At 33.4% G+C, this 129,300-nt stretch overlaps 5 protein-coding genes and 2 pseudogenes across 6 annotated transcripts; 2 read left to right on the top strand and 5 right to left on the bottom strand.

Annotated features, from left to right (window-relative positions):
• Window positions 1–2,272: 2,272 nt before the first annotated feature.
• LOC107632650 (QWRF motif-containing protein 3-like) lies at window positions 2,273–7,918 on the bottom strand. Its single transcript, XM_016336320.3, has 7 exons — window positions 7,587–7,918; window positions 4,198–4,879; window positions 3,575–3,694; window positions 3,359–3,475; window positions 3,036–3,125; window positions 2,705–2,812; window positions 2,273–2,317 (listed from the first exon to the last, which is right to left on the bottom strand). Exons 1-7 carry the CDS (start codon window positions 7,916–7,918, stop codon window positions 2,273–2,275), a joined length of 1,494 nt encoding a protein of 497 aa, XP_016191806.2.
• Window positions 7,919–44,899: 36,981 nt separating this feature from the next.
• Window positions 44,900–48,064, bottom strand: LOC107634254 (putative galacturonosyltransferase 10). The gene is made up of 2 exons (XM_016337804.3): window positions 47,625–48,064; window positions 44,900–46,635 (listed from the first exon to the last, which is right to left on the bottom strand). The coding sequence occupies exons 1-2, from the start codon at window positions 47,790–47,792 to the stop codon at window positions 45,184–45,186; spliced, it is 1,620 nt and encodes a 539-aa protein (XP_016193290.1). The 5' UTR covers window positions 47,793–48,064; the 3' UTR covers window positions 44,900–45,183.
• Window positions 48,065–54,439: 6,375 nt separating this feature from the next.
• On the bottom strand, window positions 54,440–59,478 carry LOC107629898 (monocopper oxidase-like protein SKU5). 2 transcript variants are annotated; one of them, XM_016332842.3, is made up of 9 exons: window positions 59,206–59,478; window positions 58,367–58,476; window positions 58,010–58,291; window positions 57,786–57,924; window positions 57,252–57,612; window positions 56,589–56,954; window positions 56,420–56,498; window positions 55,114–55,310; window positions 54,440–54,824 (listed from the first exon to the last, which is right to left on the bottom strand). In XM_016332842.3, the coding sequence occupies exons 2-9, from the start codon at window positions 58,367–58,369 to the stop codon at window positions 54,695–54,697; spliced, it is 1,557 nt and encodes a 518-aa protein (XP_016188328.1). In that variant the 5' UTR covers window positions 58,370–58,476; window positions 59,206–59,478; the 3' UTR covers window positions 54,440–54,694. The 2 variants fall into 2 exon arrangements, with proteins under 2 accessions (XP_016188328.1, XP_016188327.1); XM_016332841.3 differs by having other exon boundaries at window positions 58,010–58,280.
• Window positions 59,479–60,324: 846 nt separating this feature from the next.
• EMB1923 (embryo defective 1923) lies at window positions 60,325–62,378 on the top strand. The gene is made up of 2 exons (XM_016332843.3): window positions 60,325–60,859; window positions 61,364–62,378. Exons 1-2 carry the CDS (start codon window positions 60,559–60,561, stop codon window positions 62,059–62,061), a joined length of 999 nt encoding a protein of 332 aa, XP_016188329.1. The 5' UTR covers window positions 60,325–60,558; the 3' UTR covers window positions 62,062–62,378.
• A 12,352-nt stretch (window positions 62,379–74,730) lies between these two features.
• LOC107632651 (heparanase-like protein 2) lies at window positions 74,731–77,092 on the top strand. The gene is made up of 8 exons (XM_088509937.1): window positions 74,731–74,762; window positions 75,065–75,245; window positions 75,341–75,483; window positions 75,584–75,814; window positions 75,929–76,118; window positions 76,215–76,340; window positions 76,430–76,529; window positions 76,633–77,092. Exons 2-8 carry the CDS (start codon window positions 75,151–75,153, stop codon window positions 77,044–77,046), a joined length of 1,299 nt encoding a protein of 432 aa, XP_088366063.1. The 5' UTR covers window positions 74,731–74,762; window positions 75,065–75,150; the 3' UTR covers window positions 77,047–77,092.
• A 7,630-nt stretch (window positions 77,093–84,722) lies between these two features.
• Window positions 84,723–86,411, bottom strand: LOC148570007 (protein FAR1-RELATED SEQUENCE 5-like; annotated as a pseudogene).
• A 6,748-nt stretch (window positions 86,412–93,159) lies between these two features.
• LOC107632652 (putative methyltransferase At1g29790) lies at window positions 93,160–94,702 on the bottom strand (annotated as a pseudogene).
• Between the last annotated feature and the right edge of the window lie 34,598 nt (window positions 94,703–129,300).

Here is a 129,300-nt window from a genome sequence, read left to right as displayed (position 1 = left end):
GGCAGAGTTTTATCTATAACTAGAATGCACTAAAAATTACATCCATCAACAATTCACTTAAACAACAACATCTATCAACAATGAACAAACAAGAATTAACAATCAAGCAGCAACATCTATCAACAATCAAGAATTATCAAACACAATAAGCAGTTCAAACCTATTAAATTGAATCAAACCTATTTTAACAACCTAAATCCACTAAAACTAGTAAAATTGAGTGTAACTAAATTAAACTGACTAACTAAAATGGTTTTCATATAAAAGACTTAACATAGTACTCACGCCGAAGTTCCATCAGGCCAAATCATCATCTATACGATGGGAGATGGTGGAGGAGCATCTAACTGAGATCTGTGAGAGGATTCTGGTACCGCGGTGTCTGTCGTTGGAGGCAGCATCGTCGAGGTAGTGCATTGTTGAGCGGATGAAGGTGGTGGAGGAGTCCAAACTGATGAAGAAGACGGACTACTTCCTAATTACAGGGTGGCATAGCAGTAGGAGCCACGTAGTTTGAGTTAGGGACCATGATGAATGGCTGGTCCTGTGCACCTATTGTCTGTGACATCACAGGGGTAGTCGGCGTAGATGAGGTCGACTGAGAAGCCCAAGGGGTTCCAGTAGAACTCCTCCCTCTACCATGACCACGTGGTCAATTGGTGACACATCTACCTCTCATCATGTCTACAAAGAGAATATCAATTAACACTAGTCACAAAAATAATGTAATAACAAATCAGAATCAAATAATACACACAAAATTATAATAACAAATTACAACCAAAATTATAATAAGAAATCATAACAAATCAATAAATTTATTTAGAATAAAAATAATGTAATTAAGAGTAATTTATTTAGATGTGATTAAAAAATAGTTAAATAATTATGTAGTGTAAAAAATTAATATTATTGAAGAATTAAATTAAAATTTATTTTAAAATTAAAAATAAAATTTATTTAAATTAAACATTAAAAAAATTTGGTTCATTAGAGATAAAAATACATAATTTACTTTCATTTTATTGAAATTGGTAATGTAATTCATTCCATTAAATTTGACTTTCATTCTACTTGATTTAGTAATTCTTCTAACACTAATGTATCGTTTTATTTAAGTTTTTAATATTTCAAAATCGTCTCATCAATATTGTCTTACTGTTAACTCTATTAATATATCACTAATGACAGAATAATATTAAAATAATTTAACTATTAAAGATAACTTTAAACTCATCCTAAATCTTAATAAAAAAAAATATACTTTATATTTTCACAACTATTGCACACTAATTAAAAAGTTGAAAATATTCATTTTCTTCGCAACTTTGCTTGAGCTACTTGTTGCATTCAACAGAATAGTGACTACCACAAAATTCCTAATAATTCTAATGAAACAATAATCCAAACATAATTTTATTTACATTTATAACTACATATTTATTATATTATTAACCCATTATTAATATTATATATTTATTTTAACAATAATTAAAGAATATAAAATAAGATAACTATAGATTAATATAGACTAATTTCTATTGTTTTCTAAACATTTTTGTTCAATACATACGAAGGTTTTTTTTCTTTTGGTATTTTATCCAATTCGTTTAAAAAAATTAACTAATCTCTCTTAAACAACTATATAGGTTCATCTTATAGTTGTTAATAGCAAATATATAATGGCCGTAAAAACATAACTTAAACAAAAGAAACAGTAGTTATTATATTATTGCCGCTAAAAGTTTGTCCCTAAAACTCATTTTTTCTTATAGTGCTACAATTGTAAAGAGTATGAAATTTTTTTTTCATAAGGTGAAAAAGAAGTCAGAATTTATTATCTGCGATTGCGATTCATGACCACTTAAACATCGTTGCCTTGAAAAGATTTCAACATTCAATGCATTCATTTTAAATTCAACATAATCTAGTTGAACAATGAAATGAACTTGCCTCTTTCTAAAGTGATATAATCAATGCGACCACAATAAATATAAAGAGTTTCATAGAAAATAATTGACACCAGTGTATAACACAGTTCAAAATTACGCCATCAAAGGGAAGTAGGGAACAATGTTACATAAACTACTCCTGCATCTGTTTATTAAATAGATGTTGCATCTGCAGCCTTTGTATACAAATATCTCTATAACTCTGAACTTAAATTTGTAGCTTATATATCATATCTATTAATAAATGTGCTTATTGTTATTTACAAGATGACATACTACAAAATGATCTTTAACATGCAGAATTCCATATATATTTCTCATCATTGAAGTTGAATGAGGCTGCATTTCAAGCTTCTTTCTCTGAGCTGCAACCAACATAATAAAGTTTGCATGTTTAAAAATAAATTAATAAATAAAATGTTTCAATTTCAAAGTAATATGATAATACCAAAACAAGAATAACCAAGTTCTTTTCTGCATGTTGAATGGAATAAGGTTTGTTTTTGTTTTGGAAATATTTGGTAACAAAAAATTAGTAAAAAATAGATAAATTTTGTTTTATTTAACATTTATTAATTGTTACTAAAATTAATGAATGTTAAATAAGACAAGTTTAATCTATTTTTTTGTTTTTTTAGTATTACCGTAAATTTTTTTTCTAATATCTATTTTTGCTATTCTGCTAAAAAAGAATAACAGGAACATAACATGAAAAAAAAAAAGTAACAATGAAATTGGTTATATATTTTTACCTCAAGGACACGTACGGCATGGAAAAGGTCATAGAATTCCTCTAAGAGCAACTTCTCTTGTGCAACAACTTCTGCTAATTCTGATACCAACTCAGCAGTCTTATAAGCCTGATTTTGAAGGAATTATGATTCAATTTCAATTAAAACTTTTAAGTACTCAAACTCACAAGATAATAACAGAGAAAATCGTGTTACTTCTTTTTTTCATTTATTTAGTCTGCTAGCTACTATTAGTTTCTCAACTTATATGTGAAAAAATAAAATCATACTATAAATAAATTAAGAGGACGATACATTAGAAGTGAGTGAGGAATTACGTAACGTAACATACCGGCAGTGAAAAACTATTTAACATTGAGTTGATGGAATCTGTGAGATCAGATGCTTGCCGCTCAGCAATGAATGCTGATTGTATGTCCACCTGTAAGATTAAGACTTTTAATGAACATTTCTTTATACTAAACCATAGTTTTCATTCATTAATCATTATACACTGAGAGATTATATAGTCCATTAAGATCGGATGTTAATTACCCAAGTCATCACCGATTCCATAACGCTAATAAAACACACTCGTCACTCACCCATGTCGCTTAAATTATTTCTTTCTTTTTGGTACAAAAATATTAAAAAAAAAAAAAAAGACATACATACCGTTGCACCTTCCAAAAGCGGAAGTTTACAAACAACAGAATGCAAGCAGTCCTTCATTGCAGCAATTTCTGCCATGTGTTGCCTTTCCATAGCTCCCCATGTTTCCAATAGCTTCATCTACCGATATATCGCAAGTAACATGAATTGAAGAATTTAATTAATTAATATATTGCATTTGGGAAACTCACTCTTGTGATAGAGTTTGATTATACTTACTTGAGAACGTAGTACAAGGTTGAGCTTCATCCTAAGCTTTTCCCTCTCAAGCTGTATCTTCTTTTGCATCACTGAATTTCTCAACTTTGTGAGACCATCCAAAGCACATATTAAATTACTCTGAAAAAACATTCACGGTTCACAAAACCATCAAAATCCATGTATTCCTTTTGCTATTAAAGATAGAAAAAGAAAAAAGCATCAACCAACGTAAAAACCATATGCCAAATAATAATAATAATAATAATAATAGAATTTGTTAAGAATTTATTTATTTAATATAATATATATTAAAAATTTAAATAAAAAAACAGAGAGATCATTTTATTTTAATAGAGTAATTTTTAAAAAATTTTAGAAAATAAAAATTTGTTAGACTAAAGTGTTTCATCTGAAATTTTTTTGACATTAACTAATTTGGGTGTTTAATAATAACAGCACAGTAATTGTTAATCTATATAAGTTAGATATGGTAGCATCTTAAGTCATATTTTTATTGATTATTCAAATCAACTATTCCAGTTTTCTTTATGTATCTATCTATCTAAACTTAACACTTCAAAAGAAATGGATTCATGACAAGATACTATCCATAATTAACGATTTCACAGTCAAACACATACCTGAACCGTTTGAGTAAGATTTTCGTTCACAACCTGAGCTCTAGCATTAGCGAACCGCCACTGCATGAAACGATTATCAAGCAAGCGTAGGAAATGAAGATCCTCAGAAGTGTTAGAAGAAGAAGAAGAAGATTTCTTTGTCCTGAATAGATCAAAACCCATGCTCAGAATCTTCTCCACACTCTTATTATTCCTCTGAGGCCTCAAGCTCGAAAACGAAGACGGTAGTTTATCCTTCTTGTCCACACACATAGTTGGTGACCCTGATCTCCCAGGAGATAATGCCCACTGAGACATTGAACTCTTGTACCCATTAATAAGCGAGTTTACCCTCTTTATAGAGCTGCTTTTCTGCAACATTGTGTTCTTGTTCTTCGCCGTTGATAGCATGGACTCGTCGAACGATGCTGCATCAGTAGTGGTCATCACCATGTACTTGGAAGGAACCTCTCTACCAAGTTTTCTAGATGATGTAGTTCTTGATGGAGAATTGAAATAACCAGGTTCCGATTCAACTGAATTCGAAACGTTAGAATAGTAATCTTGGTGGTCTCTACGTGAAGAAGACAAGGATTTCTTGTACAACGCGTTTTCATCTAGAGATAACCTTGCCGGACCAATGCATAATGCATCGTTGGAACTTTGTTTCTTCACCGAAGAAGACGAAGATGATGGTGATGATCTATGTTGCAAAAATTAGAAGTACAATTACAATTACAATTATATGTACACAAATTAAATGAAATAATCACTTTAGAGATGGAAATTCTTTTCACAAATCAGCATCAGATGGAAGTGAAATACAATTTATTTGAGTACTTATATTAGCTTGATGATGACCATAATAAGCAATTCTGTCTACTTAGATATATATTACCTTCTTAAAAGTTCTGTTTCAAATATTTTCAATTAAAATAATGGGGTTGAAGTCAAGTTTTTTCTTAAATAAGGTGAGATGAAATTTAATTTCTGTGTAGCTTTGTCCAAGTATATATATAAATATAATGAATTTGTAAGGTTAAGGAGAGAAAAGAAATTATTTTATTTAATATTTATTAATTATTATCGTATTTATTAAGTATTAAATAAGATAAATTTTAGGTAATTTTGATTAAATTTTTTTTGTTATTAAACATTTTTATAAATGATAATAATTTATATCATGAGAAGGAGTAGGTAATTGTATTAGAAGTAGAAAATGAAATTTATAATGATATATAAATTCTTATTATTAAATAATTTATAAATTATGATTCTTCCTTTACCAACGTTCAATTCAAAATATAATTTACGAAATAATTATGCCATACTAAAAATCGAGTATTTGTATAAAATATATATTAAAAATAAGTGTATAATTATACAACAACTACATAAATTTAGCAATATTTAAAAGTTTGGCTAAAATTAAGATAATATGTTTTTATTATTTAAAACATTTTTTAATTTAAAAAATAATGTTATTAATAAGTGAAAAATGTTACCAAATAATTATAATAAACTTTACCATATATACAAGGTAATACTACGTGATAAAAAAGATTTATTATTTTTAGGCTTAGTTAATATTTTTTTATTTTACTAAATTTTAAATTTTAAATATTGAATTAAATTTTAATAATATAAAAATAAAATATTATTTTAAAGTGCTGATTAATATTAATAAAAAAAGTGTTTGATTATTGAGATTTCTCTTTTTGTTATAAATGTTTTAGTAAATTGACTAAATTCTCAAATTTTAATTCTCTCTCGTCTTTTTCTCTCTCTCCACTCTTACCTACAAGGCTAAAAGCTCTCTTATATATATTCTTTTTAAAATAAAGACTCGTTTAGACTATTTTTTTTAATTATTTTATATTTAGATACAATTTTTAAATAGAAATTTCAAAAACTAAAAATATCTTTTATTTTTATTTTTTTAAATAAGTTATGGTTGATTCTTTAAAAAAAGTTAAAAAACAAATAATTTATTTTTCTAATAAAAGTATTTTTTTAAATATATCTAAATGTAATTAAAATTTAATAAAAATAATTTATTTTAAAAAAATTACTTTTTTACTCAAATAATCCATTTGAAATCATCACTTAAAGGGTTAATTTAGATTAACTTTTGAAAAAAATACTTATTTTTTTTATTTATTTAAAAAGATCTTTTTTTAACAGAAAAAAATTATTTTATATTTGAATAAATTTTTAAAAAGAGTTTTTAAGTATTAAAAACTCGTTTGCTTTTGCTTTTTTTAAGTAAGGTATTGTTAATTTTTAGAAAAAACAAATAATTTACTTTTTTTTTTTTTAATAAAAGTACTATTTTTAAAAAATGTATCCAAATAGTTTTTAAATTAAATAAAATACTTTATTTAAAAAAATGAGTACTTTTCATTAAAAAAGCTAATCCAAACTAACACTTATACTATTCTAGTTAAAAGGTGTTTTATTTTATCTTTTTTAGGAGTAAATAATACGATTTTTTCTAGAAATAATAGTATTGTTATTAATGAGTTAGTTTGACCTTTTAACGTTTTAAAATAATTAATTAAATTTTCACATTAAATGTGTAACAGCTATTTTATGTGAACATTATATGTCCAACTTAAGCTCTATGAGCCAACTTTAGACATCAATCACATTTGATACCAAAGAGAATCACATTTTTTTTTTTCAAAAATCATATTAATTTGTATCTTTTCTGAAATTTTTTTATATTAAATTCTTCTTCCACGGAATAGTTGAGTAGTTCAGTTAAACTGTGTCCCTCTGCCATTTTAGAAAGCATCCAAGTCTTCCATTTAAGATATCACATTTTTTTTTCAAATATATATAGATCATTAATTATAGTAGTACAGGTTTAACGTAGATTTAATGTTTAATTTGATCCTCTATTTACTTCTCAACCTTTTTAAACATAATTTATATTAATTTTGGAGTAATTTTTTATATATAAATATTAATAGAGTGTTGATTTTGGTGTTTAAATATATAGTCTGAAATTTGTTGTGTCCATCATTCAGTCTTTAGAAAAGAGAAAAACTAAAAAATAGATATTTAAATTAATTAAATAATATTATTTAAATCAAACGACAGACTACAAACTAAAAATTTAAAGAACAAGTAACGTTCCTCTTTTTTTATTATTTGAACGTCAAAACGGCAAAACCAAAATAATTTGCTTTACTGAGTCAAGCAAGCGTATAATCCAACTATCTACTTCATTAAGGAAAATTATTTGACTAACAAGTCACGTTAGTAAAATTCGAGAACTAGATAAAAGTAATTAAAATTTTAAAAATTAAATTGAAGTTTGTGTACAAATTTACAGACCAAATGATATATTATCTCAGTTACAATAAGTAAAACACATATCACAAAATTAAGTTTATGAATCTTACATGGCAGTGGACGGTGACGAAGAAGCAAAATTTGCAATGTTCCTTAGAGAAGCAGCAAAAGAGGGTCCATCTTTCTCTTTGGAAAAAACGTTATTAGCATGGTTCTTGGAGCTTTTCTGCCTGGTGAAAGAGAAAGTGGAGGTTGAAGATGTATTGATGTTGGTGGGTTTGTGATGCTCTCTGTCTCTGAACCTATCATTGGTTATATGATCAGCAAGCGAAGGAGAAGACATGAAACGGGAAGTAACGACTTTTCGATTTTTGGGATGAACAGAAACTGAGGAGGAGGAGGTAACTGAATCAGTCAAGTCACTAGTCTTTTTCTTATACATTTGGGAATGGAAAAAAATAACAGAACAAAAAATAGAGAAATGAAGAAGAAGATATTTTAACGTTGTTATTATATGTAGAGATTAGAGAAATACGCCGGCAAATGAGAATAAAATGTAAAAGACCGGAATTTAAAATGTTGTTGTGGAGCTCGTTACAAAGCAATCATGATTAATGTGAAATGTGAATAATACTACCCTTATATAGTGCTATATTTCCGTCCTCCGTTTTCAAATATCCCATATTTTAAAATTTTCAGTGTATTTAAAATTCAATGTAAATATAATTTATGGAATGAAAAACCCTTAAGAATTATTAATATTAATTAGTATTTTTAATCAGTAATTTAATGTTTTTAGTATTTATTTGGGTGTTATTAAATTGATAGAGAAAGAAATTTAATAAAAAAACTTTTTATTTTTAATATGTTTAACAAATTTTTAGTAGTAAAAGTAAAAATATTAGAAAAATAAAAAATATTTTTTTGAGAAGGTATAATTTATCTTTTTTTTAAAACAATCTTAAACAAAATATTTTTTACATCATAAATAAAAAAAGTACTTTTATATTATTGTACTCAAACATAATTGATAAATAAATTTTTTTTTTTGCATGAGATATCTAAATAAAAAATTATTTTTATTTTTTTTAAATTTTTCTAAAAAAAATAACTCGAAAAAATAATTCCATAGTTTATCATCATATTTTTAGCAAATATTTTTAAATATCGATAATTAATTATTGTGTTGTTTCTATAACATTGTTGTTTAGAGATATTAAAAAACCAATACTTTTAATTGGAAGAGAAAAGTTTATTAGTATTGATTAAAAAATATATTAGTTGTCTAAATTTTTACATCATTTATGTCTAAATATATTAAATTTTTAATGTCAATTTTTTTGACAAAAATAAAATGTGATTGAAGTTTTTTTTTTTGGTGACTAAATGTAATTGAAGTTTAAATGAAAGAGAGTAGGTATTTCTTCTAGATAATGAGTTTAATTCTAATGTACAAAGAGTTTTATTTGACCATTCAATTAAATTTATAGATTTAAACTTTGAATATTAATTATTTTTTGGGTTTAGTGGAGAGGAAGTAAAAAAAAAAAAAGAAGAAGAAAGAGAAAAGAGGTGGAGTAAAATTTTAATTTTCTTTTAGTCATTTGGACGAAGAGAAATGTATATATTTATACAGTCAATTACTCTTTTATTTTTCTCCATAACTAGAAAGAAATTTTTTAGGTGGATCCTACTATTTCTTTATTTCTTTTATATTTTTAAACAAATAATAGAAAATTATGAGAATTTATTATTTTTTGTCGCCGCTTAATCATTAACAATTAATTGATGACAAAAAAATAAATTTAAATAGTCTTCTAGTATTTCTCATATTTTTATTCTATTTTCTTTTTAATCAAATCACACAAATTAATCTACTTTTTTTTTCTCTCTCTTACTAATTTTTTTTCACTTGACTTTAAACATATAGACTTAGAGATAAATAAGTAAAAAGAGAATAGGTATTTTTTTAGGTAATGAGTTTAATTTTAATATAAAGATAGGTTGAAAAATTTCATTTAATCATTCAATTGAATTTATAAATTTAAACTTTAAAAATTAATTATAATTTAAAAAATTTATTTGACCATTCAATTAAATTTATAAATGTAAACTTTAAAAATTAGTTACTTTTACTAAGGTTACATGATAATTGTATGTATGAAAAATATTTTCACAGACTATGATGTATAGATGGATACGAGATACGACAAGAGATATGACACCACATGGGATACGGGAAGATGCTAATTTAAAATTTTTATAAGATACGAAGACATAACATATATATAAAATATAAAATATTTTTTAAATAAATTATAATATTATTTTAGTATTTTATTGATATTAAAATATAAATTAATTTTTTAATTATTTTTAATTATATAAAAGATTTAAAATATTTTATTTTAATAATTAATAATATATATTATTTCTAAACTCATTTTAAGAATACATGTTAAAAATAAGGTTAGATACGCTAATATATGATACTATTCAGATGTATTCAAACGAATGAATTTTTATTTTTATCAAAATACGATTGGACATAAAAAATATATTTGTCGGATAAAATCGATAAGTATCATATTTAAAATGTGTCTAACACAAACACAATAAATAAATAAAATATCCGTACTTTATAGTTTACGGTGTATGAAAATTAAATTCTTATATTTATTCTCTATTCCTGGTTTGACTCTCTTTTATTTAATATAATCATTAATGGCAAAAATTAATTAACGTTGCTTAACTTTTTCTAGATGAATAATTATTTTAGACCAAATTGAATTTTAAGAATAAACATTTATTTTATATTCTTTTATTTGAATTTAAAACTTTATTTCTCTGCAAAGTACAAACAAGTATTTTACTTAGCAAATCAATGTAACTGATGAGTTTGGAAAACTTTAAATTAATATTTATGATGACTAAATATTATTAAAATTAATTAATTACAAAATTATTAATCTGATTTTCATTTAACATATATTGATTAAATAATTTTGTTACAGGTTTTAATATTGGGCCGAAAAATAAATTTCTGGTGCAAGCCCAAATTACATTCAGCCCTTGGTTTTGATAATATATGATGAATATGGCTGATTTAATTCTTTATGTTACTTGGGCCAATTTAATCTATTATGGCTACAAGTCCAAGTTGAAAAATGCCTTCCTATTTGTTTTATGCATGTTCCAAAATTCATCAGGAAAGTAAATGTTGCTATTGGGCCTGATTTAATTATTATTGCAACTAAGCCCAATTCCATTTGAGATGAGAATTCCTCATGCTTTGTCCGAATCCATGAAGCAAAGAAAAACAAAGCCTCAATGCTTCCAACGGATTCCATTACACTTCTTGGAAGGATTTCAAAGTTAATTTAAGCATTGGGAACATAAGTAAGTGAGAGAAGATTGATTTGATTGAAGGCATCATTGCTACACGCCACACTAAGGGAAGTAAAAGCAAGCTATTTTCAATTAATTAGTTTAACCACTTTGAATTGCTTTTCTTCAGATTCTCTTTTCTCTCTCATTCTTTCTTCTTCTTCTTCGGTCATTGTCCAGGAAATAATGGAAGCTATGTTCAACTATCAAAAGAAAGAAAGAGCTGCATGCATCAAGACCATCAAGCTAATGATGGCAAGAAAACATACTAAAATAAAAATGAGCTGTGGCTAAGATTGTCACCAAACATGGATAGATTTGGTGAGGTAATCTTGGGTTCTTTATGCTCAAAAAGGAAGAAGATCTCGGCCAGCAAGGGGAGATTCTTGGAGGAGATGGCTTGTCTTTGATTCTGCTCAACCACCACATGAAGTAGCTAGAGTGGCGAAGTGATGGTAGAGGCAGAGATTGAAGCAGATGAAGTCATCATCATCATGAAGCATCAAGGGCCAGAAATCCATCTTGGAAAGCAAGCCAAGGATGAAGAGCTCGGATTGATGAAGAGTGATGACCAAGGAAGGACTAGAGGTAATTGCATGTTGGTTATTGCATGGTTATCTCTTCTCTCTCTGTGTGGCCGAACCGGTTTCTTGAAGGAAGAAGAAGTTGGCTTGGGTTTTTGGCTTCAAGTGTGGAGGCTTCTCTCTTCTATAAAAAGGGGGAACAGCCACTGGTTGGAGCAAGGAGTTAGAAGTAAGCAGTGAGAGTGCAAGGCACAAGATTCTCAGAGCTACCTAAGCTTACAGATTTTCTTCTCCTTCAATGTATTCTGTTTAGTATTTTTCTGTTTAATTTTGTCATGTCTTGAGTCTCATGGAAAAAGGCAAACAGTGAGGTTTGTATGAAAAGCCATAGAGCGAAAAAAGGCAGAGAGTACAAAATTAAAAGAAAAAGCCATAGATGTCTTAGAGTTCCTTTGTTCATCTATGTTGTGTTTCATGATTCTGTGGGAATCCCCTTGTAAGTTGGGTTAGCACTTTACAGTTTGTAATCAGGTTGATTATAGTGAAATTCCATCATTGTTGTGATGGAGACTGGATGTAGGCTGCACTGCACTTAGTAGCTGAACCAGGATATATCTGGGTGTAATCTTTCTTCTCTCCTACTCCATTTCTGTTTTATACTGCACATGAGCAAAAACCAAAAATGTCTCGTGCCAAGTGATGAGACAAAATAAAAAAGTCTCGTGGCTAGGAACGAGCTAAAAACAGAAAAGTCTCCTCTAACTCCAGCAAGTGTTAGCAAGCAAAAAAGGGGGCTAAGATTCAACCCCCTTCTCTTAGCCACTGAAACCATCAGTAACATTATTATTATTTTTTCATATTGTATCCCTTATTAATGTTACTCTAGCTGATCAACTCGGAACAAGCAAAGAAATAAATAAGAATATAACTAACTTGTGTTTAGCAACAAATGTTAAAGATTACAAATAAAGAATAATTATCAACGTTAGTTTTTAAGGATTTTAAAAACGAATATTTTAATTTAAAAAAAATTAATACACAAAAATATTTTTAAAGTTTTATTTTGATAGATAAATTAATTTTTACTTTATTTTTTAGTGAAATAATTATTTAAATTAGTCTTTAAAAATTTTAAAAAATAAATATTTTAATCCAAAAAAATTAATACATATATCAATTCTAAAATTTTTTTTATTTTATTCATTTTTTAGCATGATTCACTAAATTTTTTAAGTATTTATTAAAAAAAATATTAGTAGATATTATAATCAAATTAACTGTTAAGGTTAAGTTAAACCTATTTGATTTTTAATATGGTATTTTTTTCAAAAAAAGTATTATTAAACCATCCTCATCACTACACACACAATTTCAAATTCAACAATAACAACAAGGTAGATACTCCTATGATGACATCTTCACATAAAAATAGCATTGTGGACTATTAGATGAGTTGATATGTTTGACTAAATATGTTTGATTAACCATCTAACGGTTCACAATGTCATTTTCATATGAAGATGTCATCATGTGAGTATTCCTCTAACAACAATTACGATAAAATAACCAACTTGGGTTGGTCGAGTAGTCAGCTCACTCGTCCGCTTAAGCAAGTGTTGGGAGTTCGAACCTCGCCTTGTGCATGCAGCAGCTCATTGGCCAGCGGCAGACTCTTAAATGGAGCTCAGATTCGCGATGGATTAGTCCTTAACCTGTCGGGTTGGGAGATAACGTTTGGGTAAACAAAAAAAAAAAGCAACTACGATATAATAATAATAATAATAATAATAATAATAATAATAATAATAATAATAATAATAATAATAATAATAATAATAATAATAATAATAATAATAATAATAATTTAATAATACAACAACAACAAAGCCTTGTCCCACTAAGTGGGGTCGGCTACATGAATCAAACGACGCCATTGTGCTCTGTCATGTATCATGTCTACAGAGAGACCGTTTACATGTAGATCTCGTTTGACCACCTCATGGATGGTCTTCTTAGGTCTTCCTCTGCCTTTCGCTCTTTGTCCATCTTCCATCTCATCCACCCTCCTAACTGGATGTTCTATCGGTCTTCTTCTCACATGTCCAAACCACCTGAGACGCGATTCAACCATCTTTTCCACAATGGGTGCTACTCCAACTCTCTCCCTTATATCTTCATTCCTTATTTTATCCAATCGCGTATGACCACTCATCCATCTCAACATCTTCATCTCTGCCACACTCAGCTTATGTTCGTGCTCCCCTTTAGCCGCCCAACACTCCGTACCATACAATATAGCTGGTCTTATAGCGGTGCGATAGAATTTACCTTTAAGTTTTAAAGGCACTTTTTTGTCGCATATAAAACCAGATGCACTCCGCCATTTTGACCAACCTGTTTGGATCCTATGATTTACATCCTGTTCAATCTCTCCATTATCCTGTATGATGCACCCAAGATACTTAAAACTTTTAACTTTTCGTAGGATGTTTTCTCCAATCTTCACATCTATATTGGGGTTTTTCCTTCTCAGACTGAACTTACATTTCATATATTCCGTCTTGCTACGGCTTATGCGCAGACCATACACTTCTAGAGCTTCTCTTCATAACTCCAACTTCTTATTTAGGTCTTCCCTTGACTCTCCCATAAGGACGATATCATCGGCAAAAAGCATTCACCATGGCACAGGCTCTTGGATGTGCTCTGTGAGTACTTCCAAGACTAATGTGAAAAGGTATGGACTTAAGGATGATCCCTGGTGTAATACTATACCAATAGGGAATTTCTCTGTCACACCACCTTGAGTCTTCACACTAGTTGTGGCCCCATCATACATGTCTTTAATTGCCCGAATATATGCGATCCTTACTCTCCTCTTTTCTAAAACCTTCCATAAGACCTCCTTTGGTACCCTGGTGCACGAAATTACAATCACACTTTTGTAACTCCGCACAACTAACCAGCAAGTGCACTGGGTCGTCCAAGTAATACCTTACGTGAGTAAGGTCGATCCCACGGAGATTGTCGGCTTGAAGCAAGCTATGGTTATTGGTGCACGAAATTGTGATCTCTGGTAATGGATCCAAAGGCTTGGTGCTCTAATCTCAATTCATAATTTGTCACAACTTCGATACAACTAACCAGCAAGTGCACTGGGTCGTCCAAGTAATAAACCTTACGTGAGTAAGGGTCGATCCCACGGAGATTGTTGGTATGAAGCAAGCTATGGTCACCTTGTAAATCTCAGTCAGGCGGATATAAAATAATTATGGAGTTTTCGAAAATGGATAATATAATAAGGATAGAAATACTTATGTAAATCATTGGTGAGAATTTCAGATAAGCGCATAGAAATGCTTTCGTTCCTCTAAACCTCTGCTTTCCTGCTTTCCTGCTGTCTTCATCCAATCAGTCTTACTCCTTTCTATGGCTGGCTTTTTGTAAGGATGTCACCGGTGCCAATGGCTACTTTCAATCATCTCGGGAAAATGGTCCAAATGCTTTGTCACAGCACGGCTAATCGTCTGGAGGCATCACCCTTGTCGATGGTTGCATCCTATTCCTCTCTGTGAAAATGGTCCGATGCACTGTCACTGCATGGCTAATCATCTTTGAGGTTCTCGATCATACTGGAATAGAATTTACTATCCTTTTGCGTCTGTCACTACGCCCAGCACTTGCGAGTTTGAAGTTCGTCACAGTCATTCAATCCCAGAGTCCTACTCGGAATACCACGGACAAGGTTTAGACTTTCCAGACTCTCATGAATGCCGCCATCAATCTATCTTATACCACAAAGATTCTGATTAAGAGATCTAAGAGATACTCATTCAATCTAATGTAGAACGGAAGTGGTTGTCAGGCACGCGTTCATAGGGAATGATGATGATTGTCACGTTCATCACATTCAGGTTGAAGTGTGAATGAATATCTTAGAAGCGAAATAAGATGAATTGAATAGAAAACAATAGTACTTTGCATTAATCTTTGAGGAACATCAGAGCTCCACACCTTAATCTATGGAGTGTAGAAACTCTACCGTTTGAAAATACATAAGTTAAAGGTCCAGGCATGGCCGAATGGCCAGCCACCCTGATCTAAGAACCAGGCATCCAAAGATGTTCAAAGATACAATCCCGGATTCAAAGATGATCAAAAGATGTTCCAAGATGTCTAATACAATAGTAAAAAGTCCTATTTATAATAAACTAGCTACTAGGGTTTACAGAAGTAAGTAATTGATGCATAAATCCACTTCCAGGGCCCATTTGGTGTGTGCTTGGGCTGAGCTTGAAGTCTACACATGGAGAGGTCATTCTTGGAGTTGAACGCCAGCTTTTGTGCCATTTTGGGCGTTGAACTCCACTTTGCAACTTGTTTCTGGCGCTGGACGCCAGAATTGGGCAGAGAGCTAGCGTTGAATGCCAGTTTGCGTCATCTAAACTTGGGCAAAGTATGGACTATTATATATTGCTGGAAAGCCCTGGATGTCTACTTTCTAACGCAATTGGAAGCGCGCCATTTTGAGTTTTGTAGCTCCAGAAAATATATTTTGAGTGCAGGGAGGTCAGAATCCAACAGCATCAGCAGTCCTTCTTCAACCTCTGAATCTGATTTTTGCTCAAGTCCCTCAATTTCAGCCAGAAAATACCTGAAATCACAGAAAAACACACAAACTCATAGTAAAGTCCAGAATTGTGAATTTAACATAAAAACTAATGAAAACATCCCTAAAAGTAACTAGATTCTACTAAAAACATACTAAAAACAATGCCAAAAAGCGTATAAATTATCCGCTCATCACAACACCAAACTTAAATTGTTGCTTGTCCCCAAGCAACTGAAAATCAAATAGGATAAAAAGAAGAGAATATACTATAAATTCCAAACTATCAATGAAACATAGCTCCAATCAGATGAGCGGGACTTGTAGCTTTTTGCCTCTTGAATAGTTTTGGCATCTCACTTTATCCATTGAGGTTCAGAATGATTGGCATCTATAGGAACTCAGAGTTCAGATAGTGTTATTGATTCTCCTAGTTCAGTATGATGATTCTTAAACACAGCTATTTTATGAGTTTTGGTCGTGGCCCTAAGCACTTTGTTTTCCAGTATTACCACCGGATACATAAATGCCACAGGCACATAATTGGGTGAACCTTTTCAGATTGTGACTCAGCTTTGCTAAAGTCCCTAATTAGAGGTGTTCAGGGTTCTTAAGCACACTCTTTTTTTTGCTTTGGACCTTGACTTTAACCGCTCAGTCTCAAGTTTTCACTTGACACCTTCACGCCACAAGCACATGGTTAGGGACAACTTGGTTTAGCCGCTTAGGCCAGGATTTTATTCCTTTAGGCCCTCCTATCCACTGATGCTCAAAGCCTTGGGATCCTTTTTATTTACCCTTGCCTTTTGGTTTTAAGAGTTATTGGCTTTTTGCTCTTGCCTCTTGGTTTTAAGAGCTTTGGCTTTTTCTGCTTGCTTTTTCTTTTTTTTTTCTTTCTATTTTTTTTTCGCTATTTTTTTTTCTGCAAGCTTTATTCTTTGCTGCTTTTTCTTGCTTCAAGAATAATTTTTTATGATTTTTTAGATTATCAAATAACATGTCTCCTTGTCTTCATTCTTTCAAGTGCCAACATATTTAACATTCTAAAACAACAACTTCAAAACATATATGCACTGTTCAAGCATTCATTCAGAAAACAAGAAGCATTGTCACCACATCAATATAATTAAACTAAGTTCAAGGATAAGTTCGAAACTCATGTACTTCTTGTTCTTTTGAATTAAAACATTTTTCATTTAAGAGAGGTGATGAATTCATAGGACATTCATAACTTTAAGACAAAGTTACTAACTACTAATGATCATGTAATGAAGACACAAACATAGATAAGCACTTTAACATAGAAAACGAAAAACAGAAAAAGTAAGAACAAGGAATGAGTCCACCTTAGTGATGGTGGCGTTTCCTTCTTGAGGAACCAATGATGTCCTTGAGCTCTTCTATGTCTCTTCCTTGTCTTTGTTGCTCCTCCCTCATTGCTTTTTGATCTTCTCTTATTTCATGAAGGATGATGGAGTGCTCTTGATGTTCCACCCTTAGTTGTCCCATGTTGGAACTTAATTCTCCTAGGGAGGTATTGATTTGTTCCCAATAGTTTTGTGGAGGAAAATGCATTTGAGGCATCTCCGGGATCTCATGGTGATGAGCTTCCTGCGCCTCTTGAGCTCCATGAATGGGCTCTCTTGCTTGCTCCATCTTTTTCTTAGTGATGGGCTTCTCTTCCTCAATGTGAATGTCTCCTTCTATGAAAGCTCCAGCTGAGTAACATAGATGGCAAATAAGATGAGGAAAAGCTAGCCTTGCCCCAGGGGAGGGCTTTTCAGCTATTTTGTAGAGTTCAAGGGAGATGACTTCATGAACTTCTATTTCCTCTCCAATCATGATGCTATGGATCATGATGGCCCGATCCACAGTAACTTCAGATCGGTTGCTAGTGGGGATGATGGAGCGTTGGATGAACTCCAACCATCCTCTAGCTACAGGCTTGAGGTCCAGTCTTCTTAGTTGAACCGGCTTGCCTTTGGAGTCAATCTTCCATTGAGCTCCTTCCACGCATATGTCCATGAGGACTTGGTCCAACCTTTGATTAAAGTTGACCCTTCTAGTGTAGGGGCGCTCATCTCCTTGCATCATAGGCAAGTTAAACGCCAACCTCACATTCTCCGGACTAAAATCTAAGTATTTCCCCCGAACCATTATAACATAATTCTTTGGATTCGGGTTCTTACTTTGATCATAGTTCCTAGTGATCCATGCATTGGCATAGAACTCTTGAACCATTAGGATGCCGACTTATTGGATGGGGTTTGTTAGAACTTCCCAACCTCTTCTTTGGATTTCATGTCGGATCTCCGGATACTCATTTCTCTTGAGTTTGAAAGGGACCTCAGGGATCACCTTCTTCTTGGCCACAACATCATAGAAGTGGTATTGATGAGTTTTGGAGATGAATCTTTCCATCTCCCATGACTCGGAGGTGGAAGCTTTTGTCTTCCCTTTTCCTTTTCTAGAGGATTCTCCGGTCTTAGGTGCCATCAATGGTAATGGAAAAACAAAAAGCTTATGCTTTTACCACACCAAACTTAGAATTTTGCTCGCCCTCGAGCAAGAGAAGAAAGAATAGATGAAGAAGAAGAAGAAAATGGAGGAGAGGGAGAAGGGGTTGTGTTTCGGCCAAGAAGAAAAGAGAGGGTTGTGTTGTGTGAAAATGGAGGAAGAATGGAGGGCTATATATAGTGGGGGGAGGGGGGTAAGTTTGGCCATTTAGGGTGGGTTTGGGTGGGAAATTAATTTTGAATTTTGAAGGTAGGTGGAGTTTATGAGGTAGGTTTATGGGGAAGAGTGGATGGATGTGAGTGGTAAAGTGGTGATAGGGAAGAGAGATTGAGGTGATTGGTGAAGAGTTTTGGGGAAGAGTGTTTATGGGATTGTGTGAAAGAGGGGTGAAAAGAAGTGAGTGGAGGTAGGTGGGGATCCTGTGGGGTCCACAGATCCTGAGGTGTTCAAGGATTTACAACCTTGCACCAAATTAGGCATGCAAAATGCCCTTGCACACAACTCTGGGCGTTCAGCACCAGATTGGTGCTTGTTCTGGGCGTTGAACGCCCATTTGTTGCCCATTTATGGCGTTGAACGCCAGAACCATGCTTGTTCTGGGCGTTCAGCGCCAGCTCTTCTCCAGGGTGCATTTCTGGCATTCAAACGCCCAGATGCTGCCCATTTCTGGCGTTCAGCGCCAGAACCATGCTCTGTTCTGGCGTTGAACGCCCAAGACGTGCTTCTTACTGGCGTTTAAACGCCAGTAAGGTCTTCCTCCAGGGTGAGATTTTTTTTTCTGCTGTTTTTGATTCCGTTTTCAATTTTTATATTTATTTTGTGACTCCACATGATCATGAACCTAATAAAACATGAAAAACAATGAAAATTAGATGAATAAACATTGGGTTGCCTCCCAACAAGCGCTTCTTTAATGTCAATAGCTTGACAGTTGGCTCTCATGGAGCCTCACAGATTTGCAGAGCTTTGTTGAGACCTCCCAACACCAAACTTAGAGTTTGGATATGGGGGTTTGACACCAAACTTAGAGTTTGGTTGTGGCCTCCCAACACCAAACTTAGAGTCTGACTGTGGGGGCTTTGGTTGACTTTGCTTTGAGAGAAGCTTTTTATGCTTCCTCTCCATGGATGCAGAGAGAGATCCTTGAGTTGTAAACACAAGGTTATCCTCATTTATTTGAAGGATCAATTTTTCTCTGTCCACATCAATCACAGCTCTTGCTATGGCTAGAAAAGGTCTTCCTAGGATGATGGATTCATCCTCATCCTTCCCAGTATCTAGGACTATGAAATCAGTAGGGATGTGAAGGCCTTCAACCTTTACTAACACGTCCTCTACTTGTCCATAAGCCTGTTTTCTTGAATTGTCTGCCATCTCTAATGAGATTTTAGCAGCTTGCACCTCAAAGATTCCCAGTTTCTCTATTACAGAGAGGGGCATGAGGTTTATTCCTGAACCAAGGTCACACAGAGCCTTAAAGGTCATGGTGCCTATGGTACAAGGTATTAAGAACTTTCCAGGATCCTGTTTCTTCTGAGGCAATGTCAGTTGCTCCAGATCACTTAGTTCATTGGTGAACAAGGGAAGTTCATCTTCCCAAGTTTCAATGCCAAATAATTTGGCATTCAGCTTCATGATTGCACCAAGGTACTTGGTGACTTTCTCCTCAGTGACATCCTCATTCTCTTCAGAAGAGGAATACTCATCAGAGCTCATGAATGGCATAAGGAGGTTTAATGGAATCTCTATGGTCTCTAGTTGAGCCTCAGATTCTTTTGGTTCCTCAGAGGGAAGCTCCTTATTGATCACTGGACATCCCAGGAGGTCTTCCTCCTTGGGATTCACGTTCTCTCCTACCCTTACAGGTTCGGCCATGGTAGTGAATTCATTGGCCTTGCACTCTCCTTTTGGATTTTCTTCTGTATTGCTTGGGAGAGTACTAGGAGGGATTTCAGTGATCCTTTTACTCAGCTGGCCCACTTGTGCCTCCAAATTTCTAATGGATGACCTTGTTTTATTCATGAAACTTACAGTGGCCTTAGATAGATCAGAGACTAAGTTTGCTAATTTAGAGGTATTTTGTTCAGAGTTCTCTGTCTGTTGCTGAGTGGATGATGGAAAAGGCTTGCTATTGCTAAACCTGTATCTTCCACCATTATTAAAGCCTTGTTGAGGCTTTTGTTGATCCTTCCATGAGAGATTTGGATGATTTCTCCATGATGGATTATAGGTGTTTCCATAAGGTTCACCTAAGTAATTCACCTCTGCTATTGCAGGGTTCTCAGGATCATAAGCTTCTTCTTCAGAAGATGCCTCTTGAGTACTGTTGGATGCAGCTTGCATTCCATTCAGACTCTGAGAAATCATATTGACTTGCTGAGTCAATATTTTATTTTGAGCCAATATGGCATTCAGAGTATTAATTTCAAGAACTCCCTTCTTCATAGGTGTCCCATTACTCACAGGATTCCTCTCAGAAGTGTACATGAACTGGTTATTAGCAACCATGTCAATGAGTTCTTGAGCTTCTGCAGGCGTTTTCTTTAGGTGAATGGATCCACTTGCAGAAGCATCCAATGACATCTTTGATAGCTCAGATAAACCATCATAGAATATATCCAGGATGGTCCATTCTGAAAGCATGTCAGAAGGACACTTTTTGGTCAGCTGCTTGTATCTTTCCCAAGCTTCATAGAGGGATTCACCTTCTTTCTGTCTGAAGGTTTGAACATCCACTCTATGCTTGCTCAGCTTTTGAGGAGGAAAGAACTTGGCTAAGAAAGCCGTGACCAGCTTATCCCAAGAGTTCAGGCTGTCTTTGGGTTGAGAGTCCAACCACACTCTAGCTCTGTCTCTTACAGCAAAAGGGAAAAGCATGAGCCTGTAGACTTCAGGATCTACTCCATTAGTCTTAACAGTATCACAGATCTGCAAGAATTCAGTTAAGAACTGAAAAGGATCTTCAGATGGAAGTCCATAAAACTTGCAGTTCTGCTGTATCAGAGAAACTAGCTGAGGTTTCAGCTCAAAATTGTTTGCTCCAATGGTAGGGATGGAGATGCTTCTTCCATGTAAATTGGAATTCGGTGCAGTAAAGTCACCAAGCATTCTCCTTGCATTATTGTTGTTGGGTTCGGCTGCCATCTCCTTTACTTGTTCGAAATTTTCAATAAGGTTGGCTCTGGGTTGTTGTAATTTAGCTTCTCTTAGTTTCCTCTTCAGAGTCCTTTCAGGTTCTAGATCAGCTTCAACAAGAACGCCTTTTTCTTTGTTCCTGCTCATAAGAAAGAGAAGAGAACAAGAAAAGGAGAGGAATCCTCTATGTCACAGTAAAGAGGTTCCTTATTGTTAGTAGAAGAAGAAAAGGAATAGGGGTGAAGAAGAATGAAGAATCCAAACACAATGGTAAGGATAGGAGCAGTGATGTGAGATGATGAGATGTTAGTGGATGAATAGAATAAGATGAGAGAGGGAAAATTTTGAAAATAATTTTTGAAAAAGAGTTAGTGATTTTCGAAAATAGTTTTTGAAAAAGGTTAGTAATTTTTGAAAATTAAAATCAAAAATTAAAATAATTAGTTAATTAAAAATAATTTTTGAAAAAGAGGGAAGATATTTTCGAAAATTAGAGAGAGAGAGAGTTAGTTAGGTGGTTTTGAAAAAGATAAGAAACAAACAAAAAGTTAGTTAGTTAGTTGAAACAAATTTGAAAATCAATTTTGAAAAGATAAGAAGATAAGAGGTTAGAAAAGATATTTTAAAATCAAATTTTTTTTGAAAAAGATAAGATAAGAAGATATTTTTGAAAAGATATGATTGAAGTTAGTTTTGAAAAAGATTTGATTTTTATAAAATCACAATTAATGACTTGATTCATAAGAAATCACAAGATATGATTCTAGAACTTAAAGTTTGAATCTTTCTTAACAAGTAAGTAGCAAACTTGAAATTTTTTGAATCAAAATATTAATTGATGATGTTATTTTCGAAAATTAGGAGATAAAGATAAGAAAAAGATTTTTGAAAAATATTTTTAAAATTTTCGAAAATAACTAAGAAAAATGAAAAAGATTTGATTTTTGAAAAAGATAAGATTTTTAAATTAAAAATTTGATTTGACTCATAAAAACAACTAGATTTTTAAAAATTTTTAAAAAAGTCAAATCTAATTTTCAAAATTTTAAGAGAGAAAAAGGGAAAGATATTTTTTTTATTTTTGAATTTTTTATGATGAGAGAGAAAAACATGAAAATGATGCAATGCGTGAAAATTTTTAGATCAAAACAATGAATGCATGCAAGAATGCTATGAATGTTAAGATGAACACCAAGAACACTATGAAGATCATGATGAACATCAAGAACATATTTTTTTTTAAAAAAATTTTAATGCAAAGAAAACATGCAAGACACCAAACTTAGAATTCTTTAATGCTTAGACACTAAGAATTCAAGAATGCATATGAAAAACAAGAAAAGACACAAAACATGCAAATGCAAAGATCAAACAAGAAGACTTACCAAGAACAACTTGAAGATCATGAAGAACACTATGAATGCATGAAAATTTTTGAAAAATGCAAGATGAGTATGCAATTGACACCAAACTTATAACATGACTCAAGACTCAAACAAGAAACACAAAAATATTTTTGATTTTTATGATTTTATGAATTTTTTTGTATTTTCTTTTAATTTTTTCGAAAATCATTTTGAAAGAGAAAAATAAGGATTCCAAAATTTTTAATATGAATTCCAGGAATCTTATGCTCTTTAGTCTAAAGCTCCAATCAAAGGGTTAGGCATGGCTGAATAGCCAACCAAGCTTTAGTATGTAACTCAGACACGACACGCCTGACATACCCTATCCAGAAGAATTGGACATGGCTTTACAGACAGCCAGGCTTCAACATGCTTCATAAAACGCTAGAATTCATTCTTAAAAATTCTGAAGAAAAATATATTTTTGAAAACATTTTTTTTTTAATTTTTTTTTCGAAAACAAAGGAGAAAATTTTTGAAAGAATTTTATTTTATTTTATTTTTTTGAAAAAATTATTGAAAATAAAACAAAAAAGAAAATTACCTAATCTGAGCAACAAGATGAACCGTCAGTTGTCCAAACTCAAACAATCCCCGGCAACGGCGCCAAAAACTTGGTGCACGAAATTGTGATCTCTGGTAATGGCTCCAAAGGCTTGGTGCTCTAATCTCAATTCATAATTTGTCACAACTTCGATACAACTAACCAGCAAGTGCACTGGGTCGTCCAAGTAATAAACCTTACGTGAGTAAGGGTCGATCCCACGGAGATTGTTGGTATGAAGCAAGCTATGGTCACCTTGTAAATCTCAGTCAGGCGGATATAAAATAATTATGGAGTTTTCGAAAATGGATAATATAATAAGGATAGAAATACTTATGTAAATCATTGGTGAGAATTTCAGATAAGCGCATAGAGATGCTTTCGTTCCTCTAAACCTCTGCTTTCCTGCTGTCTTCATCCAATCAGTCTTACTCCTTTCTATGGCTGGCTTTTTGTAAGGATGTCACCGGTGCCAATGGCTACTTTCAATCCTCTCGGGAAAATGGTCCAAATGCTCTGTCACAGCACGGCTAATCGTCTGGAGGCATCACCCTTGTCGATGGTTGCATCCTATTCCTCTCTATGAAAATGGTCCGATGCGCTGTCACTGCATGGCTAATCATCTTTGAGGTTCTCGATCATACTGGAATAGAATTTACTATCCTTTTGCGTCTGTCACTACGCCCAGCACTTGCGAGTTTGAAGTTCGTCACAGTCATTCAATCCCAGAGTCCTACTCGGAATACCACGGACAAGGTTTAGACTTTCCAGACTCTCATGAATGCCGCCATCAATCTAGCTTATACCACGAAGATTCTGATTAAGAGATCTAAGAGATACTCATTCAATCTAATGTAGAACGGAAGTGGTTGTTAGGCACGCGTTCATAGGGAATGATGATGATTGTCACGTTTATCACATTCAGGTTGAAGTGTGAATGAATATCTTAGAAGCGAAATAAGATGAATTGAATAAAAAACAATAGTACTTTGCATTAATCTTTGAGGAACATCAGAGCTCCACACCTTAATCTATGGAGTGTAGAAACTCTACCGTTTGAAAATACATAAGTGAAAGGTCCAGGCATGGCCGAATGGCCAGCCCCCCTGATCTAAGAACCAGGCATCCAAAGATGTTCAAAGATACAATCCCGGATTCAAAGATGATCAAAAGATGTTCCAAGATGTCTAATACAATAGTAAAAAGTCCTAATTATAATAAACTAGCTACTAGGGTTTACAGAAGTAAGTAATTGATGCATAAATCCACTTCCGAGGCCCACTTGGTGTGTGCTTGGGCTGAGCTTGAAGTCTACACGTGGAGAGGTCATTCTTGGAGTTGAACGCCAGCTTTTGTGCCATTTTGGGCGTTGAACTCCACTTTGCAACTTGTTTCTGGCGCTGGACGCCAGAATTGGGCAGAGAGCTGGCGTTGAACGCCAGTTTGCGTCATCTAAACTTGGGCAAAGTATGGACTATTATATATTGCTGGAAAGCCCTGGATGTCTACTTTCCAACGCAATTAGAAGCGCGCCATTTTGAGTTCTATAGCTCCAGAAAATCCATTTTGAGTGCAGGGAGGTTAGAATCCAACAGCATCAGCAGTCCTTCTTCAACCTCTGAATCTGATTTTTGCTCAAGTCCCTCAATTTCAGCCAGAAAATACCTGAAATCACAGAAAAACACACAAACTCATAGTAAAGTCCAGAATTGTGAATTTAACATAAAAACTAATGAAAACATCCCTAAAAGTAACTAGATTCTACTAAAAACATACTAAAAATAATGCCAAAAAGCGTATAAATTATCCGCTCATCAGTTATCTTGTAACTCTTAGTCAGGATATCAGTAATTCTCAAATTTAATTGTAAAAAGTAAAAGAACATGAAATAAATACTTGTTATGCAGTAATGAAGAGCAGGTTGAGGCGTTGGAGATGCTTTGTCTTCTGAACCTCTGCTTTCCTACTTTCTTCTTCTTCATGCACGCAAGACTCCTTCCATGGCAAGCTTTATGTTGGGCATCACCATTGTCAATGGCTACATCCCGTCCTCTCAGTGAAAATGTTCCAAATGCGCTGTCACCGTACGGCTAATCATCTGTCGGTTCTTGATCATGTCGGAATAGGATCCATTGATCCTTTTGCGTCTGTCACACGCCCCACAATCGCGAGTTTGAAGCTCGTCACAGTCATCCCTTCCTAGATCCTACTCGGAATACCACAGACAAGGTTTAGACTTTCTGGATCTCAGGAATAGCTGCCATTAATTCTAGCATATACCACGAAGGTTCCAATCTTAGATTAGAAACCCAAAAGATACGCATTCAAGCCATTGCTAGTAGAACAGAGGTGGTTGTCAGGCACATGTTCATAGGTGAGAATGATGATGAGTGTCACGGATCATCACATTCATCAAGTTGAAGAACGAATGAATATCTTAGAATGGAGGCAAGCGTAATAGAATGGAAAACAGTAGTAATTGCATTAATTCATGAAGAACAGCAGAGCTCCTCACCCCCAACAATGGGGTTTAGAGACTCATGCCGTGAAGAACACAACAAGAAATGTGTAAAGTGTCATGAGGTACAATATGAATCACTAAAAGTAGTATTTATAGTAAACTAGTGACCTAGGGTTACAGAAAATGAGTAAGCTAGGGTGTTTATTGTAAAATTCCACTTCCGGGGCCCACTTGGTGTGTGCTTGGGATGAGCATTGAAGCTTTCATGTGTAGAGACATTTCTTGGAGTTAAACGCCAGCTTTTATGCCAGTTTGGGCGTTTAACTCTAGCTTTTGTGCCAGTTCTGGAGTTAAACGCCAGAATTCTTGAGCTGACTTGGAATGCCTGTTTGGGCCATCAAATCTCGAGCAAAGTATGGACTATTATATATTACTGGAAAGCCCAGGATGTCTACTTTCCAACGCAATTGAGAGCGCACCAATTGGGTTTTTGTAGCTACAGAAAATTCACTTTGAGTGCAGGAAGGTCAGAATCCAATAGCATCTACAGTCCTTTTTCAGCCTTTGAATCAGATTTTTGCTCAGGTCCCTCAATTTCAGCCAGAAAATACCTGAAATCATAGGAAAATACACAAACTCATAGTAAAGCCTAGAAAAGTGATTTTTATTTAAAAACTAATAAAAATATAATAAAAACTAATTAAAATATACTGAAAACATACTAAAAACAATGCCAAAAAGCGTATAAATTATCCGCTCATCACAACACCAAACTTAAATTGTTGCTTGTTCCCAAGCAACTAAAAATCAAATAGGATAAAAAGAAGAGAATGTACAATAAATTCCAAAAACATCTATGAAGATCAGTATTAATTAGATGAGCGGGGCTTTTAGCTTTTTGCTTCTGAACAGTTTTGGCATCTCACTTTATCCCTTGAAGTTCAGAATGATTGGCATCTATAGGAACTCAGAATCCAGATAGTGTTATTGATGCTCCTAGTTAAGTATGTTGATTCTTGAACACAGCTACTTTATGAGTCTTGGCCGTGGCCCTAAGCACTTTGTTTTCCAGTATTACCACCGGATACAAAAATGCCACAGACACATAACTGGGTGAACCTTTTCAGATTGTGACTCAGCTTTGCTAGAGTCCCCAATTAGAGGTGTCCAGGGTTCTTAAGCACACTCTTCTTTTTGCTTTGGACCTCGACTTTAACCGCTCAGTCTCAAGTTTTCACTTAACACCTTCACGCCACAAGCACATGGTTAGGGACAGCTTGGTTTAGCCGCTTAGGCCAGAATTTTATTCCTGTGGGCCCTCCTATCCACTGATGCTCAAAGCCTTGGATCCTTTTTATCACCCTTGCCTTTTGGTTTAAAGGGGTATTGGCTTTTTCTACTTGCTTTTCTTTTTTTTTCTTTTCTCTTTTTTTTTGGCAAGGTTTTCACTGCTTTTTCTTGCTTCAAGAATAAATTTTATGATTTTTCAGATCATCAGATAACATTTCTCTTTTTCCTTTCATTCTTTCAAGAGCCAACAATTTTAACATTCATAAACAATCAAATTCAAAAATATGCACTGTTCAAGCATTCATTCAGAAAGACAATAGTATTGCCGCCACATCAAAATAATTAAACTGTTTTAAAATTTGAAATTCATGCACTTCTTTTTCTTTTTCAATTAAAAATATTTTTCATTTAAGAAAGGTGATGGATTCATAGGACACTCATAGCTTTAAGGCATAGACACTAAGACACTAATGATCATGTAATAAGACACAAACATAGATAAACATAAGCATAAAAATTCGAAAAACAGGAAAATAAAGAACAAGAAAATTAAAGAACGGGTCCACCTTAGTGATGGCGGTTTGTTCTTCCTCTTGAAGATCTTATGGAGTTCTTGAGCTCCCCAATGTCTCTTCCTTGCCTTTGTTGCTCCTCTCTCATGATTCTTTGGTCTTCTCTAATTTCATGGAGGAGGATGGAATGTTCTTGGTGCTCCACCCTTAGTTGTCCCATGTTGGAACTCAATTCTCCTAAGGAGGTGTTGATTTGCTCCCAATAGTTTTGTGGAGGAAAGTGCATCGCTTGAGGCATCTCAGGGATTTCATGATGAGGAATTTCCTCATGCTCTTGGTGAGGTTCTCTTATTTGCTCCATCCTTTTCTTGGTGATGGGCTTGAGGTCATGCCTTCTTAGTTGAACCGGCTTTCCTCTTGAATCACTCTTCCATTGAGCGCCCTCTTCACAGATGTCTATGAGGACTTGGTCCAACCTTTGATCAAAGTTGACCCTTTTTGAGCTTGAAGGGGACCTCGGGGATCACCTTCTTCTTGGCCACAACTTCATAGAAGTGGTCTTGATGCACCTTTGAGAGGAATCTCTCCATCTCCCATGACTCGGAGGTGGAAGCTTTTGCCTTCCCTTTCCTCTTTCTAGAGGTTTCTCCGGCCTTTGGTGCCATAAATGGTTATGGAAAAAAAAAAGCAATGGTTTTACCACACCAAACTTAGAAGGTTTGCTCGTCCTCGAGCAAAAGAAAAAAGAAAAGAGTAGAAGAAGAAGAAAATGGAGGAGATGGAGGAGGCTTTGTGGTTCGGCGAAGGGGCGAAGTAGTGTTTAGGTTGTGTGAAAATGAAGGATGGATGTGAGTGGTGAAGAGAATGGTGGGATTTGATAGGTGAGGGGATTTTTTGGAAGAGGTATTGAGGTGATTGGTGAATGGGTGAAGAAGAGAGAGAATGGTGGGGTAGGTGGGGATCCTGTGGGATCCACAGATCCTGAGGTGTCAAGGATAGCTCATCCCTGCACCAAGTGGCGTGCAAAAATGCCCTTTCTGCCAATCCTGGCGTTAAACGCCGGGCTGGTGCCCTTTTCTGGCGTTTAACGCCAGCTCCTTGCCCATTCCTGGCGTTAAATGCCAGTCTGGTGCCCATTTCTGGCATTAAACGCCCAGAATGGTGCCAGACTGGGCGTTAAACGCCCAATTGCTGCCCTTACTAGCGTTTAAACGCCAGCAAGCTTATCCTCCAGGGTGTGCTGTTTTTCTTTCTATTTTTCATTCTGTTTTTTGCTTTTTCAATTGTTTTTGTAACTTCACATGATCATCAACCTACAGAAAACATAAAATAACAATAGAAAATAGAAATTTAACATAGATAAAGATTGGGTTACCTCCCAATAAGCTCTTCTTTAATGTCTTTAGCTGGACCTTGACTGAGTTTCATTCAAGCCTCAGTTTTGAGCATTCTTGCTCAAAATTTCTTTCAAGATAGTGTTTGATTTTTTGTCCATTAACAATGAACTTTTTGTCAGAGTCAATATCCTGAAGCTCAACATATCCATATGGTGATACACCTGTAATCACATATGGTCCCCTCCACCGGGATTTTAATTTCCCAGGGAATAATCTAAGCCTAGAGTTGAACAGCAGGACTTTTTGTCCTGGCTCAAAGACTCTGGATGACAAATTCTTGTCATGCCACTTTTTTGCTTTTTCCTTATAAATTTTTGTATTTTCAAAAGCATTGAGTCTGAATTCCTCTAGCTCATTTAGCTGGAGCAATCTTTTCTCACTAGCTAGCTTAGCATCCATGTTTAGGAATCTGGTTGCCCAGTAGGCTTTATGTTCTAGTTCTACGGGCAAATGACAGGCCTTGCCATATACAAGCTGGTATGGAGAGGTTCCTATAGGAGTCTTGAATGCTGTTCTGTATGCCCACAGAGCATCATCCAAGTTTTTTGCCCAATCCTTTCTATGGGCAATTACAGTCCGTTCCAGGATTCTCTTTAGTTCTCTGTTAGAGACTTCAGCCTGCCCATTTATCTGTGGATGATATGGAGTTGCTACTTTGTGGCTAATTCCATATTGAACCATAGCAGAGTAAAGCTGTTTATTGCAGAAATGGGTGCCCCCATCACTGATTAGTACTCTGGGAACACCAAATCTGCTGAAAATATATTTCTGGAGGAACTTCAGCACAGTCTTGGTATCATTAGTGGGTGTGGCAATTGCTTCTACCCATTTAGATACGTAGTCTACCGCCACCAGAATGTAAGTGTTTGAGTATGATGGTGGGAAAGGACCCATGAAGTCAATGCCCCATACATCAAACAACTCAATCTCTAAGATCCCTTGTTGAGGCATGGCGTAACCATGAGGCAAGTTACCAGCTCTTTGGCAACTGTCACAGTTACGCACAAACTCTCGGGCATCTCTATAGAGAGTAGGCCAGTAGAAGCCACATTGGAGAACTTTAGTGGCTGTGCGCTCACTTCCAAAATGTCCTCCATACTGGGATCCATGGCAATGCCATAGGATCTTATGTGCCTCCTCTCTAGGGACGCATCTGCGGATCATCCCGTCTGCACATCTCTTAAAGAGATATGGTTCATCCCACAAGTAGTACTTTGCATCAGAAATTAGTTTTTTCTTTTGCACCTTGCTGTACTCCTGGGGTATGAACCTCATAGCTTTATAGTTTGCAATGTCTGCAAACCATGGTGCTTCCTGAATGGCAAAGAGTTGCTCATCCGGAAAGGTCTCAGAGATCTCAGTAGAAGGGAGGGACTCCCCAGCTACTGGTTCTATCCAGGACAGCTGATCAGCTACCTGGTTCTCTGTCCCTTTTCTGTCTCTTATTTCTATATCAAACTCTTGCAGAAGCAACACCCATCTTATGAGCCTGGGTTTTGAATCCTGCTTTGTGAGTAAGTATTTAAGAGCAGCATGATCAGTGTACACAATCACTTTTGATCCTACTAAATAAGATCTAAACTTGTCAATGGCATAAACCACTGCAAGTAACTCTTTTCTGTGGTTGTGTAATTCTTCTGTGCGTCATTTAGAACACGGCTAGCATAATAAATGACGTGCAGAAGCTTGTTGTGCCTCTGTCCCAACACTGCACCAATGGCATGGTCACTGGCATCACACATTAGTTTGAATGGTAATGTCCAGTCTGGTGCAGAGATGACTGGTGCTGTGACCAGTTTGGCTTTCAGGGCCTCAAACGCCTGTAGACACTCTGTGTCAAACACAAATGGTGTGTCAGCAGCTAGCAGGTTACTCAGAGGTTTTGCAATTTTTGAAAAATCCTTTATAAACCTTCTGTAGAATCCTGCATGCCCCAAGAAGCTTCTGATTGCCTTAACATTGGCAGGTGGTGGTAATTTTTCAATTACCTCTACCTTTGCTTGATCCACCTCTATTCCCTTGCTTGAAATTTTGTGCCCAAGGACGATTCCTTCAGTCACCATAAAGTGACATTTCTCCCAGTTTAAGACCAGGTTAGTCTCTTGGCACCTTTTCAGGACAAGTGCTAGATGATCAAGACAGGAGCTGAATGAGTCTCCGAATACTGAAAAGTCATCCATGAAGACTTCCAGGAACTTCTCTATCATATCAGAGAAGATGGAGAGCATGCACCTCTGAAAAGTTGCAGGTGCATTGCATAGACCAAAAGGCATTCTTCTGTAGGCAAATACGCCAGAAGGACAGGTGAATGCTGTTTTCTCCTGATCTTTAGGGTCCACTGCAATTTGATTATAGGCTGAATAGCCATCTAAAAAGCAGTAATAATCATGACCCGCTAGTCTTTCTAGCATTTGATCTATGAATGGTAGATGAAAATGATCCTTCCTGGTGGCTGTATTGAGCCTTCTGTAGTCAATACACATACGCCACCCTGTAACTGTTCTTGTAGGAACCAGTTCATTCTTTTCATTATGAACCACTGTCATGCCTCCCTTCTTGGGGACAACTTGGACAGGGCTCACCTAGGGACTATCAGAAATGGGATAAATAATCCCAGCTTCTAGTAACTTAGTGACCTCTTTCTGCACCACCTCCTTCATGGCTGGATTTAGCCGCCTCTGTGGTTGAATCACTGGCTTGGCATTATCTTCCAATAGGATTTTGTGCATGCATCTTGCTGGGCAAATGCCCTTAAGATCACTTATGGACCACCCAAGAGCTGTCTTGTGTGTCCTCGGCACTTGAATCAGTGCTTCCTCTTCCTGTGAATTTAAAGCAGAGCTTATGATCACTGGAAAAGTGTCACCTTCTCCCAGAAATGCATACTTCAGGGATGGTGGTAGTGGCTTGAGCTCGGGTTTAGGAGGCTTATCCTCTTCCTGAGGAATTTTCAGAGGTTCTTTTATTTCCTCTGGTTCCTCCAGGTCAGGCTGAACATCTTTAAAGATATCCTCTAGCTCTGATTCGAGACTCTCAGTCATATTGATCTCTTCCACCAAAGAGTCAATAATATCAGTGCTCATGCAGTCATTTGATGTGTCTGGATGCTGCATAGCTTTGACAGCATTCAACTTGAACTCATCCTCATTGACTCTCAGGGTTACTTCCCATTTTTGTACATCAATAAGAGTTCGTCCAGTTGCTAGGAAAGGTCTTCCTAGGATGAGAGTTGCACTCTTGTGCTCCTCCATCTCCAGCACTACAAAGTCAGTGGGAAAGGCAAATGGCCCAACCTTGACAATTATGTCCTCAATCATGCCTGATGGATATTTAATGGAGCCATCAGCAAGTTGGAGACATATCCGGGTTGGTTTGACTTCTTCAGTCAACCCAAGCTTTCTGATAGTGGATGCAGGTATTAGGTTAATACTTGCTCCAAGGTCACATAGGGCTGTCTTGGTACAAGCGCCCTCTAATGTGCATGGTATCATAAAGCTTCCTGGATCTTGAAGCTTCTCTGGTAAGCTTTTCAGAATGACTGCACTGCATTCTTCAGTGAGAAACACCTTTTCAGTTTCTCTCCAATCCTTCTTATGACTTAAGATCTCTTTCATGAACTTAGCATAAGAAGGTATTTGCTCAAGTGCCTCTGCAAACGGAATCTTTATTTCAAGAGTCCTGAGATAGTCTGCAAAGCGAGCAAATTGTTTATCCTGTTCTGCTTGGCGGAGTTTCTGAGGATAAGGCATATTGGCTTTATATTCTTCAACCTTAGTTGCTGCAGGTTTACTCCCTACAGAGGTGGTTGGAGAAGCCTTCTTAGAGGGGTTACTATCAGGTGTCTGATTCCTCATTGGCGTTTGAACGCCAGGATTGGGTACAGAATGGGCGTTTAATGCCAGCTTTTCCCCCCTTTTCTGGCGTTTGAACGCCAGAAGTATTCCTCTCTGGGCTCTTACTGTCCTAGAGGGATTTTGGGCAGTGGTTTGGTCATCCTCTGTCAGTTGTTCCTTTCTTGGCTTTTTGCCACTTTGAACTGATACATTCAGTGTCCTCCCACTCCTTAATTTAACAGCTTGGCATTCTTCTGTTATCTGTTTAGATAGCTGCTGTCTTGTCTGATTCAATTGTGCTTCCATATTCTTGTTAGCATTTTTAGTGTCTTAGAGCATCTCTTTAAATTCTGCTAATTATTTTGTCATAAGGAGTAATTGCTGATTAAGCTCAACAATCTGTTCTTGAGGATTAAGATCAGTAGTTACTGCCATAGCTTCTTCTTTTGTAGAGGACTCACTGCTTGAGTATAGATGTTGATTTCTAGCAACTGTATCTATGAGTTCTTGAGCCTCTTCAATCGTTTTTCTCATGTGTATAGATCCACCAGCTGAGTGGTCTAGGGACATCTGAGCTTTTTCTGTAAGTCCATAGTAGAAGATGTCTAACTGTACCCATTCTGAAAACATTTCAGAGGGGCATTTTCTTAGCATCCCCCTGTACCTCTCCCAGGCATTATAAAGGGATTCGTGATCCTCTTGTTTAAAGCCTTGGATGTCCAGCCTTAGCTGTGTCATCCTTTTTGAAGGGTAAAATTGATTCAGGAATTTGTCTGATAACTGTCTCCATATTTTTATGCTTGCTGTTGGTTGGTTATTTAACTACCTCTTAGCTTGATCTTTTACAACAAATGAAAACAGTAATAATCTGTAGACATCCTGATCCACTTCTTCATCACGTACTGTGTCAGCAATTTGTAAGAACTGTGCCAAAAACTCAGTAGGTTCTTCCTGTGGAAGACCGGAATACTGGCAATTTTGCTGCACCATGATAATGAGCTAAGGATTTAGCTCAAAGCTGCTTGCTTTGATGGGAGGTATACAGATGCTACTCCCATATGCAGCTGTAATGGGGTTAGCATATGACGCCAGAGTCCTTCTGGATTGTTCATTTCCACTTATGTCCATGATGGAGAAAAGGGAATTGATATGAATTATTTTTTTTATTAAAAGTAACCGAAAATAATAAGTAAAATAAATGAAAAATAAAATAAAATTTCGAAACAAAAAGAAAATAAAAGCAAATTGAAAACTAAATTAATTAATCAATTAAAAAGATTTTGAAATTAGCAATTAAAAATATATGATTGAAAATTATTTTGAAAAAGATATGAAAAGATCAATTTTTGAAATTAGAATATTGACTTGACTAAAAAAAAGATATGATTTTAAAAATCTTTGACTAAACTAATGCAAAATTTCAAAAATTATGAGTAAAATAAGGAAAAGATATTTTTTTGATTTTTGAATTTTAATGAGGAAAGAGAAAAAACAACAAAATGACTCTAAACTTAGAAATTTTAAATCAAAACAATGAAAACAAACAAGAAAATTTTGAATGTCAAGATGAACACCAAGAACACTTTGAAGATCAAGATGAACACCAAGAATAAATTTTTGAAAAATTTTTAAGTAAATAAAAGCACAAGGGACACCAAACTTAAAATTTTTAGAAAACCAAGCACAAATTTTCGAAAATTTTAAAGGAAAACACAAAGAAGACACCAAACTTAAAAATTTTTTAAAGATCAAGAAGAACTATGAACATGCAAATTCGAAAAATCAAAAGAAAATAAAAGCATGCAATTGACACCAAACTTAAAATATGAAACTAAACTCAAATAAAAGACTCTAAACCAACAAAAATAAAATATTCCTAATCTAAGCAACAAGATAAACCGTCAGTTGTCCAAACTCGAACAATCCCCGGCAACGGCGCCAAAAACTTGGTGCATGAAATTACAATCACACTTTTGTAACTCCGCAAAACTAACCAGCAAGTGCACTAGGTCGTCCAAGTAATACCTTATGTGAGTAAGGGTCGATCCCACGGAGATTGTCGGCTTGAAACAAGCTATGGTTATCTTGTAACTCTTAGTCAGGATATCAGTAATTCTCATATTTAATTGTAAAAAGTAAAAGAACATGAAATAAATACTTGTTATGCAGTAATGAAGAGCAGGTTGAGGCTTTGGAGATGCTTTGTCTTCTGAACCTCTGCTTTCCTACTGTCTTCTTCTTCATGCACGCAAGACTCCTTCCATGGCAAGCTTTATGTTGGGCATCACCGTTGTCAATGGCTACATCCCGTCCTCTCAGTGAAAATGTTCCAAATGCGCTGTCACCGCACGGCTAATCATCTGTTGGTTCTCGATCATGTCGGAATAGGATCCATTGATCCTTTTGCGTCTGTCACACGCCCCACAATCGCGAGTTTGAAACTCTTCACAGTCATCCCTTCCTAGATCCTACTCGGAATACCACAGACAAGGTTTAGACTTTTCGGATCTCAGGAATGGCTGCCATTAATTCTAGCCTATATCACGAAGGTTCCAATCTTAGATTAGAAACCCAAGAGATACGCATTCAAGCCATTGCTAGTAGAACAGAGGTGGTTGTCAGGCACATGTTCATAGGTGAGAATGATGATGAGTGTCATGGATCATCACATTCATCAAGTTGAAGAACGAATGAATATCTTAGAATGGAGGCAAGCGTAATAGAATGGAAAACAGTAGTAATTGCATTAATTCATGAAGAACAGCAGAGCTCCTCACCCCCAACAATGGGGTTTAGAGACTCATGCCGTGAAGAACACAACAAGAAACGTGTAAAGTGTCATGAGGTACAATATGAATCACTGAAAGTAGTATTTATAGTAAACTAGTGACCTATGGTTACAGAAAATGAGTAAGCTAGGGTGTTTATTGTAAAATTCTACTTCCGGGACCCACTTGGTGTGTGCTTGGGTTGAGCATTGAAGCTTTCATGTGTAGACATTTCTTGGAGTTAAACGCCAGCTTTTATGCCAGTTTGGGCGTTTAACTCCAGCTTTTGTGCCAGTTGGAGTTAAACGCCAGAATTCTTGAGCTGACTTGGAATGCCTGTTTGGGCCATCAAATCTCGGGCAAAGTATGGACTATTATACATTGCTGGAAAGCCCAGGATATCTACTTTCCAACAAAATTGAGAGCGCGCCAATTGAGCTTCTGTAGCTCTAGAAAATTCACTTTGAGTGCAGGGAGGTCAGAATCCAACAGCATCTACAGTCCTTTTTCAGCCTTTGAATCAGATTTTTGCTCAGGTCCCTCAATTTCAGCCAGAAAATACCTGAAATCATAGAAAAACACACAAACTCATAGTAAAGCCCAGAAAAGTGATTTTTATTTAAAAACTAATAAAAATATAATAAAAACTAATTAAAATATACTGAAAACATACTAAAAACAATGCCAAAAAGCGTATAAATTATCCGCTCATCATACCCTATCATACGCTTTTTCTAAATCAATAAACACCATATGTAGATCCCTTTTATTACTACGATACCTCTCCATCATCCTTCTTAATATGTATATCGCTTCAGTGGTAGATCTGCATGGCATAAATCCAAATTGGTTCTCTATTACTTGTGTCTCTTTTCTCAACCTCCGTTCTATCACCATTTCCCATAACTTCATAGTATGACTCATAAGCTTAATTCCTCTATAGTTTATTATTATTATTATTATTATTATTATTATTATTATTATTATTATTATTATTATTATTATTATTATTATTATTAATAATAATAATAATAATAATAATAATAATAATAATAATAATAATAATAATAATAATAATAATAGAAGATACTCAGTTTGGTTCCTAAAGTTACACTCGAATCTCAATTTAGTCCTTTAAGTTTCGATTGCCTCAAGTTAGTCCCTAAACTTTTCAAATTTTAAAGACTAAATTGAGACACGAATGTAACTTTAGGGATCAAATTGAGTATTTTCTCTAATAATAATAATAATAATAATAATAATAATAATAATAATATTGTTAAATAAAATTATTAGAGATTATTTTATAAAAAATTCAAATTTAAAACTATTTGATATTTTTATATTTAATATAACTTAGCTTGGTGCGATAGCTAAGAATTAAATATAATCAAAGTTATTCTTCTATTTTCACTTGAATCTGAACTTGATAATCAAATTATCAATTAACTCAAAAAACTAATTGAATTCTTATTTTATAATTAGACTAACTTAACATACACATTCATGTGGCATATATATATTATTTTTCTTTGATTTATAATGTGTACAAAAATTATGTTAAAAAAAGAAGTGTGTCAAATTTGCAACTTAATTTCATATGCATAATGTCAAATTGTCAACAAAAATATGACAATATCTATTTTTTTGAGTAAAGTATCGTTTTTGTCCCTAACGTTTGAGGTAAGTCCTAAAGTTGTCCCTAACGTTTCAATCGTCCTATTTAAATCCCTAACGTTTCAAAATTGACTCAATGTTATCCTGCCGTTAGGAGTCCGTTAACAGAATTGACGGCGGAACAAAATTGAGACGATTTTGAAACGTTAGGGACTTAAATAGGACGAAAACGTTATGGACTTAAATAGAACGAAAACGTTAGGGACAAAAACGATACATAAAAATAAATTTTAATTTAATTTTATCTTTCAATAATATTAATTTTTTACTATACATAGTATTCAATTATTTTTTAATTATATCTAAATAAATTACACTTAATCACATTATTTTTATTTTAAATAAATTTATTTTTTTATAATTTTAAAGAATTTTGATACATTAGAGACAAAAGGTATAATTTATATTTTATTGTATATATATTATTTTTTCTTTTTTGCAAGTTTATATACTAATCATTCTACAAACATTTCATGATAACTAAACATCTTTAAGAGTAAAATTATAAAAAAAAATTAATTTATTTAAAATAAAAATAATATGATTAAGTGTAATTTACTTATATGTGATTAAAAAATAATTAAATACTATGTATAGTAAAAAAATGATATTATTGAAGGATAAAATTAAAATTTATTTCTATGTATCATTTTTGTCCCAACGTTTTTGTCTTATTTAAGTCCCTAACGTTTCAAAATCGTCTCAATTTTGTCCCGCCGTCAATTCTATTAACAGATCCCTAACGGCAGGACAACAATAAGTCAGTTTTAAAACGTTAGGGACTTAAATAGGACGATTGAAATGTTAGGGACAACTTTAGGACTTATCCCAAACGTTGAGGACAAAAACAATATTTTACTCTTTTTTTTTTAAAGTATGTTTGTATTAAAAGAAAATATTTTAATTTGGATTTCAAATAAATCATTATTATTCGTCTTGTTTGTTTCCAACGAAAAGAGTGTATCAATATGTTAGTGTCATCATCCACATGTATAAAATTAAGCTAATAATAATAAAGATTAACATGTAGTAAAAATAAAATGGATGGAGAGTACTGTTATATCGAATAGAGAAAAATGTTGAAATTAATTTGTGTATTAATTTTTTTAGGACTAAAATATCTATTTTTAAAATTATTAGGGACTGATTTGGATCTGATGATTAAAATTTTAAAAATTAATTGTATTAATTTTTCTTAAAAATTAAAATATCTGTTTTTAAATTCTTGGAGTCTGATTTAAATAATTACTCAAAAAATTATTAAAAATATAAAATTTTTAATTTTTAATACATTTCTTTTATATTATTAAAAATTTTTAAAAACTTTTATTAATCGTAATCTTATCGTATGCAATTTTTTTATGTTAGCTAAACTCATAAAATAAATAAATAACAGAACTAGAGAAAGAATTATTATTAGTAGTATATTAATAGACATTAACTTATCTATTAATTTATTTTTTATTTATTAAATGTGTGTACAAATAATTAAAAAAATTAATTCAGATAATAATTTACTTATAAATTAAGAGTTATTGGGTTCAAATTTTAAAAATAATAAACAAAATATTTTTTTACAAATTATATATAATAAAGAATATTTTAGAAAAAAAAAGTTGTATACTAATCTTTTTTATATCCTCGGTATAGGTTTTTTTATATAAATAAAAAATTCTTGATTTACCCATTTAAATCAGGATATAAAAATTTATTAATATGTCCGTTTAGTTTTATTTTCGCAATTAACTATTATATGTTTTTGGTGACTGTATCAACGAAAATAAAAAAATTTAATTAATTTATTTTTGTTGACCGTATGTACAAAAATAAAAAAAATAATTTTTTTTTTCTATTTTCATCGGCATAGTTACCAAAAGTCATACAATAAGATTTTTACGGTTTTTGATTGTAAAAATAAAATTTTTTTTATTTAAATAGAAAAACCCAATTATATCTAGTAAGTATAGAAGTATAGATATAGAAAATTATATATAGTACAGAGATGGGATTTTTTTCTAATATAAAATAAAAAAATAATTAATTCTTAAAATAAGATATTTAAACTTTAAATTTTAGATTATGATTTTTTTTAGCATTAGGATTTAGGGGCAAGTTTGTCGTACCCCGAGTGAATTTTAGGTTGGGTTTTCAAAATAAAAGCATGTCTGTTGGAGAGCAGAGTTGAGAATCACAATTTTATTCTCTACTTTGTTCTCATTGTTGATATTTTTCTGTACAATGTCAATGAATCCATTGTTATCCATTTATTACGATAGTAAAATAGTGTATAATGAATAAGATTCTATCGTTTTTAGATCGGAACAACCGATAATTACCTATATGACACCGGAAGTCAACAATCTAACAGCATTGAAGAATCTGATATTGCATTCCGTCGGACAACAAGAGACAAAAAAGATGAAAAAATTTTACTACAAATATCTGATCGAAGTAGATGGCAGTTTGTTTTCTAAAAGGTATATCACAGTTGTCTTGTCTCTGTTGATAGTATATTTGTTTGACCACAGTTATGAGATATTTTGTTGTTGTTTTGAAGTAGGTATTGTTTACTTGACGACGAGGATGTACGTCTTATACGGTCGTAGTACAATCGATGGACAAATGTTCATCTGTTAGAATTATTCGTGTTCCTCGTTGAGTTGGGTGACCGAGGATCATCTGTAGATACTGTCGATGATAATTCATTGAGTGGAGCTGTTAGACGAAATATCATAAAGACGATGATGGATCTAAATATGCCATTTGAAAATAGTCAAGAGGGTCTAATGTTAAAGTTCGTAATGTTGACTTCATGAATGACAATGTTAAAAGTCATGAGGGTTCTGTTTTCAGGGATCCGATGATGGATCAGTATGAAGTTAACCCCGATGACAGAGACGATGCTGATGATGAACCACCCAAAATTTCTGATGATGGTGATGAGAAAGAAGAGATAAACTACTACTCTAGTAAAATAAAATAACATATATTGAACTCATTCCTTTCACATTAACTAAATTCTTAAAAAATATATTTAAATCTACTAATTGTCTACCTTAATTCTTAATCAGTTTATAAATTTATTAATTAAAATTTAACACAACTACATGAGACCGTTAACTAACACCCTAAACAACTCTAATCAATAACTAACTGAACCCTAATTATTTTTCTTGCTAATCTAATCTAACCTAACTAATTATTCCACTAATTACCTTGTAATTCACAACTTAAACTAATTATTCTTACTAAACTAACTTAGAATTGACTAACAACTTATACTAATTACATGTTATAAACAATAAACTGCAACTATACTTGAAAACAATAACATAAAAAATCTAGCTAACATGTTATATACTTTAACTACCAGTGACGGACCCAAAAAATTTTAGGAGTGGAGACAAAAATATATACACTAAAATAAATTTTATTGAATATTATTAATTATATAAAGATATAAAAATTAAAAAAAGTTAATGAACACTTTTATTTTTATAAAAAATATTTTTTATTTCTAAAACTTAAACTTAAAATATTTTAATTAAATTATAGATAACTTATTATCTTAACTAATTTTTTTATACACATTTAATAATAAAAGACTAACTTAAATGCCACATTAACAACTAATGACACACTAGTATTTATAATTCAAAACTAAAATTATATATAAATACTAGAAAAATTAAATCTGTATATAAAATAATATAACCTTAATTTACAATTTTTTTTCTTTCATTCTTTTTAAAATAATTAAGTTTGTTATATATTTTTTAATTTAATTTTGATATAATGTTAGATGAAAAATTTTATTCATCTGTTTAATTATGTATTGTAATTAAAATATTTTATCTTTACTATTTTCAAAAATAAAAAATATATTCTAAATTAATAAATTAATTAATTTATTTTAAAATTTTATATGCAACACAGGTCCATATAATAGAACAAAAGATAAAAAAAATAAGTAATAAAGATGAATAAATTGAGAATAAAATAAAATATATAAAGTCATGAAGAGAAATATTAAATTAATACCTAAACTATAATTGTTTGAATTAAAATTTGTTATTGAAAATATCAAAAAGAAAAACAATGAAATTGGAAGATACATAGAGTCATAGAAAATTATATAAAAAGATATAGAGAATTTGAAATTTACTTTTTGATGAACAGAAAATGACTACTAGACAAAAAAAATGTTAAAAATATAAAAATAAAAAAATTTAAGAGAATAAAAGAGTAACAATACAAAAATTAAATTTAAGTAAGTTAAATAATAGTAAAAACAATAGAAAATTAAAAAGTTAATTTAAAACTTTAACCAATTGAGTGTAATTTATTTGTAGTAGGATCGTTTAAAATTTAAAACTAGAGATATATTTTTATATATAACTATTTTGGAAAAAAAAAAATGAAAAAGCAGTGGGGCAAGTGCCCCCTCATTGCCCTTACTGGGTCCGTGCCTGCTAACTACATGTAAACAGTGCACAGTACCTCTAAATAACATTTACATAGTAACTTTAACTAACATGTAAACAGTAAACAATAACTCTAACTAATATGTAAACAATAAATCTGTAACTCTAACTAACATGTAACCACTAACCAGTAACTTTAATTAACATGTAAACAGTAATTCTAACTAACCTGAAAATAGTAGTTTTAACTAACATATTATTTACTGACATAAAACTGAAAATGTCGTGGATAACGAATTGTACGGACGTCGAAAGACAGAAAAGAGAAACAAAATGAATTTGGAGGAGAGATTTGGAAGGAAAAGAATAAATGAGAATGACCCCACCACGTTTATATACTCTACCGAACTCAACTTAGAATTCGTCGGAGGTGCGGCAAACTCTATATAAATTATATACAACGAATTTGTCCCTAATACTAAAAAAAATAGTATTCTAAAATTTAAAATTTAAATATCTTATTTTAAAAATTAATTATTTTTTCATTTTATATTAGAAAAAAAAATCCTACAGAGATGTACATGCAAATATAAGTCTAGAGGATGATAATAATAATATCATATATTTATTTTTAACTTTCGTGATTCTAAAGCATTCCAATTATATACGTGCAATATTTATAAAAAAAAGCAATCATATACATGTAATAATTATTAGAATTTAATTCTGATATATTAATAGTATAAAATATTTTATATAGTCGTTTAATTATATTTGTTTTTTAAATGACTATTCACGCAATCAATAAAAAAGTAGTTATTTTTTCTGACATAATGATATATAATTAAATGTGCGTGTAAAATTATTTTAAACTAACAATACATCAAAATTAAATTCTAATTATTATCGTAAAAATTGATATAGAAGGAAAAATAGCTTTTCTTAATGTATAAATTTTTTATTTTATTTTTTAAAATGGTTGGATGCTTAATATGGTTTTATAGGCAAGGAAATTGAAAGAGAAAAAAAAGGAATGGGAATTAAATTTATTTATTATTTTTATCATTATTATTATTTAAATGAAGTGGTCACTGATGAGACTAGAAATGAACGGAGAGCAAGCCAAGTAGAAGACAACAATGGAAGCGAAAATGGTTTGGTGATAATTCCGCCATATTTTGTTGAGTAACGCCGGCACTGACTTTGACAGATTAGAGGACAACAAAAGAATTGAAAGCTTTGTATTATCATTTCCTTTGTCCTCAACTGGTTACTAGTTATCCACCAAAATGTATTCTCTCGTACTAAATTTTGGTTTGGTAAAATTTTTTGAAAAGGTGTTTATATTTTTTAAAAGTTTACATTTTTTATTTTGTATTTAGTACATCAAGAAGACTATGTGCATGTGCTTACACATTTTAAAAGATTGGAGAACTTCTGAAAACATCTAAAATAGAGTTTTTCAAAATTAGCTTGCGTTTTTTTAAAATTTAAAAGTTTAATATAACCTCATATGTTAACTAATTTTTAAATTTAATACTCACATTTATATCTATTATAATATTTTTAAATTTTAAAAGTTATTTTACCAAACGCAATTGATGTTGCTTGTGTTTATTAAAAACTATTTTTAATGATTTACCAAACATAAATGTTACCATTTTTAAAAAGTCATATTTTAAAAGTTAACTTTTATAAACTACTTTTAAAAATTAAAAACTTTACCAAACTAAGATTAAGCTACAAAATTTAGATTTCTATTGTGAAAAAGTCTTCCGAATATACATTACATGGCTAATATTGTAATTAATATTTAACGTAAAAAATTATCTAAAATTCTTTAAAATAAAAAGATTTGAAACTTAAATTAAAAACATATTCAAACTCAACAAAAACTTAATTTTAATGGGCTTGATAATAGATTTATTTGATAATCTATTATAATATTAACTGAAATTAACTGTTATAATGTTTATTACTTAGCATTACTCTTTTATTATTGATTGATAAAATGAATCTTAATATAAATTTTACAATAGTACTTAATCAATGAAAATATGCTAGATTTCATGGGTTATTGTGACCTGTGAGGAAGTATCGTAGCGAAATGTAATTAAATGCTGAATTTATCAAAAAGAAGCAAAACTTTATTATTTTCATATACAAAGTGATGGATCCCGTCAATAACATTTCCAAAAAGGGTTACTAAATTCGTCTTTTATGTTTGGGTGTAATCTTATTTTGGTTCTTAAAATTTTTAAAGTTTTTATTTAAATTAAAAAAAGTTTCCTTTAGCTTTAATGTAGTCCCATCGTGAAGTGTTAAATAATTAACGGAAGGTCCTATTTGACAGCAGTACAAGAACAAAGTCGATAATCTAGAGAACAAGTACAAGCTCTAAAGGCACAAAATTAACTGTGGATGTATTAATATATTTATTTATCATTATCCTTAGTTTTATAAAAAATATTTCATTTAAATTGTAAAAAAAATGATAAATAAATGTATTGATGCATCCACGGTTGGAGCTTATATTGTAGGACATTCCATTAATTATCTAGATTATCGACCTTATTCTTGTACTGCTGTAGGACATTTCATTAATTATTTAATTTTGACTTCTACATTGAAGCTAATTGAAACTTTTTTGGATTTAAATATAACACTTTAAACCTTAAGGACCAAAACAAAATTACGTCTAAACATAGTGGAACAATTTAGTAGTTTACCCTTTCTAAAACTATAAAGAAGATGAAACTTTAGTAATTTCAACTTCAAAATAAAGGGCACCAGATAACTCACCAACAAAATTGAAGACTTAAAATCAAATGTACTGGTAATTATATCCCTTCCATAGTTCCATGGCTACACATTCATTATTTGGTAACTCTAGTCTCTAGAGAAAGAAGAGAAAAATGAAAATTGTATATACACAATTTGAAAGAAAAGCAACTATTTACAAAATGAAAGTAGCACATATGAATATCCTTTGCAACCCAATTAACATTGGCCCAGTGGCCTAAAATTCTATAATGCCACATTAATCTGCATCTTTGATCAATCACTGAATCTCTAAACAAAATTTTCCAAAGCTTACAAATGTATCAAGAATGATTTGGCTACTACTATATTAACTCCTATCATCTCAAAGAAAAGAAAAAAAAGCATGAACATGAATAAACTGATTGGCTACTAGATTTTGCAATTCCTAATGTTTTGGAACTCAATGAAAGTTGCACTGTTGCAACAAAGGATGAGAATAATCCATGTATTTTTCCCACAAGGGCTTGTACTTTTCCATCCCAATCTTCAACCATGGTTTGGAGTTTCCATTGAAATGCAACACAGCACCCTTCTCTATCAACACAGGATCCACAGAGGTGTAGCCAAAACCCAACACATGCCATGATGGATCCAATGGCTCAGTTAATCCATAAAATGTTAACAACCCTGGTGGCAATGTTCCAAGTTTCCACAATGTTCTATCTACATTCTTTTCTTGCCAGTAGTGGTAGATTCCAGTTACATTCATTTTTCTCCATTGAACCAAATCAAACACATTCATCCCAAATGCCCAACCACATGCATCAGGATCAAAGTGTGCTCTAATTAAAGGATGTGAATAGTTCAAGTATTTATGGTACCTATGAAATGTCTCCATACATGTCTCAACTGCTCCATTAACATTTTCATTCAAATCAATTGAGAAAAGCTTAGAAAGATCCTTTTGGACCACGACATCATCGTCGAGGAACACCACCCTCTTTAGATCCGGAAAGACTTCGGGTATGTAGAATCTTAGGTGGTTAAGCATGGAGAGATATTTTGGGTTCCGAAACTTGATCGGAGTACTTCCATCGTCTTTGCTTCCTCGAAAGTAGTAGCTCTGGATCTCTGAGTCTTGGAGCTGCTTAAGCACAGGAGCATATGAAGCATTTAACCAATCGAAGTCTTCATACTTCTGAACTTCAACTGTCACACCACGAAAATCGTTTAAAGCAAACCATGCCTTCATAACAGCATAACTTATTTCATCCGTGACAATGTGGAAAACAATTCTATCTGGATTCTTAGAATTTTGCGCGGTCGAGTTGATTGCAACTGAAGTAGCAAGGATGTTATCAGAGAACACACAAAAGTGGTAAAGATTGTTGTCCCTAAGTTTCATGTCAGATTGCAATTTGTCCATCAATTTGTTCTGCAAATCGAAATTGTTTAACCATTTTGATGTCAACTTTACACCTAGGCAGTATAGGCTCTTGGGGACTTCTTCAGCAGCTACTTGTCCGTATTTCGAACTCTTTTCATTTACATAATTCATCTGTTCTTCAAGAGATTCAATCTTTGCTTTCTGTCTCATGATCATGCCTGCACTGTCATAATGGAGCTGCTGTGCCTGATACAGCAATGATGCCATATCATGAATCGCTTTCTCTGACTCCATTATTGTCAAGGGAGCGCGCCTGGTGGCTGCATTTGAGAGGAGAATCTGCAAATTTTGAATCTGGGAAGTTAAGGACAAAGCTAATTGGAGATTGTTACTTTCTTTGGCAATTACAACAAAGGCTTTTGCTAGAGATATTTGATCATTTAGTTGTCTTGCTACTGAGTCAGGGCTTAACATCTCTTCAGTAATATTAAGGCTTTCCATGATCCTTTCATTCCTGAAGTTTCTCTGCACAAAATAAATTAGAAGTAATTGATAAACAAAGGATAACATTTATACTCCTTAGTGTGTAATCAAGCATCTCATGGAGCTGAGTTAGAATTTAACCAAATTTATCTACTATTTTGTATGATCCACACTTTCTTCTTTCTAGCCAAATTTGACCATTCATCATTAAAATTCCAATATTAGATAAGAAGAATCCTTACAAAACATAGTGATTCTTTTTAGTTCTTATATTCATAAAAGGAAATGTAATAAAAACCAGTGCAAATATCTGGATAAACCAAAACACTTTTCATTGCATAAAAGATTCGTCGATAAGCTGATATTATATCATTGAAGCAAACTAAGGAAATTTTAGTAAATTTAGCAGAGAGTGATTGCAAGATATGAATTAACTCAGCAATTATGCTAAGTCTTTCATTACTTGCATGAGGGGGAACAAGTAGAACTTGCCTTAAATTTGTCAATTACTGAATTCTAATCTACATCGATTCCAAAATTCATGAAACCATGATGATCCTGATAATATACATTATGAGAAGGGAGAAAAGAGAATCATTTACTAAATATAAGAACACATTCTCTCTCCCTCTCTCTAAACAACCATATTTAGATCATAGTTACATGAAACGCAATATATTTTGGTACGAGAACGGGTACGTGGTACACTATATGTAAAATATTTTATGTGAAAAATATACCTATGATGTTCCAACACGCACCTAATCGGTAAATTCATGTAACTATGATATTCTAGATGACACACGACACTGTCACATGGTACATTATTCCAAAAGCAGAGCATCAATAAGAACAATTCAATCAGCTTGTCTATTTCATTGGAAATAATTCAATTTGCTTACCTTGTTATTTTCACTACACAAAGTTCTAGCATTCAAGAACACACATTAATAAACTTTAGTAGATAAAAACACAAATGAAACAACAACAATAATTTTTACGGGAAGAGAAAAAGGATAAAGTTGAGTTACCAAGGAGAAAGGGGGCATTGAGGTAGTACTAGTAGTGTTGGAGCCTTTGGTGGTGGTGACAAGAATATAAATAAATAAGAGAGCTACTACGCTACAGAGTGTCCACCACGCCACATCCTGCACCCTCCTCCTCACTGGCCTTCGAAAATCCGCACCTCTTCGCCTCATTGTAAATTCAATTACACACCCTGATAATATCTGCTGTTGTTTACTACTTCTTCTTTTTTTGTTTCCCGGAAAAAAGTGTCTTTTTATTTTCCGGGAAAACTATGGTGTTTGAGATGCAGAAGAGAGAAAATGGGTCAAATGAGGAAGATCCTATTTAGTAAGCACAGAACCATAGAGAGAAATAGATACAGAAAATGAAAGAGGAAAAAAAAAAAAACACCAACAACAACAATTAGAAATGGGTTTCTACCTGCCGGTGGGAAGTGTGGGACTGATAGTAAATGATTGCCAATACCAATTTATTTGAGTGAACCACGAAAATTGAGAAAAATTTTATTCAAATTTGTTAACAATAAAAATACTTTTTTTTTTTTTCTTTTAAAGATAGGAGACTCGAACCCGCAACCTCTTAAATGAATATGGAGAGACTATGCCATTTAAACTATTACTCATTAGCAATAAAAATACTTTTTAAATATTTTAAAATGTGATCAGAATAATTAAACGAGAAGTACTAGAGGCGTATTAAAATTAATTGTTTTAGACTATTATTTAGAGTTCATTTAGGAAGTAGCAAAAATTATTTCTTTCCTTTTTTTTTTTGAATTATGAAGAGTTATATTATGAGTATTTGGTATATTTTTGAGAAATACTTTTTGATTTCTCGAATAGTTAATTGAGAGTTTTAAGAAGTAGAAAAATATGACTTTTTTTCAAAAGTTATTTTCTTACTCTCATTACAAAAATTTTGACTTTAAAATAAAGGAGATCATTGTGTTATTTTCATTTTTAGTTTTGTAAAAAATGTTCCTGTTTTTACTAAAAATATTGATCCTCTACCATTATTTTTATTAAAAATATTAACTCTTTACTATTATTTTCACACAATATTTGATCTGCTAAAAATACTGACCTTCTACTATTTTTATACAATATTTCATCAACTAAAAGTGCTGACTTTCTCAATTTTCAAACCACTCAGAATTATTAAGAACTTTAAATGACGATAACAAGGGTATAATTCTACACATTTTTTCTGTGAATCTTACAAACTCATTCTCTCATCGGCACCTTTATTGTTACTTTTAAAGTTATCCAACAATTTTGAATTAGCATCTATTTATTTATAATATACTAAAACAGAATTGAATATAGTATTTTAATGTATTCTTAATCTTTTAACTTTTTAACTAATTTGATTTAGTCGAGTAGTTAGCTCATTCGTTCACTTAAGTAAGTGTTGAACGTTTGAATCCTCTCTTGTATATGCAGCAACCCATTAACTAACGCCAAACCTTTAAATAGATATGAGATCTATAGATATTCAGTGCAATTTGCTCACTACTTATCTAATTGAATTACTTTTTAATCTTTTTATTTCTAATTGAATTACTTTTAAATCTTTTATTTTTACTTCTCATGTACCTCTTTATTATAGCTTATGATTCTTTTTCATTTTTTTTTTCTCACTCTCATAATATTTATTTTTCTTTAAACTATTCTATAATTTTCATATTTTTTTACTTTTTATTTTTATATAAGATACTACTATATGACTTCAATGTTAATATTATTTCTCTTTATTAGGTATAAATATAATTCATCATCTTTTATACTTACTCTTTTTTATGATTATTATAGAGCATTAAAATTTAGAATTTTTTTCATTTTTTTTCTCAATTTTATGTCATTTATTTTTCTTTAGGTTACTTTATACTTTTTATATTCTCTTACTCTTTACTTTTATATAGGATATTATATGATTTCAATGTTAATGTTATTTCTCTTTAATATGTATAAATTGAGTAATAAAACATAATTCAACATCTTCTTTCATACTTACTCCTTTTTATAATTTCTATATAAATCAACATTCACTTCACACCTCTTCTTTATGTAACACCCTAACTTTTAGTACGATCATGAGGTGCTAAAAGTTAGGGTATATATATATATATATATATTAGGGGTGCACAGACCCGGCCCGACCCGAAGGCCCGGCCCGGTCCCGAACACTTTAAGGACTAATTTGGTGTGATTTCATCGGGTTTAGGGTCGGGTACGGGTCTCAAAAATAGACCCGGTCATTATTTTGGGTCGAGTCCGGGCCATAGCTCGGGTCACTCGAAGTCGGCCCGGTGGCCCGGTCATCATACACAATTAATATTTTGTGTTATTAATGATGGATCATGATTATTCTTATGTGGAATTTAAGTATTGTAAACCTTAATATTTTGTGTTATTAGTCATTATAAGACTATAAATTAATGTTTTATGTTTAGAATGCATAAGACTTTAGACTAATACATAAGATTGTGTTATTTGTATTGATTTAAATATTTGGTATTATTAGACAATATTAGTATTGATTGTGGTTATACTTTAGTATTGATTGTGGTTATGCTTTAATTTTGAAGAATGGTTGGTTCTTGTTATATTTTTCTAAGTGAATTTTACCATGTTAACTAATGGTTGGAGTCTTGGAAATTTGGATATTTTTACATGCTAGCTTACAAGAAGGTATCAACGTAATGTAATGTTAACGGCCCAGTTTTCACCCAGTTTTCACCCGGTATAATTGTGGCCCGAAAGTGTATTGATTTCATCGGGTCTAGGGCCGAGTTCAGGTCTAATAAATAGACCTGGTGTATATTTCGGATCGAGTCTGGGTCACATCAAACCTGGCTTCACCCGACCCATATGCACCCCTAATATATATAAAACTGAAACTGAAACGTGGTTATATATACATGAAACGTGGCATGTATGCATGTATATGTATATAATACAAATGACACCTAATGAAGCTTTTGATAACCACAAAGATTCAGTTAATATTATCAATCCATACTCATCTTCCATTTCCCTTCATTAATTACCAATTGAACTAAAAAGAAAGAGAGAGGCTGAGAGAGTCTCTCTCGAAGAACCGTGACCTTTCATGAGCTTTTAGTTCTGATTTCTTTAAATTCGTAACTCCAATAAAAAATTTAATCTGATAAAAGTGTTCGTATCCTCTTCCTCTACACGTTAGTGTTATTCTTGTCCGGTAGAAGTTGACAGTGACGTAGTTTCTCTTCTTCTTGAGTTCGGTCAATTGGAGTTCTAAGAGGCACAGACGATTCTGACGTTTTTTTCTTCAGCAGCTCAGTCAAAAAGTTTTTCCAGAATTTTCGTTGTTGTAATTTCTGTACGGAGGTAGGGTTTGGTAACTTTATAATAATTAAATGTGAGTTTGATAAATGAATGTTGATTTGGTTGATTATTGCTTGAATTTGAATGGGTTTATGTTAAACTATTGTTGAATTATTGTTGTTTGCTTGAGATTTTGATTCAGTTATGTATGAACAACTAGTTGGGATGCTTTAATTATTTTGGGAGTAAAAAATGAATTTTTTAAAAGCTTTAAGAAATATATTAACTGATTTTGAATTATTAAAGAAATATTTTTGCTGCTGGAGTCGGTTTGATTTTGGAAGCGGTTGGATTATTAATTGTTTTAAAGATTTTGGAGAATGTCATAAAGATGTGATTTTAGTTTTAAAAGAAAAAGAGAAGATAAATCGGCACGTATATTTATGAGAATGATTGAAAGGTCACGAGAGGGTGACAGAAAGTAAATAGTTATGGTGCCGATGTGAAAGTGTTAAGTCGTGGGCTTTGTTTTTGAATGGTTGTGCGGGGACGCCCGTGTGTATGGAATGGCTTCCAGGAGAAAGTGACACATGCTTCAGCTGGAGAATCAGCGCCTGCAAGTACTTGCAGAGGTCATGTTCGGTATACTTCAGCTGGAGAATCAGCGCCTACAAGAAGTGGAAACTTGCAGAGGTTATGCCGCTGGAATGCCTTATCTGACTTGCAAGTCGGATTGCGTCGGGTGCGGGTCGAAACCGACAAATGAGCTCATTACCTGTGATAGGAATAGACATGCATCATGCTTGTTTGCGCATATCTCTGTGCTATGTAACTCTGTGATTGTGTGTGTGCGCTGCATGACTGATTGGCTTCTGAGTTCTTTTAATATTCATGCTTATAAGTGTTTTGTTGTTAGTTGCGGTCGGTTAATAATGGCAAAATGAACTTAACTTCTAACCCCAACCCTACTAAGAACTTCCCAGTTCTTACCTCCTATCTCCACCCCTTTCAGCTACAGGTGCAAAGGCTCATTGTCAAGCTGCGAGAGCACAGAGGAATATGTTTATAAGTTGAGTTGTTAGGATTTATTTTCCCCTCGCCTTGTTAGTTAGAGTTTTTAGAGGGGTAGGATTCGTTTTTAGGAATCTTGAAATAAGTTCATGTATTTAATACTATGTGAATATATATATACTTTTGCGATTTAGTGGTGTAAAATAAAGTATCTTTTCGTTTTCTTAATTAAAGTTTCGGTTCGTATTCGCGAAGGCTTAATATTAAATAAAGATAGTATATAATAAAAAGGTTTAGAGGTAAGTAGCACTCGAACTTTTAGTACGATCATGAGGTGCTAAAAGTTAGAGTGTTACACTTTATCTCCTCTTCTCATATTATAATATCATGCCACTTATTCTTTTTTCTCCATTTTGGCATTCTTACTAATATTTTGCACAAGTATTTAAAGAATTAGGTTGATGACCACAACTCGTTTTTTAATTTGCTAAACATATGTATTAGGTAATAAATTCCTAAAACACTAGACCTTTACATACAAGGTTTTGGTTTTTTTTTTTTTTTTTTTTTTTTTTGTCTAATTATATTTATTAGTTATATCATTTATATATCATTTTTTCTTTAAACAATTTATAATTTTTAATATTATTTAGTTGTAATAAGTTAAAAATATATGATACTATTGTGAGTCATGAAAAATAAAATTAGAAAATAGAATGTTAATTTCAATTATATATCATGTACTTTACAATTTCTTTTTAGTTTTTCCATTTTTAGTCTAACTGTATTCATTACTTATATCATCCATATATCACTTTTTTTTTTCCTTTTCACCATTTACTTACTTGTAATATTATTGAAAATATATAGTATTATTGTGAGTCATAAAAAATAAAATTAGAAAATTTGCTTACTACTTATTTAATTGAATTATTTTTTAATCCTTTTGTTTCTAATTTAATTATTTTTAAATTTTTTATTTCTATTTCTCATGTGCCTCATTATTATAGTTTAAGATTCTTTTTTATTTTTTTTCTCACTCTCATGACATTTTATTTTCCTTTTAGGTTATTCTATAATTTTTATATTCTTTTATTTTTTACTTTTATATAGGATGCTATATGCCTTCAATGTTAATATTATTTCTCTTTATTAGGTATAAATATAATTCATTCTCTTTTATACTCAATTTTTCTTATGATCACTATAAAGAATTATAACTTAGGATTCTTCTTCATTTTCCTTCTCACTCTTATGTCATTTATTTTTCTTTAGGTTACTCTATACTTTTTATATTCTCTTACTCTTTACTTTATATAGAATACTAGATGGTTTCAATGTTAATATTATTTCTCTTTAAAATATGTATAAATTGAGCGATAAAACATAATTCATCCTCTTCTTTCATATTTACTCCTTCTTATATTTTTCATATAAATCAACATTCACCTCATACCTCTTCTTTATCTCCTCATTTTACAAAATATCATGCCACTTATTCTTTTTTCTTCATTCTTACTAATATTTTACACAAGTATTTGAAGAATTCGGTTGATAATCACAACTCTTTATTTTAGTTTGTTAAACATATGTATTAGGTAATAAATTCCTAAAACACTAGACTTTTATAATTTTTTATGATTTCTTTTATCTTTGGTCTAATTGTATTCATTAGTTATATCATCCATATATCATTTCTTTTTCTTTTAATAATTTATATTTTTTAATATCATTTAGTTGTAATATGTTAAAAATATATGATACTATCGTGAGTCACGAAAAATAAAATTAAAAAATTAAATATTAATTTCAATTATATATCATGTCCTTTACAATTTTTTTTAATTTTTTTATTTTTAGTCTAATTGTATTCATTAATTATATCATACATATATTACTTTTTTTCCTTTCAACTATTTATATTTTTTCTAATATTATTTAGTTGTAATATTATTAAAAATATATAATATTATCCTCATGAAAAATAAAATTAAAAAATTAAATATTAATTTCAACTATTGAAACATTATATTCAAAATTTTATTTCATCTAATAATTTTATATTTGTACTATAATACTTAAATATAATCTAAAAAAAATAAATAAAAATGACTACTTAGAAGAACAAAAATAAAGATAATAATATAAAATCAAATAAATAAATTTGAATGGAGTATTTTCATAATTTTATTTAAAGTCAAAATTATGTATAAATTTTTAATTATATAATATTAAATTTAAATTAATTTATACATTTTATACAGTATATATCCATTTTATTTTCGCGCAACGCAGGGTCTAAATCTAGTTATTACTCAAACCATTTATCAAAAAATTAATATCCACTTGGACACCTTTTTTAAATCTAAGGGTGAAATGAAAATGGATGAATATCACAACATGCCATAAGCTAAGTCAAATATGATCTAATGACAATACAACTGATGTCTAATAAAATGGTGTGTAACTAAAGTGATTTAGTCTCAAATAGAAAGGAAGAGTAAAGAAGGGAGTGGAATAAATCATTACATCTCAGTTTAAAGTACAAGAAGTTCAAATCCCTCAAACTTTATAAGAAAAGCATTCAGAAAACTTTTAAAAGAAAATAAAAAAAACTTAGACTATAATGGTGATTACAGTGGTGCAAGGAGTTTTCCCAAGATATAATACACCTAAAAATTTCCTTTTCGGTATCAATGCCTATATAAATTTACTATCATATTACAAAAAAAATGACCTTCACAATTGGAATTATGTTAAAGTACAACACTCCACATGCTAAAGAAGAAACTTTCAATTAGTACTAAGAGTAACAAGGCTAACATTACTCTAGAATTACTGCAGAAAGGTGATCCCATTGAGAAATCGAATTTGTGAGATTGCTCCCTGAATTTGAGAAACAAGAATTTGTTACTATTTATCCAAAGTAAATTACAACATATCAGCATGAAAGCCTTATGCATGGCACATATAATAAATCCTTGTAAGTGATCAAATATATGATATAGGAAGGAAATGGATTAACCCATGAGAAAGAAATACAGAAAGATGAGAGAACTCAGAGAAGTGTGTTTATAAGGAAAAGAATCTTAAACCAAGGACTGAATTTTGGAAGTTAATTTTAACCTTGTAGGTACCAAAATAATGAAAAAGAAACCTTGATTTTCATTCTTACTTTTGAAGGGAGGAGAGTAAGCCACAGTATATTGCATTCTGAGGCAAAGAGCTCTCTGTATAATCAACCTCCGGGTTTACAACTTGTATATAAACTTCTTGACCAAGATACCAAGAATTGAGGTTCTCTGCACGAAGGTTCCAAATGCCGGCATTGTCAAGAGATACTAAAATGGCTGTCCAAGCACCAGGAAAGACCTACAAAATGTTAGGTAAAGCTGAGCAAGTCAAATTCACAAGAAAATCCTCTATACATGATTGAGGTGGTCTTTTACTTTTTGTTCATTATCAGCAATGCGGACTTCATGCATGCTGTCCAAATTTTTCCTCACTAGACTGTTGCTCGTGACTTGCTAAGAGAAAATATCTATGCTTTAAAAACCATTTTGTGCTTAAAATGTTGGGGTTGAATTGGTGTTGATTTTATATAATTGAATTCATTTGCTATATGATTGAGGGACGAAAGCAATATCTTTAAGAAACAAAATTGATGCTAACCTAATATTTCAAAGGGAAGAGGCAGAATCTATGAACATCCTCTATATGGAATTGGTTGTGACATAGCAGTAGTATAATATCCTAAGCTGATGCCAGGGACGGACATAAGGGGGGGGGGGCGAGTGGCGGCCTCGGCCCCCCCAACTTTTTTTAATAGTAATAAGTTGTTATGTATAATTTAATTTTTTTAAAAAAAATATTTAGTATTTAGTCTAATATAAATAAAAGTTCAGTCTAATTTAAATATTAATAATTTTTAATATCTAAAAAATAAATAACAATATTAAAAAAATCTGAAAAAGATATTATTACTAATATTTTTTAATTAAATAAAAATTTTTAAATCTCATATAGTGAATTCTTTTTCTTCTTGTGGCTGTTTTTTTTATTCGTTTGATATTAATTCTCTCTGTTTCAACTGCTACAATTAAGAGATCTTTTTCAACTATGAATATTGTGAAAAATAACTTAGAAACAAAATAAAAGATGAATTTCTTGCTAATTGTCTTTTAATTATATTGAAAAGAAAATTGTTGAAAATTTTGACACAAATTCTATTATCAGTGAATTTTATGATACGAAGAATCGACCACTTCGTTAGTAAAAAGTATACACATATTTTTTTACTTTAAAATATATACTCTATCCGTATATTTTTATAATACATCTTATATTATATAATTTTTTTACATAATTTTTAATATTATATGTGTTATTGGCCCCCCCATAATATCATTTCTGGATCCGTCCCTGGCTGATGCATGGAATGGGAGAATGATTTTGGGGTCAAGAAAGTAATAGAGTAATACCTGCGTAGTGCTGCGAGCAACACCATCCCACTTGTTATAAGTACTTCTGCTATTTTCTGTCCATACTCCAAAATCCATGCTACAATTGAAATAATGAAATGAGTCATTTAATGTTCCTATTCCTAAAACATCATAAAAATGGAAAAAAAATTGAAGGCTAAAGTCTCACCCAACAACAAAGAATGCATAGCCATCCATATGGTAGGTCTGGACTGTAGTGTCATTATTTTGAAAGATTATTTCCATAAAGCCTTTGAAAGTGCCATTAATCAGGGAGGTATCAACTTTGGGAGGCCTGTTCATGAATTTATTTGGAAAATCTAGTTTATACACCCCTAGAACTTTGAATTGTTGCGCAAGCTTCAGGGGTGTTGAAGGTGGTAAATATGATATGCCGTTAAGTGTAGTACGCCACTTTCCATTTATAAGCTCTGGAGGTCGATTAAGAATAACATACACATCTGTCACGGTAATATCACCATATCGGAAGGAACCTTGTGGGTTTGGACGTGCAGCTCCAGCAGAAACATTCCACCTACAGTACACCACCATCAGAAACAAGATTGAACAATCAGGATTTTACAATCTCAAAATATGCTTATAAACAACACTAAAACATAAAAGTGATCAAAAGAGAAACAAATAAATTAAAATTACAGCTTTATCCTATAATGTCCAACATCTTTGATTAAACTTTTCCATGCTAGCATCAAACTTAAGCATGTATCAAAGAGCAGGTTTCCAATGAATATAAGATTCTAAGGTTAGACCTTAGAGCAGTCTTTGAAAAACAAAATGAATGGTAATGCTAAATATAAAAAACAATGCTAACCTTATTGATCTTGCTTGATTCATAGAGAAAGAAGGATCGTCTTGACCCATAAGAGCGGGAAGAGGACCTGAAGCAGGTCCCTGAGAATTGGAGTAGTGCAAAATGGCAACTCCAGTAGCTCTATCCCACGATGTATTAACAAACCGAGGACTGGCAACAATATAGTAATCTGTGGTGGCATTTTGATCCATGGTAACTAAGAATGAATACGACTGACCCACATGAATATCCATGTTTTCATAGTTCTGCTGAACTGTGTATGACCCCTCAGTCTCCACAAGAAGCAAGTTGTGATTTTGTATTCTGAAGTTCAAGCTTGTTGAGATACCAACATTATGAACCCTGAAGCGATATGTTTTCCCTGTGTTTCAGACATAATGGTAGACAGTTGATAGCGATTGAGTACAGCAGAAGCAAACATATGTTTTCACCTTTAAATTTTGACCACTCGGCTGCCAGTAGACAAATATATGCATAAAACTAGTCATATGAAAATGAGAAGTAGATGAAAACATGTACTTCCGAGATCCTTACCAGGTTCAACATTTATTATTTGGTAGGAAATTCCACCTGGGACAAGTGTGTCATCGTAGCGATAAGGACCAAATCCATTAATAAGAACTCCATCTGGGACTCCGAGATCAACCCCATTTTCCACATCCTTCCTGAGATCCTGTATCACCAAATGCATTGATCAATTGACTCAATTTCAATGAACAGATAAAATAACAAAAGGAAGTCACAGAAAGCAATCAGACCTTATGACTCCTAGTGTACCAGTCACTCAAAAGTATTGTGATATCTCCATCTGGGAACCCAAACGGAAGAGGAATAACTTCTCGGTTGTTTATGATAACTCCTCCATATCCTCCTGCTGCTTTCTGAAAGTTTAAGGAAGGGAAGTAGAAGAAACTCCCTATCTGATCTTTAACTTGAAACTGATATGTCCAATTCCAACCTGCCGGAATTGGACAACTAGTTCCTGAAACTCCATCTTGCCAAGAGTTTTTCCTATGTTGTACACCATTCCTGCACATTAACTACTCAACATGATCATAACCATCAATCATTACTAGTTATCATCATCACTATTTAAGAAAATACAATTTATCTACCATGTCAAAAGCAATGGTTCGTCAAGGTCATTCTTGACATTTACAACAACATTCCAGTTTGTGGTGGCGTTTAGAATTGGTCCTGGAAACTGCCCATTGATCCCAATTACCTGAAATAGGATTTTTTTTGTCATACTATGAGTAGAGTAAGAGACAATGTAGTAACTCATTATTTAGTGAATATTAATCAAACATGTATATACCACTAAATTCCACTAAACAAGAAAATAAGAAAATACACAAACAAACCACTTTTTCAGCAGCACTGGTTGGATACATGAACTAATTCTACTAAATTTACTTTAATGCAATCAGTAAAACAGCTGGATAATTTTAAATTCCGAAAGTGACAAAGTTTGTCCACAGTTGACATGGATTCTATGCTAGTCTGTGACATATCTTAAAGGTGAAAAGTTTGAAGGCCAGTTTTCAATAGTTTGTTGAATTATGGGGCTAGTTGGTTCTCCTATCCACCCCAAAAGATTTATGGCGATGACATTTAAAGGCACATTGTTAATAAAATTCACCCTCCTCTTATCCGTTTGAGAAAACAATAATTAACACTTAGCTTAGAAGCAAACAAGTGCATAGAAAGCATATAAACAACGAATTAAAGTATACAGCAAGTTGCCAAGTTCAATTCCTCAACTTTGTGATTTATGAAACAATTTTAGAGTTTTATTACAACCCTTGCCGTGGCCTAAATTGCATCTATCACAGTGCTATCCAAAAGCAAAAGAAAGCGATACATAATGTCGAATTTAACTCGGGAACTTGCAAAAGAGAGAATACATGATAACAGCACTTCAAATTTCTAGAGAAAGAGAAAACGAAGGAACCTTCTGTTTAACTCCAAGGGGGGAGGCTCCGATGTAGGAAACAGTCCAATCATAGAAAACAAATGGGTCACCGGCAAAAGCAAGATATAACTGTAAGAAGCAGCATAGAAGTAGCGTTGTGATGAAGGAAGAAGGTGATGGCATGGTGGCGCTGGGTTGTGGATATGGGTTTTCTGTCGAGAGAAAACGGGAACACGAATAGTAAGAGAAATAACTGCAACTGGATTTACTCAATTAAGCAAAGTTGGCAACTTCTCTTAATCATCACATGGTAGGGAAGAGAGAGCCAGTGCAGACTCTTTTTGACTTACTAGTGCTGTCGTGGGCCCCAATGATTTTCTACTTTTCCTATTTTATACCCGTAATTATTTTTTTATATATAAATTTATATTCTTGGATTTTTTTGGTGACTTTTATATTCTTGGATTAATTATAAATTTTAAACTTTTCTATTTTATACTTGTATTTATTTCCTATTTTAGGCTTGATGTTTATTTTACATGTTATTTAATTCATATATATTCTATATTATTATAGTTAAACAGCTATGATTATTTTCTTATATATTATTATATTTTAATGTTATTATAGCACTGATTTCTATTTCCTTATATATATAAATCAATTAACTAATATAAAAAATTATAATTAATGCAGTATAATTAATTAATTAATATAAAGTATAATAAATTATATTAATATTTAAATATTTAAATATTTAATTAAATTAATTAGTTGATATAATTAAGTTATTATAATAAATTATATTTAATAAATTAAAATAATTAAATTAAAAAATATTCTCTGAAACATGTTATATCAATTTTATTATTAAGTGTAGAAATTAGATTTTTATATAATAGAATAAATAATAAATAAAATAATAAATGAGTAATAGAGATAATAGATAATAAATACAAAAAAAAATTTTAACATTAAAACAATGACAAATAATTTTTGGTGGATATATTCTCCTAACAATGTTGTCTTGAATAGGCCCCCGCTTTCTTTCTATTTTGTCAAGGCCTTTCAGGCCCAAATGAAAACCCAACCAAGCAAACAGAATTGTTTTCCACCCTGCTCTCATTCTTCTAACGGATCTTCCATGCGCTGTGTGATTCAACTGCAGAGCCATCTCCTTCTGGCTTCTGCTTCGTGACTTAGAAAATCTGTCCCTTGTCCTTTCTGCTACGTGTACCATATCAATCACTAAATTAAAATTAAATTGAATAATATAAGCCCAATGGGTCAACCCGCCCCAACGTATCACGGGTAAACTTCGTGCTTGAAGCATTTTTTCAAAGGAAAAATGAACGGGAAACCCTCTCTAAATCCCAACCTATAGGCATAGTCATGTCCACCACTCTTCTATCTCCCACCCTCTCCTTCAGACCCCGTCTCCCACCCGCCAAACCTCAATGTTTTCTCAGGCCTCCGAGGTTCGTTACTGTATTTTCACCTAAAGAACTTTCCAGAATCTCTCGTTTGAAGCGTTTTGCAGTAAACGACAACGATGGCGCTGGTAGTGGCGGCGGTTTTGTTGATTGGGAGAAAGCAGAGAAGGAGGCTCGAGCGCGGAGCACTATGCCGGAACGCTTTCGGTACCTTGCTAAGGAAGCTCCTGATCCTCCTGTCAGGTGGCCTTGGCTTCTTGGTCAGTCCCTTAACCTCTCTATTTTTTTAATTTATTGCTTTCAATTTTTAGAAATTCAGAAAATTCCATGTGTTTGAGCCACAAAGTGTGAAATTTTATTGTATTTGGGGTAGTTGCATGAATGGGCAAGTATTTGGAAATTATTTTGTTGCAATTCAAGTGCTGTTGGAGTGTTCAGCTTTTGGACACATTCATTTATCCATTAATTTCTTATTGTGCTGTGGAACCGAAAAGGTTTTTGATATGTCCCCCAAGTTTCTTTGTGGTGTTTATTTGGTTATTCATAGCAAGAAGTTCATGGTTGCTGCAATTCTGAAAATTTCTGGCTACTCTCTAACCTCATAGCAGTGTATAATGAGAAATATTTTGTTGGGATTTAAGCTATAACCTCTCATGTGGAAATTAAAAACTCTAAGCTTTCAATGGTCAGTTGATTCTTTTTGGGTCCAATTGTACATGCTGTCTTTTTTGTGTACTCATGTGTTCTGTGTTACTTTTGTGCAGTACTTGGCTTTCTCATCTATGCTTGGAGAGCTGTTCTATTTGAACTATCGAACTGGAAGGATGCTGTCTTTGGTATTGTCCGCTTTATGGGAAACCTTTTGACATATCTTTTCGCCATGCTGTATCGATTCATAGGAAGTCCGATCACTTTTTCAATTAGATGCATGGAGGATTCGTTCTATACTGTTCGAGCCTTCTACTCTTGGACAATCAACAATGCTCCCATACCAGAATTGACCACAGTCATTGTGCTTGCGTCGGTTGTTTTAGCAATTGCCGAAGCTGCCGTCCCTAACTGTATCAACAAGCAACCTTATGTTTTGACTGTGTCTGGTCTTATTGGCTATGCGGCAGTTAGAGGCTATATATCCGAACCTTTCTTCTGGACCCTTCTACTAGGGTTGTACACTTTCTCAAAATTAATCAAAAAGAGAGACAATGTTTCATGCGCAATGCCTGTTGCAGCTGTACTAGCTGCTGTTGGGGAGACTTGGGTTAGAGTTTTGGTGCTCATCACATTTGTAGCCTTGGCTATTTATCAGTATTCCCAAACACTTTTGGAAGGGAAACAGGTTGAAGACCAAGAAATGACAGAGAGGAGGATTCCAGTACCACTACTTGTTGCTGCTTTAGCGATTGGCTTACGTCTCGCTGCTAAGTGGGCCGGGTATCGGCACTTGACGTGGATGGTTGTATGATCGCTGAGAGAATGGAGCCTCTTGATCTAAGGTTTTTGAGGTAGGACGTGACATAAATGACTAGAGCAGTTATTGTTCTGTTCTATTATTATGCATATTTGGTTTTCTTATGTTCCTAAGAATAGAGGATTGTATCACAAGGCTTTTCACATATTCTTGTCATAAAAAAATTTGTATTCCATTTAATAGTCATCTGTTTCAATCTGTTATTGTCATGTAATATAGCCAGCAGTTTCAAGATAACTTGATTGATATTAAGGACTTCAGACTTCAACTAAGTTTTAGATTGTTATATCAAATGGAGACTCTTGACTTCATCTTCATGTGTGTTTTTTCTTTATTTCTTTTTGGATATAGACTTAAATTTGGTTCAAGTTTTCAAGAATTGTTGGTATATAGTTTTGATTTTAGGATTTACTAGAAAAATGGCTTCCTTGCAGCCAGAGAATGAAAGAATGGATCTTTTCTTGTGTAAATTACACGATTTGGTCATGTGCACATCCCTACTATTAGAAAGGTTACACCGAGAAAAAGGGAAGAAATTAATAAAAGATGAGAAATCAATGATGAGCTGATGAGCATACACGTTTGACGATGTAACTTAATCTTCATATAAAACGTTACAAAAATATCTTGGCATTTGTTTCATGCTCAAGCTCATGTTAAAGTCTTTTCGTCTTAAGAAACTCGGTTCATATTTGCAAAGAAACCTGCGAAGTATTGTTAGGCTTAGGCTTTTTTCAGTTAAATTTTCGGAGATACTTGTAATTTTTACAAGGACTTCATTTTGTGTTTGTTACAAATCATGAGTTTGTATTATTTTTAAAGAGGTATGTTAGAGAGATATCACATTTTGAGTTAAACTCCAAAATGAGCCCTGAGATTGGTGTCGTACACTAAAATCGTCTTTAAAATTTCAATTCGTCTTTAAAATTTCAATTGAAGTAATTACGTCTCTGAGATTAACAAAAATGCACCACGTTAGTCCCTGACCCATTTTCTATTAATGGCGTGATGATATGTCTTGATGATGTGGCATATTAGTGACATGTGTCACTCTATGATTTGACCATGTGTAATGGTATGATGATGTGTTAACCAGTGACACGTGGCATGCTGACGTGGATGGTTGTGACACGTGTCACAATGCTATTTGGCCACGTGTCTGTTTGTACCATGTGTTGCAACAGTATTCGTCCACGTGTCATCTATTATGTCATCATTGTAGATGCTCCAAATTAGTCCCTCACTTTGCCTTAAGTGACTTATTTTAGTTCTTGAAATTGAATATCATATACCAAACTAGTCTCTTCACTAGTTTTTTCTCATTTTTTTTAAAATTTAAAATTTTCAATATTTTAGATACATTAATTTCAATTTTATTTTTTCACATATTGTTTAAATACAAGTGCTTTTATAAAAATTTTTAAAATTTTAGTTTTAATTATATAATTTTTTTCTATAATAATTTAATATTGATAAATTTTGTAATATATAAGTATGTTATTATAAAAAAAGAATAATACGATTGATTAGACACATTTTTTCATAAAAAAAAATGTATTTTTAACAAGAAATTAAGAACTAAAATACACATTTTTTTTTTCGGTTCTTATGAAATACTTATTTTCATTGTGTGAAAATGGGCTAGACCGAACCGAGGGTACCCTCAGTACCATCTCCGACTTCTTTTGTCTAGACTGAAGAGGTCGGAGATGGTAGTGGGGGTGTTTGAAATATCTTCACGTCAACTCCAAGATTGCGGTTCAAGGTACCCGCAAGAGAAAAAATATTTTATAAAAGTACTTGTATTTAAATAACATGTGAAAAAATAGAATTGAAATTAATGGATTCAAAAATATTGATAGTTTTGAATTTATAGAAAAAAAAAAGGAGAAAAAACTAGTAAAGAGACTAGTTTGGTTTGGTGCAAGACATTCAATTTTAGAGACTAAAATGAGTCACTTAACGCAAAGTGAGAGGCTAATTTGGTGCATCTACAATCATGACATAATGGATGACATGTGGACGAATACTGTTGCGACATGTGGCACAAACAAACACGTGGCCAAATAGCATTGTGACACGCGACGCAACTATCCATGTCAGCATGCCACGTGTCACTAGTCAACACATCATCATACCATTACACGTGGTTAAATCATGGGGTGACACGTGTCACTAACACGCCATGTCATCACGCCGTTAATAAAAAATGGATCACGGACTAATGTGGTGCATTTTTGTCAATCTCAATGACGTAATTAGTGTAATTAGAATCTCAGAACGATTTTAGTTACGACGCCAATCTTAGAGACCATTTTGGGGTTTAAGTAATCATATTTTATTATTTTTTATTATTAATATTTAAAAATATAGATTAAAGTATGTTATTAAAGAGGCTATGTTAAAGAATTGTTTTCAAAAAATTATTGTAAATAAGAGTATAAATTAATAATAAATAATAATATTATCTTATATAATATAATATGAATGAATCAGTTTGAAATTAAATATGCAAGCTAATCTAATCTAATTCATTATTCATGCCATTTATTCAAATACGATAAGAATAAGATCAATCCAATTTAAACTTGTGCAAATATACAAGTTACCTATTATAGAAGAACACACACATTAAGATATCATTAATTTAAAAATATTTAAAATATTTAGACTAATTTAATCTTAAGAGTTTTCTTATTTCTTATTTAAGATATCAGTACACATATATAGTTCATGATCATTAGTCAAGGGTATAAACGATAAAAAAAATTAAAACATACCTTTATATTGGAAAAGCTCTTCCTAAAGTGATTTTTCTGTAAGTTTGTTTTTCTAGACGTTTGCCCCGTTGTTTAATAAAAAAAAATAAAGAAACAAATTAAAAATATTGTTGAAAAAAAGTTAAGTTTGACACCAAATATTATAATAGAAAAATGTAAAATAGCACCTCATACAAAAATAAATAAACTGGCAATCGGACCAATGCAAGAAGCGAATATTTAAAATAATAAAAAATACTCTAGATAAAAGATGTTTAAAATTTAAGTTCCATAAAAAAATAGAATGATAGAATTTAAACTTTAAATTATTTTAGATAAACATATTTTTAGATTTAGAAATATGTATTTACTTAAAAGTAGTTATAATTAACTAGACTATATGTGCTTGTTTAGGTATTATTAAGTTGATAAAAAAAATCTATTTTCAATAAAAAAAGAACTTTTTTATTGTTTAGTATGTTTGACAAATTTATAATAATAAAAGTAAAAATACCAATATTTTTTTTGAGAAGTTATAATTTACAGTTTTTTTAAAAAAGATTTTTTTTATAAAAAATATTTTTTACGTAATAAATAAATAAAAAATACTTTTATATTATTGTACCCAAATATAATTGATAAATAATTTTTTTATATGAGATATCTAAATATAAAATTATTTTCACTCTTTTAAAAAATCTTTTAAAAAAATAATTAAAAAAAATTTTTAAACTTACCCAAACAAATCCTATTAATGCTATAAATGGATTTTTTTATTTAAATTAAATAAATATAAAATTTACAAAAATACATAAAGTACAACATAATTACATAAATACATAATTGACCACAATCTATATCAAAAGATTTAAATGAGGTCTAATTGTCTAAGTACCGAGATACATGCAAGAATAGAATACGAACTCAATATTCGAAATATACACAATGCGCGAATTGGTGACTCAGTAATTGATATGTTGATTCTTTATTCCAATGGTATTTTTGATAGAATATGTGAGTATGAGGTTGATCATGATACAAATTATACTGGTACTGATTATTGGATTATTAAAAACTGATTATTGGATTGTTAAAAACTCATGAGACACTGAATAAGATGAGGGAGGGTATATAAGGATGAAAAAAAAAAAAAACATATCTGTTGTTGGTCTTAGATGATGTGAAATTGCCATAAATACTTCTTATCCCACTGCATAACTTATCCCACTGCATAACTGTTGTCAGTAAGTTCAAATTTTTTTTATGAATACGTTGTTTCCTCCAGATTCCAATGGTATTTATAAATAAAAATTTTAAACTTTTATTTTAATAATAAGTAATAAATAAATTAAAAATTAACTTTTTATAAAAAAAATAAGGTATTTTTTTATAAATAATAATTAGATATATTTATTTTTATTAAAAATTATTAATTAAATATACTCGTATTATTATACTGATTATTTATGAGTATTGAGAAATTATTATATTTAATTATTTATAATTAAATTATTAGATTAATTTTATATTTTATAGATGTTATCTTACTATATCAAACCAACATAGAAGATGGCATTATTAGATTAAGTACATTTTAATAATAAGTAATTAATAATGTATTTATACGTGTAGAGTATAGTCAATTTATTTTTATACGCGCATAATTTAATTTAATAATATATTTTTTTAAAATTAATTTTGTAGTACTCATAAATAATTAATACAATAATACAAGTATATTTATTTTTATTGAATTAAATTAAAATATTAATTTAAATTATAATAATCTAAATTTTAAATGAAATATTTTTATAATTTTAAAATTTAAAATTATTTGAATTAAATTGGATGAGTACATCTCGGTACGAGTCACCAATTCGTGCATTTTGCATATCTCGATATGAGTTTATATTATATTGAGACCCCATCTAACTCTTTTGACACAATCCGAGATGTGTTTAATTTTTGAAACTCTCTCGGTAACCGAAATTAGGCTAATTGTGCATATCTGTAATTACAGAATACTTTATATATTTTTATAAATTTTATATTTATTTAATTTAAATAAAAATATCTCGCTATAAATATCAATCATATAAATCATATAATAAACATGAATTTTAGATCCTCTAAATTTTGTATAAGATAAAGGTTTAGTTTAGGTATACAGTTTAATTAAGTTCCTTTTAAAAAAATAGCTTAAACAATAAATATTTATATTAAAAGTAGCTTATAAATAAGTTATTTTGTATTTGGTTTTTTAGTTCTAAAAGTACTCATTTTAAAAGAATAACTTTTTTTTTAATTTCTCCATAAATACTTAATAACTTCTTAAAAAGTTACAATTTAGTTTTAAAAATTGCATTAGACATTAATACTACTATTCTGCGTTGTTGTATTTCATTTTTGTCCCTGTACACTACTCATATTCTATTTTACTTTCACTCCTTCTATCGCCTCCGCACCGCACTTTTCAATTCCTCTACGTTGTTGTGATTCATTTCTGTCCCTGCTCACTATTCAGGTTCCATTTTATTTTTAATTTTATTACTTTTTCTATGGCAATTTTTATGAATTTGGAGGTTTTTATACTGTTTTCGCACCACAATTTTTATTTTATTTTATTTTATTCCTCTACCCTTTTTTTTTTGCTTTTTTTTTAAAAGAAATTAGTGTAAGCCGTTGAAGCGATCTTAATACATTATGTGAGACATGAGTTCGAGAGATACATTATGTAAAATTGGTCTTTCTTTATCAATTAGAAGTTAAATCTTGTTATCTATAGGATTGTTAGGCCTAATAATTAATTACTTATTATTTTGTAATGTATTTGCATAAAAAAATTAATTGATCGAACATATCTCATGAGAATTGAAAGTCTTAATCTCTTCTAACAAAAATATTATCTTAATTAATTTTAAATTTTTTTGTAGCATTTTCTTTTAATTATACGCAATAAATAAATTTCTGGTCATCATAATATAGTAGAGTTGCATTCAATATTCACTGTTAGTAAGAAAGAGAACAGACTTTAGTTGTGAGCTTAGAGAATAGACATTGTTCAGCTTCTGTATTCCTAATACACTGGTTTGTTATTTAAGTTTGACAACTTTGTTGGAATTGCATATATCCAAAATTTCGAAGTATGCTTTAAATTTTGTTAGTCATGTTCCTGAAGTTCCTATGTTTAATCCCCATTTCTTTGGTGCATTTGTTAATTATAATCCATTAATGTTTGTGTATGACAAGAAAAGGATTTGGAATGACATCTTCTAGGCTTATACGACTTTTTGTGTTTGTTAAATTTATATTGACTAAGTTCACAATGTAACCACATGTATTTCTATTGCATGTTCAAAATGATGGTCTGATGCAAGTTTTGTGGTTTTGGAGAAAATATATAAAAGATACAAATAACAAGAACAAGAGAATAGCACCTCCAATTCGGAGTCTTCACAATAGATGTCAATTTTTGAATTTTCTGCTAGATTATTTTAATAATTGATGCTGGTTTTGTACTTTAATTTTCTATAAATATTCGCCATAAAACTCATTTGATCATGTAATCTTTTCAACTATATCTACTATCATTTTATCGTGGGGTATTATGATTGGCTTACTTTTATATACACACTCAATCAGGAGTTTAGTATTGGACATGTAGTAATGGACCTCTTTTTCTATTTGTTATATTTTTTTACGGCACTAATGATGCAGTCGTAAAGAAAATGAAGAAAGACTATATGCTACAACATGGCGAGGAGGGAATTGCCAGAATAATGTAGCCTATTAAATGTCGATGCAAATGCCAAAGATTGTTATATTTGTTGTTATACTGATGCATGGTGCATTAGAACCCAATGACGAATCGAAAAAATTTTGATAGTGGGGCGAAATATATATAACATAATATTATAATTTTATAATAAAAATATTACGTTTACATAAAAAATTAGCTATCAAATTATCTATTATAAATTTGTGTATAAATACATATATTATTTAACTTATTTTTAATGTGTATTTTGTATTTCAAAATTTATATTTTAAAATTTGTTGATTATTTTATGTATACATAGCATAATTGTTGTTATAATTATATTTTGTTATTGTAAAATATGATTAGGTTTCAAAATATCTAACTACAAATTAAAATACTAAAATAGTAATTTAAATAATAACATATAATTTAAAATTTAATTTTTTATATTTCATATTTTAATTTGAAATCTTGACAATATAATCAAAATGTCTTTTTTTTTGTATATGTCGTTAAACAATCATTTAAAACTCAACTTTCATACAATTAGCTTTTGATGATATTAATAATTGAAAAAGTTCATTCAATTGGTGTAGTTATTATGAAAAAAGACTAAAGCTAATTTCAAAAGAAGAAATAAATAGATAATATTCTTTCGAGTCGATTTCTAAGAAAGAATACCAATCTTATTTAAATTTGAAAATTGATCATTATAATGGACATCTAATATGAAGTTTTAATTTTAAATTGACTATCAAGTGTCAAAAGTTGAATAAAAAATTATTTTGGGGTCAAATTTAATAATTTAGGGGGGACAAATAAATATTATTATTATTATATACTACTCAATAAAATTTCAAATTGTAGTAGGGGCGCTTGCCCCCACACCTATAAAAGTAGATCCGTCTCTTAGAATCATCGCTGCATTTGTAAATTTTTTTATAAAAAATTGTATTCAGTTAGAACAAGAATGAAAGAAATTAATATTTTTTTTAAAGTTGTATTCAGTTAGAACAAAAATGAAAGAACTTTCAAAATGAGTTTTGATGATTGTTGAAGGAATTAAAGTCAAGAATTGAAGTTATTTGAGGGAAAATAGATAAATAGAGTGTTATTTATGTTGGTTCCTTTGTTTAAAGGTTTTCAAAATCTTTTATGCATTGTTATTAAAACCGGATCGGATCAGCCGATTCGACCGAAAAATTGGTAAATCGAATTTTATATCGGTCCGATCCGATGATTGAACCACACAAGATAAGAAATCGGTGCGAATCGGTCAAACTCAAAGTGAATCGGTAGAAACCGATCAAATTCGGTAAACACCGGTCCGACCAAACCGTTTCAATTTTAAAATTTCCTCAAAATGAAATAGTTGTGGTTTGAACCCCCTCTCTCAAGGAGATAAACGGTAGCCATAACCACCAGGCTAACTTGCTTGTAACTAATATATATGCAAATTAAAATACATATTGATATTTTTCAGCAAATAATTTATTTCTATTTAATTTATTTTAATTTTAATTATAAGCTCGCTCATTCTTAAATTAATTATATTTTTATTTAACAGTAATTATAAACTCACTTATTATTTTCTTTTCATAATTATATAATATCTATTAATATTATTTTTTAATAAATATTTGTAGTATATATAGTATAATAGATATAAACTAATTAATAAATTATTAAAATTTGAAAATAATAGTTATTTTAATATAAAAACAAAATAAAAATATTTATGATAGAGTAAAATTAATAAAATACTTATTATTTTTGTTTCATATTGTTTAGAATAGCTAGATATTTTTAAAATATTAGTAAAAATATGTATTATAAATTTTTAATTCTAAATTTTTTGCTATATTTTATTTTTTATTTTTATAGGACTGAGTTAATCGGTTCAACTAATGATCCACCGGTTGAACTAATGACTCAGTGATCCAGTAACCTGACCGATTCGATCATCGGTTCGGTTCTGATAACTATGCTTTTATGACACTTCATGACTTGAATAATCCAGACAGAGTTATTATATCATCCATTAACTTAAACAAATACGTTTTCTTGTTTTCCATATTTTTACGTTATCCGCATCTTAAACTAGTAATCACCTTTGGCTTGTTTTCCATGTTTTTACGTTGACAAAAGTGTTATTTTCCATGGTTATTTTTTTCTTCATTTTGAATTATGTATTGATGTTCAGAAAGTAATGGGTCGAAAATTTTCAGATGACAAGATTAATAGTGAGCATAAATCATATGACCGGGATGAGTAGGATGAAGAAAAACAGAAAAAAGTTAATAGAGAGAATATGAATGAGGACAACACCTTGGTGCATACTTGTGAATGTCACAAATAGTGTCAAAGCCAACTCCAAAAGTTGCAAAAGGTGTTGGTTAAAATCGGCTAATGAAGAAAAAAGGTTAAGGGACTGTAAATACTAAAATCCTGTAAAGATTAGGTTGATATGGTAGCCATTATTTTATACTTGCTAATTTTGACTTGTAAATGATATAAATTTTTTAAGAGTATCCTTCCCTCTTGTTTATCTTATTTTTTTCATAATTATTCTTTTATCTCTTAATTCTTATGTTATTTTAAGGCTTAATAAATTAGACCCAAACATGATTTACTGAAAATTTGTCACCTATGATAGAAATTTTTAAAACTTAGTTGCACACTGATTTAAAATGAACCATTAAGCATATAAATATATTTTCTCTCTTTTTTTTTTTAAGTAATTGATTATGTATTGAAAATTGCTTAACATGTTTGTTCTCAGGTACACCCTTATTTTCTCAAAATTATCACTCTCATACCTGTGGATAAACTTCATGGATCTCAGTTAAAAAAAAAAGGGTCTTATATTACATCTCTAGAATATGAACTATTTTAATATCGTTAATTTTTTTTTCTTTTTAGATAATTCGATCAAAATTCAATACATGTAATCATATAAAGCTACAAAATACAACATCAATCATAAAATAAAGTAAAATAATTATTACACTAGGATATTACTCCAATTTTTGAGAACTAATATGCACCTAATTCTACTACTTTAATGCCTAGAGTATTTTTTATCACTTTCAGTTTTAGACAACCAAATAGTAAAAGTAATCCTGTGTTAACTTCAAATTCATAAAACAATTATGAATAAACTTATTTTCTAAGACCAGTTTACTTGAATACTCTAGAACTTTATATTTAAAATATAATTATCTATTGTTGGTTCAATAATCACTCTTGCTTTCATCTTGCACTTATAAAGATGCAAAACTTCTTTTTTACAAACAAAAGAACAAATAAAGGAAGTAAGATGAAGTCCAATGCAGTAAAGTAATATTTAGCTCATTCACTAGATAATGGATTCAAAATGAGAAAGTACTAACGGATAAATAAATTTAGTTATATAATTCAGATTGTGAGACTATTCTTATTATATCAGTGAATCTTTTTTTTTGCTCCAGTATTTCAAAACCAAAAAATCTTAAAAATCACATCATGTCACAAATTAAGCACAAAAAAAAATTATGATGGAAAAAAAATCAGAGGTACAAGTTCCGAAATGCAAACAAGAAACAAAGTACTACTCAATACTTTCTTACAATTAGAGAATATAGGAACTGCAACCTAGCTTCTTCATGCATTTCATCATAATAGACAAGTTTATAACAAGGAATACCATCTTACACCATCTTGAAGGTAAAATATTAACATCATTCTTGTTTTACTAACATCTAAATTTTGGCAAATTTTACAAGCAACTTAGGTCTCTTGCTACAATTCACACCTCATTTTCAAGATTTTTTCAAACCAGTATTCCTAGAACATTTGTATTATATCAAATACTACCAAACATTATCGAAACTTTAGACGCCAGTTAAAATGTTGCATGATAAATTTCATGTTCCGAATATAAGGGTGGATGCTTCACGGACCAAGTGAAAGCCATGAAATGCATTCCTCATAAATGCTTACCATTTTATGCAATTGTCAACTAAAGAGAAACAATTTTAAATAGTCCATCAATCTTTACTGGTCAGAAATATTTGTTCATGGATACTCAAAAATTATTACAAAATCCATTGAAGAATTCCACTTTTGTTACAGTTGACTGGACAAGTATTGTCTATTTACATAGATCATTACATAGATAGAAATATTGAGTTAAGTACAAATTATACTTGCATCGAGTCTCAAATTTATCGTGAGATCCTACTAGAATAAGAGCATCCAAATTCACATAATTTTCATAGAAAAGACAATAAAATAAAATAAAACCTTACAAAAGTAGTTCGCAAGGGCAGAGATGCGAGAGAAGGACCAGACCGGAGTTAGTAGTGAAGAAGAAGAACAAAGCGGCAATATATAAAAAGAGAAGGGAGGAGGAGGAATGCTAAAAAGGATTGTCTCACCTGGGAAGAGTGAAGAATGAATGATAAACCCTAGCAGAGATAACTGATTCATCTCATAGAAATTTTGATTAAACAAAAAAGAAAATGTGTAGAAAGTAAAAAACAGAGAGGCAAATTTTAATATTGGTTTTTCCAAAAACAAAAAAATGGAGTCTAATTTATAAATATTTTTATGTTGGTAACCTTACTCCCACAACAAAGTGGAAATAACAAATCCGTGACCACTTTTCATAAGTCAAAAGTTAAAAAAAAAAAATTTAAAACTTCTTAAACAGAGTCCAAAACATAATTTTTCTCCTTTAAATGAATTTTTTATATATTTTTTTAATCTTATCTATAAAATAAATAGTAAATAACTGTGCTTTATCCTCTAAAGTAACATCAACAGAAAATTTTCATAATATTTTCTCTTTTTCTCCCACAATGGCTGTGGATGTGGGTGTGAATGTGAACGTGAATCCGTGCGTGGGAGTAGCTATCCTTGCAGTTGTCTTGGTATTATCTTGCCTTTCTCCTTCTTCATCGGATGTGAAGCTTAAAGTGAAAGGAGTCACAAACATTGCTACAACTGATGAGAATTTCATATGTGCAACATTGGATTGGTGGCCATCTAATAAATGTGATTATAATCAATGTCCATGGGAAAATGCTGGGATTCTCAACTTGGTATTTTATTTATTTATTTTGTTTGATATTATTGTCGTATATTACTGTTCAGAATAGTGTGTGCATTTTTTTTAGGTTTTCGTATGCATTTTTAAATAGGTAGTTAATCTAATCATGAAAAAAAAAAAGATTAGAAATCCAATTATTCACCTGATAAAATAAATCCCTATCTGTTCATATTCAAGTCCAAACTTTATCCAGTTCTTCAAGTCACGCTGCTAAAAAAGAAGCTATTTTCACCAAGACCCTGAGGTGAACTGGGTCAGGAAGAGGCGCTCGCTTGGGAGCCGGCTTTGGGACATATGCATCGTTAACTAATGGAGAACGCGGAAAGGAAAAGAGAAGGTTGCAAGCTATGCGGTATCGAAACAATGGAGGATGCAAGTTTGGCGACACCGAAGATGGCAAAATCAGGTAATGAAGGCGACAAGTGATAAAGCTCGGGCTGAATTGGTTGATGGCAGAGGATTTCAGAAGCGACCCAGCCAAGTTTTCAACCAGCAAACTTCTTAGTCTCATTAAGGATGCGATAATTAGTTTTGTTATTCCGCAGAGCACTACTGATGTCGATCGCGATGGAGAGCATTGTCGCGCACCTGAAGCACCGCATATTCAGGCAACTCACGTCGGGTTCAGCTTCACCATATCCGGCGGAGTCTGCTGACAATGCTGGTGATTTGTTTTTTCCGGAATGAAGATGAACAGATAGCCATTTTTTCAGATAAATAATTAGGGTTCTTTGCTCTTTTTTTTTTTTTCATTTTTTAAATTATTAGATTAAGATTATTTGTTTTTTTTGTAATTGTAAAAGGATTTTAATTTCGAACACAATAGTAAAAAGTTATTTAGTTGGTTAATAAGAATAATAAAATATTATCTTTGTTCTTTTATAATTTTTTTAGGGTATTTTATTAGTATATATAATGATATAATATTTTAAAAATAAATAAAAAAAATAAGTAATGCTTATCAGATAAATATATTCTACGTACCGGAACAAGCACCGTTTAAATATCATAATGTAATTAATTATTGTTTTTGCAACTTTTATGCAGGATTTGAATAACGAGATACTCTCAAACGCAATCAAGGGTAAGCTATATTTTCTATGAAGTCAAACTATTTTAAAATATCATAATGCTTATTTATTTATTAATTTATATCTATATTCTTAAATCTCAAATGCTTATTTTTTTTTTTTTTGAATGACCATTTTATTATTAATAAATAATCTAACCGTTTATTCTTAAGTAAATGACTCGCGATAAAATGATTAATCACTGTATTTTTGTTAGTAAATATTTAAAAAACTAAAAGAAAATAATGGTGTATTCCACATTATTATTAATCATTCAAAAGTTCATCTAATTTAATTATTTTTAAAATTGTTGCAGCATTCAATCCTCTCAGGATTAAATTAGGAGCTTCACTACAAGATCAAATTATTTGTCAATTTGAGAAGCAAAAGCAATGCCCAACTATGAGAAAGGAAGATAACGGCTTGTTTGGGTTCAATGTTGGATGTCTTTCAAGAAAAAGATGGGATGAAGTGAATCACTTTTTCAACAAAACTGGGTAATTAATATATATTATTTTAATTTCTCAATGTTATTATAATTACTTCACAAACAATGAATCTTATCTTGTCTTATTTACTTTAAACTTTGCAGTGTCAAATTTACATTTAGCTTAAACGCACTTATTGAAAAGAAAAATTCCAATGAGGACCAATTAAATTGGAATCCAAACAATGCCATATACCTCATGAAGTACACTGTCTCAAAAGGATACAATATAGACTCATATGAATTAGGTACCAAATTAAATTAAAACTTATCTTTTTTAATTAACTAATTTAATTTTTACCCATGATTTTTTATAAATTTAACATCTTGTGTTAATTAATCATATAGGAAACGAGCTATGCTCTGAAGGAGTATCAGCAAGAATAGATAGTGTTCAATATGCAAAAGATATCACAAAACTAAGGCACATAGTTAACTCATTATACCCAAATGCCACAAGACCAAATGTGTTGGGTCCAGCTGGATTTTATGATAAAGAATGGTTTGATAGCTTCTTGCAACATGTTGGACCTGGTGTCATTGATGGAGTTACACATCACATTTATAACCTTGGTGCTGGTACGTATCATAATAATAATAATAACGATAACAATAAACATATATGTTTTTTGTTGCTTGATTAATTTGTTTAATTCTAAGAATATAATTATATTATAAAATTATACTATATAGGTGTTGATAGGGATCTTATTAGCAAGGTTCAAGACCCATATTTCTTGAGCAAAATTGCACAAACTTTCAAGGATGTTTCAACGGCGGTGAAGGAATTTACACCACGGGCTGGAGCATGGGTTGGAGAATCTGGTGGAGCTTATAATGGTGGAGGCAAAGATGTATCACATACTTTTGTTAATGGCTTTTGGTAAGTTTTTTTTTTTTTATTTTAAATTGAATTTCAGCTCTCTAGTTTCTTTTACATATTTTTTCTAATAATTTTTTTAATTAATAATAACTATAGGTATTTGGACCAATTGGGTATGACATCAACCTTCAACCATAAAGTTTATTGTAGACAATCTTTGATTGGAGGAGATTATGCTTTGCTGAATACCACATCATTCATTCCTAATCCAGATTATTATGGGTATGTCACATATATTCATTCATATTCATTTAAGTAGTTAAATTAAATGTCATTTTTGAATAGATAACAATTTTATTTTCTTTAAACAGAGCACTTTTGTGGCATCGACTTATGGGAACCAATGTGCTTTCTATTTCTCATGATAGTTCACCATATCTACGTACATATACTCATTGTTCAAAAAAAGGGGTAAACTAGTAATTTTATTTATATATTTTAAAAGTTTTTTTTTTTAATTTTAAAACAACTTTTTAAAAGTTATAACATAATATGAATCTAACTATTGTTTCAGAGTGGAATCACATTGCTATTAATAAACATGGAGAAGTCGACATCTTTCAATGTCTTTCTTGTGAATGACATGAATCTTTATCCGGAGGAGTTGGCATCAGAAGAAAAAGAAAAAGAAGAAGAAGAGGAGGAAAAAGAAAAAGAAGAAGAAGAGGAGGAAGAAGAAAAATTGAATTTGATGGATTCATTGAAAAGGGAAGAGTACCACTTGACACCTAAAGATGGAAACATTCAAAGTGATGTTGTGCTTTTGAATGGAACTCCATTGGAACTCACCAAGTCAAAGAAAATTCCAGAGCTTAAACCAAAGATTGTTGATGCTTCTTCTTCTCCAATCAAAGTTGCACCTCATTCAATAGTCTTTGTGCAAATCAATAATTTCAATGCACCTGCATGTGCACCTCCTACAAAATAAATTATTAGGATTTTCTAATGTTTTTTTTTTTATTTTTTTTTATAGAACTTAGAGTTGTTAAGATATATATATATATATATATATATATATATATATATATATATATATATTGCTGGAAATAGTTTATGATTATTTTTTTAATTTTTTATTTTCAATTATTAGTTATATATTTATATCTTTTTATTATTGATGACTTCAAGGATACGTATATTATTTACATGTTTAAAAACTAATTGATTAATTGACACTATTATTCATATATAACAATTTAATTTTATAATTAAATAAAATTTGAAATACTCATAGATAATTTCTTAATATTGCTTTATAATAAAAATATGGTATTATAATATATACTAGTGGTAAATTGTCAGCAAGTTTCATTCTTAATAACATTACCTAAGTTATTAGTAACAATCTTCCTTAGCTATCTTAAATTTTTAACTTTTTTATTATAATTAAATATTAGTTGTGCGACATGCACACCACTTTCAGCCACCACTTTCAGCTACTGTACGTATTTATATACGTATATAATACAAAATATAAAATTCAAAAATTAAAAATAAAAACTTCACTCTCAATCTTACTCTCACTCGTTCGCTAAAACAACGTTCTTCTTTCTCGTTCCCTTACTCTCATTCTCACTCTCTGACGCGACTCCTTTCTCATCCTCATTCTCAACGGTGATTCTCCTTCTCTCTCTCCGGTGGCACGATTCTCTTTCCCTCTCTCTCCGGTGGCACGATTCTCCTTCGCTCTCTTTCAGGCGCGGTTGCGATTCTCCTTCCTCTGTCTTGGGCGTAGTGGTGCTCTCTGTCTCAGGCACGAATTTCATCGATTGTTTTTTTTGTTTGATTCTGTAAGGTAAATTTCTATTCCTTGTTTGATTCTACATTTTTCTTGCATTTTCCTTGTTTTATTCTATCAGCTTTTTCAATGGAATTTTTCTTGTTCGTTTTGAGCTTCTATCAGCTTCTTCGACTGCATTTTCCTTCTTCATTTTGAGTTTCTATAAATAAATTTGTGTTGTGCATAGTTTGTACTAAAAATATTTAAGTTAGGGTTTTGAATTAAAGTCTCAGTAAGCTAATTTTAACAATTGATTATTAGTAGACTATTAATTGTGTTTGATTATGCTCAATTTTTAAAAACTATACTATAGCATAGTTGGATGCTTTCCTGTCCAATACTCTTGTCAACATTTATATCAGAATTGGCAATTTATTTTGTGCACGGAAGCTATTTGCTGAAATGCTCCAAAGAAACACTGTTTCTTGGTCTTGTTTGATTTCAGGATATGCACAAAATGGCATGTCTGATGACGCTTGTATTTTATTCAAAGAGATGATTTCTGCTGGCCTCATGCCAAATCACTATGCCATTATCCTTTATATTTTAAACTCGGCATGGATATTCATGCCTTAATTTCTAAGTCTCCATTTTCTTCAGACTTAAACAAATGTGATATCTACAGCATGTTTGATTATAACTGGATTTTTGTGATATGATTTGGAGTTTATTTGATTATGCCTTAATTTGATTATTGAGTTTTAACTTTTTTTACTTTTTAAATTTGATTGGAGTTTGATTGTTTAATTTGCTAGTTTTGAAATATGCGAAAGAAGACTGCACCAAAACGAGTAGAAAGAGAGCCAGAAAATAGAGACACCAAAGACAAAAAATGTATCCAAAGAAACTTCAAAGGAGATGGAGTGGAGAAAGGTATTTTGTCTTTATTTTTTTATCTTTTATGTTGGATTTTTTTCCATCTGATAAGGTCTTTGCATGCTCTGATTTTATTATGCATAGTGCTTTACTAAATATTAGTTTACACAACGAAACAAATGTCACTTTAGCTAACACATGCTGTATTATAGTGTTTGATTATTATCTCTGAATTTTAGGAATAATAGCCACTGAATGCAGTATTGAGTTCAAATCTTTTATTTTGCCACTTTAGCAATTAATAAAGAAGCACGAAGAATCTGCAGGTCTTTTTAGTTGGAAACCAGTTCATTATCAATTAGCTAAAAATTTTGGCAATATATGATAAAAATGATATATAAAAATTGAAAAAAAAAAGAAGCTGACAGGGGAGTAATCCAAAAGAAGAAAAACTAATAATGGGATATAACATAATTTGCTTCTTCATTCTGCTGCATGTGTTTTATATGATTGCCATTCGTGTTGGGTTATGCTATGCTTCAGTTATTTCTAAGTTTTATGGGTGAATGTGTCAAATCTCTAGATTATTAAAGGTTCTTCTAGCAAAAATTGAAAGCAAGTAGATTTCTAGCAAAAATTGAAAGCAAGTAGATTTAACTGTTGGTTTAGTGGTGGCACCTTGGGTATAATTGTAAGTTTCATGATAATGAAATTTTCATTTTGTGCTACATTCATGTTGGATATGCACCCTGTTCCTTCCTTTATATATATACTTGTTAAATATTTAGTATCTCATTCTGACTCTGCCTAAGGAAAGGTTCTGTAAGTAAGCTCCTCTTTTTTTTAGTCTTGTTCCCATGCTTCATTTTGTCTAGACATCATTTTACTCCATTTCATGTCTAATAAATATCTTTGATTGCTGTTTAGCACTTCAGGTCCTATTTTTCATAATTTAAGAAACAACATTCCTTCTTGTTATATATAGTCAACATGGTCTAAAAATTAAGTGTTAGTAATGGTAATTGAAAAGAAACAGTGTCACTAATAGAAATTCTGATATGGTCTTTTTTTTTTTCTGTCAATGTAGTAATGGTAATTAATATAAAGGGAAAAGGGGAGATTCAATATTCTACTATTCTCATTCTATATAGTAACTACATAGTTTGATTATAATGTTATTCATATAGATGTTACATTATTGCCTTACTAAAATGTTTATTACTTTAACTAATTGTAACTTGGTAATTTGAATTGAAACTGAGCACGCTACTACTTTATATCTATAATTTGATTTGAATATGATTAGTATTTTCATTAATGTAGTGCTATGTTGACACGAGATGCACACCAAACTTGTTAGCAACACTTTGTTATGATTATTTGAATGATGCGCAATGCAACGAGGTCCGAGCAATGGGTTTTGGATTCCTCTTGGGTATTCCAAAGAGAAATTTAAACCATGATTTGATTTTGGCCCTTGCAAACGCCTATAATCCCTCCAAATTTTATCTTCTCACTCCAATAGGAAAAGTAAATGTTACTTGGGATTCATTTGCAGCTGTCTTGGGATTACGTGCATACGGTAATAATTAAAATTTCTTTAAGATCCTTTGATTTTATTAATTAGGATTGACTGTATAAAATCAAACATGCTGTATAACATGTTTTAAGATCCTTCATTATGTTACTATTAAATTTGATTTTTTAATATCACTTGAGTGGTATAGGAGTATAACTATATATTGAATCACTAATGACCTGCTTGCTGAATTTTTTACATATTGAAGCTATTAAAGCAATGGTTGCATTAAAAATATCGTGCTATGCTGAGTTTGATTATCATGTTGACTGCTGAGTTTGATTATACTCTGAGTTTGATTATACATGTTTACCGAGTTTGATTATAATCATGTTTACTCTCATTATTTTCTTTAAAATAGGTGACCCATTCAAGGAGGTAACTAAAGAGCATGAGCGCATGTTTTTAGAGTTCAAGAAAAAAAGTCCAAATGCTTTGAGATAAATCATGGTAGAAAATTCAAGAGGGGGTCCCAGATTTAGGAGAGCTTTCTTGTTGTATGCATTGATAACATTTTTGTTACCAATAAATACAATAATGACTCGGGATAAAATTTTCCAATTTGTAATTGATGTTGATAATCCAATGAAGTACAATTGCGTTAGATGCATTGTTGATGGCCTTACTGATGGAGTTAACAACTTTAAAGAAGGAGTGGTGTCAAGTTTGAATGGGTGCATATATGTACTTCAGGTATTTTTCATTTAAACTAATTTTTTCTTTGACTATTATCTAAAGCATCTTTGATTATAATATAACTTCAATTAATTGAATTCAGATTTTATACTTCCATAAGCAAAAATATGGACCCTTTGATTTTGAGAAAGAACCACAACCGCCTTGGCTTCCTCATTGGACAAAGGAACTCATTTCTGCCCAAATAGCATTAGAAAGGAAAAGTTCATCGGTACTAACATTGTCTGCTCTCTAAAATTTTATTTTCTATCCATAATGAATGAATTATCACTAATTATGCATGTGTTATAGGGGCTGGTTAAGTCAAAGGAAGAGCAACCTGTGCCTAAACGGCAAGTTTGACCAAAGAAAAGGGTTGTGAAAGAGGCTACCAAAGTGAAAAAAGAGCAAAGCAAAAAGAAAAAAAGTTGTAGACAGCCCTGAGAAGGATAAAAAAGAATTGAGGCAAGAAGATTCTGTAGAATCAACTAAAGTGAAAAAGCAAGAAAGTGAAAAGGAATTGAGGCAAGAAGACTCTACAAAATTAAAGAGAGAAAAGAAGCAAGAAGGAGGAGCAAACACAAGTTCGAATGAAAAGTTAGTTAGTTTGGCATTCCCACCATTCTCTGTTTTGGCTTTTCAGCACTCATGCATACTACATTCACTTTCGTACATGATGTTAAAAATTAATAATTACTTGCTTCCTTTGATTATACTCTGAGTTTGATTATACATGTTTACATATTTTCAAAGTTTGATTATACACTGAGTTTGATTATACATATTTTTAAAGTTTAATTATACTCAGGTTTAGTGCTATATTTGACTACTGAGTTTGATTATACATGTTTACTAAGTTTGATTATAATTTGAGTTTGATTATACATGTTTATCGAGTTTGATTATATTCAGGTTCAGTGCTATATTTCACTGCTGAGTTTGATTATATGTGTTTGTTGAGTTTGATTATGCTCAGGTTCAGTGCTATATAATTAAATATTTTATTTTCAAATTAAATATATATATATATATATATATATTTCTGTACATATAGTTTGAGATTTAATGCATTCTTTGGTTTTTGAGACTTAATGCATGCTTTTGTTTTAATTAATTCTGGGAGAGAAATTAGGAACCCGATTAGTTTGTAATCTTTTTTTTTCAATGTTTATTTCCTTATGATTTTATGAAAATGTGAAAGAAAAATAAAATATTTTCTTAAACCAATTCGACCCTAGCTAGTGTTCTTGCTCTGTGAAAAGCTCTTAGTCAAATTTTGCTTAGAGGCTATTTTCAATTAATCCAAAGTTTCAAAGACATATTTTCAAATTCTCTTTATATTTTAAATAAAGTTTGATTATACTTAGGTTTAGTGCTATATTTGACTACTGAGTTTGATTATATGTGTTTGCTGAGTTTGGTTATAATCTGAGTTTGATTATACATGTTTACCGAGTTTGATTATATTCAGGTTCAGTGCTATATTTGACTGCTGAGTTTGATCATATGTGTTTGCTGCATTTGATTATAATTTAAGTTTGATTATACATGTTTATCGAGTTTGATTATATTTAGGTTCAGTGCTATATTTCATTGCTGAGTTTGATTATATGTGTTTGCTGAGTTTAATTATGCTCAGGTTCAGTGCTATATTTGACTACTGTGTTTGATTATACATGTTTATTGAGTTTGATTATAAATGACTAATGAATTTGATTATCCTTCCCATAGTACAATCTAAATCTTCATGAAATGTAAATCGCAAATATGTTTCTAGTTTGATTATATCCTTGCTTTTCTGTGCATTATCCACAGTCGGAATGAAAAGAAAACACACTCATCATTAATGCCTTCGACCTTGGAGTTGAATTTTCTCCAACACCTCTAGCACCTCCAACACCTCCAATAGCTATGACCCTGGATTCAATTGATGTTCCAACCTAACAAGTGTTGGGTTCAAAGATACCATGCCTAAATCTATCTTCAGATGTGCCAATAGATGTGTCAGAACCAATTGTTGAGGAATTAGTATCGGATGCTAATATGACAGAAAAATTATACGAGTGGACGATGGATGAAAGGAAAGATGAAGAGGAGATTGTGGCAACATTTAGTGGCCAGCGCAATGTCTTCCTTAAAAGGACTAATGCGCAAACATTAAAGCCACGAAATGAAATAGATAATTGGGTTAGTAATATAAAATATTTTATTTAGTATAAAGTACTTATTTTATTCTTGAATTATTTGATTATTAATTGTTTGCTTTGCTTGTATCAAGGTGGTTAACTATCATTCATGCATGCTTAATGAGTTACCACAAACAAGATTCAAGAAAGATATATATTGCATGAATTCAGACTCAGTGGTAAGAAATTTTATTATGTATCTCTTCGTTTTTTTATTTGACAGATTTTGTTCTATTCTAATTTATGATCAATTTGATTCTAATTGCAGTTGTTGAGTTTTTATAAAGATGGACAAGGTGGGAAGAGCTCTACATCAGCTGACATATCTAGGATCCCTAATTTTGATAAAATTAGGATGCGAGGAAGAAAACTTGTTTTCTTGCCTTTTTGCCACAACCGTCATTGATGGTTATATGCATTAGATATTTCTAATAACAGGTTTTACGTCCTCGACCCGTTGTACACATCTGAGACTGCTAAACAGGATGAAATAGATCAATATGTTGTAAGTTTATTTTGTTATAACAACTTTTATTTAGGTCTTGATATTTGATTATCATATAACTTTGATAATTTCATGTTATCTTGACAGGCAAATTATCTTGACAACATGTTAGGAATTGTGGATCCTGCATATGTTCAAACCCCCTCAACTCCAACAATTGAATATCTGGACATTCCCAAACAACCAAATTTGCATGATTGTAGTTTGTTTGTAATGAAATGGATGGAATTGTGGGAACCATCCAAAGCCATGCCAAAATGGACTAATGTGAGTTTCTTTCTAAAACATGTGCATTGTTTGGTAAATTTCATTGGATTTTGCTTGCTGCATTTGCTTAGATCAGATGATGATATTGATTCTATGAATGTGTGGGGATTTAATGCTATATTTGACTATTGAGTTTGATTATCATGTTTACAGAGTTTGATTATATTCAGATTCAGTGCTATATTTGACTACCAAGTTTGATTATAAGTGTTTATCGAGTTTGATTATATATTTGTCTACTGAATTCGGTTGCTAAATTTGTTTGGTGTGTATGATTTAATTTGAATAACAGGATGATTGCCATAATTTAAAGAAGAATATCATCACGTTCTTTGTATGCTTCTTCCTTCCTTGTTTAACAACTTTTTCTACAGTAGATTGAAGCCTTTTCTTACGCCTACGACCTTTTCGTGATACTTGTTGGGGGTTGTGAATCTCTAAATCATTTGCATTTTTATCTACCTCATTTGATATTTGATTATCTACATTATCCATTGAAGAGGCCTTTGGTTCCACCAACATAACCCAAACCGAGTCTAGTATACGATGTACGGTCTCGGTGAGCTCCTCGGATGCAGCGGCTACTTCAGCAATATTGTAAAATTGCTTGCACATCTCATCATAACGTTTTTTTACGGGCTCTAAACGACTTGGATTGATCATGGCTACACTTGATGTTACTATGCTTGCGCTTTAAAGTTTTCTTCCACCGATCAAGAATGTATTTATTTAGCAATTTCTTCACTCTTTCAAGACCAAGGACTGAAAGACTATGCCGGCATAAGATTCCATTTGACTAAAAAAGATGGCGTTGACAGGAAACATCTGAAGTTGAAGAATCAAACGACGCCTTGTAAGTAACATCAAACATCTTATCACCATTCTCAAGCTCTTCTATAACCTTGTAAGTAACAACATATCCCTCTTCATGCTCTTTTGTTGAAAAGCAATTAGCCTTTGCTCTGAACTCCTTTTGAAGCTCATTAAACTTTGCATGAGTATATTCCTTTTGAAACTGTTTTTCAATAGCAGAGGCAGTAGCACAAGGGATAATGGTATTGAAGCTGGCAGCATCCAATTCATATTCTTGTTGAGCTTTATTTGCAAGACAGTTGTCATATTGTGTTATAAATTGTTACAAGTTGCTCTTTGAGGTTAGGTAGCCCTTCATAAATGGGTGCATACTTTCACTCCTTTGAGTGCTACTCATGCCTGCCCAAAAACTGTTGCTAAGAAAAATAAAAACCCACCTGTCACGTTCTTTGTACAAACCTAAAACCATAAAATGGGCATAATCAAACTTGTAAGGCATATTGATTAATAAATGATAAATAATCAAACAGTAGATATAAAATAATCAAACTCATATAAAATACCTGCTAACCAATTATTATCATGCAAACTGAATCTGTTGATAAAATTAGTCCAAGAGCTCTCAAATGCTTCCTTAGACCTAGAATCCCACACAATATGTGTCATATCAGCACAAATCTCGTTAAATTGCTTGCATGCTCCTAGTTTTTCTAAAATTTTCTTCGTGATATGCCAAATACACCATCGATGTCGTGTCATTGGCAACGATTTTTCAATGGCATTCTGCATAGCTTTCCATTGATCCGTCAATATGCCAATAGGCGGCTTGCCACCCATACATCGTATCCAACAATCAAATAACCAAACAAAGGAATTCTCTTCTTCGCATGAAAGAAGAGCACAACCAAGTAGCAAGATTGCCCATGGTGGTTAACCCCAACAAATGTGCCAAAAGGCATATCATACCTATAATAAAAACAAGAGTACATAATCAAACTCAGTTTCATTCTATTCTACCTATAATCAAATTCATTCTATTGTACCTATCCCTATACATCAAGCATATGCAAAAATAAGAGTACATAATCAAACTTAGTATAACATGCACAACAGCAGCAAAATCATTCTATTGTACCTATCTATACATCAAACATATGCAAAAATAAGAGTACATAATCAAACTCAGTATATCATGCACAGCAGCAGCAAATTCATTCTATTATGCCTATCCCTATACATCAAACACATGCAAAAACCAAAGTGCATATAATTAACTTGAAATATATAATTGTGGTGTCATACCTATTTGTTAGGTACATCGTATCAAAGCTCACAACGTCGCCAAAATACTCATAAGCAGCACGACTTCTTGCATCAGCCCAAAAAGCATGCTTTATGTGATGTTATTTAACTTCGTAAAAGAAGTTGCGGTTTTGTTCTTGCATCTTATGAAAATACTGCATTAATGATTGCGCATCCCCCTCTTCTTCTATGACTCTGACACTTCTTGCTACATGATTTTGAAGATCTTTTTGAGTAAAAGTTAATTTATCATAGCCACCAGCAGTAGTTGCTAAGCTTTGATAGGTGGAACACCAACTTGATCATTGATCTCAGCTATCCGTTTGGCATGCAAGCTTAGTTCCCTGCTCTTTCTTAGAGTCTTTGCCATGCTAGGACTAATAGTATGGTTGTGCTGGATATTCACAAAGATTAACACATATTCTATCTTCTTATCCCTTTTTACAATAATCCCAGCTTTACAATTTTGCTCGAAAGTTGGATTTGTCTTCTTTAGTGGATCAATTTTTGATCTTCGATAACCAGCTCTAGAACATACCAAGATTTGGTATGTAATTTGTCTATTTTGATCCCACTTAGTAATTCTTATATTCCATGAAAAACCAACCCTTTTTGCATAATTGGTATGAAAAGTTTCATAATCTTTCACAAAGGAGAATGCCATTCCTATGTTTGGAACAACCTAAAAACATAGATAATAAAAAATTTAATAAAATCAAATCAGGTATAAAAATGCTCTCAATTTTCTATGAATGAACAAGACATATTAGTAGTCAAGCACTGAACTTGAGTATAATCAAACTCAGTAAACATGTATAATCAAACTCAGCAGTCAAATATAGCACTGATCCTGAATATAATCAAACTTGGTAAACATGATAATCAAACTCAATAGTCAAATATAGCACTAAACTCAAACACATTCATAGAATCAACATCATCATCTAAGCAAATGCAGAAGTTTTAAACATGCAAACTACCAATTTGACTCCAATCCAGAAGCTAAACATTTTTCTCATTACACAAATTTATAACAAAATTTTCAGGATATAATCACACAACGTACATGATGTAAAAATATCTAAATGGCATAATGAAGCCACATATCAGAAGCATAACTATTAGGAATTTGCCTATGAAATAAGCTTGTGTATCAAAGGCAATTACTTTTGTATATGCAAATGCTTCCATTGGCATAAGCTTGTGACATGCTCCTCTTTCTAACAGGCCTATGCTACTGAAATTTTCCGAGAAGTAATATTGATCGGTGTATAGTAACTTACTAAATCAGTGATGTCGCTCAAATTAAAGCATAAGCCAAATCAGAAGCATTTGCATAACTAAATAATCAACAAAATTAAAATCAAATCAGGAATAAAACATGGATAATCAAAAAATTAAAATCAAATCAAGAATAAAAAATTAACAAATGAAGTAAATTAAACACAAACCTCATCATTCGAGCTTGTGGATTCCATTGAATCAAAAGTTATAATCAAAACCCTAAGATAACAAGAACAAAAAACGGCACGAAGCAAAGCAGAGAAAACCGCGGAGAAGAGAAGAAAGTGAGGAGTGAGGTTGGCACAATTGAAGAGAAGAGAAGAGAATTGAGGTGCATGCAATGGAACCCTTTCTGCGAGAAGAGAAGAAAGCGCGAGAGATTTTGGCGCGATGAAAAAACTCACTCCCAAGTCTCAACGCATTTGTTACTATAACCGTATTTTTTTTACTTCTTTATACGTAACGTATTTTTTTATTGTATTTTAGTGAAAGTAGCTGAATTGGTGGCTGAAAAATAATGTACAAATAGTATTTTTGATATAATATTTTTTTCTTTTGCCAAAAAAAAAACAAAACAAAAAAAAAAGAGAGAAAAAATTGGATAAAGAAAATCTCAATCAGCTAAAAACGAGAATTTCATGCTTGGATGTAAATTTTAATAAAAGTTTACTTCATTTACAAGCCACTGAATAATTAACTGTTTATACTATAGCAATTTGCTGATTTCCTCATTGAATTAATATAAAATTACTCTTTTCAAGAAAAAAGATACTAGTTCCATATATATATGGTTGAGCTTTCTACTCGTTGGACCTAAAGATTTGTGTTTCGCACTGTGTACAATAGTATTAAATATAATTTTTATAGTAACACAAATGGGGAGTTTATATACTGATGTGGCGCTCATACGTTGAGTTTGAAAGTTTATTTGCTTAGGTGTCGTCACTAGAAATTTTTAGATTTATATTTATAAATTATAAATTATAAATTATTATTTGTTTAGGTTGTTATTTTCAAATTTTAAATTATTTATTTAGGTTGTTATACTTAGGTTGTTATTTTTTAAATTTTAAATTTTTTTATTTAGGTTTTTATTTTTTAAATTTTAGATTGTTATAGTTAAGTTGTTATTTTTTAAATTTGAACACTATTTTTTAAAAATTTATTGATTCATTTTAGCACTAATTTTTAAATTTTTGTAGATTTTTTTCAAAAATTACAGCTACATACGTAATTTAAATATATTTACGTTAATTTAGAACTTTAAAAATTGTTAATATATTTATTTACTTTATCTGCAAATTTAATTTAAATTTAAATTAAAGTCAATCAAATTTAAAAAATTTTAGTTATGAGTCAACTATAAAAGTATAAGTTATGAGATATGTGTAGCACCACAATTCAAAGTACATCAAACCTCTTTCTTTACATATATCCAAAATCTAAAATTTCTCTACTTATTCCAATGGATGGTATTCACATAATCGCAGAAATCAAACCTACAATCGATAATTTGTGTGTACGTATACGAGTGATACGGTTATGGACACTACCAAGTTACGGTAATTCTTCATTGCCATACTCAATTGAGATGGTTTGGCTCGATGAAGACGTGAGTTTTCTACTAATATTTTTTTATTTTATTTTAAATTTATATTATTTATATTTTAAATTTGTTTGTTTATTCCCATCTAATTGTTCTTTAATTTTTGTTTATCAATTCTAGGGAGGAAAAATACACGCCTCAGTTAAGATGGTTCTTGTGTCTCGATTCGTGACAAGGAGGCAAAACAAGTTTTGGGAAAGAGCTGTGTAGAGATACTTGATCCACTCCTATTAGTAAGTTCTAACCAATATTTATTTCTAAACATTAGTGAAGATATTTTTAATGTTACTTTTTATATTATTTATTATTAATATATTATGTAATACCCTGCAAAAAGGAGATCTATCGGATACACCTACACTTTTATTCAACCTAATTGATAAGATCTTCCTCTTCATTGTTGAAGTTTAAATATCTGATAATCCATATTTTTTACCTTTTTATAAAGTTAAGAAGATGACTGATAATGTGGACCTCATAAATAAATTCAAAAAGCTCATCCTATTCAAATTGTGAGTACAGTTATAAGTGTACTTTCTATTAAAAAGCAGTTTATTTTTCTCTTCCTTGGTCATTAGTAATATCTAATTTATAAATAATAATTAGTAACTAATTATAATTTTAGGATGTTGACTATACCGGTGGTTTGCTTCCAACTTCAAAGGCTTTCTCAATCATTGAAGGGGAGAAAGTAGAAGGTGTTAAGGTATTTATTCAAAAAATAATTTTTTTGTTTGTTTGTTTTCTCAAAGTTAGATCTTTATTTTATTAAAAAAATATTATTGAGATAAAATCAAAGGTGAGAAGGAAGTCTTTAATTTAATGTAGTATTTTGTACCGAATTTGTTGCTTGAATTCTCCAATGAAGTTGTGGACAATGATGAATCTGAAGTGTTGGAAAATGCTATTACACCAACCAAGTGACTATCCTCAGAGTCGGAAGATTCGAAGGTGCAAGGAGATACCTCAACTTGCAAGAAAATCAAGAATGAGAATGAAACTTGAGAATTTGGATGCACATATTTTAGAATCCCTTTTAGATTATATCTAATAGAATAATGTCAAGCATATGTTTATTTTGGTGGAAACATTATCTTTTTTTGAGTTGTTATTTTTTTTGGTTCTTTTGAATTTTTATGTTTGGAATTTAGAATTTTTTTAAATATAAATTGAAGTTATTTGGTTATTACTTATAGTTTTATTTTTAATTCGATTCACACCGTTGATATTTTGTTAATTTCTAATTTAGTATTTAATGTCATAAAGTTATAAATTTCTCATATGAATTATTGTTGATACAATTAAGTTAGTTATTGATTTTTAATGTGTACTTATTTTAAAAAGAAAATATAATTATAATTTTTAATTAAAGTATTATGTTTAAAATTTTAAATTTAAATTCAAATAATTTTTTTTTAAATTTTTAAGTAAGCAATTGGGTTTGAGAATATTTTTTAAAATTTTATATAATTTATAAGCTATTATGCTAATTACAAAAGATTATATTAAAGTAAATAGAATTACCAGTCTTATTAAAATGTGAGGTTATTTATACTATTTAAAAAAAATTAGTTTGACATTTTTCTATATTTAATTCTATTTCTAATGTTGTTATGACAAAATTGAATTAATTTAGGAAATTTTATTTAAAAATTTAAAATTTGTACTAACTAATTAGAAAATTCTATTTAAAAATTTAAAATTTAAAATTCTAATACTAATTCCTAATTAAGTGACTTTTTGACCGTTTCGATTTTTAAATTTAAATTTTTTTACTTGCCACTATAAATGTTCTCTTTACTCAATTTACATTGTTATCTTTTAAATTGTTTCTGCACAACAGAAGTACTTTTATTTTTTTTCTCTTTTTAAATATTTTTTCTAAATTTATGTAATTCATAAGGTTATTAATTTTTAGATTGTATTTAATTTTATTTATTTTTATCGACAAATAATAGGATTGACACTATTTATGACGAAACTAATAAAATCATTTTTAAATTAACAAATTCCTATATTCCTGATGAACAACGAACGTTTAATTATAAAATTTTATTTAAAAATTTAAAATTTGCACTAACTAATTAGTAAATTCTATTTAAAAATTTGAAATTTGAAATTCTAATACTAATTCCTAATTAAGTGACTTCTTAACCGTTTCGATTTTTAAATTTAATTTTTTTATTTGTTACATTTATAAATTTTCTCTTTACTCCATTTACATTGTTATTTTTTAGATTGTCTCTGTACAATAATAGAGGTATTTTCATCTTTTTCTCTCTTTTAAATTATAAGCTATTCATTTTTAATTTTTTTATTTAAAAAAATATTTTAACTATTAGTTGAATTTATTGACTGTGAGATTAAACTTATATTTATTTGAAAAAATAAACTTTTGTGAAAAAATATATATTAATTTTTATAAAATATATTTACGTAACTAATAAATGAGAATGAAAAGAAAATTAAAGCCGCCATTGAAGTTAAACTGATCATTTAGTTATTTATTTATTGAGTAGAGATGGAGAGAAGTGAGGAGGTTGAATTCAAACAGAATGGTTGGTGAAATGGTTGGAAAAAAATAGAAAGAAAATGAGAACTACATGGATATAAATATATAACAAAACATAATAATTGATTTAAAATTTTTGATGGAATAGGAACAAAGAAGAAGGAGCAAATGTGCGTGGTGGGTTATGGGTATTTTGGCCAAATAAAATCTCATAAAATTCAGGGTTGCCATTTAAGTTTCAACGGAGACAATTTCCATTAACAGTATGCTTTGCAATGACCATTAACAAGAGTCAGGGTCAATCATTATCACATGTAGGATTTTACCTGCCAAAATCAGTGTTCACCCATGGACAATTTTATGTTGCTTTGTCAAGAGTTAAGAGTCGCAGTGGCCTCAGGGTTTTAATTCTAGACGAAGACGGCAATCTAAAGTCATCAACAACAAATGTCATGTTCAAAGAAGTTTTTAATAATATTTAGGTAAGAATAAGATTATTTTCATTTTAATAGCATGTTATGATTTACACTTTTGTATAAATATTTACTATAGATATAACAAATTTATCTATAACTTTGTTTTCAGATTTGAGATGAAATGTGTAACAAAGAGCACAACATCATATGCTAATTCCTTTTCTAATGAAGTTAGTAAAATACTAGGTTGTCGATAAATTTTTATTAGCCTTTTGATATAAAATTTAGTGTAAAATTGACATGCTATTATTACAGTTATATATGTTATTAATTTTTTTCATGTCTCCCTCCTTATGGTTCAAAAATATTATAGACTTTTAACTTTTCTATTTGCTTTTTACTTTGAATAAAGATAAAACAGCATATTCAGTACGTTTATTATATAATGACGATGATCGTGTTATACTAAACTCAAAAAATTTATATTTATAAAATATTATTTTTAATTTAACATATCAAATTTAAATATAAGCCCGTGCATCGCACGTGTTTAATACTAGTTAAAAATAGGTTTAAGTACACAATAAAATTGCTAAATTAATTTTTTTTATAGAAAACATAAAATTTAAATTTTAATATAATAGTTGTATATTTACTATAGTTATAGTAATTTGACTGTTGTCAAAATTCATAAACTTGTGTTTACCAAAAACAAGGAGCTGTACCTTTTAAGAGAAGAAATTAAGAGTCTTTGGCAGTTTGGCCTACAAAAAAGATATTAACATAAATTTTCACTAACTCACAAGATAATTGTCACACAAATCTTTGTTCACTAATTTATCTTAAGCATTATATTCTAATGCATACCTCATAGGGATGGCAAACAAGCCAAAATTCATCGGGTTGGGCAGTCAAAAAGGTGGGTTGAGTTAAAAATTTGAGACCACCAAACTAAAAAAATTTGTCTAACCTGCATCGCCTAATTTGTGGGTTTTGACGGGGCGGGACGGACTTCTGCGCCAAACCAGACGTTTTTTTTTTGTTAGGATCTTTTTTTTACAAATTTCTATGATATTATTGATCTATAAGAGGATGAAGATGATAATTGAAGACGTTCTAAGTTATATTTTGGATTATGTTTTATGTTTGATTAATTATAAATTTGAAGATGTTTAATTATATGTTTTAGAAATGTTTGTTTTGCTTTGCACAATATTGATTTTATTATTGTTTTAAAAAATTTTATTTATAATTATGTTTATTGCATATTGATAATTATAAAAAATTTAATATTTGTGAATTTAAAAATTATAATTTTTTTATATTTTTAGATATTATAAATTTATTGAAATGGTTGTGAAATTATATATATTATTTAATATTTAATAATTTATTAAAAAAAAAATCTGACGGGCTTAGGCTGCCAACCCACTAGCCCACCGTTAGGCGTGACGGAGGAAAAATTTAGGACCGCCTCATTAAGCGGGATAGGGCGGGCCAACCGCCAGATGGCGGGCTTTTGGCGGGCTTTTGGCGGAGCAGTCTTCCCCATTTGCCATCCTTATTGCCTCAAATCAAATGACTGGTTTTTCCAACAATGCTGAAATGTACCATTCATTCTTCTGAACTCCATCATGATCAAGCTTCCTACCGGCATGCCATCTAAGTCTGTTGAACCCAACTCTATCAAACATTGGCAAATAAGTTCCATCAACCTGTGGCATAGTCTCTGGCATCCAATTCCTATGAATTCCATCAAATGCACAATATCAGGTGTGTTCTCAAAGAATGGAAACCTTTGAGATATGCTGAGATGAATGGGTATCAATCCCCTTGATGCAATGAAGTGGCTGAATGGACCATCCAAATTCAGTGTGCTTGTGATGATTGTCACATTCCTTTCTCTCATCCTTGCAGCAATGTCCCTGTTCCACCACCAATATCAAGTCTGATACAAATCGTGCTACCAGATCTTTTTGTCCCAAGAACTCGGTCTATCCCAAAACCAAGTTCACCATCATCAAAGATTCACCTACTCTTTTTTCTTCTTTGCAGATCAAAGCAACCTTTACAGTACCCTTTATTGTTCTTCCTCTCAATTAGGCACTTGTGGCTCTTACAAGTTACAAGTATAAGGATCCCAAACAATGTTGCTATCTGGTGGAATTTTCCAAAGGCTATCTTGTAAATCTTAATTTGGCTCAACAAAACCTTTTGGAGACTTGGGATGGCACCTTCTTTTAGGGAGTGGCTCACATTTGACATAAGCATTTGTGCAAACACCTCATCTGCATGGCATTCACCTCCTATGTCATATGACTTGTATTGGTTCAACTCATCTTGGAACCTCAAACACGCGGCACCAATTGGAGAATGAATCTCATCTTACCGTATCCATTGCAAGTATCCGAAAGGGAGCTTGTAAGAGACAAGTGCAAGATTAAGCTCTTTATTCGAAGCCCTTATGTTGTTATTTCTAGAATTTTGCTTTTCTTGTTGGCGTGTTGTAAGATCAATGAGTAATGCTTGGACAAGAAGGTTAGCTGAGTTGAGCCTATGGTGAAGCTCAGACAAAAGTGAGTGGCTAGCAGCAAGTTGAGATTTTGTGGTGTTGAGTTCTTGCAAGATTGAGTTAAAGTTGTTATGATGATGAGGATTCTTTGATGTGTTATGAAGATACAAAGTGCTAAATGGGCCGGTGACAATGTATATGGTGACAAGGTTTGTGACTATTACTAGTACAAGGGAAACTTGTGTTTTAGGATGTGACTATGTCTATGTTGATTATTAGAACTTTAAAGCTTTTTTGAATTCTCTGCTTGGTCTTGAGCTCCAATTCCCATTTCTTTCTTCCTTCAAAAGCTTAGAAAAGATGGGGAAGAATTGCAAAGAGAAAAAGAAAATGATTTACAACAAGGGAACTAATGATGCTTCATAAATATATATTGGTTTTTTATATTATTTTTTAATTCAATCGGTCAAAGATTTATCTGCTGAAAATTAAAATTTTATTTAATAATTTATTGTTCGTATACAAAACAAGATTTAAATATCTCATCTTTTAATATTAACTAAAATTGACTTTAATTGTATTTTAATAGATATAAGATAAAATAGTTTCTTTCCAAAAGCATCAATTATATTTGGCACATGTTTATTAGTTTATTTAGTACAATATTTGTGAAGTAACATACATAGGTCGATATAGACGGGTCAACAAAATGTGATCATAATAATAATCTAAGTACCTCGTTAGCTATAGTAAATACTCTTCTATTTTCCTCTCTTTTGGGATTTTTTTCTATTTGCAACCGCCTCAACAGTGATTTCACCGACTAAGTAGTGTCCACTCCGATTGGCCACCAATTGCGACTTTATCTCCTAGGGCAGCGTCTACCCGTCACTGTGCGGCGGACCACAATTCCTGTAATGGAGACCTTTATATCTATAACAACATCTAATCAAACCAAACACACGATCCCACTACATCAGAACCAGTCACATCAGAGCATCTTTGTAAAATTCAAATAATTAGTAAATAATTAGTCAATAAATTAATTATTATTTAAAAATTAAGAAATTAAATTTTATAATTTAATAAAATAAAAATAATCAAAATATAAATTTTAATATCAATTTTAAAATTTTTTACTTAAAGACCGACCAACAAACTGAACTGATTAGACCGAATCCAAGTGGGCCCAAGACCCAACCCATATAAGCCTCTGTTCAGCCTTTTTTTCCATTTCAATTTCATTTTCATGATGAACTAAAATGGGGAGGCCATGGAAACCTAACTCCAAAATTCACCCGAACTTTAAATTCTTCTAACTTTCAATCCGTAGCTCCGATTGACGAGTTATTTGTGACCATGCGTTTGTCTTAGAATTCTTTATGAAATTCACTAAACAATTTGGTAAGAATCTCTGAACCTTGTGCCCAGTTATTCCCTCTTCAATTCGTAATTTTTGAATTTTGGATGTTGAGGGTTTTGATGTTTTGATGGTTTAGGTGAACTTTAGCGGCAGGTAATCACGAATTTTGTCCATTTGACTCGTGGGTAACGGTAAAGAGACCTTAACCCCTGTGAATTGGTGAATTAGTGAGCTCAATATTGATTATTGTGATATTGTATGAATTAGATTGTGTATCTTATTGAATTGGAGTTCAATTGGTGGATTGAAACGAAATTCTAGTAGTTGAATTTATGGATCGAAATTGGCATTTGGAAGCATGAAGCTTGTGAAAGGAGAGGTTTTTGAAGTATTCCGCACTTAGGGAGGAATCGGCCAAAGTATGGTTTTGGTTTCTCGTAGTTAATGTTTAATGTTACGTAAAAACTTAGACTAATGGACCATAGGATAAGTTTGGATTGAATTTGGTTGTTGATATGGTTAGTGAATAAATATGTTTATGTATGCAATTGATTTGAGTTTGGATATGTGTATGTAACTTTGGTGGAATTATGAACATATGATGATGATTAGTGTGAAATTAGGCCGGAGGCCGAAATGAGGTAATTTTCGGTAAGTTGGGTGAAAATTAAAATGTTGTACTATTTAATTGATTAGTTTATTTTGGTATGAAAATTGATGGAATGTGGATAATTGATTTGGAGTTAAGGTTTGAATGGAATTGATGGAAAAATTATGGGCGTAATTGTTGACTTGGTTGAAGAGCTTAAGGGTTGGTATAGTTGTGAAGTGATTGGATGGTAGGTGAACTTGATTAGAGATATTTGGTATTAAATTGGTTGTGAAATAATTAGTTTTAAAGTTGAGAATTTTGGTAAAACTAGAGGTTTTGGTTTTTGGGTAAAAGCTAATTTTGGACCAATTTTGGCGGCGAATAACTTGGCTTTTGGACTCGCAAATTTTTTAAAACTTATTTTGAATGAAAACTAGGTCCGTGAAGTTTATAACGTTCAAAGAACGGGTTAAAAATAAATTTTTACGAAAAAGTTATGCGCATTCGAAGTTGAGTGTAAAAAACTGATTTTCATGAACTTAGCAGCTTTTGAGGAAAAAAGGGTGGTTGCATACGCAAATGTGCACGCGACGCGGGACTTGGGCTCTGCCCAGGCGTTCCACGTACGCAGACATGGTCTCGTATACGTGATGAGCGGATATTTTATACGCTTTTTGGGGATAATTTCATATAGTTTAGAGTATGTTTTAGTTAGTTTTTAGTCTATTTTTATTAGTTTTTAGGAAAAATTCATATTTCTGGACTTTACTATGAGTTGTGTATTTTTCTGTAATTTCAGGTATTTTTCTGGCTGAAATTGAAGGAGCTGAGCAAAAATCTGATTCAGGCTGAAAAAGGACTGCTGATGCTGTTGGATTCTGACATTCCTGCACTCAAAGTGGATTTTCTGGAGCTACAGAACTCGAAATGGCATGCTTCCAATTGCGTTGGAAAGTAGACATCCAGGGATTTCCAGCAATATATAATAGTCTATACTTTGCACAAGGATAGACGACGTAAACTGGCGTTCAACGCAAGTTCTCTGCCCAATTCTGGCGTCCAGCGCCAGAAAAGGATAAAAAACTGGAGTTGAACGCCCAAACTGGCATAAAAACTGGCATTCAACTCCACAAATGGCCTCTGCACGTGACTCACTTAAATCTCAGCCCCAGCACACACCAAGTGGGCCCCAGAAGTGGATCTCTGCATCATCCATCATAGTCCACTCATATTTTGTAACCCTAGGCTACTAGTTTAGTATTTAAACAACTTTTAGAGACTTATTTTGTATCTCATGACATTTCAGATCTAAACTTTGTATTCTCTGACGGCATGAGTCTCTAAACCCCATTGTTGGGGGTGAGGAGCTCTGCTGTGTCTCGATGAATTAATGCAAGTATTTCTGTTTTCCATTCAAACACGCTTGTTCCTATCTAAGATGTTCATTCGCGCTTAACTGTGATGGAGGTGATGATCTGTGACACTCATCACCTTCCTCAAATCATGAACGTGTGCCTGACAACCACCTCCGTTCTATATACGATTGAATGAGGATCTCTTAGATTCCTTAATCAGAATCTCCGTGGTATAAGCTAGAACTGATGGCGGCATTCATGAGAATCCGGAAAGTCTAAACCTTGTCTGTGGTATTCCGAGTAGGATTCAAGGATTGAATGACTGTGACGAGCTTCAAACTCCTGAAGGCTGGGCGTTAGTGACAGACGCAAAAGGATAGTAAATCCTATTCCAACCGGATCGAGAACCAACCGGTGATTAGCCATGCTATGACAGAGCGCGTGAGCGTAGTTTTCACTGGAAGGATGGAAGGTAGCCATTGACAAAGGTGATCCACCAACACACAGCTTGCCATAGGAGGACGTGCGTGCGTGAATCAGAAGACAGAGGAAAGCAGAGATTCAGAAGACAAAGCATCTCCAAAACTCCAACATATTCTCCATTACTGCACAACAAGTAACCTTTAATTTATGCTCTGTTGTTTATTTTCAATTCAACTGATAAACATAATTGACTTCCTGACTAAGATTTACAAGATAACCATAGATTGCTTCAAACCAACAATCTCCGTGAGATTCGACCCTTACTCACGTGAGGTATTACTTGGACGACCCAGTGCACTTGCTGGTTAGTGGTACGCGTTGTGAAAAGTGTGATTCACAATTCGTGCACCAAGTTTTTGGCGCCGTTGCCGGGGATTGTTCGTGTTTGAACAACTGACGGATTATTTTGTTGCTTAGATTAGGAAAAAAATCTTTCTTTTTGGTTTAGAGTCTTTTATTATTTATCCCTTGTTAAAACACTTTAAATTTATAACTCAGTTAGTTAGAACGTGGTGTTTATGTTCATGGTAATTGGCTATCATAATTTTTTAAAACCTTTTTCAAAAATAATTTTTCTGTTAAATCCTGTGCCAAACTTTAAGTTTGGTGTTTTCAAAAATAATCTTTCTTAAAATTTTCGAAAATCCCATAACTCATTTGGCTAGAGCGTTAATCTGTGTTCTTGGTAATTGGGTTAGAATCTTTTATACTCTTTTCAAAACCTTCTTTTTCATAAATAATATTTTCTCTATTAAATTGTGTGCCAAACTTTAAGTTTGGTGTTTTCTTGTTGAATTCCCTTTGGTTTTCGAAAATTTTGGTGGTTTTCTAAAAATTTTAAGTTTGGTGTTCTTTCTTCATGTTCTTGTGTTCTTGTGAGTCTTCAAAGTGTTCTTGAGTTTTCCTTGTGTCTTGATCTTAAAATTTTTAAGTTTGGTGTTCCTTGGTGTTTTCCCTCCAAAATTTTCAAAAACAAGGAGCATTAGATCTAAAAATTTTAAATCTTGTACTATCTTATTGTTTTTCTCTCTCCTCATTAAATTCAAAAATATCTTTTCAAAATATCTCTTCTAACTTCCTAACTCCTTATCTTTTCAAAATTTGTTTCAACTAACTTTTTGTTTGTTTCTTAACTTTTTCAAAACTACCTAACTAACTCTCTCTCTAATTTTCGAAAATATTCTCCCTCTTTTTCAAAAATTTCTTTTTTATTAACTAATTAATTTTTATTTTTTTATAAAAAAAAATTTTAATTTCAAAATTCAAATTCTTTTTAGTTACTTTATTTTATTTAAGTATTTACTTCTTATAAAATAAAATAAATAAAAAGATAAATCAGTCCAAGTTATATCCATATATCCATCATGGACATAAGTGGAAATGAACAGTCCAGGAGGACTCTGGGGTCATATTCTAACCCCTCTACTGCTTCATATGGGAGTAGCATATGCATACCCTCCATTGGAGTTAGTAGCTTTGAGTTGAATCCTCAGCTCATTATCATGGTGCAGCAAAGTTGCCAGTATTCCGGTCTTCCACAGGAAGAACCTACAGAATTTCTGGCACAATTTTTACAAATTGCTGACACAGTACATGATAAGGAAATAGATCAGGATGTCTACAGACTATTACTGTTTCCATTTGCTGTAAAAGATCAAGCTAAGAGGTGGTTAAATAACCAACCTAAGGCCAGCATAAGAACATGGAAACAGCTGACAGAAAAATTCCTGAATCAGTATTTTCCTCCAAAAAGGATGACACAGCTAAGGCTGGACATCCAAGGCTTTAAACAAGGAGATAATGAATCTCTTTATGATGCCTGGGAGAGATACAGAGAGATGCTACGAAAATGCCCCTCTGAAATGTTTTCAGAGTGGGTTCAGTTAGACATCTTCTACTATGGGCTTACAGAAGGAGCTCAGATGTCTCTAGATTACTCAGCTGGTGGATCTATCCATATGAGAAAGACAATTGAAGAGGCTCAAGAGCTCATTGATACAGTTGCCAGGAATTAGCATCTGTATCTAAGCAGCAACCCTTCCATGAATGAAGAGGTTAAAACAGTAACTGCTGAATTCAGTACTGTAAAACAAGCTGCTGAATTCAATCAGCAATTGGATTTTCTAACAAAGCAGCTAGCTGAATTCAAGGACAGGCTACAGGAGACAAGGATAGCTAATATAATATACATATGGACGAACAGTTTAAGCAAACAAAGCAGCAGCTATCAAGGCAAATAGCAGAAGAATGCCAAGCAGTTCAATTAAGAAGTGGGAAAACATTAAATACCCCACCTCAAGGCATCAAAAATTCAAGAAATGAGCGACCCACTAAAGATTCACCTGAGGACAGTAAGAGCCCAGGGAAAAATAATTCTGGCACTAAAACTAATAATATATTAGCACCTAAACCAAATCCATCAGTTCCTAAGCAAATTGAGGATCATGAGGACCCCCTGATAATATATGATGAAGATATAGAAGAGGTTATTAATAATTGCCAGTATAGCATCGTGGGTAAACTCATCACTAACAAAAATATAAACCCTAGCTGGGTACACAGTGCCATGACCAACATCTGGAGGAAACCCAAAGGCTTCATGACAAAGGAAATTCAATCGAAACTCTATTAGTTTTTCTTTGAACAAGAATCTGATATGATGCTGTACGGTAGCCTGGGTACCGGACGGTTCGGGGAGGTTGCAGAGTTGGAAAGGTGGGGTTTCACCTGGTTCAAGGATGTGGGACTGAAGCTGGAGCAGCCGACTTCACGAGCTCTTCGTGTGGAGAGGGGGTGCCACCTGTAAAGGCACTCCGACGCTCTAGTCAGTCAGGTGTGCAGGCGAGAAAGGGATAAGATGATGTGTGTGACGTACCTTGGGGGAGGGGTAGGACTCTCCCCTTATATACCTTGTCAGCAAAGTGGGCCCCATAGGAGAAGGCCTCTTTCCAGGAAGTTTCCTTCTACTCAGCTGTTATGCAGCTGGCAAGGAGGGGCGTGGCCGGGTCGCCAGACGGGCTGGTACGGGGACTCGCCCAACCGGGTCGGTAGGTCTTCGGGCCGGGTTGGTCTTCACGCCTAGTTGGGCTGGGCCATAACAGTGCCCCCAACGCGCCAGCAATGGTCGTGAGTGCCGTTGGTGGTGTGTTATGTTTTCTCTCATGCGTTGTCACCAGGTCGGCCGCTCGTGGAGAGGACGTGTCTCTTGCGTGCGTGTCTATTTGTTGCTGGGAATAACCTTTTGTCGCCTCATTTTTCGCGTCAAGCATTTAATGCTTATAATGGGTTATTTCAAAACCCCACGTGCAAAGACTGTTTTGCCCTTGCCCTTCGCGCTTCTTGAGTCAGTTCTCTAATCCCCCAGTCAGTTTTCGTTTTTCATTTCTACATCATTTCCTTGCTTATTCTGTTTCCATCTTCTTCGTCTTCGAATTCCCTACTGTAACCTTTGCCTTCTTACGCCTTCGTACTTCCTTTCAAATCCCTGCAATTGTCCTGGTGATGAGCGGATAATTTATACGCTTTTTGACATTATTTTAAAGTAGTTTTCAGCATGTTTTAATTACTTTTTAGTATATTTTTATTATTTTTTATTCAAAATTCACATTTCTAGACTTTACTATGAGTTTGTGTGTTTTTCTGTGATTTCAGGTATTTTCTAGCTGAAATTGAGGGACTTGAGCAAAAATATGATTCAGAGGCTGAAAAGGACTGTAGATGTTGTTGGATTCTGACCTCCCTGCACTCAAAATAGATTTTCTGGAGCTATAGAACCCAATTAGCACGCTCTCAATTGTGTTGGAAAGTAGACATCCAGAGCTTTCCAGAAATATATAATAGTCTATACTTTGTCTGAGTTTTGACGATGCAAACTGGCGTTCAAACGCTAACTTCCTGCCCTATTCTAAAGTTAAACGCCAGAAACAGGTTACAAACCAGAGTTAAATGCCAAAAACAGGCTGCAACCTGGCGTTTAACTCCAAGAGAAGTCTCTACACGTGTAAAGCTCAATGCTCAGCCCAAGCACATACCAAGTGGGCCCCAGAAGTAGATTTCTGCATCATTTACTTATCTCTGTAAACCCTAGTAACTAGTTTAGTATAAATAGGACTTTTTACTATTGTATTCACATCCTTAGATCATTTTTGAGACTACCTTTGTATCACTTTTGATCTCTTGATCATGTTTAGGGGGCTGGCCATTTGGCCATGCCTGGACCTTGTTCTTATGTATTTTCAACGGTGGAGTTTCTACACCCCATAGATTAAGGTGTGGAGCTCTGCTGTTCCTCATGAATTAATGCAAAGTACTATTGTTTTTCTATTCAATTCAAGCTTATTCTTATTCCAAGATATTCAATCGCACCTCACCCTGATGAATGTGATGATCCGTGACACTCATCATCATTCTCACCTATGAACGCGTGCCTGACAACCACTTCCGTTCTATCTGCAATAGCTTGAGTGTTTTTCTCTTAGCCTCCATTCCGAAAGATCGGAGTCTTCGTGGTATAAGCTAGAACCAATTGGCAGTATTTTTGAGATTCGGAAAGTCTAAACTTTGTCTGTGGTATTCCGAGTAGGATCTGGGATGGGATGACTGTGACGAGCTTCAAACTCGTGAGTGTTGGGCGTAGTGACAGACGCAAAAGGATCAATGGATCCTATTCCAACATGATCGAGAACCAACAACTGATTAGCCGTGCGGTGACAGCGCATTTGGACCATTTTCACTGAGAGGACGGACGGTAGCCATTGATAACGGTGATCCCCCAACATACAACTTGTCATGGAAAGGAGTATGAATGATTGGATGAGAGCAATAGGAAAGCAGAGATTCAAAAGAAACAAGCATCTTCATACGCTTATCTGAAATCCCACCAATGAATTACATAAGTATCTTTATCTTATTTTATGTTTTATTTATATTTTAATTATCAAAATCCCATAACCATTTGAATTTGCCTAACTGAGATTTACAAGATGACCATAGCTTGCTTCAAGCCGACAATCTCCGTGGGATCGACCCTTACTCACGTAAGGTTTATTACTTGGACGACCCAGTGCACTTGCTGGTTAGTTGTGCGGAGTTGTGAAAAGGAGTTGAGATTATAATCGTGCGTACTAAGTTTTTGGCGCCGTTGAGATCACAATTTCGTGCACCAAGTTTTTGGCGCCGTTGCCCGGGATTGTTCGAGTTTGGACAACTGACGGTTCATCTTGTTGCTCAGATTAGGTAATTTTATTTTAATTTTAAGCTTTTTATTTTTATTATTTTTATTTTCGAAAAATTTTCAAAAAAATAAATTATTCTATGACTTCAAAATTTTTAAGAAGGAATTCTAGAGTTTCATGATGATCTGTTGAAGTCTGGCTGGCTGTGAAGCCATGTCTAATCTTTTGGACCGAGGTTTCAACTCATCATCACAAGAGCTTGTTGATTTCTATCAATCTTGCTGTTGTATGTAATGTTCTGCTGAAGCTTGGCTGGCCATTGGCCATGTCTAGTGTTTTGGACCGAAGCTTTCACTGAAAGCTTGGCTGGCTAGTAAGCCATGTCTAATTCCTGCACCAGAGCTTTAGACTAACATTGCATGATTCCTGGAATTCTTATTAAAAATTTTGAAATCCTTATTTTTTTTTCCAAATAATTTTCGAAAAACCAAAAAAAAATTTATAAAATCATAAAACCAAAAAGAATTTTATTTCTTGTTTGAGTCTTGTGTCAAATTTTAAGTTTGGTGTCAATTGCATCTTTTTCATCTTTCTTCAAAATTTTCGAACAGCTCATGCATGGTGTCCTTCATGATCTTCAAGTTGTTCTTGATGATTGTCTTTGTTTGATCTTTAATTTTTCATGTTTTGAGTCTTTTCTTGTTTTTCATATGCATTTTCAAATTCATAGTGTCTAAATATTAAAAATTTTTAAGTTTGGTGTCTTGCATGTTTTTCTTTTCTTAAAAAAATTTTCAAAAAAATGTTCTTGATGTTCATCATGATCTTCAAAGTGTTCTTGGTGTTCATCTTGACATTCAATGTGTTCTTGCATGCATTTATTGTTTTGATCTTAAATTTTTATGTTTTGTTTCATTTTTGCTGTTTAATGAAAAAAAAGGAGAAAAACAACAAAATGATATCTTTTTCTCTCTCCTCATTAAAAATTCAAAACTCAAAAAAATATCTTTCCCTTATTCTTCTCATAAATCTCGAATATTTGAGTTGACATTTTCAAAAATTTTTTTTCAAAATTTAGTTGTTTCTTATGAGTCAAGTCAAATTTTCAATTTAAAAATCCTATCTTTTTCAAATCTTTTTCAAAAATCAATCTTTTTTATTTTTTTACATTTTCGAAAATTTCAAAATTGATTTTCAAAATCTTTTTCTTACTTTTATTTTATATTTTCGAAATATTTACTAACATATAATATTTTGATTCAAAAATTTTCAAGTTGTTACTTGCCTATTAAGAAAGGTTCAATCTTTAAATTTTAAAATCATATCTTTTAGTTTCTTATTAGTCAAGTAATCAACTTTAATTTCAAAAATCAAATCTTTTTAATTTCCTTTTCAAATCTTTTTCAAAATGATTTTCAATCATATCTTTCAATCATACCTTTTTCAAAATTTGATTTCAAAATCTTTTCTAACTTCTTATCTTTTCAAATTTGATTTTCAAATCTTTTTCAATTAACTACTTAACTTTTTGTTTGATTTCAAAAAAGTTTTCTAATTCTTATCTTTTTCAAAACTACCTAACTACTTTTCTCTCTCTTATTTTCGAAAATCACTAACCTCTTTTTCAAAATTACTTTTCATTAACTAATTGTTTTAAGTTTCATTTTAATTTTATTTTCCTTCTTAATTTCGAATACTAACTAATATTTAAAATAAAAATAAAAATATTTTTATTTTATTTTAATTAAATTCGAATTCTTCTCCCTCTCATCTCTTTCTATTTATTTATTTACTAACACTTCTCTTCTACTCTTCTACTCTTCTATTCTTCTACTCACATAAAGGAATCTCTGACATAGAGGATTCCTATTCTTTTCTGTTCTCTTCTTTTTTATATGAGCAGGAGCAAGGATAAGAACATTCTTGTTGAAGTTGATCCAGAACCTGAAAGAACTCTAAAGAGGAAGCTAAGAGAAGCTAAAGCACAACACTCTGGAGAAGACCTGATAGAAATTTTCGAAAAAGAAGGAGACGTGGCCGAACCTAATAACAATGGTGAAGATGCAAGGAAGATGCTTGGTGACTTTATTGCACCCTCTTCTAACTTCTATGGAAGAAGCATCTCAATTCCTGTCATTGGAGCAAACAACTTTGAGCTTAATCCTCAATTAGTTTCTCTAATGCAGCAGAATTGTAAGTATCATGGACTTTCAATGGAAGATCCTCATTAGTTTTTAGCTGAATTCTTACAAATCTGTGACACTGTCAAGACCAATGGAGTTAATCCCGAGGTCTACAGGCATATGCTTTTCCCTTTTGCTGAAAGAGACAGAGCTAGAACATGGTTGGATTCACAACCTAAGGAAAGCCTAAACTCTTGGGATAAGCTGGTCAGTGCTTTTCTGGCCAAATTCTTTCCACCTCAAAAGATGAGCAAGCTTAGAGTGGAAATCCAAACCTTCAGACAGAAGGAAGGTGAGTCCCTCTATGAAGCTTGGAAAAGATATAAGCAACTGATCAAAAGGTGTCCTTCTGACATGCTTCCAGAATGGAGCATCATATGTATATTCTATGATGGTCTGTCTGAGTTGTCAAAAATGTCATTGGACCATTCTGCAGGAGGATCTCTTCATCTGAAAACTCCTGCAGAAGCTCAGGAACTCATTGACATGGTTGCAAATAACCAGTTCATGTACACCTCTGAGAGGAGTCCTGTGAACAATGGGACGCCTCAGAAGAAGGGAGTTCTTGAAATTGATACTCTGAATGCCATATTGGCTCAGAAAAAAATATTGACTCAGCAAGTCAATATGATTTCTGAGAGTCTGAATGGATTGCAAGCTGCATCCAACAGTACTAAAGAAGCATCTTCTGAAGAAGAGGCTTATGATCCTGAGAATCCTGCAATGACAGAGTTGAATTACATGGAAGAACCCTATGTAAACACCTATAATCCTTCATAGAGAAATCATCCAAATTTCTCATGGAAGGACCAACAGAAGCCTCAACAAGGCTTCAACAATAATGGTGGAAGAAATAGGTTTAGCAATAGCAAGCCTTTTCCATCATCTTCTCAGCAACAGACAGAGAATTCTGAATAGAGCCATTCTGGCCTGGCAACCATAGTCTCTGATCTATCCAAGACCATACTAAGTTTCATGAATGAAACAAGGTCCTTTGATGAGCGGATATTTTATACGCTTTTTGGGGTTAATTTCATATAGTTTTTAGTATGTTTTAGTTAGTTTTTAGTCTATTTCCATTATTTTTTAGGAAAAATTCATATTTCTAGACTTTACTATGAGTTGTGTATTTTTCTGTAATTTCAGGTATTTTTCTAGCTGAAATTGAGGGAGCTGAGCAAAAATCTAATTCAGGCTGAAAAAGGACTGGTGATGCTGTTGGATTCTGACCTCCCTGCACTCAAAGTGGATTTTCTGGAGCTACAGAACTCGAAATGGCGTGCTTCCAATTGCGTTGGAAAGTAGACATATGATGAGCGGATATTTTATACGCTTTTTGGGGATAATTTCATATAGTTTAGAGTATATTTTAGTTAGTTTTTAGTCTATTTCTAGTAGTTTTTAGGAAAAATTCATATTTCTGGACTTTACTATGAGTTGTGTGTTTTTCTGTAATTTCAGGTATTTTTCTGGCTGAAATTGAAGGAGCTGAGCAAAAATCTGATTCAGGCTGAAAAAGGACTGCTGATGCTGTTGGATTCTGACCTCCCTGCACTCAAAGTGGATTTTCTGGAGCTACAGAACTCGAAATGGCATGCTTCCAATTGCGTTGGAAAGTAGACATCCAGGGCTTTCCAGCAATATATAATAGTCCATACTTTGCACAAGGATAGACGACATAAACTGGCGTTCAACGCCAGTTCTCTGCCCAATTCTGGCGTCCAGCGCCAGAAAAGGATCAAAAACTGGAGTTGAACGCCCAAACTGGCATAAAAACTGGCGTTCAACTCCACAAATGGCCTCCGCACGTGAATTGCTTAAAGTCTCAGCCCCAGCACACACCAAGTGAGCCCCAGCACACCAAGTGGGCCCCAGAAGTGGATCTCTGCATCATCCATCATAGTCCACTCATATTTTGTAACCCTAGGCTACTAGTTTAGTATTTAAACAACTTTTAGAGACTTATTTTGTATCTCATGACATTTTCAGATCTAAACTTTGTATTCTCTGACGGCATGAGTCTCTAAACCCCATTGTTGGGGGTGAGGAGCTCTGCTGTGTCTCAATGAATTAATGCAAGTATTTCTGTTTTCCATTCAAACACGCTTGTTCCTATCTAAGATGTTCATTCGCGCTTAACTGTGATGAAGGTGATGATCCGTGACATTCATCACCTTCCTCAAACCATGAACGTGTGCCTGACAACCACCTCCGTTCTATATCCGATTGAATGAGTATCTCTTAGATTCCTTAATCAGAATCTCCGTGGTATAAGCTAGAACTGATGGCGGCATTCATGAGAATCCGAAAAGTCTAAACCTTGTCTGTGGTATTCCGAGTAGGATTCAATGATTGAATGACTGTGATGAGCTTCAAACTCTTGAAGGCTGGGCGTTAGTGACAGACGCAAAAGGATAGTAAATCCTATTCCAACCGGATCGAGAACCAACCGGTGATTAGCCGTGCTGTGACAGAGCGCGTGAGCGTAGTTTTCACTGGAAGGATGGAAGGTAGCCATTGACAACGGTGATCCACCAACGCACAGCTTGCCATAGGAGGACGTGCGTGCGTGAATCAGAAGACAGAGGAAAGCAGAGATTCAGAAGACAAAGCATCTCCAAAACTCCAACATATTCTCCATTACTGCATAACAAGTAACCTTTAATCCATGCTCTATTGTTTATTTGCAATTCAACTGATAAACATAATTGATTTCCTGACTAAGATTTACAAGATAACCATAGATTGCTTCAAACCAACAATCTCTGTGGGATTCGACCCTTACTCACGTAAGGTATTACTTGGACGACCCAGTGCACTTGCTGGTCATATGTGCGAAATTGTAAGAGAGTCACAATTTTGTGCACCAAGTTTTTGGCACCGTTGCCGGGGATTGTTCGTGTTTGAACAACTGACGGATTATTTTGTTGCTTAGATTAGGAAAAAAATCTTTCTTTTTGGTTTAGAGTCTTTTATTATTTATCCCTAGTTAAAACACTTTAAATTTATAGCTCAGTTAATTAGAACGTGGTGTTTATGTTCATGATAATTGGCTATTATATTTTTTAAAACCTTTTTCAAAAATAATTTTTCTATTAAATCCTGTACCAAACTTTAAGTTTGGTGTTTTCTTGTTGATTTCCCTTTAATTTTCGAAAATTTTGGTTTGGTTTTCTAAAAATTTTAAGTTTGGTGTTCTTTCTTCATGTTCTTGTGTTCTTGTGAGTCTTCAAAGTGTTCTTGAGTTTTCCTTGTGTCTTGATCTTAAAATTTTTAAGTTTGGTGTTCCTTGGTGTTTTCTCTCCAAAATTTTCAAAAACAAGGAGCATTAGATCTAAAAATTTTAAATCTTGTACTATCTTATTGTTTTTCTCTCTCCTCACTAAATTCAAAAATATCTTTTCAAAATTTGTTTCAACTAACTAACTAACTTTTTGTTTGTTTCTTAACTTTTTCAAAACTACCTAACTAACTCTCTCTCTCTCTAATTTTCGAAAATATCTTCCCTCTTTTTCAAAAATTTCTGTTTTTTTTAACTAATTATTTTTAATTTTTTTACGAAAAAAAAAATATTTTAATTTCAAAATTCAAATTCTTTTTAGTTATTTTATTTTATTTAAGTATTTACTTCTTATAAAATAAAATAAATAAAAAGGTAAATCAGTCCAAGTTATATCCATATATCCATCATGGACATAAGTGGAAATGAACAGTCCAGGAGGACTCTGGGGTCATATTCTAACCCCTCTACTGCTTCATATGGGAGTAGCATATGCATACCCTCCATTGGAGTTAGTAGCTTTGAGTTGAATCCTCAGCTCATTATCATAGTGCAGCAAAGTTGCCAGTATTCCGGTCTTCCACAGGAAGAACCTACAGAGTTTCTGGCACAATTTCTACAAATTGCTGACACAGTACATGATAAGGAAATAGATCAGGATGTCTACAGACTATTACTGTTTCCATTTGCTGTAAAAGATCAAGCTAAGAGGTGGTTAAATAACCAACCTAAGGCCAGCATAAGAACATGGAAACAGCTGACAGAAAAATTCCTGAATCAGTATTTTCCTCCAAAAAGGATGACACAGCTAAGGCTGGACATCCAAGGCTTTAAACAAGGAGATAACGAATCTCTTTATGATGCCTGGGAGAGATACAGGGAGATGCTACGAAAATGCCCCTCTGAAATGTTTTCAGAGTGGGTTCAGTTAGACATCTTCTACTATGGGCTTGCAGAAGGAGCTCAGATGTCTCTAGATTACTCAGCTGGTGGATCTATCCATATGAGAAAGACAATTGAAGAGGCTCAAGAGCTCATTGATACAGTTGCCAGAAATCAGCATCTGTATCTAAGCAGCAACCCTTCCATGAATGAAGAGGTTAAAACAGTAACTGCTGAATTCAGTACTGTAAAACAAGCTGCTGAATTCAATCAGCAATTGGATTTTCTAACAAAGCAGCTAGCTGAATTCAAGGACAGGCTACAGGAGACGAGGATAGCTAATATACATATGGACGAACAGTTTAAGCAAACAAAGCAGCAGCTATCAAGGCAAATAGCAGAAGAATGCCAAGCAGTTCAATTAAGAAGTGGGAAAACATTAAATACTCCACCTCAAGGCATCAAAAATTCAAGAAATGAGCGACCCACCAAAGATTCACCTGAGGACAGTAAGAGCCCAGGGAAAAATAATTCTGGCACTAAAACGCCAGAAAATGGGTGGAAGGCTGGCGCTGAACGCCCAGACCATGCCCAAAACTGGCGTTCAGCGCCAGAAACAAGGCAGGATTGGCGTTCAACGCCAGAAATGGGCAAGAATCTGGCGTTGAACGCCCAAATGGGGCAGAATCCAGCGTTGAACGCCCAAAATGGGCACATTCCTGGCGTTCAGGCGCCAGGAACAGACAGTGAGCTGGCGTTTAACGTCACTCCAGCTTCTGACTCTAGCACTCAATTGCCAGTGAGGGATCAGACACACACAAGTGCTGATAACAACCCCTCTAAAAAGGCTTCTTTAACCACTAAGGTTGAGGAATATAAAGCCAAGATACCTTATCCTCAAAAACTCCGGAAAGAGGAGCAGGATAAGCAATTTGCTCGCTTTGCAGATTATCTAAGGACTCTTGAAATAAAGATTCCATTTGCAGAGGCACTTGAGCAAATACCTTCTTATGCCAAGTTCATGAAAGAGATCTTGAGTCATAAAAAGGAGTGGAGAGAAACAGAAAGAGTTCTCCTCACTGAAGAATGCAGTGCAGTCATTCTGAAAAGCTTTCCTGAAAAGCTTAAAGACCCTGTGAGTTTTCTGATACCATGCATATTAGAAGGTGATTGCACCAAGACAGCTTTATGCGATCTTGGGGCAAGCATCAACCTGATACCTGCATCCACTATCAGGAAGCTTGGCTTAACTGAAGAAGTTAAACCAACCCGGATATGTCTCCAACTTGCTGATGGTTCCACTAAATACCCATCAGGCGTGATTGAGGACAAGATTGTCAGAGTTGGGCCATTCGCCTTTCCCACTGACTTTGTTGTGCTGGAAATGGAGGAGCACAAGAGTGCTACTCTCATTCTAGGAAGACCCTTCCTAGCAACTGGACGATCCCTCATTGACGTCCAACAGGGGGAAATAACCCTGAGAGTCAACAATGATGAGTTCAAGTTGAACGCTGTCAAAGCCATGCAGCATCCAGACACATCAACAGACTGCATGAAAGTTGATCTTATTGACTCTTTGGTAGAAGAGATCAACATGGCTGAGAGTCTCGAATCAGAGTTGGAAGACATCTTTAAAGATGTTCAGCCTGATTTGGAGGATTCAGGGGACATGAAAGAGCCTCTGAACTTTCTTCTGAAAGAGGAAAAACCTCCTAAACCCGAGCTCAAGCCACTACCACCATCCTTGAAATATGCATTTCTGGGAGAAGGTGACACTTTTCCAGTGATCATAAGCTCTGCTTTAAATTCACAGGAAGAGGAAGCACTTATTCAAGTGCTAAGGACACACAAGACAGCTCTTGGGTGGTCCATAGGTGACCTTAAGGGCATAAGCCCAGCTAGATGCATGCACAAAATCCTATTGGAGGATAATGCCAAGCCAGTGGTTCAACCACAGAGGCGGCTAAATCCAGCCATGAAGGAAGTGGTGCAGAAAGAGGTCACCAAGTTACTAGAGGCTGGGATTATTTATCCTATTTCTGATAGCCTCTGGGTGAGCCCTGTTCAAGTCGTCCCAAAAAAGGGAGGCATGACAGTGATTCATAATGAAAAAAATGAACTGGTTCCCACAAGAACAGTTACAGGGTGGCGCATGTGTATTGACTACAGAAGGCTCAATACAGCCACCAGAAAGGATCATTTTCCTTTACCATTCATAGACCAGATGCTAGAGAGACTAGCAGGTCATGATTATTACTGCTTTTTGGATGGCTACTCAGGCTATAACCAGATTGCAGTGGATCCCCAGGATCAAGAGAAAACAGCATTCACATGTCCATCCGGAGTGTTTGCTTATAGAAGGATGCCTTTTGGGCTATGTAATGCGCCTGCAACCTTCCAGAGATGCATGCTCTCTATTTTCTCTGACATGGTGGAAAAATTTCTGGAAGTCTTCATGGATGACTTCTCAGTGTATGGAGACTCATTCAGCTCCTGTCTTGATCACCTGAAACTTGTTCTGAAAAGATGCCAAGAAACCAACCTAGTTTTAAACTGGGAAAAGTGTCACTTCATGGTGACTGAAGGAATTGTTCTTGGGCATAAAATCTCAAACAAGGGAATAGAGGTGGATCAAGCAAAAATAGAGGTAATTGAAAAATTACCACCACCTGCCAATGTTAAGGCAATCAGAAGCTTTCTGGGGCATGCAGGATTCTATAGGAGGTTTATAAAGGATTTTTCAAAAATCGCAAAACCTCTAAGCAATCTGCTAGCTGCTGACACGCCATTTGTGTTTGACACAGCATGCCTGCAGGCGTTCGAAACGCTGAAAGCTAAGCTGGTCACAGCACCAGTCATTTCTGCACCAGACTGGACATTGCCATTTGAGTTAATGTGTGATGCCAGTGATCATGCCATTGGTGCAGTATTGGGACAGAGGCATGACAAGCTTCTGCATGTCATTTATTATGCCAGTCGCGTTTTAAATGATGCCCAGAAAAATTACACAACCACAGAAAAGGAATTACTTGCAGTGGTTTACGCCATTGACAAGTTCAGATCCTACTTAGTAGGATCAAAGGTGATTGTGTACACTGACCATGCTGCTCTTAAGTATCTACTCACAAAGCAGGATTCAAAACCCAGGCTCATCAGATGGGTATTGCTTCTGCAAGAGTTTGATATAGAGATAAGAGACAGAAAAGGGACAGAGAACCAAGTAGCTGATCATCTGTCCCGGATAGGGCCAGTGGAAGGGACGTCCCTCCCCTTCCTTGAGATCTCTGAGACATTCCCTGATGAGCATCTATTTGCCATTCAGGAAGCACCATGGTTTGCCGATATTGCAAACTATAAAGCTGCAAGGTTCATACCCAAGGAGTACAATAGAATACAAAAAAAGAAACTAATTACTGATGCAAAGTACTACTTGTGGGATGAGCCCTATCTCTTTAAGAGATGTGCAGACGGAATTATCCGTAGGTGTGTCCCCAGAGAGGAAGCACAGAGAATCCTATGGCATTGCCATGGATCTCAATATGGAGGCCATTTCGGAGGTGAGCGAACAGCCACCAAGGTCCTCCAATGTGGCTTCTATTGGCCCACACTCTATAAAGATTCCCGAGAGTTTGTACGTAATTGTGACAGTTGCCAAAGAGCTGGTAATCTGCCTCATGGTTACGCCATGCCTCAACAAGGAATCTTGGAAATAGAGTTGTTTGATGTATGGGGAATTGACTTCATGGGACCTTTCCCACCATCATACTCAAACACTTATATTCTGGTGGCAGTTGACTATGTATCAAAATGGGTTGAGGCTATTGCCACACCCACCAATGATACTAAAACAGTGCTGAAGTTCTTCCAGAAACATATCTTTAGCAGGTTTGGTGTCCCTAGAGTGTTAATCAGTGACGGGGGCACTCACTTCTGCAACAAACAGCTTTACTCTGCCATGGTTCGGTATGGAATTCGCCACAAAGTGGCTACTCCATATCATCCACAAACCAATGGGCAAGCTGAAGTCTCTAATAGAGAATTAAAGAGAATCCTGGAATGGACAGTAAGTACCCGTAGAAAGGATTGGGCACGGAGCTTGGATGATGCTCTGTGGGCTTACAGAACAGCATTCAAGACCCCTATAGGGACCTCTCCATACCAACTTGTGTATGGTAAGGCATGTCACCTGCCCGTGGAACTGGAACATAAAGCTTATTGGGCAACCAGATTCCTAAACTTAGATGCCAAATTAGTAGGAGAAAAACGATTGCTCCAGCTAAATGAGCTAGAGGAATTCAGATTCACAGCTTTCGAAAATTCCAAGCTTTATAAAGAAAAATAAAAAAAATAGCATGACAGAAAGCTGTCAGCTAGAATCTTTGAACCAGGACAGAAGGTCCTGTTGTTTAACTCTAGACTCAGGCTATTCCCCGGGAAACTGAAATCCCGGTGGAGGGGACCATACGTGATTACAAGTGTGTCACCATATGGTTATGTGGAGCTTCAGGATATTGATTCTGATAAGAAGTTCATTGTCAATGGGCAGAGAATCAAGCATTATCTTGAAGGCAACATTGAGCAAGAATGCTCAAGGCTGAAGCTAGATTAAAAGCTCAGCAAGGTCCAGCTAAAGACAATAAAGAAGCGCTTGCTGGGAGGTAACCCAGCCATGGGGCAACAATCCTCTAAGCATTTTGCCCTATTTCTATTTTTATTTTTATTTGTTTATATAGAGTTCATTGACAACAAGGTAAATAATCATTTACAGAAGACCTCGGCACACAAAACAGAGTAAAAGAGCTCAATGGCAAGAAAACGCCAGTAAAGGGGCATTTTGGGCGTTCAGCGCCCAAAATGGGCATCCACTGGGCGCTGAACGCCAGTAATGGCAGCATTTGGGCGTTCAACGCCAGAAATGGCCACCCACTGGGCGTTGAACGCCAGTAATGGCAGCAACTGGGCGCTGAACGCCCAGGAGATCAGCATTTGGGCGCTGAACGCCCAAAACAGGCAGTGTTTGGGCGTTCAAACGCCAGGAGGACAGGGAGGAGCCAAATCCAGTAATCCCACACGTATTTCCATTTTAATTTCAAATTTTATGCTTCAATGCATGATTTTTACATGAACATATCAAGAACCCTGATTTCTAAAATCCTTAATTTCTAAAAATCCATCTTTCCAAATTCAATCCAACTCTTTTCAAAATCTTTTCTGAAAACAAATCTATCTTTTTCACTCAAAAATCTTTTCAACTAATCCATATCTTTTTCAAATATCCATATTATCTTTTTCAAAATTCAGAGTTATCTTTTTCAAAAATCTATCATATCTTTTCAAAATTAAACTCTATCTTCTATCTTATCTTTTTCAACTCAATCTTTTTATCTTATCTCTTCCAATTTTTCGAAAAAAACCACCCCCACCCCTTTAAATTGGGTTCGGCCTCCCCCCTCCTTCATCAACAAGTGCTACTCAATCTCCTTCTATCCCTCTCCTTTCTTTTCTTTTGCTTGAGGACAAGCAAACCTCTAAGTTTGGTGTGTTTATCCGAGATCACTACTAAGATTATGGCTCTCAAAGGAAAACAATCCACTCCAAGAGGCAAGAAAGAGAGCGTTCCAAAATCACTTTGGAATCAAGGGAAGTTCTTATCTAAAGAACATTCAGACCATTATCTTAAAGTAATGGGTCTGAGATCAGTGATCCCGGAAGTGAGATTCGATCTGAAAGAAGATGAATATCCGGAGATCCAGGAGCAAATTCGAATCAGGAACTGGGAAGTCCTAGCTAATCCTGAAACGAAAGTAGGAAGGAACATGGTCCAGGAGTTCTATGCTAATATGTGGCAGACTGACAAGCAAAGACTATCTGGAACAGCCTGCTACGAATTTCGGACCATGGTCAGGGGAAAGATTGTTCATACCACCCCTGACAAGATCAGAGAGATATTAAAGCTACCTCAGCTAAAGGATGATCCAGACTCCTTCAACAGGAGGATGATGAGAGTAGACATTGGCCTGGAGAAGATTCTAGAGGACATATGTATCCCTGGAGCCAGGTGGACCACCAACACAAAGGGCGTCCCAAATCAACTCAAGAGGGAGGATCTCAAACCAGTTGCCAGAGGATGGCTGGACTTCATTGGGCGTTCTCTGTTGCCCACTAGCAACCGTTCTGAAGTCACAGTTAAAAGAGCAGTGATGATTCATTGCATCATGATGGGAAAAGAAGTGGAGGTTCATCAGCTGATTTCAACTGAGCTCTATAAGATTGCTAACAAAAATTCAAAAGAGGCCAGGTTGGCTTATCCAAGCGTGATTTCTCTGCTCTGCAAGGACGCTGGAGTCAAGATGGGAATAACTGAATATATCCTAATTGAAAAGTCAATCACCAAGGCATCAATGGAGAGACAACAAGCACAGGAGGATCTTATCAAGAAGAGAGCACAGGAATTCCTCCCAGAGATTCCTCAAGCGGAGTATTGGGAATATCTTGAGACGTCTGTCACCAAGCTACAGGAAGCTATGGAGCAAATAATAAAACAACAGAAGGAACACAGTCAAATGCTGACCCATATGCTTAAAGAACAAGAGGAGCAGGGACGTGACTTAAGGGAACTGAAGCGCCAAAAGTCTTCTGTAATACCAAGCCTCCCAAGGATCAGAGGAACCCCCATACCCCCAGAATAAAGGTTGTTAATTTCCAATTTCTGCCTTAACTCTGTGACAGTGTCCTTATAAAAGTACCTTAGAAGTCATATAGTAGTAATTAGTATCTATTTTGATTTTATCTCCAATTAAGCTATAGTTTATTTTTCTCATCATCATTGAACATGAATAAAGTAGTAGATCTTTTGAATAAGAGGCAATAAAATTTCAAGTTTTAATAAGAGAAATTCTAATTAGTTAAATGTGGTGGCAATGCTTTCTGTCTTCTGAATGAGTGCTTGAACAGTGCATATGTCTTTTGAATTTGTTGTTTAAGACTGTTAAATATATTGGCTCTTGAAAGAATGATGAACATGAGACATGTTATTGATGATCTGAAAAATCATAAAAATGATTCTTGAAGCAAGAAAAAGCAGCAAAGAACAAAGCTTGCAGAAAAAAAAAAGCAAGCAGAAAAAGCCAATAACCCTTAAAACCAAAAGGCAAGGGTAATAAAAAGGGATCCCAAGGCTTTGAGCATCAGTGGAAAGGAGGGCCTAAAGGAATAAAATCCTGGTCTAAGCGGCTAAACCAAGCTGTCCCTAACCATGTGCTTGTGGCGTGAAGGTGTCAAGTGAAAACTTGAGACTGAGCGGTTAAAGTCAAGGTCCAAAGTAAAAAGAAGAGTGTGCTTAAGAACTCTGGACACCTCTAATTGGGGACTCTAGCAAAGCTGAGTCACAATCTGAAAAGGTTCACCCAATTATGTGTCTGTGGCATTTATGTATCCGGTGGTAATACTGGAAAACAAAGTGCTTAGGGCCACGGCCAAGACTCATAAAGAAGCTGTGTTCAAGAATCATCACACTGAACTAAGAGAATCAATAACATCATCTGAATTCTAAGTTCCTATAGATGCCAATCACTCTGAGCTTCAATGGATAAAGTGAGATGCCAAAACTGTTCAGAAGCAAAAAGCTACTAGTCCCGCTCATCTAAGTAGAATCTGAGCTTCATTTAAAAACTCTGAGATATTATTGCCTCTCAACCTATTAGTCTTCTATTTTATTTGTCTAGTTGCTTGAGGACAAGCAACAGTTTAAGTTTGGTGTTGTGATGAGCGGATATTTTATACGCTTTTTGGGGATAATTTCATATAGTTTAGAGTATGTTTTAGTTAGTTTTTAGTCTATTTCTAGTAGTTTTTAGGAAAAATTTATATTTCTGGACTTTACTATGAGTTGTGTGTTTTTCTGTAATTTCAGGTATTTTTCTGGCTGAAATTGAAGGAGCTAAGCAAAAATCTGATTCAGGCTGAAAAAGGACTGCTGATGCTGTTGGATTCTGACCTCCCTGCACTCAAAGTGGATTTTCTGGAGCTACAGAACTCGAAATGGCATGCTTCCAATTGCGTTGGAAAGTCGACATCTAGGGCTTTCCAGCAATATATAATAGTCCATACTTTGCACAAGGATAGACGACGTAAACTGGCGTTCAACGCCAGTTCTCTGCCCAATTCTGGCGTCCAGCGCCAGAAAAGGATCAAAAACTGGAGTTGAACGCCCAAACTGGCATAAAAACTGGCGTTCAACTCCACAAATGGCCTCCGCACGTGAATTGCTTAAAGTCTCAGCCCCAGCACACACCAAGTGAGCCCCAGCACACCAAGTGGGCCCCAGAAGTGGATCTCTGCATCATCCATCATAGTCCACTCATATTTTGTAACCATATGATACTAGTTTAGTATTTAAACAACTTTTAGAGACTTATTTTGTATCTCATGACATTTTCAGATCTAAACTTTGTATTCTCTGACGGCATGAGTCTCTAAACCCCATTGTTGGGGGTGAGGAGCTCTGCTGTGTCTCAATGAATTAATGCAAGTATTTCTGTTTTCCATTCAAACACGCTTGTTCCTATCTAAGATGTTCATTCGCACTTAACTGTGATGAAGGTGATGATCCGTGACATTCATCACCTTCCTCAAACCATGAACGTGTGCCTGACAACCACCTCCGTTCTATATCCGATTGAATGAGTATCTCTTAGATTCCTTAATCAGAATCTCCGTGGTATAAGCTAGAACTGATGGCGGCATTCATGAGAATCCGGAAAGTCTAAACCTTGTCTGTGGTATTCCGAGTAGGATTCAATGATTGAATGACTGTGATGAGCTTCAAACTCTTGAAGGCTGGGCGTTAGTGACAGACGCAAAAGGATAGTAAATCCTATTCCAACCGGATCGAGAACCAACCGGTGATTAGCTGTGCTGTGACAGAGCGCGTGAGCGTAGTTTTCACTGGAAGGATGGAAGGTAGCCATTGACAACGGTGATCCACCAACGCACAGCTTGCCATAGGAGGACGTGCGTGCGTGAATCAGAAGACAGAGGAAAGCAGAGATTCAGAAGACAAAGCATCTCCAAAACTCCAACATATTCTCCATTACTGCATAACAAGTAACCTTTAATCCATGCTCTATTGTTTATTTGCAATTCAACTGATAAACATAATTGATTTCCTGACTAAGATTTACAAGATAACCATAGATTGCTTCAAACCAACAATCTCTGTGGGATTCGACCCTTACTCACGTAAGGTATTACTTGGACGACCCAGTGCACTTGCTGGTCATATGTGCGAAATTGTAAGAGAGTCACAATTTTGTGCACCAACATCCAGGGCTTTCCAGCAATATATAATAGTCCATACTTTGGTCAAGGATAGACGACGTAAACTGGCGTTCAATGCCAGTTCTCTGCCCAATTCTGGCGTCCAGCGCCAGAAAAGGATTAAAAGTTGGAGTTCAACGCCAGAAATGGATCCAAACCTGACGTTGAACGCCCAAAATGGCCTTATGCACGTGAATTGCTTAAATCTCAGCCCCAACACACACCAAGTGGGCCCCAGAAGTGGATCTCTATACCATCTGTTATAGTTTACTCAATTGCTGTATACCTAGGCTACTAGTTTAGTATTTAAACAACTTTTAGAGACTTATCTTGCATCTCATGACATTTTAGATCTGAACTTTGTACTCTTTAACGGTATGAGTCTCTAAACTCCATTGTTAGGGGTGAGGAGCTCTGCTGTGTCTCGATGAATTAATGCAAGTATTTCTGTTTTCTATTCAACACGCTTGTTCCTATCTAAGATGTTCATTCGCGCTTAACTGTGATGAAGGTGATGATCCGTGACACTCATCACCATTCTCAACCCATGAACGTGTGCCTGACAACCACCTCCGTTCTATATCAGATTGAATGAGTATCTCTTAGATCTCTTAATCAGAATCTTCGTGGTATAAGCTAGAATTGATGGCGGCATTCATGAGAATCTGGAAAGTCTAAACCTTGTCTGTGGTATTCCGAGTAGGATTCAAGGATTGAATGACTGTGACGGGCTTCAAACTCCTGAAGGCTGGGCGTTAGTGACAAACGCAAAGGAATCAAGGGATTCTATTCCAACCGGATTGAGAACCAACCAGTGATTAGCCGTGCTGTGACAGAGCGCGTGAGCGTAGTTTTCACTGGAAGGATGGAAGGTAGCCATTGACAACGGTGATCCACCAACACACAGCTTGCCATAGGAGGACGTGCGTGCGTGAACAAGAAGACAGAGGAAAGCAGAGATTCAGAAGACAAAGCATCTCCAAAACTCCAACATATTCTCCATTACTGCACAACAAGTAACCTTTAATCCATACTCTCTTGTTTAATTGCAATTCAACTGATAAACATAATTGACTTCCTGATTAAGATTTACAAGATAACCATAGATTGCTTCAAACCAACAATCTCCGTGGGATTCGACCCTTACTCACGTGAGGTATTACTTGGACGACCCAATGCACTTGCTGGTCAGTGGTACGAGTTGTGAAAAGTGTGATTCACAATTTGTGCACCAAGTTTTTGGCGCCGTTGCCGGGGATTGTTCGTGTTTGAACAACTGACGGTTTATTTTGTTTCTTCGATTAGGAAAATTTTTCTTTTTGGTTTAGAGTCTCTTATTATTGTCGTGTTAAAATTTTAGAATCCTTATTTTCCTTTTCTTAAAATCTTTTTCAAAAAAAATAATAATAATAAAAATACTTCTTCAAAACAAGTGTTACATTCATAACTCATTTGGCTAGAGCGTTAGTCTGTGTTCTTGGTAATTGGGTTAGAATCTTTTATATTCTTTTCAAAATCTTCTTTTTCATAAATAATAATTTCTCTATTAAATTTTGTGCCAAACTTTAAGTTTGGTGTTTTCTTGTTGATTTCCCTTTGGTTTTCGAAAATTTTGGTTTGGTTTTCTAAAAATTTTAAGTTTGGTGTTCTTTCTTCATGCTCTTGTGTTCTTGTGAATCTTCAAAGTGTTCTTGAGTTTTCCTTGTGTCTTGATCTTAAAATTTTTAAGTTTGGTGTTCCTTGGTGTTTTTCCTCCAAAAATTTTCGAAAACAAGGAGCATTAGATCTAAAAATTTTAAATCTTGTGTTATCTTATTGTTTTTCTATCTCCTCTTTAAATTCAAAAATATCTTTTCTCTCTATTTTAAAGCAAATTTTCGAAATTTGCCTTTAAAATTCAGATTTTTATTTCAAAACTTAAAAACCTTTTTCAAAAATCATCATATCCTTTTCAAAACATCCTAACCACTTTCTCTCTCCTCATTTTTTTGAAAATTTTCAACCATTTTTATTTATTTTATTTTAATTTTTTTTATTTTCGAAATAAATAAATAAATAAATAAATGAAAATAATTTTTTTACATCATCTCCCTTTCTCCATCATGGATCTAAGAGGAAATGAACAGTCCAGGAGGACTTTGGGGTCATATTCTAACCCCTCTACTGCTTCATATGAGAGTAGCATCTGCATACCTTCCATTGGAGTCAGTAGCTTTGAGTTGAATCCTCAGCTCATTATCATGGTGCAGCAAAGTTGCCAGTATTCCGGTCTTCCACAGGAAGAACCTACAGAGTTTCTGGCACAGTTTCTACAGATTGTTGACACAGTACATGATAAAGAAATAGATCAGGATGTCTACAGACTATTACTGTTTCCATTTGTTGTAAAAGATCAAGCTAAGAGGTGGTTGAATAACCAACCTAAGGCCAGCATAAGGACATGGAAACAGCTGACAGAAAAATTCCTGAATCAATACTTTCCCCCAAAACGGATGACACAGCTAAGGCTGGACATCCAAGGCTTTAAACAAGGAGATAATGAATCTCTTTATGATGCCTGGGAGAGATATAGAGAGATGCTATGAAAATGCCCCTCTGAAATGTTTTCAGAGTGGGTTCAGTTAGACATCTTCTACTATGGGCTTACAGAAGGAGCTCAGATGTCTTTAGATTACTCAGCTGGTGGATCTATCCACATGAGAAAGACAATTGAAGAGGCTCAAGAGCTCATTGATACAGTTGCCAGGAATCAGCATCTGTATCTAAGCAATGACCCTTCCATGAAAGAAGAGGTTAAAACAGTAACTGCTGAACTCAGTCCTGTAAAACAAGCTGCTGAATTCAATCAGCAATTGGACTTTCTAACAAGGCAGCTAGCCGAATTTAAAGATAGGCTACAAGAGACAAGAATGGCCAATATACATATGGAAGAATAGTTTAGGCAAACAAAGCAACAGCTATCAAGACAAATAACAGAAGAATGCCAAGCAGTTCAATTAAGAAGTGGGAAAACATTAAATACCCCACCTCAAGGCAGCAAAAAGCCAAGAAATGAGCAAACCACCCAAGATTCACCTGAGGACAGTAAGAGCCCAGGGAGAAATAATTCTGGCGCTAAAACGCCAGAAAATTGGTGGAAGGCTGGCGCTGAACGCCCTGATCATGCCCAAAACTGGCGTTCAACGCCAGAAACAAGGCAGGATTGGCGTTCAACGCCAGAAATGCGCAAGAATCTGGCGTTGAACGCCCAAAATGGGCAGGATCTGGCGCTGAACGCCCAGAATGGGCACAATTCTGGCGTTCAGACGCCAGGAACAGACAAGGAGTTGGCATCTAACGTCACTCCAGTTTCTAACTCTGGCACTCAATTGCCAGTGAAGGATCAGACACACATAAATACTAATAACAACCCCTCTAAAAAGGCTTCTTCAACCACTTCTGTAGGCAGTAAATCTATAGCAACTAAAGTTGAAGAATATAATGCCAAGATACCTTATCCTCAAAAACTCCGGAAAGAGGAGCAGGATAAGCAATTTGCTCGCTTTGCAGATTATCTCAGGACTCTTGAAATAAAGATTCCATTTGCAGAAGCACTTGAGCAAATACCTTCTTATGCCAAGTTCATGAAAGAGATCTTGAGTCATAAAAAGGATTGGAGAGAAACAGAAAGAGTTCTCCTCACTGAAGAATGCAGTGCAGTCATTCTGAAGAGCTCTCCTGAAAAGCTTAAAGACCCTGGGAGTTTTCTGATACCATGCATATTAGAAGGTAATTGCACCAAGACAGCTTTATGCGATCTTGGGGCAAGCATCAACCTAATACCTGAATCCACTATCAGAAAGCTTGGCTTAACTGAAGAAGTTAAACCAACCCGGATATGTCTCCAACTTGCTGATGGTTCCACTAAATACCCATCAGGCATGATTGAAGACATGATTGTCAGAGTTGGGCCATTCGCCTTTCCCACTGACTTTGTTGTGCTGGAAATGGAGGAGCACAAGAGTGCTACTCTCATTCTAGGAAGACCCTTCCTAGCAACTGGACGATCCCTTATTGACGTCCAACAGGGGGAAATAACCCTGAGAGTCAATGATGATGAATTCAAGTTGAACGCTGTCAAAGCCATGCAGCATCCAGACACATCAAAAGACTGCATGAAAGTTGATCTTATTGACTCTTTGGTAGAAGAGATCAACATGGCTAAGAGTCTTGAATCAGAGTTGGAAAACATCTTTAAAGATGTTCAGCTTGATTTAGAGGATTCAGAGGACCTGAAAGAGCCTCTGAAATTCCTTCTGGAAGAGGAAAAACCTCCTAAACCCGAGCTCAAGCCATTACCACCATCCTTGAAATATGCGTTTCTGGGAGAAGGTGACACTTTTCCAGTGATCATAAGCTCTGCTTTAAATTCACAGGAAGAGGGGGCACTTATTCAAGTGCTAAGGACACACAAGACAGCTCTTGGGTGGTCCATAGGTGACCTTAAGGGCATAAGCCCAGCTAGATACATGCACAAAATCTTATTGGAGGATAATGCCAAACCAGTGGTTCAACCACAGAGGCGGCTAAATCCAGCCATGAAAGAAGTGGTGCAGAAAGAGGTCACCAAATTACTAGAGGCTGGGATTATTTATCCTATTTCTGATAGCTCCTGGGTGAGCCCTGTCCAAGTCATCCCAAAAAAGGGAGGCATGACAGTGATTCATAATGAAAAAAATGAACTGGTTCCTACAAGAACAGTTACAGGGTGGCGCATGTGTATTGACTACAGAAGGCTCAATACAGCCACCAGAAAGGATCATTTTCCTTTACCATTCATAGACCAGATGCTAGAAAGACTAGCAGGTCATGATTATTACTGCTTTTTGGATGGCTACTCAGGCTATAACCAGATTGCAGTAGATCCCCAGGATCAAGAGAAAACAGCATTCACATGTCCATCTGGAGTGTTTGCTTATAGAAGGATGCCATTTGGGCTATGTAATGCGCCTGCAACCTTCCAGAGATGCATGCTCTCTATTTTCTCTGATATGGTGGAAAAATTTCTGGAAGTCTTCATGGATGACTTCTCAGTATATGGAGACTCATTCAGCTCCTGTCTTGATCACCTGAAACTTGTTCTGAAAAGATGCCAAGAGACCAACCTAGTTTTAAACTGGGAAAAATGTCACTTCATGGTGACTGAGGGGATTGTCCTTGGGCATAAAATCTCAAACAAGGGAATAGAGGTAGATCAAGCAAAAATAGAGGTAATTGAAAAATTACCACCACCCACCAATGTTAAGGCAATCAGAAGCTTTCTGGGGCATGCAGGATTCTATAGGAGGTTTATAAAGGATTTTTCAAAAATCGCAAAACCTCTAAGCAATCTGCTAGCTGCTGACATGCCATTTGTGTTTGACACAGAGTGCTTGCAGGCATTTGAAACGCTGAAAGCTAAGCTGGTCACAGCACCAGTTATTTCTGCACCAGACTGGACGTTACCATTTGAGCTAATGTGTGATGCCAGTGATCACGCCATTGGTGCAGTGTTGGGACAAAGGCATGATAAGCTTCTGCATGTCATTTATTACGCCAGTCGCGTTCTAAATGATGCCCAGAAAAATTACACAACCACAGAAAAAGAATTACTTGCAGTGGTTTACGCCATTGACAAGTTCATATCATACTTAGTAGGATCAAAAGTGATTGTGTATACTGATCATGCTGCTCTTAAGTATCTACTCACAAAGCAGGATTCAAAACCCAGGCTCATCAGATGGGTGTTGCTTCTGCAAGAGTTTGATATAGAAATAAGAGACAGAAAAGGGACAGAGAACCAAGTGGCTGATCATCTGTCCCGGATAGAGCCAGTAGAAGGGACGTCCCTCCCCTCTCTTGAGATCTCTGAGACGTTTCCGGATGAGCATTTATTTGCCATTCAGGAAGCACCATGGTTTGCCGATATTGCAAACTATAAAGCTGCAAGGTTCATACCCAAGGAGTACAACAGGATACAAAAGAAAAAATTAATTACTGATGCAAAGTACTACTTGTGGGATGAACCCTATCTCTTTAAGAGATGTGCAGACGGAATAATCCGTAGGTGTGTGACTAGAGAAGAAGCACAGAGGATCCTATGGCACTGCCATGGATCACAATATGGAGGCCATTTCGGAGGTGAGCGAACAGCCACCAAGGTCCTCCAATGTGGCTTCTATTGGCCCACACTCTATAAAGATTCCCGAGAGTTTGTACGTAACTGTGACAGTTGCCAAAGAGCTGGCAATCTGCCTCATGGTTACGCCATGCCTCAACAAGGAATCTTGGAGATTGAGTTGTTTGACGTATGGGGAATTGACTTCATGGGACCTTTCCCACCATCATACTCAAACACTTATATTCTGGTGGCAGTTGATTATGTATCAAAATGGGTTGAGGCCATTGCCACACCCACCAATGATACTAAAACGGTGCTGAAGTTCCTCAAGAAACATATCTTTAGCAGGTTCGGTGTCCCTAGAGTACTAATCAGTGATGGGGGCACCCACTTCTGCAATAAACAACTTTACTCTGCCATGGTTCGGTATGGGATTCGCCACAAGGTGGCTACTCCATATCATCCATAAACTAATGGGCAAGCTGAAGTCTCTAACAGAGAATTAAAGAGAATCCTGGAATGGACAGTAAATACCCGTAGAAAGGATTGGGCACGGAGCTTGGATGATGCTCTGTGGGCTTACAGAACAGCATTCAAGACCCCTATAGGGACCTCTCCATACCAACTCGTGTATGGTAAGGCATGTCACCTGCCCGTGGAACTGGAACATAAGGCCTACTGGGCAACCAGATTCCTAAACTTTGATGCCAAATTAGCAGGAGAAAAACGATTGCTCCAGCTAAATGAGCTAGAGGAATTCAGATTCACAGCTTTCGAAAATGCCAAGCTTTATAAAGAGAAATAAAAAAAGTGGCATGACAGAAAGCTGTCATCTAGAATCTTTGAACCAGGACAGAAGGTTCTGCTGTTCAACTCTAGACTCAGGCTATTCTCCGGGAAATTGAAATCCCGGTGGAGGGGACCATACGTAATTACAAGCGTATCACCATATGGTTATGTAGAGCTTCAAGATATTGACTCTGACAAGAAGTTCATTGTTAATGGACAGAGAATCAAGCACTATCTTGAAGGCAATGTTGAGCAAGAGTGCTCAAGGTTGAAGCTAGATTAAAAGCTCAGCAAGGTCCAGCTAAGGACATTAAAGAAGCGCTTGTTGGGAGGCAACCCAATTTTCATGGTTTTTCATGTTTTATTAGGTTCATGATCATGTGGAGTCACAAAATAAATATTAAAAATTGAAAATGGAATCAAAAACAGCAGAAGAAAAATCACACCCTGGAGGAAGCACCTGTCTGGCGTTCAACGCCAGAACAGAGCATGGTTCTGGCGCTGAACGCCCAAAATGGGCAACATCCTGGCGCTGAACGCCCAGAACAAGCATGGTTCTGGCGTTCAACGCCAGAAATGGCTAGTAAATGGGCGTTGAACGCCCAAAATGGGCACCAACCTGGCGCTGAACGCCCAGAGTTGTGTGCAAGGGCATTTTACATGCCTAAATTGGTGCAGGGATGTAAATGCCTTGACACCTCAAGATCTGTGGACCTCACAGGATCATTTCAAGATCTGTGGACCCCATAGGATCCCCACCTTCCCTCCTCATAATCTTAGTTTTTTTTTGCCACATCTTCTTCTTCATCTATTCCTTCTTCTTTTGCTCGAGGGCGAGCAACATTCTAAGTTTGGTGTGGTAAAACAATTATGTGAAGGATCTATAGCTCAGTGGTAGAACATGTGGCTGCAAATCAAGAGATCCCTGAGATACCTCAGGGGATGCACTTCCCTCCACATAATTATTGGAAGCAACTGAGGATAGAAATACCAAAAATCACTAGGAATCAAGCCACAAAGGCAAGGAAGAGACATAAAAGAGCTCAAGAACATCATTGGTTCCTCAAGAAGGAAATGCCATCATTACTAAGGTGGACTCGTTCCTTGTTCTTACTTTCTCTGTTTTTCGTTTTCTCTATGTTAAGTGCTTATCTATGTTTGTGTCTTCATTACATGATCATTAGTAGTAATTAGTGTCTATTTTGATTTTATCCCCAATTAAGTTATAGTCTATTTTTCTCATTGTCAGCAAACATGAATAAAATAGTAGATCTTTTGAATAAGAGGCAATAAAATTTCGAGTTTTTAATAAGAAAAATTCTAATTAGTAACATGTGGTGGCAATGCTTTCTGTCTTCTGAATGAATGCTTGAACAGTGCATATGTCTTTTGAATTTGTTGTTTAAGACTGTTAAATATGTTGGCTCTTGAAAGAATGATGAACATGAGACATGTTATTGATAATCTGAAAAATCATAAAAATGATTCTTAAAGCAAGAAAAAGCAGCAAAGAACAAAGCTTGCAGAAAAAAAATATATATATATAATAAAATAGGCGAAAAAAATATAAAAAGAAAAAGAAAAAGCAAGCAGAAAAAGCCAAAAGCTCTTAAAACCAAGAGGCAAGAGCAAAAAGCCAATAACCCTTAAAACCAAAAGGCAAGGGCAAATAAAAAGGATCCCAAGGCTTTGAGCATCAGTGGATAGGAGGGCCTAAAGGAATAAAATCCTGGTCTAAGCGGCTAAACCAAGCTGTCCCTAACCATGTGCTTGTGGCGTGTAGGTGTCAAGTGAGAACTTGAGACTGGGCGGTTAAAGTCAAGGTCCAAAGCAAAAAGAAGAGTGTGCTTAAGAACCCTGGACACCTCTAATTGGGGGCTTTAGCAAAGCTGAGCCACAATCTGAAAAGGTTCACCCAATTATGTGTCTGTGGCATTTATGTATCCGGTGGTAATACTGGAAAACAAAGTGCTTAGGGCCACGGCCAAGACTCATAAAATAGCTGTGTTCAAGAATCATCACACTGAAATAGGAGAATCAATAACACTATCTGAATTCTAAGTTCCTATAGATGCCAATCACTCTGAGCTTCAATGGATAAAGTGAGATGCCAAAACTGTTCAGAAGCAAAAAGCTACTAGTCCCGCTCATCTAATTAGAATCTGAGCTTCACTCAAAAACTCTGAGATATTATTGCTTCTCAACTTATTAGTCTTCTATTTTATTTGTCTAGTTGCTTGAGGACAAGCAACAGTTTAAGTTTGGTGTTGTGATGAGCAGATATTTTATACGCTTTTTGGGGTTAATTTCATATAGTTTTTAGTATGTTTTAGTTAGTTTTTAGTCTATTTCCATTAGTTTTTAGGAAAAATTCATATTTCTGGACTTTACTATGAGTTGTGTGTTTTTCTGTAATTTCAGGTATTTTTCTGGCTGAAATTGAGGGAGCTGAGCAAAAATCTGATTCAGGCTGAAAAAGGACTGCTGATGCTGTTGGATTCTGACCTCCTTGCACTCAAAGTGGATTTTCTGGAGCTACAGAACTCGAAATGGCGTGCTTCCAATTGCGTTGGAAAGTTGACATCCAGGACTTTCCAGAAATATATAATAGTCCATACTTTGGTCAAGGATAGATGACGTAAACTGGCGTTCAACGCCAGTTCTCTGCCCAATTCTGGCGTCCAGCGCCAGAAAAGGATTAAAAGTTGGAGTTCAACGCCAGAAATGGATCCAGACCTGGCGTTGAACGCCCAAAATGGCCTTATGCATGTGAATTGCTTAAGTCTCAGCCCCAGCACACACCAAGTGGGCCCCAGAAGTGGATCTCTATACCATCTGTTATAGTTTACTCAATTGCTGTATACCTAGGCTACTAGTTTAGTATTTAAACAACTTTTAGAGACTTATCTTGCATCTCATGACATTTTAGATCTGAACTTTGTACTCTTTGACGGAATGAGTCTCTAAACTCCATTGTTGGGGGTGAGGAGCTCTGCTGTGTCTCGATGAATTAATGCAAGTATTTCTGTTTTCTATTCAACACGCTTGTTCCTATCTAAGATGTTCATTCGCGCTTAATTGTGATGAGGGTGATGATCCGTGACACTCATCACCATTCTCAACCCATGAACGTGTGCCTGACAACCACCTCCGTTCTATATCAGATTGAATGAGTATCTCTTAGATCTCTTAATCAGAATCTTCGTGGTATAAGCTAGAATTGAAGGCGACATTCATGAGAATCTGGAAAGTCTAAACCTTGTCTGTGGTATTCCGAGTAGGATTCAAGGATTGAATGACTGTGACGAGCTTCAAACTCCTGAAGGCTGGGCGTTAGTGACAAACGCAAAGGAATCAAGGGATTCTATTCC

The sequence above is a fragment of the Arachis ipaensis genome, chromosome B3 (assembly GCF_059453495.1).
Source record: "Arachis ipaensis isolate K30076 ecotype BB chromosome B3, ASM5945349v1, whole genome shotgun sequence".
Classification (NCBI taxonomy): domain Eukaryota; kingdom Viridiplantae; phylum Streptophyta; class Magnoliopsida; order Fabales; family Fabaceae; genus Arachis; species Arachis ipaensis.
The sequence above is the reverse complement of the archived record's forward strand: the minus strand, read 5'-3'. Positions and strand labels throughout refer to the sequence as shown.

Excerpts from the sequence above, each read along its gene's own strand:
- EMB1923 (XM_016332843.3), top strand. The coding sequence starts at position 60,559 with ATGTCCACCACTCTTCTATCTCCCACCCTCTCCTTCAGACCCCGTCTC. Across the intron at positions 60,860-61,363 it reads CAGGTGGCCTTGGCTTCTTG|TACTTGGCTTTCTCATCTAT; the intron begins GTCAGTCCCTTA and ends ACTTTTGTGCAG.
- LOC107634254 (XM_016337804.3), bottom strand. The coding sequence starts at position 47,792 with ATGAGGCGAAGAGGTGCGGATTTTCGAAGGCCAGTGAGGAGGAGGGTG. Across the intron at positions 46,636-47,624 it reads CAATGCCCCCTTTCTCCTTG|AGAAACTTCAGGAATGAAAG; the intron begins GTAACTCAACTT and ends TATTTTGTGCAG.
- LOC107632650 (XM_016336320.3), bottom strand. The coding sequence starts at position 7,918 with ATGTATAAGAAAAAGACTAGTGACTTGACTGATTCAGTTACCTCCTCC. Across the intron at positions 3,476-3,574 it reads ACCTTGTACTACGTTCTCAA|ATGAAGCTATTGGAAACATG; the intron begins GTAAGTATAATC and ends ATATATCGGTAG. Across the intron at positions 3,126-3,358 it reads CGCTTTTGGAAGGTGCAACG|GTGGACATACAATCAGCATT; the intron begins GTATGTATGTCT and ends TTAATCTTACAG.
- LOC107629898 (XM_016332841.3), bottom strand. The coding sequence starts at position 59,349 with ATGCCATCACCTTCTTCCTTCATCACAACGCTACTTCTATGCTGCTTC. Across the intron at positions 56,499-56,588 it reads TATGCATTCTTTGTTGTTGG|CATGGATTTTGGAGTATGGA; the intron begins GTGAGACTTTAG and ends TTTCAATTGTAG. Across the intron at positions 55,311-56,419 it reads TTGCTCGCAGCACTACGCAG|GTCTTTCCTGGTGCTTGGAC; the intron begins GTATTACTCTAT and ends AACATTTTGTAG.
- LOC107632651 (XM_088509937.1), top strand. The coding sequence starts at position 75,151 with ATGAGAAAGGAAGATAACGGCTTGTTTGGGTTCAATGTTGGATGTCTT. Across the intron at positions 75,246-75,340 it reads CACTTTTTCAACAAAACTGG|TGTCAAATTTACATTTAGCT; the intron begins GTAATTAATATA and ends TAAACTTTGCAG. Across the intron at positions 75,815-75,928 it reads CATTTATAACCTTGGTGCTG|GTGTTGATAGGGATCTTATT; the intron begins GTACGTATCATA and ends TATACTATATAG.